We start from the raw sequence: 144,179 nt of genomic DNA, 5'->3' as shown, positions 1-144,179 counted from the left end.
TGTATCTTCAAAATCCTGTTTGACCGAAGAAATATACCAAAATTTTGCATTTCAACACGGCAATCTGCCATATAAATGGATTTTGGAGCTGGAAATATTCATAATTCTTAAGAATTAATTCAAAATTTATATTTATTTTCTTAGTGTGGTTAACAAAACAGAGCTGCCAGGCTTATTTATATCAATAATTATTCAAGTTTATTGATTTGTTAATCATTTGCTAGTGTCAATGTATCTTCAAAATCCTGTTTGACCGAAGAAATTTACCAAAATTTGGCATTTCAACACGGCAATCTGCCAGATAAATGGATTTGGGAGCTGGAATTAATTCAAAATTTATATTCATTTTCTTAGTGTGGTTAACATAACAGAGCTGCCAGGCTTATTTATATCAATAATTGTTCAAGTTTATTGATTTGTTAATCAATTGCTAGTATCAATGAATCTTCAAAACCCTGTTTGAATGAAGAAATTTACCAAAATTTGGCATTTCAACACGGCAATCTGCCATATAAATGGATTTTGGAGCTGGAATTAATTCAAAATTTATATTTATTTTCTTAGTGTGGTTAACAAAACAGAGCTGCCAGGCTTATTTATATCAATAATTATTCAAGTTTATTGATTTGTTAATCAATTGCTAGTGTCAATGTTTCTTCAAAACCCGGTTTGGCTGTAGAAATTTACCAAAATTTGGAATTTCAACACGGCGATCTGCCAGATAAATGGATTTGGGAGCTGGAATTAATTCAAAATTTATATTCATTTTCTTAGTGTGGTTAACATAACAGAGCTGCCAGGCTTATTTATATCAATAATTGTTCAAGTTTATTGATTTGTTAATCAATTGCTAGTATCAATGTATCTTCAAAATCCTGTTTGACCGAAGAAATTTACCAAAATTTGGCATTTCAACACGGCAATCTGCCAGATAAATGGATTTTGGAGCTGGAATTAATTCAAAATTTATATTTATTTTCTTAGTGTGGTTAACAAAACAGAGCTGCCAGGCTTATTTATATCAATAATTATTCAAGTTTATTGATTTGTTAATCAATTGCTAGTGTCAATGTATCTTCAAAACCCTGTTTGACTGAAGAAATTTACCAAATGTTGGCATTTCAACACGGCAATCTGCCAGATAAATGGATTTTGGAGCTTGAATTAATTCAAAATTTATATTTATTTTCTTAGTGTTGTTAACAAAACAGAGCTGCCAGGCTTATTTATATCAATAATTATTCAAGTTTATTGATTTGTTAATCAATTGCTAGTGTCAATGTATCTTCAAAACCCTGTTTGACTGAAGAAATTTACCCAAATTTGGCATTTCAACACGGCAATCTGCCAGATAAATGGATTTTGGAGCTGGAATTAATTCAAAATTTATATTTATTTTCTTAGTGTGGTTAACAAAACAGAGCTGCCAGGCTTATTTATATCAATAATTATTCAAGTTTATTGATTTGTTAATCAATTGCTAGTTTCTTCAAAACCCGGTTTGACTGAAGAAATTTACCAAAATTTGGAATTTCAACACGGCGATCTGCCAGATAAATCAATTTGGGAACTGGAATTAATTCAAAATTTATATTCATTTTCTTAGTGTGGTTAACATAACAGAGCTGCCAGGCTTATTGATATCAATAATTGTTCAAGTTTATTGATTTGTTAATCAATTGCTAGTATCAATGTATCTTCAAAACCCTGTTTGAATGAAGAAATTTACCAAAATTTGGCATTTCAACACGGCAATCTGCCATATAAATGGATTTTGGAGCTGGAAATATTCATAATTCTTAAGAATTAATTCAAAATTTATATTTATTTTCTTAGTGTGGTTAACAAAACAGAGCTGCCAGGCTTATTTATATCAATAATTATTCAAGTTTATTGATTTGTTAATCAATTGCTAGTGTCAATGTATCTTCAAAACCCTGTTTGACTGAAGAAATTTACCCAAATTTGGCATTTCAACACGGCAATCTGCCAGATAAATGGATTTTGGAGCTGGAATTAATTCAAAATTTATATTTATTTTCTTAGTGTGGTTAACAAAACAGAGCTGCCAGGCTTATTTATATCAATAATTATTCAAGTTTATTGATTTGTTAATCAATTGCTAGTTTCTTCAAAACCCGGTTTGACTGAAGAAATTTACCAAAATTTGGAATTTCAACACGGCGATCTGCCAGATAAATCAATTTGGGAACTGGAATTAATTCAAAATTTATATTCATTTTCTTAGTGTGGTTAACATAACAGAGCTGCCAGGCTTATTGATATCAATAATTGTTCAAGTTTATTGATTTGTTAATCAATTGCTAGTATCAATGTATCTTCAAAACCCTGTTTGAATGAAGAAATTTACCAAAATTTGGCATTTCAACACGGCAATCTGCCATATAAATGGATTTTGGAGCTGGAAATATTCATAATTCTTAAGAATTAATTCAAAATTTATATTTATTTTCTTAGTGTGGTTAACAAAACAGAGCTGCCAGGCTTATTTATATCAATAATTATTCAAGTTTATTGATTTGTTAATCAATTGCTAGTGTCAATGTATCTTCAAAACCCTGTTTGACCGAAGAAATTTACCAAAATTCGGCATTTCAACACGGCAATCTGCCAGATAAATGGATTTTGGAGCTGGATTTAATTCAAAATTTATATTTATTTTCTTAGTGTGGTTAACAAAACAGAGCTGCCAGGCTTATTTATATCAATAATTTATCAAGTTAATTGATTTGTTAATCAATTGCTAGTGTCATTTTTTTCTTCAAAACCCTGTTTGCCGAAGAAATTTACCAACATTTGGCATTTCAACACGGCAATCTGCCAGATAAATGGATTTTGGAGCTTGAATTAATTCAAAATTTATATTTATTTTCTTAGTGTGGTTAACAAAACAGAGCTGCCAGGCTTATTTATATCAATAATTATTCAAGTTTATTGATTTGTTAATCAATTGCTAGCGTCAATGTATCTTCAAAACCCTGTTTGAATGAAGAAATTTACCAAAATTTGGCATTTCAACATGGCAATCTGCCATATAAATGGATTTTGGAGCTGGAAATATTCATAATTCTTAAGAATTAATTCAAAATTTATATTTATTTTCTTAGTGTGGTTAACAAAACAGAGCTGCCAGGCTTATTTATATCAATAATTATTCAAGTTTATTGATTTGTTAATCAATTGCTAGTGTCAATGTATCTTCAAAACCCTGTTTTACTGAAGAAATTTACCAAAATTTGGAATTTCAACACGGCGATCTGCCAGATAAATGGATTTTGGAGCTTTAATTAATTCAAAATTTATATTTATTTTCTTAGTGTGGTTAACAAAACAGAGCTGCCAGGCTTATTTATATCTATAATTATTCAAGTTTATTGATTTGTTAATCAATTGCTAGCGTCAATGTATCTTCAAAACCCTGTTTGAATGAAGAAATTTACCAAAATTTGGCATTTCAACACGGCAATCTGCCATATAAATGGATTTTGGAGCTGGAATTAATTCAAAAGTTATATTTATTTTCTTAGTGTGGATAACAAAACAGAGCTGCCAGGCTTATTTATATCAATAATTATTCAAGTTTATTGATTTGTTAATCAATTGCTAGTGTCAATGTATCTTCAAAACCCTGTTTGAATGAAGAAATTTACCAAAATTTGGCATTTCAACACGGCAATCTGCCATATAAATGGATTTTGGAGCTGGAAATATTCATAATTCTTAAGAATTAATTCAAAATTTATATTTATTTTCTTAGTGTGGTTAACAAAACAGAGCTGCCAGGCTTATTTATATCAATAATTATTCAAGTGTATTGATTTGTTAATCAATTGCTAGTGTCAATGTATCTTCAAAACCCTGTTTGAATGAAGAAATTTACCAAAATTTGGCATTTTAACACGGCAATCTGCCAGATAAATGGATTTGGGAGCTGGAATTAATTCAAAATTTATATTTATTTTCTTAGTGTGGATAACAAAACAGAGCTGCCAGGCTTATTTATATCAATAATTATTCAAGTGTATTGATTTGTTAATCAATTGCTAGTGTCAATGTATCTTCAAAACCCTGTTTGAATGAAGAAATTTACCAAAATTTGGCATTTCAACACGGCAATCTGCCATATAAATGGATTTTGGAGCTGGAAATATTCATAATTCTTAAGAATTAATTCAAAATTTATATTTATTTTCTTAGTGTGGTTAACAAAACAGAGCTGCCAGGCTTATTTATATCAATAATTATTCAAGTTTATTGATTTGTTAATCAATTGCTAGTGTCAATGTATCTTCAAAACCCTGTTTGACCGAAGAAATTTACCAAAATTGGGCATTTCAACACGGCAATCTGCCAGATAAATGGATTTTGGAGCTGGATTTAATTCAAAATTTATATTTATTTTCTTAGTGTGGTTAACAAAACAGAGCTGCCAGGCTTATTTATATCAATAATTATTCAAGTTTATTGATTTGTTAATCAATTGCTAGCGTCAATGTATCTTCAAAACCCTGTTTGAATGAAGAAATTTACCAAAATTTGGCATTTCATCACGGCAATCTGCCATATAAATGGATTTTGGAGCTGGAAATATTCATAATTCTTTAGAATTAATTCAAAATTTATATTTATTTTCTTAGTGTGGTTAACAAAACAGAGCTGCCAGGCTTATTTATATCAATAATTATTCAAGTTTATTGATTTGTTAATCAATTGCTAGTGTCAATGTATCTTCAAAATCCTGTTTGACCGAAGAAATTTACCAAAATTTGGCATTTCAACACGGCAATCTGCCAGATAAATGGATTTTGGAGCTTGAATTAATTCAAAATTTATATTTATTTTCTTAGTGTGGTTAACAAAACAGAGCTGCCAGGCTTATTTATATCAATAATTATTCAAGTTTATTGATTTGTTAATCAATTGCTAGTGTCAATGTATCTTCAAAACCCTGTTTGACTGAAGAAATTTACCCAAATTTGGCATTTCAACACGGCAATCTGCCAGATAAATGGATTTTGGAGCTGGAATTAATTCAAAATTTATATTTATTTTCTTAGTGTGGTTAACAAAACAGAGCTGCCAGGCTTATTTATATCAATAATTATTCAAGTTTATTGATTTGTTAATCAATTGCTAGTGTCAATGTATCTTCAAAACCCTGTTTGACTGAAGAAATTTACCAAATGTTGGCATTTCAACACGGCAATCTGCCAGATAAATGGATTTTGGAGCTTGAATTAATTCAAAATTTATATTTATTTTCTTAGTGTGGTTAACAAAACAGAGCTGCCAGGCTTATTTATATCAATAATTATTCAAGTTTATTGATTTGTTAATCAATTGCTAGTGTCAATGTTTCTTCAAAACCCGGTTTGGCTGTAGAAATTTACCAAAATTTGGAATTTCAACACGGCGATCTGCCAGATAAATGGATTTGGGAGCTGGAATTAATTCAAAATTTATATTCATTTTCTTAGTGTGGTTAACATAACAGAGCTGCCAGGCTTATTTATATCAATAATTGTTCAAGTTTATTGATTTGTTAATCAATTGCTAGTATCAATGTATCTTCAAAATCCTGTTTGACCGAAGAAATTTACCAAAATTTGGCATTTCAACACGGCAATCTGCCAGATAAATGGATTTTGGAGCTGGAATTAATTCAAAATTTATATTTATTTTCTTAGTGTGGTTAACAAAACAGAGCTGCCAGGCTTATTTATATCAATAATTATTCAAGTTTATTGATTTGTTAATCAATTGCTAGTGTCAATGTATCTTCAAAACCCTGTTTGACTGAAGAAATTTACCAAATGTTGGCATTTCAACACGGCAATCTGCCATATAAATTGCCATAGATTGCCGTGATGAAATGCCAAATTTTGGTAAATTTCTTCATTCAAACAGGGTTTTGAAGATACATTGACGCTAGCAATTGATTAACAAATCAATAAACTTGAATAATTATTGATATAAATAAGCCTGGCAGCTCTGTTTTGTTAACCACACTAAGAAAATAAATATAAATTTTGAATTAAATCCAGCTCCAAAATCCATTTATCTGGCAGATTGCCGTGTTGAAATGCCCAATTTTGGTAAATTTCTTCGGTCAAACAGGGTTTTGAAGATACATTGACACTAGCAATTGATTAACAAATCAATAAACTTGAATAATTATTGATATAAATAAGCCTGGCAGCTCTGTTTTGTTAACCACACTAAGAAAATAAATATAAATTTTGAATTAATTCTTAAGAATTATGAATATTTCCAGCTCCAAAATCCATTTATATGGCAGATTGCCGTGTTGAAATGCCAAATTTTGGTAAATTTCTTCATTCAAACAGGGTTTTGAAGATACATTGACACTAGCAATTGATTAACAAATCAATACACTTGAATAATTATTGATATAAATAAGCCTGGCAGCTCTGTTTTGTTATCCACACTAAGAAAATAAATATAAATTTTGAATTAATTCCAGCTCCCAAATCCATTTATCTGGCAGATTGCCGTGTTAAAATGCCAAATTTTGGTAAATTTCTTCATTCAAACAGGGTTTTGAAGATACATTGACACTAGCAATTGATTAACAAATCAATACACTTGAATAATTATTGATATAAATAAGCCTGGCAGCTCTGTTTTGTTAACCACACTAAGAAAATAAATATAAATTTTGAATTAATTCTTAAGAATAATGAATATTTCCAGCTCCAAAATCCATTTATATGGCAGATTGCCGTGTTGAAATGCCAAATTTTGGTAAATTTCTTCATTCAAACAGGGTTTTGAAGATACATTGACACTAGCAATTGATTAACAAATCAATAAACTTGAATAATTATTGATATAAATAAGCCTGGCAGCTCTGTTTTGTTATCCACACTAAGAAAATAAATATAACTTTTGAATTAATTCCAGCTCCAAAATCCATTTATATGGCAGATTGCCGTGTTGAAATGCCAAATTTTGGTAAATTTCTTCATTCAAACAGGGTTTTGAAGATACATTGACGCTAGCAATTGATTAACAAATCAATAAACTTGAATAATTATAGATATAAATAAGCCTGGCAGCTCTGTTTTGTTAACCACACTAAGAAAATAAATATAAATTTTGAATTAATTAAAGCTCCAAAATCCATTTATCTGGCAGATCGCCGTGTTGAAATTCCAAATTTTGGTAAATTTCTTCAGTAAAACAGGGTTTTGAAGATACATTGACACTAGCAATTGATTAACAAATCAATAAACTTGAATAATTATTGATATAAATAAGCCTGGCAGCTCTGTTTTGTTAACCACACTAAGAAAATAAATATAAATTTTGAATTAATTCTTAAGAATTATGAATATTTCCAGCTCCAAAATCCATTTATATGGCAGATTGCCATGTTGAAATGCCAAATTTTGGTAAATTTCTTCATTCAAACAGGGTTTTGAAGATACATTGACGCTAGCAATTGATTAACAAATCAATAAACTTGAATAATTATTGATATAAATAAGCCTGGCAGCTCTGTTTTGTTAACCACACTAAGAAAATAAATATAAATTTTGAATTAATTCAAGCTCCAAAATCCATTTATCTGGCAGATTGCCGTGTTGAAATGCCAAATGTTGGTAAATTTCTTCGGCAAACAGGGTTTTGAAGAAAAAAATGACACTAGCAATTGATTAACAAATCAATTAACTTGATAAATTATTGATATAAATAAGCCTGGCAGCTCTGTTTTGTTAACCACACTAAGAAAATAAATATAAATTTTGAATTAAATCCAGCTCCAAAATCCATTTATCTGGCAGATTGCCGTGTTGAAATGCCGAATTTTGGTAAATTTCTTCGGTCAAACAGGGTTTTGAAGATACATTGACACTAGCAATTGATTAACAAATCAATAAACTTGAATAATTATTGATATAAATAAGCCTGGCAGCTCTGTTTTGTTAACCACACTAAGAAAATAAATATAAATTTTGAATTAATTCTTAAGAATTATGAATATTTCCAGCTCCAAAATCCATTTATATGGCAGATTGCCGTGTTGAAATGCCAAATTTTGGTAAATTTCTTCATTCAAACAGGGTTTTGAAGATACATTGATACTAGCAATTGATTAACAAATCAATAAACTTGAACAATTATTGATATCAATAAGCCTGGCAGCTCTGTTATGTTAACCACACTAAGAAAATGAATATAAATTTTGAATTAATTCCAGTTCCCAAATTGATTTATCTGGCAGATCGCCGTGTTGAAATTCCAAATTTTGGTAAATTTCTTCAGTCAAACCGGGTTTTGAAGAAACTAGCAATTGATTAACAAATCAATAAACTTGAATAATTATTGATATAAATAAGCCTGGCAGCTCTGTTTTGTTAACCACACTAAGAAAATAAATATAAATTTTGAATTAATTCCAGCTCCAAAATCCATTTATCTGGCAGATTGCCGTGTTGAAATGCCAAATTTGGGTAAATTTCTTCAGTCAAACAGGGTTTTGAAGATACATTGACACTAGCAATTGATTAACAAATCAATAAACTTGAATAATTATTGATATAAATAAGCCTGGCAGCTCTGTTTTGTTAACCACACTAAGAAAATAAATATAAATTTTGAATTAATTCTTAAGAATTATGAATATTTCCAGCTCCAAAATCCATTTATATGGCAGATTGCCGTGTTGAAATGCCAAATTTTGGTAAATTTCTTCATTCAAACAGGGTTTTGAAGATACATTGATACTAGCAATTGATTAACAAATCAATAAACTTGAACAATTATTGATATCAATAAGCCTGGCAGCTCTGTTATGTTAACCACACTAAGAAAATGAATATAAATTTTGAATTAATTCCAGTTCCCAAATTGATTTATCTGGCAGATCGCCGTGTTGAAATTCCAAATTTTGGTAAATTTCTTCAGTCAAACCGGGTTTTGAAGAAACTAGCAATTGATTAACAAATCAATAAACTTGAATAATTATTGATATAAATAAGCCTGGCAGCTCTGTTTTGTTAACCACACTAAGAAAATAAATATAAATTTTGAATTAATTCCAGCTCCAAAATCCATTTATCTGGCAGATTGCCGTGTTGAAATGCCAAATTTGGGTAAATTTCTTCAGTCAAACAGGGTTTTGAAGATACATTGACACTAGCAATTGATTAACAAATCAATAAACTTGAATAATTATTGATATAAATAAGCCTGGCAGCTCTGTTTTGTTAACAACACTAAGAAAATAAATATAAATTTTGAATTAATTCAAGCTCCAAAATCCATTTATCTGGCAGATTGCCGTGTTGAAATGCCAACATTTGGTAAATTTCTTCAGTCAAACAGGGTTTTGAAGATACATTGACACTAGCAATTGATTAACAAATCAATAAACTTGAATAATTATTGATATAAATAAGCCTGGCAGCTCTGTTTTGTTAACCACACTAAGAAAATAAATATAAATTTTGAATTAATTCCAGCTCCAAAATCCATTTATCTGGCAGATTGCCGTGTTGAAATGCCAAATTTTGGTAAATTTCTTCGGTCAAACAGGATTTTGAAGATACATTGATACTAGCAATTGATTAACAAATCAATAAACTTGAACAATTATTGATATAAATAAGCCTGGCAGCTCTGTTATGTTAACCACACTAAGAAAATGAATATAAATTTTGAATTAATTCCAGCTCCCAAATCCATTTATCTGGCAGATCGCCGTGTTGAAATTCCAAATTTTGGTAAATTTCTACAGCCAAACCGGGTTTTGAAGAAACATTGACACTAGCAATTGATTAACAAATCAATAAACTTGAATAATTATTGATATAAATAAGCCTGGCAGCTCTGTTTTGTTAACCACACTAAGAAAATAAATATAAATTTTGAATTAATTCCAGCTCCAAAATCCATTTATATGGCAGATTGCCGTGTTGAAATGCCAAATTTTGGTAAATTTCTTCATTCAAACAGGGTTTTGAAGATTCATTGATACTAGCAATTGATTAACAAATCAATAAACTTGAACAATTATTGATATAAATAAGCCTGGCAGCTCTGTTATGTTAACCACACTAAGAAAATGAATATAAATTTTGAATTAATTCCAGCTCCCAAATCCATTTATCTGGCAGATTGCCGTGTTGAAATGCCAAATTTTGGTAAATTTCTTCGGTCAAACAGGATTTTGAAGATACATTGACACTAGCAAATGATTAACAAATCAATAAACTTGAATAATTATTGATATAAATAAGCCTGGCAGCTCTGTTTTGTTAACCACACTAAGAAAATAAATATAAATTTTGAATTAATTCTTAAGAATTATGAATATTTCCAGCTCCAAAATCCATTTATATGGCAGATTGCCGTGTTGAAATGCCAAATTTTGGTATATTTCTTCGGTCAAACAGGATTTTGAAGATACATTGATACTAGCAATTGGTTAACAAATCAATAAACTTGAATAATTATTGATATAAATAAGCCTGGCAGCTCTGTTTTGTTAACCACACTAAGAAAATAAATATAAATTTTGAATTAATTCTTAAGAATTATGAATATTTCCAGCTCCAGAATCCATTTATATGGCAGATTGTCGTGTTGAAATGCCAAATTTTGGTAAATTTCTTCGGTCAAACAGGATTTTGAAGATACATTGATACTAGCAATTGATTAACAAATCAATAAACTTGAATAATTATTGATATAAATAAGCCTGGCAGCTCTGTTTTGTTAACCACACTAAGAAAATAAATATAAATATTGAATTAATTCCAGCTCCAAAATCCATTTATCTGGCAGATTGCCGTGTTGAAATGCAAAATTTTGGTATATTTCTTCGGTCAAACAGGATTTTGAAGATACATTGACACTAGCAATTGATTAACAAATCAATAAATTTGAATAATTATTGATATAATTAACCACACTAAGAAAATAAATATAAATTTTGAATTAATTCTTAAGAATTATGAATATTTCCAGCTCCAAAATCCATTTATATGGCAGATTGCCGTGTTGAAATGCCAAATTTTGGTAAATTTCTTCGGTCAAACAGGATTTTGAAGATACATTGACACTAGCAATTGATTAAGAAATCATCAAACTTGAATAATTATTGATATAAATAAGCCTGGCAGCTCTGTTTTATTAACCACACTAAGAAAATAAATATAAATTTTGAATTAATTCTTAAGAATTAAGAATATTTCCAGCTCCAAAATCCATTTATATGGCAGATTGCCGTGTTGAAATGCCAAATTTTGTAAATTTCTTCATTCAAACAGGGTTTTGAAGATACATTGATACTAGCAATTGATTAACAAATCAATAAACTTGAACAATTATTGATATAAATAAGCCTGGCAGCTCTGTTATGTTAACCACACTAAGAAAATGAATATAAATTTTGAATTAATTCCAGCTCCAAAATCCATTTATCTGGCAGATTGCCGTGTTGAAATGCCAAATTTGGGTAAATTTCTTCATTCAAACAGGGTTTTGAAGATACATTGACACTAGCAATTGATTAACAAATCAATACACTTGAATAATTATTGATATAAATAAGCCTGGCAGCTCTGTTTTGTTAACCACACCAAGAAAATAAATATAAATTTTGAATTAATTCTTAAGAATTATGAATATTTCCAGCTCCAAAATCCATTTATATGGCAGATTGCCGTGTTGAAATGCCAAATTTTGGTAAATTTCTTCATTCAAACAGGGTTTTGAAGATACATTGACACTAGCAATTGATTAATAAATCAATAAACTTGAATAATTAGGGATATAAATAAGCCTGGCAGCTCTGTTTTGTTAACCACACTAAGAAAATAAATATAAATTTTGAATTAATTCCAGCTCCAAAATCCATTTATCTGGCAGATTGCCGTGTTGAAATGCCAAATTTGGGTAAATTTCTTCAGTCAAACAGGGTTTTGAAGATACATTGATACTAGCAATTGATTAACAAATCAATAATGTTGAGTAATTATTGATATAAATAAGCCTGGCAGCTCTGTTATGTTAACCACACTAAGAAAATGAATATAAATTTTGAATTAATTCCAGCTCCCAAATCCATTTATCTGGCAGATCGCCGTGTTGAAATTCCAAATTTTGGTAAATTTCTTCAGTCAAACCGGGTTTTGAAGAAACATTGACACTAGCAATTGATTAACAAGTCAATAAACTTGAATAATTATTGATATAAATAAGCCTGGCAGCTCTGTTTTGTTAACCACACTAAGAAAATAAATATAAATTTTGAATTAATTCTTAAGAATTATGAATATTTCCAGCTCCAAAATCCATTTATATGGCAGATTGCCGTGTTGAAATGCCAAATTTTGGTAAATTTCTTCATTCAAACAGGGTTTTGAAGATACATTGACACTAGCAATTGATTAACAAATCAATACACTTGAATAATTATTGATATAAATAAGCCTGGCAGCTCTGTTTTGTTAACCACACTAAGAAAATAAATATAAATTTTGAATTAATTCTTAAGAATTATGAATATTTCCAGCTCCAAAATCCATTTATATGGCAGATTGCCGTGTTGAAATGCCAAATTTTGGTAAATTTCTTCATTCAAACAGGGTTTTGAAGATACATTGACACTAGCAATTGATTAACAAATCAATAAACTTGAATAATTATTGATATAAATAAGCCTGGCAGCTCTGTTTTGTTAACCACACTAAGAAAATAAATATAAATTTTGAATTAATTCCAGCTCCAAAATCCATTTTTCTGGCAGATTGCCGTGTTGAAATGTCAAATTTGGGTAAATTTCTTCAGTCAAACAGGGTTTTAAAGATACATTGATTCTAGCAATTGATTAACAAATCAATAAACTTGAACAATTATTGATATAAATAAGCCTGGCAGCTCTGTTTTGTTAACAACACTAAGAAAATAAATATAAATTTTGAATTAATTCCAGCTCCAAAATCCATTTATCTGGCAGATTGCCGTGTTGAAATGCCAAATTTTGGTAAATTTCTTCATTCAAACAGGGTTTTGAAGATACATTGACACTTATTTTGGCATTTCAACACGGCAATCTGCCATATAAATGGATTTTGGAGCTGGAAATATTCATAATTCTTAAGAATTAATTCAAAATTTATATTTATTTTCTTAGTGTGGTTAACAAAACAGAGCTGCCAGGCTTATTTATATCAATAATTATTCAAGTGTATTGATTTGTTAATCAATTGCTAGTGTCAATGTATCTTCAAAACCCTGTTTGAATGAAGAAATTTACCAAAATTTGGCATTTCAACACGGCAATCTGCCATATAAATGGATTTTGGAGCTGGAAATATTCATAATTCTTAAGAATTAATTCAAAATTTATATTTATTTTCTTAGTGTGGTTAACAAAACAGAGCTGCCAGGCTTATTTATATCAATAATTATTCAAGTTTATTGATTTGTTAATCAATTGCTAGTGTCAATGTATCTTCAAAATCCTGTTTGACCGAAGAAATTTACCAAAATTTGGCATTTCAACACGGCAATCTGCCAGATAAATGGATTTTGGAGCTTGAATTAATTCAAAATTTATATTTATTTTCTTAGTGTGGTTAACAAAACAGAGCTGCCAGGCTTATTTATATCAATAATTATTCAAGTTTATTGATTTGTTAATCAATTGCTAGTGTCAATGTATCTTCAAAACCCTGTTTGACTGAAGAAATTTACCAAAATTTGGAATTTCAACACGGCAATCTGCCAGATAAATGGATTTGGGAGCTGGAATTATTTCAAAATTTATATTTATTTTCTTAGTGTGGTTAACAAAACAGAGCTGCCAGGCTTATTTATATCAATAATTATTCAAGTTTATTGATTTGTTAATCAATTGGTAGTATCAATGTATCTTCAAAACCCTGTTTGACTGAAGAAATTTACCAAAATTTGGCATTTCAACACGGCAATCTGCCATATAAATGGATTTTGGAGCTGGAAATATTCATAATTCTTAAGAATTAATTCAAAATTTATATTTATTTTCTTAGTGTGGTTAACAAAACAGAGCTGCCAGGCTTATTTATATCAATAATTATTCAATTGTATTGATTTGTTAATCAATTGCTAGTGTCAATGTATCTTCAAAACCCGGTTTGACTGAAGAAATTTACCAAAATTTGGAATTTCAACACGGCGATCTGCCAGATAAATGGATTTTGGAGCTGGAATTAATTCAAAATTTATATTTATTTTCTTAGTGTGGTTAACAAAACAGAGCTGCCAGGCTTATTTATATCAATAATTATTCAAGTTTATTGATTTATTAATCAATTGCTAGTGTCAATGTATCTTCAAAACCCTGTTTGACCGAAGAAATTTACCAAAATTTGGAATTTCAACACGGCAATCTGCCATATAAATGGATTTTGGAGCTGGAAATATTCATAATTCTTAAGAATTAATTCAAAATTTATATTTATTTTCTTAGTGTGGTTAACAAAACAGAGCTGCCAGGCTTATTTATATCAATAATTATTCAAGTTTATTGATTTGTTAATCAATTGCTAGTGTCAATGTATCTTCAAAACCCTGTTTGACCGAAGAAATTTACCAAAATTTGGCATTTCAACACGGCAATCTGCCAGATAAATGGATTTTAGAGCTGGATTTAATTCAAAATTTATATTTATTTTCTTAGTGTGGTTAACAAAACAGAGCTGCCAGGCTTATTTATATCAATAATTTATCAAGTTAATTGATTTGTTAATCAATTGCTAGTGTCATTTTTTTCTTCAAAACCCTGTTTGCCGAAGAAATTTACCAACATTTGGCATTTCAACACGGCAATCTGCCAGATAAATGGATTTTGGAGCTTGAATTAATTCAAAATTTATATTTATTTTCTTAGTGTGGTTAACAAAACAGAGCTGCCAGGCTTATTTATATCAATAATTATTCAAGTTTATTGATTTGTTAATCAATTGCTAGCGTCAATGTATCTTCAAAACCCTGTTTGAATGAAGAAATTTACCAAAATTTGGCATTTCAACACGGCAATCTGCCATATAAATGGATTTTGGAGCTGGAAATATTCATAATTCTTAAGAATTAATTCAAAATTTATATTTATTTTCTTAGTGTGGTTAACAAAACAGAGCTGCCAGGCTTATTTATATCAATAATTATTCAAGTTTATTGATTTGTTAATCAATTGCTAGTGTCAATGTATCTTCAAAATCCTGTTTGACCGAAGAAATTTACCAAAATTTGGCATTTCAACACGGCAATCTGCCAGATAAATGGATTTTGGAGCTTGAATTAATTCAAAATTTATATTTATTTTCTTAGTGTGGTTAACAAAACAGAGCTGCCAGGCTTATTTATATCAATAATTATTCAAGTTTATTGATTTGTTAATCAATTGCTAGTGTCAATGTATCTTCAAAACCCTGTTTGACTGAAGAAATTTACCAAAATTTGGAATTTCAACACGGCAATCTGCCAGATAAATGGATTTGGGAGCTGGAATTATTTCAAAATTTATATTTATTTTCTTAGTGTGGTTAACAAAACAGAGCTGCCAGGCTTATTTATATCAATAATTATTCAAGTTTATTGATTTGTTAATCAATTGCTAGTGTCAATGTATCTTCAAAACCCGGTTTGACTGAAGAAATTTACCAAAATTTGGAATTTCAACACGGCGATCTGCCAGATAAATGGATTTTGGAGCTGGAATTAATTCAAAATTTATATTTATTTTCTTAGTGTGGTTAACAAAACAGAGCTGCCAGGCTTATTTATATCAATAATTATTCAAGTTTATTGATTTGTTAATCAATTGCTAGTGTCAATGTTTCTTCAAAACCCGGTTTGACTGAAGAAATTTACCAAAATTTGGAATTTCAACACGGCGATCTGCCAGATAAATGGATTTGGGAGCTGGAATTAATTCAAAATTTATATTTATTTTCTTAGTGTGGTTAACAAAACAGAGCTGCCAGGATTATTTATATCAATAATTATTCAAGTTTATTGATTTGTTAATCAATTGCTAGCGTCAATGTATCTTCAAAACCCTGTTTGAATGAAGAAATTTACCAAAATTTGGCATTTCAACACGGCAATCTGCCATATAAATGGATTTTGGAGCTGGAAATATTCATAATTCTTAAGAATTAATTCAAAATTTATATTTATTTTCTTAGTGTGGTTAACAAAACAGAGCTGCCAGGCTTATTTATATCAATAATTATTCAAGTGTATTGATTTGTTAATCAATTGCTAGTGTCAATGTATCTTCAAAACTCTGTTTGACTGAAGAAATTTACCAAAATTTGGAATTTCAACACGGCAATCTGCCAGATAAATGGATTTGGGAGCTGGAATTATTTCAAAATTTATATTTATTTTCTTAGTGTGGTTAACAAAACAGAGCTGCCAGGCTTATTTATATCAATAATTATTCAAGTTTATTGATTTGTTAATCAATTGGTAGTATCAATGTATCTTCAAAACCCTGTTTGACTGAAGAAATTTACCAAAATTTGGCATTTCAACACGGCAATCTGCCATATAAATGGATTTTGGAGCTGGAAATATTCATAATTCTTAAGAATTAATTCAAAATTTATATTTATTTTCTTAGTGTGGTTAACAAAACAGAGCTGCCAGGCTTATTTATATCAATAATTATTCAAGTGTATTGATTTGTTAATCAATTGCTAGTGTCAATGTATCTTCAAAACCCGGTTTGACTGAAGAAATTTACCAAAATTTGGAATTTCAACACGGCGATCTGCCAGATAAATGGATTTTGGAGCTGGAATTAATTCAAAATTTATATTTATTTTCTTAGTGTGGTTAACAAAACAGAGCTGCCAGGCTTATTTATATCAATAATTATTCAAGTTTATTGATTTGTTAATCAATTGCTAGTGTCAATGTTTCTTCAAAACCCGGTTTGACTGAAGAAATTTACCAAAATTTGGAATTTCAACACGGCGATCTGCCAGATAAATGGATTTGGGAGCTGGAATTAATTCAAAATTTATATTTATTTTCTTAGTGTGGTTAACAAAACAGAGCTGCCAGGCTTATTTATATCAATAATTATTCAAGTTTATTGATTTATTAATCAATTGCTAGTGTCAATGTATCTTCAAAACCCTGTTTGAACGAAGAAATTTACCAAAATTTGGCATTTCAACACGGCAATCTGCCAGATAAATGGATTTTGGAGCTGGATTTAATTCAAAATTTTTATTTATTTTCTTAGTGTGTTTAACAAAACAGAGCTGCCAGGCTTATTTATATCAATAATTTATCAAGTTAATTGATTTGTTAATCAATTGCTAGTGTCATTTTTTTCTTCAAAACCCTGTTTGCCGAAGAAATTTACCAAATGTTGGCATTTCAACACGGCAATCTGCCAGATAAATCGATTTTGGAGCTTGAATTAATTCAAAATTTATATTTATTTTCTTAGTGTGGTTAACAAAACAGAGCTGCCAGGCTTATTTATATCAATAATTATTCAAGTTTATTGATTTGTTAATCAATTGCTAGTTTCTTCAAAACCCGGTTTGACTGAAGAAATTTACCAAAATTTGGAATTTCAACACGGCGATCTGCCAGATAAATGGATTTGGGAGCTGGAATTAATTCAAAATTTATATTTATTTTCTTAGTGTGGTTAACAAAACAGAGCTGCCAGGCTTATTTATATCAATAATTATTCAAGTTTATTGATTTGTTAATCAATTGCTAGTTTCTTCAAAACCCGGTTTGACTGAAGAAATTTACCAAAATTTGGAATTTCAACACGGCGATCTGCCAGATAAATGGATTTGGGAGCTGGAATTAATTCAAAATTTATATTTATTTTCTTAGTGTGGTTAACAAAACAGAGCTGCCAGGCTTATTTATATCAATAATTATTCAAGTTTATTGATTTATTAATCAATTGCTAGTGTCAATGTATCTTCAAAACCCTGTTTGAACGAAGAAATTTACCAAAATTTGGCATTTCAACACGGCAATCTGCCAGATAAATGGATTTTGGAGCTGGATTTAATTCAAAATTTATATTTATTTTCTTAGTGTGGTTAACAAAACAGAGCTGCCAGGCTTATTTATATCAATAATTTATCAAGTTAATTGATTTGTTAATCAATTGCTAGTGTCAATGTATCTTCAAAATCCTGTTTGACCGAAGAAATTTACCAAAATTTGGCATTTCAACACGGCAATCTGCCATATAAATGGATTTTGGAGCTGGAAATATTCATAATTCTTAAGAATTAATTCAAAATTTATATTTATTTTCTTAGTGTGGTTAACAAAACAGAGCTGCCAGGCTTATTTATATCAATAATTATTCAAGTTTATTGATTTGTTAATCAATTGCTAGTGTCAATGTATCTTCAAAATCCTGTTTGACCGAAGAAATTTACCAAAATTTGGCATTTCAACACGGCAATCTGCCAGATAAATGGATTTTGGAGCTTGAATTAATTCAAAATTTATATTTATTTTCTTAGTGTGGTTAACAAAACAGAGCTGCCAGGCTTATTTATATCAATAATTATTCAAGTTTATTGATTTGTTAATCAATTGCTAGTGTCAATGTATCTTCAAAACCCTGTTTGACTGAAGAAATTTACCAAAATTTGGAATTTCAACACGGCAATCTGCCAGATAAATGGATTTGGGAGCTGGAATTATTTCAAAATTTATATTTATTTTCTTAGTGTGGTTAACAAAACAGAGCTGCCAGGCTTATTTATATCAATAATTATTCAAGTTTATTGATTTGTTAATCAATTGGTAGTATCAATGTATCTTCAAAACCCTGTTTGACTGAAGAAATTTACCAAAATTTGGCATTTCAACACGGCAATCTGCCATATAAATGGATTTTGGAGCTGGAAATATTCATAATTCTTAAGAATTAATTCAAAATTTATATTTATTTTCTTAGTGTGGTTAACAAAACAGAGCTGCCAGGCTTATTTATATCAATAATTATTCAATTGTATTGATTTGTTAATCAATTGCTAGTGTCAGTGTATCTTCAAAACCCGGTTTGACTGAAGAAATTTACCAAAATTTGGAATTTCAACACGGCGATCTGCCAGATAAATGGATTTTGGAGCTGGAATAAATTCAAAATTTATATTTATTTTCTTAGTGTGGTTAACAAAACAGAGCTGCCAGGCTTATTTATATCAATAATTATTCAAGTTTATTGATTTATTAATCAATTGCTAGTGTCAATGTATCTTCAAAACCCTGTTTGACCGAAGAAATTTACCAAAATTTGGCATTTCAACACGGCAATCTGCCAGATAAATGGATTTTGGAGCTGGATTTAATTCAAAATTTATATTTATTTTCTTAGTGTGGTTAACAAAACAGAGCTGCCAGGCTTATTTATATCAATAATTTATCAAGTTAATTGATTTGTTAATCAATTGCTAGTGTCATTTTTTTCTTCAAAACCCTGTTTGCCGAAGAAATTTACCAAATGTTGGCATTTCAACACGGCAATCTGCCAGATAAATCGATTTTGGAGCTTGAATTAATTCAAAATTTATATTTATTTTCTTAGTGTGGTTAACAAAACAGAGCTGCCAGGATTATTTATATCAATAATTATTCAAGTTTATTGATTTGTTAATCAATTGCTAGCGTCAATGTATCTTCAAAACCCTGTTTGAATGAAGAAATTTACCAAAATTTGGCATTTCAACACGGCAATCTGCCATATAAATGGATTTTGGAGCTGGAAATATTCATAATTCTTAAGAATTAATTCAAAATTTATATTTATTTTCTTAGTGTGGTTAACAAAACAGAGCTGCCAGGCTTATTTATATCAATAATTATTCAAGTGTATTGATTTGTTAATCAATTGCTAGTGTCAATGTATCTTCAAAACCCGGTTTGACCGAAGAAATTTACCAAAATTTGGCATTTCAACACGGCAATCTGCCAGATAAATGGATTTTGGAGCTTGAATTAATTCAAAATTTATATTTATTTTCTTAGTGTGGTTAACAAAACAGAGCTGCCAGGCTTATTTATATCAATAATTATTCAAGTTTATTGATTTGTTAATCAATTGCTAGTGTCAATGTATCTTCAAAACCCTGTTTGACTGAAGAAATTTACCAAAATTTGGAATTTCAACACGGCAATCTGCCAGATAAATGGATTTGGGAGCTGGAATTATTTCAAAATTTATATTTATTTTCTTAGTGTGGTTAACAAAACAGAGCTGCCAGGCTTATTTATATCAATAATTATTCAAGTTTATTGATTTGTTAATCAATTGGTAGTATCAATGTATCTTCAAAACCCTGTTTGACTGAAGAAATTTACCAAAATTTTTCATTTCAACACGGCAATCTGCCATATAAATGGATTTTGGAGCTGGAAATATTCATAATTCTTAAGAATTAATTCAAAATTTATATTTATTTTCTTAGTGTGGTTAACAAAACAGAGCTGCCAGGCTTATTTATATCAATAATTATTCAAGTGTATTGATTTGTTAATCAATTGCTAGTGTCAATGTATCTTCAAAACCCGGTTTGACTGAAGAAATTTACCAAAATTTGGAATTTCAACACGGCGATCTGCCAGATAAATGGATTTTGGAGCTGGAATTAATTCAAAATTTATATTTATTTTCTTAGTGTGGTTAACAAAACAGAGCTGCCAGGCTTATTTATATCAATAATTATTCAAGTTTATTGATTTGTTAATCAATTGCTAGTGTCAATGTTTCTTCAAAACCCGGTTTGACTGAAGAAATTTACCAAAATTTGGAATTTCAACACGGCGATCTGCCAGATAAATGGATTTGGGAGCTGGAATTAATTCAAAATTTATATTTATTTTCTTAGTGTGGTTAACAAAACAGAGCTGCCAGGCTTATTTATATCAATAATTATTCAAGTTTATTGATTTATTAATCAATTGCTAGTGTCAATGTATCTTCAAAACCCTGTTTGAACGAAGAAATTTACCAAAATTTGGCATTTCAACACGGCAATCTGCCAGATAAATGGATTTTGGAGCTGGATTTAATTCAAAATTTATATTTATTTTCTTAGTGTGGTTAACAAAACAGAGCTGCCAGGCTTATTTATATCAATAATTTATCAAGTTAATTGATTTGTTAATCAATTGCTAGTGTCATTTTTTTCTTCAAAACCCTGTTTGCCGAAGAAATTTACCAAATGTTGGCATTTCAACACGGCAATCTGCCAGATAAATCGATTTTGGAGCTTGAATTAATTCAAAATTTATATTTATTTTCTTAGTGTGGTTAACAAAACAGAGCTGCCAGGCTTATTTATATCAATAATTATTCAAGTTTATTGATTTGTTAATCAATTGCTAGTGTCAATGTATCTTCAAAACCCTGTTTGACTGAAGAAATTTACCAAAATTTGGCATTTCAACACGGCAATCTGCCAGATAAATGGATTTTGGAGCTGGAATTAATTCAAAATTTATATTTATTTTCTTAGTGTGGTTAACAAAACAGAGCTGCCAGGCTTATTTATATCAATAATTATTCAAGTTTATTGATTTGTTAATCAATTGCTAGTTTCTTCAAAACCCGGTTTGACTGAAGAAATTTACCAAAATTTGGAATTTCAACACGGCGATCTGCCAGATAAATGGATTTGGGAGCTGGAATTAATTCAAAATTTATATTTATTTTCTTAGTGTGGTTAACAAAACAGAGCTGCCAGGCTTATTTATATCAATAATTATTCAAGTTTATTGATTTATTAATCAATTGCTAGTGTCAATGTATCTTCAAAACCCTGTTTGAACGAAGAAATTTACCAAAATTTGGCATTTCAACACGGCAATCTGCCAGATAAATGGATTTTGGAGCTGGATTTAATTCAAAATTTATATTTATTTTCTTAGTGTGGTTAACAAAACAGAGCTGCCAGGCTTATTTATATCAATAATTTATCAAGTTAATTGATTTGTTAATCAATTGCTAGTGTCAATGTATCTTCAAAATCCTGTTTGACCGAAGAAATTTACCAAAATTTGGCATTTCAACACGGCAATCTGCCATATAAATGGATTTTGGAGCTGGAAATATTCATAATTCTTAAGAATTAATTCAAAATTTATATTTATTTTCTTAGTGTGGTTAACAAAACAGAGCTGCCAGGCTTATTTATATCAATAATTATTCAAGTTTATTGATTTGTTAATCAATTGCTAGTGTCAATGTATCTTCAAAATCCTGTTTGACCGAAGAAATTTACCAAAATTTGGCATTTCAACACGGCAATCTGCCAGATAAATGGATTTTGGAGCTTGAATTAATTCAAAATTTATATTTATTTTCTTAGTGTGGTTAACAAAACAGAGCTGCCAGGCTTATTTATATCAATAATTATTCAAGTTTATTGATTTGTTAATCAATTGCTAGTGTCAATGTATCTTCAAAACCCTGTTTGACTGAAGAAATTTACCCAAATTTGGCATTTCAACACGGCAATCTGCCAGATAAATGGATTTTGGAGCTGGAATTAATTCAAAATTTATATTTATTTTCTTAGTGTGGTTAACAAAACAGAGCTGCCAGGCTTATTTATATCAATAATTATTCAAGTTTATTGATTTGTTAATCAATTGCTAGTGTCAATGTATCTTCAAAACCCTGTTTGACTGAAGAAATTTACCAAATGTTGGCATTTCAACACGGCAATCTGCTAGATAAATGGATTTTGGAGCTTGAATTAATTCAAAATTTATATTTATTTTCTTAGTGTGGTTAACAAAACAGAGCTGCCAGGCTTATTTATATCAATAATTATTCAAGTTTATTGATTTGTTAATCAATTGCTAGTGTCAATGTATCTTCAAAACCCTGTTTGAACGAAGAAATTTACCAAAATTTGGCATTTCAACACGGCAATCTGCCAGATAAATGGATTTTGGAGCTGGATTTAATTCAAAATTTATATTTATTTTCTTAGTGTGGTTAACAAAACAGAGCTGCCAGGCTTATTTATATCAATAATTTATCAAGTTAATTGATTTGTTAATCAATTGCTAGTGTCAATGTATCTTCAAAATCCTGTTTGACCGAAGAAATTTACCAAAATTTGGCATTTCAACACGGCAATCTGCCATATAAATGGATTTTGGAGCTGGAAATATTCATAATTCTTAAGAATTAATTCAAAATTTATATTTATTTTCTTAGTGTGGTTAACAAAACAGAGCTGCCAGGCTTATTTATATCAATAATTATTCAAGTTTATTGATTTGTTAATCAATTGCTAGTGTCAATGTATCTTCAAAATCCTGTTTGACCGAAGAAATTTACCAAAATTTGGCATTTCAACACGGCAATCTGCCAGATAAATGGATTTTGGAGCTTGAATTAATTCAAAATTTATATTTATTTTCTTAGTGTGGTTAACAAAACAGAGCTGCCAGGCTTATTTATATCAATAATTATTCAAGTTTATTGATTTGTTAATCAATTGCTAGTGTCAATGTATCTTCAAAACCCTGTTTGACTGAAGAAATTTACCCAAATTTGGCATTTCAACACGGCAATCTGCCAGATAAATGGATTTTGGAGCTGGAATTAATTCAAAATTTATATTTATTTTCTTAGTGTGGTTAACAAAACAGAGCTGCCAGGCTTATTTATATCAATAATTATTCAAGTTTATTGATTTGTTAATCAATTGCTAGTGTCAATGTATCTTCAAAACCCTGTTTGACTGAAGAAATTTACCAAATGTTGGCATTTCAACACGGCAATCTGCTAGATAAATGGATTTTGGAGCTTGAATTAATTCAAAATTTATATTTATTTTCTTAGTGTGGTTAACAAAACAGAGCTGCCAGGCTTATTTATATCAATAATTATTCAAGTTTATTGATTTGTTAATCAATTGCTAGTGTCAATGTATCTTCAAAACCCTGTTTGACTGAAGAAATTTACCCAAATTTGGCATTTCAACACGGCAATCTGCCAGATAAATGGATTTTGGAGCTGGAATTAATTCAAAATTTATATTTATTTTCTTAGTGTGGTTAACAAAACAGAGCTGCCAGGCTTATTTATATCAATAATTATTCAAGTTTATTGATTTGTTAATCAATTGCTAGTTTCTTCAAAACCCGGTTTGACTGAAGAAATTTACCAAAATTTGGAATTTCAACACGGCGATCTGCCAGATAAATGGATTTGGGAGCTGGAATTAATTCAAAATTTATATTTATTTTCTTAGTGTGGTTAACAAAACAGAGCTGCCAGGCTTATTTATATCAATAATTATTCAAGTTTATTGATTTATTAATCAATTGCTAGTGTCAATGTATCTTCAAAACCCTGTTTGAACGAAGAAATTTACCAAAATTTGGCATTTCAACACGGCAATCTGCCAGATAAATGGATTTTGGAGCTGGATTTAATTCAAAATTTATATTTATTTTCTTAGTGTGGTTAACAAAACAGAGCTGCCAGGCTTATTTATATCAATAATTTATCAAGTTAATTGATTTGTTAATCAATTGCTAGTGTCATTTTTTTCTTTAAAACCCTGTTTGCCGAAGAAATTTACCAAATGTTGGCATTTCAACACGGCAATCTGCCAGATAAATCGATTTTGGAGCTTGAATTAATTCAAAATTTATATTTATTTTCTTAGTGTGGTTAACAAAACAGAGCTGCCAGGATTATTTATATCAATAATTATTCAAGTTTATTGACTTGTTAATCAATTGCTAGCGTCAATGTATCTTCAAAACCCTGTTTGAATGAAGAAATTTACCAAAATTTGGCATTTCAACACGGCAATCTGCCATATAAATGGATTTTGGAGCTGGAAATATTCATAATTCTTAAGAATTAATTCAAAATTTATATTTATTTTCTTAGTGTGGTTAACAAAACAGAGCTGCCAGGCTTATTTATATCAATAATTATTCAAGTTTATTGATTTGTTAATCAATTGCTAGTGTCAATGTATCTTCAAAATCCTGTTTGACCGAAGAAATTTACCAAAATTTGGCATTTCAACACGGCAATCTGCCAGATAAATGGATTTTGGAGCTTGAATTAATTCAAAATTTATATTTATTTTCTTAGTGTGGTTAACAAAACAGAGCTGCCAGGCTTATTTATATCAATAATTATTCAAGTTTATTGATTTGTTAATCAATTGCTAGTGTCAATGTATCTTCAAAACCCTGTTTGACTGAAGAAATTTACCCAAATTTGGCATTTCAACACGGCAATCTGCCAGATAAATGGATTTTGGAGCTGGAATTAATTCAAAATTTATATTTATTTTCTTAGTGTGGTTAACAAAACAGAGCTGCCAGGCTTATTTATATCAATAATTATTCAAGTTTATTGATTTGTTAATCAATTGCTAGTGTCAATGTATCTTCAAAACCCTGTTTGACTGAAGAAATTTACCAAATGTTGGCATTTCAACACGGCAATCTGCCAGATAAATGGATTTTGGAGCTTGAATTAATTCAAAATTTATATTTATTTTCTTAGTGTTGTTAACAAAACAGAGCTGCCAGGCTTATTTATATCAATAATTATTCAAGTTTATTGATTTGTTAATCAATTGCTAGTGTCAATGTATCTTCAAAACCCTGTTTGACTGAAGAAATTTACCCAAATTTGGCATTTCAACACGGCAATCTGCCAGATAAATGGATTTTGGAGCTGGAATTAATTCAAAATTTATATTTATTTTCTTAGTGTGGTTAACAAAACAGAGCTGCCAGGCTTATTTATATCAATAATTATTCAAGTTTATTGATTTGTTAATCAATTGCTAGTTTCTTCAAAACCCGGTTTGACTGAAGAAATTTACCAAAATTTGGAATTTCAACACGGCGATCTGCCAGATAAATCAATTTGGGAACTGGAATTAATTCAAAATTTATATTCATTTTCTTAGTGTGGTTAACATAACAGAGCTGCCAGGCTTATTGATATCAATAATTGTTCAAGTTTATTGATTTGTTAATCAATTGCTAGTATCAATGTATCTTCAAAACCCTGTTTGAATGAAGAAATTTACCAAAATTTGGCATTTCAACACGGCAATCTGCCATATAAATGGATTTTGGAGCTGGAAATATTCATAATTCTTAAGAATTAATTCAAAATTTATATTTATTTTCTTAGTGTGGTTAACAAAACAGAGCTGCCAGGCTTATTTATATCAATAATTATTCAAGTTTATTGATTTGTTAATCAATTGCTAGTGTCAATGTATCTTCAAAACCCTGTTTGACTGAAGAAATTTACCCAAATTTGGCATTTCAACACGGCAATCTGCCAGATAAATGGATTTTGGAGCTGGAATTAATTCAAAATTTATATTTATTTTCTTAGTGTGGTTAACAAAACAGAGCTGCCAGGCTTATTTATATCAATAATTATTCAAGTTTATTGATTTGTTAATCAATTGCTAGTTTCTTCAAAACCCGGTTTGACTGAAGAAATTTACCAAAATTTGGAATTTCAACACGGCGATCTGCCAGATAAATCAATTTGGGAACTGGAATTAATTCAAAATTTATATTCATTTTCTTAGTGTGGTTAACATAACAGAGCTGCCAGGCTTATTGATATCAATAATTGTTCAAGTTTATTGATTTGTTAATCAATTGCTAGTATCAATGTATCTTCAAAACCCTGTTTGAATGAAGAAATTTACCAAAATTTGGCATTTCAACACGGCAATCTGCCATATAAATGGATTTTGGAGCTGGAAATATTCATAATTCTTAAGAATTAATTCAAAATTTATATTTATTTTCTTTGTGTGGTTAACAAAACAGAGCTGCCAGGCTTATTTATATCAATAATTATTCAAGTTTATTGATTTGTTAATCAATTGCTAGTGTCAATGTATCTTCAAAACCCTGTTTGACCGAAGAAATTTACCAAAATTCGGCATTTCAACACGGCAATCTGCCAGATAAATGGATTTTGGAGCTGGATTTAATTCAAAATTTATATTTATTTTCTTAGTGTGGTTAACAAAACAGAGCTGCCAGGCTTATTTATATCAATAATTTATCAAGTTAATTGATTTGTTAATCAATTGCTAGTGTCATTTTTTTCTTCAAAACCCTGTTTGCCGAAGAAATTTACCAACATTTGGCATTTCAACACGGCAATCTGCCAGATAAATGGATTTTGGAGCTTGAATTAATTCAAAATTTATATTTATTTTCTTAGTGTGGTTAACAAAACAGAGCTGCCAGGCTTATTTATATCAATAATTATTCAAGTTTATTGATTTGTTAATCAATTGCTAGCGTCAATGTATCTTCAAAACCCTGTTTGAATGAAGAAATTTACCAAAATTTGGCATTTCAACATGGCAATCTGCCATATAAATGGATTTTGGAGCTGGAAATATTCATAATTCTTAAGAATTAATTCAAAATTTATATTTATTTTCTTAGTGTGGTTAACAAAACAGAGCTGCCAGGCTTATTTATATCAATAATTATTCAAGTTTATTGATTTGTTAATCAATTGCTAGTGTCAATGTATCTTCAAAACCCTGTTTTACTGAAGAAATTTACCAAAATTTGGAATTTCAACACGGCGATCTGCCAGATAAATGGATTTTGGAGCTTTAATTAATTCAAAATTTATATTTATTTTCTTAGTGTGGTTAACAAAACAGAGCTGCCAGGCTTATTTATATCTATAATTATTCAAGTTTATTGATTTGTTAATCAATTGCTAGCGTCAATGTATCTTCAAAACCCTGTTTGAATGAAGAAATTTACCAAAATTTGGCATTTCAACACGGCAATCTGCCATATAAATGGATTTTGGAGCTGGAATTAATTCAAAAGTTATATTTATTTTCTTAGTGTGGATAACAAAACAGAGCTGCCAGGCTTATTTATATCAATAATTATTCAAGTTTATTGATTTGTTAATCAATTGCTAGTGTCAATGTATCTTCAAAACCCTGTTTGAATGAAGAAATTTACCAAAATTTGGCATTTCAACACGGCAATCTGCCATATAAATGGATTTTGGAGCTGGAAATATTCATAATTCTTAAGAATTAATTCAAAATTTATATTTATTTTCTTAGTGTGGTTAACAAAACAGAGCTGCCAGGCTTATTTATATCAATAATTATTCAAGTGTATTGATTTGTTAATCAATTGCTAGTGTCAATGTATCTTCAAAACCCTGTTTGAATGAAGAAATTTACCAAAATTTGGCATTTTAACACGGCAATCTGCCAGATAAATGGATTTGGGAGCTGGAATTAATTCAAAATTTATATTTATTTTCTTAGTGTGGATAACAAAACAGAGCTGCCAGGCTTATTTATATCAATAATTATTCAAGTTTATTGATTTGTTAATCAATTGCTAGCGTCAATGTATCTTCAAAACCCTGTTTGAATGAAGAAATTTACCAAAATTTGGCATTTCATCACGGCAATCTGCCATATAAATGGATTTTGGAGCTGGAAATATTCATAATTCTTTAGAATTAATTCAAAATTTATATTTATTTTCTTAGTGTGGTTAACAAAACAGAGCTGCCAGGCTTATTTATATCAATAATTATTCAAGTTTATTGATTTGTTAATCAATTGCTAGTGTCAATGTATCTTCAAAATCCTGTTTGACCGAAGAAATTTACCAAAATTTGGCATTTCAACACGGCAATCTGCCAGATAAATGGATTTTGGAGCTTGAATTAATTCAAAATTTATATTTATTTTCTTAGTGTGGTTAACAAAACAGAGCTGCCAGGCTTATTTATATCAATAATTATTCAAGTTTATTGATTTGTTAATCAATTGCTAGTGTCAATGTATCTTCAAAACCCTGTTTGACTGAAGAAATTTACCCAAATTTGGCATTTCAACACGGCAATCTGCCAGATAAATGGATTTTGGAGCTGGAATTAATTCAAAATTTATATTTATTTTCTTAGTGTGGTTAACAAAACAGAGCTGCCAGGCTTATTTATATCAATAATTATTCAAGTTTATTGATTTGTTAATCAATTGCTAGTGTCAATGTATCTTCAAAACCCTGTTTGACTGAAGAAATTTACCAAATGTTGGCATTTCAACACGGCAATCTGCCAGATAAATGGATTTTGGAGGTTGAATTAATTCAAAATTTATATTTATTTTCTTAGTGTGGTTAACAAAACAGAGCTGCCAGGCTTATTTATATCAATAATTATTCAAGTTTATTGATTTGTTAATCAAATGCTAGTTTCTTCAAAACCCTGTTTGCCGAAGAAATTTACCAACATTTGGCATTTCAACACGGCAATCTGCCAGATAAATGGATTTTGGAGCTTGAATTAATTCAAAATTTATATTTATTTTCTTAGTGTGGTTAACAAAACAGAGCTGCCAGGCTTATTTATATCAATAATTATTCAAGTTTATTGATTTGTTAATCAATTGCTAGCGTCAATGTATCTTCAAAACCCTGTTTGAATGAAGAAATTTACCAAAATTTGGCATTTCAACATGGCAATCTGCCATATAAATGGATTTTGGAGCTGGAAATATTCATAATTCTTAAGAATTAATTCAAAATTTATATTTATTTTCTTAGTGTGGTTAACAAAACAGAGCTGCCAGGCTTTTTTATATCAATAATTATTCAAGTTTATTGATTTGTTAATCAATTGCTAGTGTCAATGTATCTTCAAAACCCTGTTTGAATGAAGAAATTTACCAAAATTTGGCATTTCAACACGGCAATCTGCCAGATAAATGGATTTTGGAGCTGGAATTAATTCAAAATTTATATTTATTTTCTTAGTGTTGTTAACAAAACAGAGCTGCCAGGCTTATTTATATCAATAATTGTTCAAGTTTATTGATTTGTTAATCAATTGCTAGAATCAATGTATCTTTAAAACCCTGTTTGACTGAAGAAATTTACCCAAATTTGGCATTTCAACACGGCAATCTGCCAGAAAAATGGATTTTGGAGCTGGAATTAATTCAAAATTTATATTTATTTTCTTAGTGTGGTTAACAAAACAGAGCTGCCAGGCTTATTTATATCAATAATTATTCAAGTTTATTGATTTGTTAATCAATTGCTAGTGTCAATGTATCTTCAAAACCCTGTTTGAATGAAGAAATTTACCAAAATTTGGCATTTCAACACGGCAATCTGCCATATAAATGGATTTTGGAGCTGGAAATATTCATAATTCTTAAGAATTAATTCAAAATTTATATTTATTTTCTTAGTGTGGTTAACAAAACAGAGCTGCCAGGCTTATTTATATCAATAATTATTCAAGTGTATTGATTTGTTAATCAATTGCTAGTGTCAATGTATCTTCAAAACCCTGTTTGAATGAAGAAATTTACCAAAATTTGGCATTTCAACACGGCAATCTGCCATATAAATGGATTTTGGAGCTGGAAATATTCATAATTCTTAAGAATTAATTCAAAATTTATATTTATTTTCTTAGTGTGGTTAACAAAACAGAGCTGCCAGGCTTATTTATATCAATAATTATTCAAGTTTATTGATTTGTTAATCAATTGCTAGTGTCAATGTATCTTCAAAACCCTGTTTGACCGAAGAAATTTACCAAAATTGGGCATTTCAACACGGCAATCTGCCAGATAAATGGATTTTGGAGCTGGATTTAATTCAAAATTTATATTTATTTTCTTAGTGTGGTTAACAAAACAGAGCTGCCAGGCTTATTTATATCAATAATTATTCAAGTGTATTGATTTGTTAATCAATTGCTAGTGTCAATGTATCTTCAAAACCCTGTTTGAATGAAGAAATTTACCAAAATTTGGCATTTCAACACGGCAATCTGCCATATAAATGGATTTTGGAGCTGGAAATATTCATAATTCTTAAGAATTAATTCAAAATTTATATTTATTTTCTTAGTGTGGTTAACAAAACAGAGCTGCCAGGCTTATTTATATCAATAATTATTCAAGTTTATTGATTTGTTAATCAATTGCTAGTGTCAATGTATCTTCAAAACCCTGTTTGACCGAAGAAATTTACCAAAATTGGGCATTTCAACACGGCAATCTGCCAGATAAATGGATTTTGGAGCTTGAATTAATTCAAAATTTATATTTATTTTCTTAGTGTGGTTAACAAAACAGAGCTGCCAGGCTTATTTATATCAATAATTATTCAAGTTTATTGATTTGTTAATCAATTGCTAGTGTCAATGTATCTTCAAAACCCTGTTTGACTGAAGAAATTTACCCAAATTTGGCATTTCAACACGGCAATCTGCCAGATAAATGGATTTTGGAGCTGGAATTAATTCAAAATTTATATTTATTTTCTTAGTGTGGTTAACAAAACAGAGCTGCCAGGCTTATTTATATCAATAATTATTCAAGTTTATTGATTTGTTAATCAATTGCTAGTGTCAATGTATCTTCAAAACCCTGTTTGACTGAAGAAATTTACCAAATGTTGGCATTTCAACACGGCAATCTGCCAGATAAATGGATTTTGGAGCTTGAATTAATTCAAAATTTATATTTATTTTCTTAGTGTGGTTAACAAAACAGAGCTGCCAGGCTTATTTATATCAATAATTATTCAAGTTTATTGATTTGTTAATCAAATGCTAGTTTCTTCAAAACCCTGTTTGCCGAAGAAATTTACCAACATTTGGCATTTCAACACGGCAATCTGCCAGATAAATGGATTTTGGAGCTTGAATTAATTCAAAATTTATATTTATTTTCTTAGTGTGGTTAACAAAACAGAGCTGCCAGGCTTATTTATATCAATAATTATTCAAGTTTATTGATTTGTTAATCAATTGCTAGCGTCAATGTCAATTCAATTCAATTCAATTCTTTTATTTTATCATTTTTTGGACTACAAGGTTAGAATGTATTTTAGGGCCAAGTCAGCTTGCGACTTATAGGCCCGCGATGGTTTGAGAGATAACAAAACAGTGTAAATTAAATTAAATAAAACAACTATACAAAATTACAATGGAAAAATAATCACAAAATATAGTAAAAAAAAAAAACAGCAAAAACAAAAAAGAAATGCCGGAACAAATAACAAACCTACAGAGTAAAGAGATTTTTAAAACTTCTAGTAAATTTTAAAAATCATTTTCTAAAATTAGGGTCTTTAATGTACGATTCAGGGCGGGTTTTGTTCTACAGTCTTTTAGGTGTGTATATATTATGTTGTATTTTTTACACCCATTATAAAAAATTGAATTTAACTTTTTCGAAATTCGACAGTTTGGTTCGACTAGATATTTTATATTACGTCTAGGGTGTGTTATCGTTAGTTTTTCAAAAATAACATTTTCCTTTGGTCCGTTAATATTGTTGTGTATAAATTTTAAATAGCAGTAATCAATTATCTGTTTTATATTTAACAATGAACATTTTTTAAATAGTGGTTTAGTCGGAGCCAACCAGTCTACGTTGAATATATTTCTCAGCGCTCTTTTTTGGATTACTTGTAATCTGTTTAGGTTGTTTTGTGTCGTATTACCCCATATTTGTACGCCATAAATTAAATAGGGATATAACAGAGCATGGTAAATTTCGAATAATGTTTTTCTCGGAAACATTAATTTGCATTGATAAATTTTATAGCTTGCTGCGTTAATTTTCTTCGAAACTTCCTCAACTTGTTTACCAAAACCTAAATGTTCGTCAAACCAGAGTCCTAGATATTTATATGACGTCACTCGTTTAATTAAGTCTCCTCCGATTTTTAAAACGCATAGATTATTATCTACATTTTTATTTATATTTTTAAAAACAATATACTCAGTTTTAGACGTGTTTAATTTTAGACCATTTTTGTTTAACCAAGAATTAATTATACTTAGGGCTGAATTTGCATTTTCGACAAGTTTTTGAAGGTTAAAATGGTTGAGTAATAAGATAGTATCATCAGCGTACAAATAGAGACCTTTCAAAATTTTGCTAGTTAGATCGTTAATGTAAAGGTTAAAAAGTAAGGGGGATAGTATCGACCCTTGAGGGACCCCAATTGTAATCCCATCGAACGCCGAAAATAAGTTATCTAATTTTGTACAGCACTTCCTATTTGAAAGGTAACTTTTTATCCACAGTAAACCGAGCCCCCTTATACCCAGGAATTCTAGTTTTTTAATTAGCCTTTCGTGCGGAACACTATCGAATGCTTTTTCGAGGTCCAGAAAAATGCCTATACAATATAGACCACTATCTAAGGCGCTAAGTATATCTTTATACACTTTGGTCATGGCTGAATCAGTGCCAGTTCCCGCTTTAAAACCAAACTGATTCCTGGACAGAAGGGAATGTTTGTTACAAAATGAGTTAAGCCTACTGTAGAAACATTTATCGAAAATTTTTGCTATTGTGGATAAAACTGAAATCGGTCTATAATTAGCTAGATTGTTTGGATCGCCTTTTTTAAAGATGGGAGTTATACTGGCTTTTTTTAATTTATCGGGGTATATTCCACTTGTAAAAGAAAGATTTATCAGGAAGACTAGCGGAAGTAATAAATACTTAGCAGCACATTTTATTGTTTTAGGGTGGATACCGTCGTAACCAGGAGCAGAGTTCGGAGGGAGAGAATTAATAGTATCTTCAATTTCAGAGGCTGAGACGTCATAAAGGGCGAACGTTGAGTTATTCTTAGGGCATTCGATGGTTAAATCAAGGTTTTTTCTATGTGTAACGGCGGAAGTAAAATGTTTGTTAAAATCATTCGGGGTGATAGAAACTGGAGTATTACTGGTTTCATTCTTGGCAGTTGCTCGGTTTATGACTTTCCACTTTTCTTTACAGTTTTTGGCTTCCGAAAATTTTTTCGAGATAAACGAGACTCGGGCGTTCCTGACCTGATTATTACAGAAGTTCCGATAGGAGTTATAATTAGCTATATTAGTGAGAGTAGGGTATTTTTTAGAGATTTTATGAAGATTGTGTTTAATTTTTATGATTTTTTTAAGGTCAAAATTTATCCAGGAATCTGAGTTTTTATTAATATATTTATAAGTAAAGATTTTATTATATAATTCTGTTAAAGTTATTTCGAAGAAATCGTACGCCTGGTTTACATCGTTCATGTTGTACATAATGTTCCAGTTTATTTTTGAAATACAGTTTTTAAATGAATTTAGATTTTTAGCACTAAGGTCTCTAATTTTGACAGTTAAGTCGCGTATTTCATTTGAATCAAGATTAACGATAAGGGGGTAGTGGTCAGATACCTCTCGAGTCTCGAGCACCTCAACAGCAGCACAACAATTGTCGAATACGTTGTCGATACATTTGGAAGTGGAACCAGTTACACGAGTGGAGATGTCGACTCTTTTTGTCAATCCGTAATTCGAAAACAGGTCCGTTACTGCAACTGAGCAGGGGGATAGGACGTTAAAGTCGAGATTAAAATCTCCACCTATTATTTTATTGACTTTACTATTTCCTAATTGAGTGGCAATAATTTCGCAATAATTCCGGAATGAATTAAAATTAGCGCCATGCGGTTTATAGATAACGACAAGTGCAAGATTATCCGGGATAACTTTTATAGCGTAACTCTCAATGTCATTGTTAAAAAAACATGCGTTTGGAATAGCATTAAATTTAATTTGATCACTGACATAAAAACCTACACCCCCGCCTTTCCTGTCTCCAATACCAACGTAGGTGTAGTTTGGAAGATAAAAATGAAAATCATTACGAAACCATGTTTCAGATAAGGCGTATATATTAACATTTTTTACATTTAGTTGATTAGTTAATTTTAAAAGATTGCAATTGGCGCTTTGTATATTACAGTAAACAATTTTCATGGGGTGTTGGAGAGTTTTATTAACATACGATAGCACACTAAAGGATATATTCGATTTATTTCTTTATTTCAACACTGTTTTTAGCCTCATTGTAATAGTAAGTATTTCCACTGAACTCAACTAGAAAGTTAGATTTAAATTTGGCCTGGTCACTGCCATTTTCTTTTATAAAATTTCTAAGGTGGAATCGGGCTGTGTCTTGACGAATAGTAAAATCATGAGTACAGAAGATTTTAGAACCCTTGAGTTTAAAGGCGTTTCGCATTATGTCTGATTTGATTTGAGCATTGTCTAGTTTTAAAATAATTCGACGGTTTTCACCCCTTCGAAATATTTGGTGTGGAGCTATATTAATTTCTAGGCCTAAGAGTTCTTTTAAGATATTATAAACGTCTTGTGCAAGTTTGTTTCTATTCTCTCCTGCTGTTTCAGGAAGACCGGATATTACAATATTGTTTTTGCGTTTTTCGATTTCAAGAGAGTCTATCTGGTTTCGGAGTTCAGCAATTTCCTTATCTTTTTCGCTAAGTTTATCTTCAGTGTTAGTCATAAAATTTCCGACCTCAAATTCGAGTGTATTTATTTGGTCAGATTGGGTTTCAAGGGTTTCTAATCTTTTTTCATGGTTGTTAAGTTGTTTGCAAATGGTGTCCATTTTCGTATTAGATTTTTTAATTGCGTCGTTAATGGTCTCAAAATTCTTAAGTATGCTAGCATTGTCATTTTTAGCTTCCGATCTAATTTTTAAGAATTCCGCCTTATTTTCAGACCTCATTAACTGAAGTTCTTTAATAATAGATTGCTGATCTGACATTTTTTCAGTTAATAGGCTTAGATTTAACGAGAGTACCAGTGATTACTATACTTAAATATAACAATAGTAAAAAAAGATACAATATTACCTAGGAGATACGAAACAATTAGATACTGTTGACATTCACTGGCACTCTAACCGGAGTGAGCTTGTGAAACCGCTTATATGTCCTCTGTGTATGACGTCACTTTGATATGTTTTTTTTTTTTCTTTCTTTGGCTTTCGGGCGTACAAGATTGTAAAAAATACCGAGATTTCTGGAGTAGGTACGCCGATGTTGATATTAAAAATAAAAAAAACTGCAGAACCGCGTCGCGGTAATAAAAAAACTGATTCTTCGAGGAAAACGAGAAAATGTAGAAACGGCCAAGAGACAAAACCGTGGCGTCAGCGGAGTACTGTCCTTCGACGGGAATTAAAGATCGTAGACTGAATCCGTTTACTGCGGCGAATTAGAAACAATTTTATAGAAGATCCAATGTTACGCAGAGATGACACAGCAACAACGACTTCCGCTGGGCGATAATCTAGGAGATACGAAACAATTAGATACTGTTGACATTCAAAACCCTGTTTGAATGAAGAAATTTACCAAAATTTGGCATTTCAACATGGCAATCTGCCATATAAATGGATTTTGGAGCTGGAAATATTCATAATTCTTAAGAATTAATTCAAAATTTATATTTATTTTCTTAGTGTGGTTAACAAAACAGAGCTGCCAGGCTTTTTTATATCAATAATTATTCAAGTTTATTGATTTGTTAATCAATTGCTAGTGTCAATGTATCTTCAAAACCCTGTTTGAATGAAGAAATTTACCAAAATTTGGCATTTCAACACGGCAATCTGCCAGATAAATGGATTTTGGAGCTGGAATTAATTCAAAATTTATATTTATTTTCTTAGTGTGGTTAACAAAACAGAGCTGCCAGGCTTATTTATATCAATAATTATTCAAGTTTATTGATTTGTTAATCAATTGCTAGTGTCAATGTATCTTCAAAACCCTGTTTGACTGAAGAAATTTACCAAATGTTGGCATTTCAACACGGCAATCTGCCAGATAAATGGATTTTGGAGGTTGAATTAATTCAAAATTTATATTTATTTTCTTAGTGTGGTTAACAAAACAGAGCTGCCAGGCTTATTTATATCAATAATTATTCAAGTTTATTGATTTGTTAATCAAATGCTAGTTTCTTCAAAACCCTGTTTGCCGAAGAAAATTACCAACATTTGGCATTTCAACACGGCAATCTGCCAGATAAATGGATTTTGGAGCTTGAATTAATTCAAAATTTATATTTATTTTCTTAGTGTGGTTAACAAAACAGAGCTGCCAGGCTTATTTATATCAATAATTATTCAAGTTTATTGATTTGTTAATCAATTGCTAGCGTCAATGTATCTTCAAAACCCTGTTTGAATGAAGAAATTTACCAAAATTTGGCATTTCAACATGGCAATCTGCCATATAAATGGATTTTGGAGCTGGAAATATTCATAATTCTTAAGAATTAATTCAAAATTTATATTTATTTTCTTAGTGTGGTTAACAAAACAGAGCTGCCAGGCTTTTTTATATCAATAATTATTCAAGTTTATTGATTTGTTAATCAATTGCTAGTGTCAATGTATCTTCAAAACCCTGTTTGAATGAAGAAATTTACCAAAATTTGGCATTTCAACACGGCAATCTGCCAGATAAATGGATTTTGGAGCTGGAATTAATTCAAAATTTATATTTATTTTCTTAGTGTTGTTAACAAAACAGAGCTGCCAGGCTTATTTATATCAATAATTGTTCAAGTTTATTGATTTGTTAATCAATTGCTAGAATCAATGTATCTTTAAAACCCTGTTTGACTGAAGAAATTTACCCAAATTTGGCATTTCAACACGGCAATCTGCCAGAAAAATGGATTTTGGAGCTGGAATTAATTCAAAATTTATATTTATTTTCTTAGTGTGGTTAACAAAACAGAGCTGCCAGGCTTATTTATATCAATAATTATTCAAGTTTATTGATTTGTTAATCAATTGCTAGTGTCAATGTATCTTCAAAACCCTGTTTGAATGAAGAAATTTACCAAAATTTGGCATTTCAACACGGCAATCTGCCATATAAATGGATTTTGGAGCTGGAAATATTCATAATTCTTAAGAATTAATTCAAAATTTATATTTATTTTCTTAGTGTGGTTAACAAAACAGAGCTGCCAGGCTTATTTATATCAATAATTATTCAAGTGTATTGATTTGTTAATCAATTGCTAGTGTCAATGTATCTTCAAAACCCTGTTTGAATGAAGAAATTTACCAAAATTTGGCATTTCAACACGGCAATCTGCCATATAAATGGATTTTGGAGCTGGAAATATTCATAATTCTTAAGAATTAATTCAAAATTTATATTTATTTTCTTAGTGTGGTTAACAAAACAGAGCTGCCAGGCTTATTTATATCAATAATTATTCAAGTTTATTGATTTGTTAATCAATTGCTAGTGTCAATGTATCTTCAAAACCCTGTTTGACCGAAGAAATTTACCAAAATTTGGCATTTCAACACGGCAATCTGCCAGATAAATGGATTTTGGAGCTGGATTTAATTCAAAATTTATATTTATTTTCTTAGTGTGGTTAACAAAACAGAGCTGCCAGGCTTATTTATATCAATAATTATTCAAGTTTATTGATTTGTTAATCAATTGCTAGCGTCAATGTATCTTCAAAACCCTGTTTGAATGAAGAAATTTACCAAAATTTGGCATTTCATCACGGCAATCTGCCATATAAATGGATTTTGGAGCTGGAAATATTCATAATTCTTTAGAATTAATTCAAAATTTATATTTATTTTCTTAGTGTGGTTAACAAAACAGAGCTGCCAGGCTTATTTATATCAATAATTATTCAAGTTTATTGATTTGTTAATCAATTGCTAGTGTCAATGTATCTTCAAAATCCTGTTTGACCGAAGAAATTTACCAAAATTTGGCATTTCAACACGGCAATCTGCCAGATAAATGGATTTTGGAGCTTGAATTAATTCAAAATTTATATTTATTTTCTTAGTGTGGTTAACAAAACAGAGCTGCCAGGCTTATTTATATCAATAATTATTCAAGTTTATTGATTTGTTAATCAATTGCTAGTGTCAATGTATCTTCAAAACCCTGTTTGACTGAAGAAATTTACCCAAATTTGGCATTTCAACACGGCAATCTGCCAGATAAATGGATTTTGGAGCTGGAATTAATTCAAAATTTATATTTATTTTCTTAGTGTGGTTAACAAAACAGAGCTGCCAGGCTTATTTATATCAATAATTATTCAAGTTTATTGATTTGTTAATCAATTGCTAGTGTCAATGTATCTTCAAAACCCTGTTTGACTGAAGAAATTTACCAAATGTTGGCATTTCAACACGGCAATCTGCCAGATAAATGGATTTTGGAGCTTGAATTAATTCAAAATTTATATTTATTTTCTTAGTGTGGTTAACAAAACAGAGCTGCCAGGCTTATTTATATCAATAATTATTCAAGTTTATTGATTTGTTAATCAAATGCTAGTTTCTTCAAAACCCTGTTTGCCGAAGAAATTTACCAACATTTGGCATTTCAACACGGCAATCTGCCAGATAAATGGATTTTGGAGCTTGAATTAATTCAAAATTTATATTTATTTTCTTAGTGTGGTTAACAAAACAGAGCTGCCAGGCTTATTTATATCAATAATTATTCAAGTTTATTGATTTGTTAATCAATTGCTAGCGTCAATGTCAATTCAATTCAATTCAATTCTTTTATTTTATCATTTTTTGGACTACAAGGTTAGAATGTATTTTAGGGCCAAGTCAGCTTGCGACTTATAGGCCCGCGATGGTTTGAGAGATAACAAAACAGTGTAAATTAAATTAAATAAAACAACTATACAAAATTACAATGGAAAAATAATCACAAAATATAGTAAAAAAAAAAAAAACAGCAAAAACAAAAAAGAAATGCCGGAACAAATAACAAACCTACAGAGTAAAGAGATTTTTAAAACTTCTAGTAAATTTTAAAAATCATTTTCTAAAATTAGGGTCTTTAATGTACGATTCAGGGCGGGTTTTGTTCTACAGTCTTTTAGGTGTGTATATATTATGTTGTATTTTTTACACCCATTATAAAAAATTGAATTTAACTTTTTCGAAATTCGACAGTTTGGTTCGACTAGATATTTTATATTACGTCTAGGGTGTGTTATCGTTAGTTTTTCAAAAATAACATTTTCCTTTGGTCCGTTAATATTGTTGTGTATAAATTTTAAATAGCAGTAATCAATTATCTGTTTTATATTTAACAATGAACATTTTTTAAATAGTGGTTTAGTCGGAGCCAACCAGTCTACGTTGAATATATTTCTCAGCGCTCTTTTTTGGATTACTTGTAATCTGTTTAGGTTGTTTTGTGTCGTATTACCCCATATTTGTACGCCATAAATTAAATAGGGATATAACAGAGCATGGTAAATTTCGAATAATGTTTTTCTCGGAAACATTAATTTGCATTGATAAATTTTATAGCTTGCTGCGTTAATTTTCTTCGAAACTTCCTCAACTTGTTTACCAAAACCTAAATGTTCGTCAAACCAGAGTCCTAGATATTTATATGACGTCACTCGTTTAATTAAGTCTCCTCCGATTTTTAAAACGCATAGATTATTATCTACATTTTTATTTATATTTTTAAAAACAATATACTCAGTTTTAGACGTGTTTAATTTTAGACCATTTTTGTTTAACCAAGAATTAATTATACTTAGGGCTGAATTTGCATTTTCGACAAGTTTTTGAAGGTTAAAATGGTTGAGTAATAAGATAGTATCATCAGCGTACAAATAGAGACCTTTCAAAATTTTGCTAGTTAGATCGTTAATGTAAAGGTTAAAAAGTAAGGGGGATAGTATCGACCCTTGAGGGACCCCAATTGTAATCCCATCGAACGCCGAAAATAAGTTATCTAATTTTGTACAGCACTTCCTATTTGAAAGGTAACTTTTTATCCACAGTAAACCGAGCCCCCTTATACCCAGGAATTCTAGTTTTTTAATTAGCCTTTCGTGCGGAACACTATCGAATGCTTTTTCGAGGTCCAGAAAAATGCCTATACAATATAGACCACTATCTAAGGCGCTAAGTATATCTTTATACACTTTGGTCATGGCTGAATCAGTGCCAGTTCCCGCTTTAAAACCAAACTGATTCCTGGACAGAAGGGAATGTTTGTTACAAAATGAGTTAAGCCTACTGTAGAAACATTTATCGAAAATTTTTGCTATTGTGGATAAAACTGAAATCGGTCTATAATTAGCTAGATTGTTTGGATCGCCTTTTTTAAAGATGGGAGTTATACTGGCTTTTTTTAATTTATCGGGGTATATTCCACTTGTAAAAGAAAGATTTATCAGGAAGACTAGCGGAAGTAATAAATACTTAGCAGCACATTTTATTGTTTTAGGGTGGATACCGTCGTAACCAGGAGCAGAGTTCGGAGGGAGAGAATTAATAGTATCTTCAATTTCAGAGGCTGAGACGTCATAAAGGGCGAACGTTGAGTTATTCTTAGGGCATTCGATGGTTAAATCAAGGTTTTTTCTATGTGTAACGGCGGAAGTAAAATGTTTGTTAAAATCATTCGGGGTGATAGAAACTGGAGTATTACTGGTTTCATTCTTGGCAGTTGCTCGGTTTATGACTTTCCACTTTTCTTTACAGTTTTTGGCTTCCGAAAATTTTTTCGAGATAAACGAGACTCGGGCGTTCCTGACCTGATTATTACAGAAGTTCCGATAGGAGTTATAATTAGCTATATTAGTGAGAGTAGGGTATTTTTTAGAGATTTTATGAAGATTGTGTTTAATTTTTATGATTTTTTTAAGGTCAAAATTTATCCAGGAATCTGAGTTTTTATTAATATATTTATAAGTAAAGATTTTATTATATAATTCTGTTAAAGTTATTTCGAAGAAATCGTACGCCTGGTTTACATCGTTCATGTTGTACATAATGTTCCAGTTTATTTTTGAAATACAGTTTTTAAATGAATTTAGATTTTTAGCACTAAGGTCTCTAATTTTGACAGTTAAGTCGCGTATTTCATTTGAATCAAGATTAACGATAAGGGGGTAGTGGTCAGATACCTCTCGAGTCTCGAGCACCTCAACAGCAGCACAACAATTGTCGAATACGTTGTCGATACATTTGGAAGTGGAACCAGTTACACGAGTGGAGATGTCGACTCTTTTTGTCAATCCGTAATTCGAAAACAGGTCCGTTACTGCAACTGAGCAGGGGGATAGGACGTTAAAGTCGAGATTAAAATCTCCACCTATTATTTTATTGACTTTACTATTTCCTAATTGAGTGGCAATAATTTCGCAATAATTCCGGAATGAATTAAAATTAGCGCCATGCGGTTTATAGATAACGACAAGTGCAAGATTATCCGGGATAACTTTTATAGCGTAACTCTCAATGTCATTGTTAAAAAAACATGCGTTTGGAATAGCATTAAATTTAATTTGATCACTGACATAAAAACCTACACCCCCGCCTTTCCTGTCTCCAATACCAACGTAGGTGTAGTTTGGAAGATAAAAATGAAAATCATTACGAAACCATGTTTCAGATAAGGCGTATATATTAACATTTTTTACATTTAGTTGATTAGTTAATTTTAAAAGATTGCAATTGGCGCTTTGTATATTACAGTAAACAATTTTCATGGGGTGTTGGAGAGTTTTATTAACATACGATAGCACACTAAAGGATATATTCGATTTATTTCTTTATTTCAACACTGTTTTTAGCCTCATTGTAATAGTAAGTATTTCCACTGAACTCAACTAGAAAGTTAGATTTAAATTTGGCCTGGTCACTGCCATTTTCTTTTATAAAATTTCTAAGGTGGAATCGGGCTGTGTCTTGACGAATAGTAAAATCATGAGTACAGAAGATTTTAGAACCCTTGAGTTTAAAGGCGTTTCGCATTATGTCTGATTTGATTTGAGCATTGTCTAGTTTTAAAATAATTCGACGGTTTTCACCCCTTCGAAATATTTGGTGTGGAGCTATATTAATTTCTAGGCCTAAGAGTTCTTTTAAGATATTATAAACGTCTTGTGCAAGTTTGTTTCTATTCTCTCCTGCTGTTTCAGGAAGACCGGATATTACAATATTGTTTTTGCGTTTTTCGATTTCAAGAGAGTCTATCTGGTTTCGGAGTTCAGCAATTTCCTTATCTTTTTCGCTAAGTTTATCTTCAGTGTTAGTCATAAAATTTCCGACCTCAAATTCGAGTGTATTTATTTGGTCAGATTGGGTTTCAAGGGTTTCTAATCTTTTTTCATGGTTGTTAAGTTGTTTGCAAATGGTGTCCATTTTCGTATTAGATTTTTTAATTGCGTCGTTAATGGTCTCAAAATTCTTAAGTATGCTAGCATTGTCATTTTTAGCTTCCGATCTAATTTTTAAGAATTCCGCCTTATTTTCAGACCTCATTAACTGAAGTTCTTTAATAATAGATTGCTGATCTGACATTTTTTCAGTTAATAGGCTTAGATTTAACGAGAGTACCAGTGATTACTATACTTAAATATAACAATAGTAAAAAAAGATACAATATTACCTAGGAGATACGAAACAATTAGATACTGTTGACATTCACTGGCACTCTAACCGGAGTGAGCTTGTGAAACCGCTTATATGTCCTCTGTGTATGACGTCACTTTGATATGTTTTTTTTTTTTCTTTCTTTGGCTTTCGGGCGTACAAGATTGTAAAAAATACCGAGATTTCTGGAGTAGGTACGCCGATGTTGATATTAAAAATAAAAAAAACTGCAGAACCGCGTCGCGGTAATAAAAAAACTGATTCTTCGAGGAAAACGAGAAAATGTAGAAACGGCCAAGAGACAAAACCGTGGCGTCAGCGGAGTACTGTCCTTCGACGGGAATTAAAGATCGTAGACTGAATCCGTTTACTGCGGCGAATTAGAAACAATTTTATAGAAGATCCAATGTTACGCAGAGATGACACAGCAACAACGACTTCCGCTGGGCGATAATCTAGGAGATACGAAACAATTAGATACTGTTGACATTCAAAACCCTGTTTGAATGAAGAAATTTACCAAAATTTGGCATTTCAACATGGCAATCTGCCATATAAATGGATTTTGGAGCTGGAAATATTCATAATTCTTAAGAATTAATTCAAAATTTATATTTATTTTCTTAGTGTGGTTAACAAAACAGAGCTGCCAGGCTTTTTTATATCAATAATTATTCAAGTTTATTGATTTGTTAATCAATTGCTAGTGTCAATGTATCTTCAAAACCCTGTTTGAATGAAGAAATTTACCAAAATTTGGCATTTCAACACGGCAATCTGCCAGATAAATGGATTTTGGAGCTGGAATTAATTCAAAATTTATATTTATTTTCTTAGTGTTGTTAACAAAACAGAGCTGCCAGGCTTATTTATATCAATATTTGTTCAAGTTTATTGATTTGTTAATCAATTGCTAGAATCAATGTATCTTTAAAACCCTGTTTGACTGAAGAAATTTACCCAAATTTGGCATTTCAACACGGCAATCTGCCAGAAAAATGGATTTTGGAGCTGGAATTAATTCAAAATTTATATTTATTTTCTTAGTGTGGTTAACAAAACAGAGCTGCCAGGCTTATTTATATCAATAATTATTCAAGTTTATTGATTTGTTAATCAATTGCTAGTGTCAATGTATCTTCAAAACCCGGTTTGAATGAAGAAATTTACCAAAATTTGGCATTTCAACACGGCAATCTGCCAGATAAATGGATTTTGGAGCTGGAATTAATTCAAAATTTATATTTATTTTCTTAGTGTTGTTAACAAAACAGAGCTGCCAGGCTTATTTATATCAATAATTTATCAAGTTAATTGATTTGTTAATCAATTGCTATTGTCATTTTTTTCTTCAAAACCCTGTTTGCCGAAGAAATTTACCAATTATTCAAGTTTATTGATTTGTTAATCAATTGCTAGTGTCAATGTTTCTTCAAAACCCGGTTTGGCTGTAGAAATTTACCAAAATTTGGAATTTCAACACGGCGATCTGCCAGATAAATGGATTTGGGAGCTGGAATTAATTCAAAATTTATATTCATTTTCTTAGTGTGGTTAACATAACAGAGCTGCCAGGCTTATTTATATCAATAATTATTCAACATTATTGATTTGTTAATCAATTGCTAGTATCAATGTATCTTCAAAACCCTGTTTGACTGAAGAAATTTACCCAAATTTGGCATTTCAACACGGCAATCTGCCAGATAAATGGATTTTGGAGCTGGAAATATTCATAATTCTTAAGAATTAATTCAAAATTTATATTTATTTTCTTAGTGTGGTTAACAAAACAGAGCTGCCAGGCTTATTTATATCAATAATTATTCAAGTTTATTGATTTGTTAATCAATTGCTAGTGTCAATGTATCTTCAAAACCCTGTTTGAATGAAGAAATTTACCAAAATTTGGCATTTCAACACGGCAATCTGCCATATAAATGGATTTTGGAGCTGGAAATATTCATAATTCTTAAGAATTAATTCAAAATTTATATTTATTTTCTTAGTGTGGTTAACAAAACAGAGCTGCCAGGCTTATTTATATCAATAATTATTCAAGTTTATTGACTTGTTAATCAATTGCTAGTGTCAATGTTTCTTCAAAACCCGGTTTGACTGAAGAAATTTACCAAAATTTGGAATTTCAACACGGCGATCTGCCAGATAAATGGATTTGGGAGCTGGAATTAATTCAAAATTTATATTCATTTTCTTAGTGTGGTTAACATAACAGAGCTGCCAGGCTTATTTATATCAATAATTACTCAACATTATTGATTTGTTAATCAATTGCTAGTATCAATGTATCTTCAAAACCCTGTTTGACTGAAGAAATTTACCCAAATTTGGCATTTCAACACGGCAATCTGCCAGATAAATGGATTTTGGAGCTGGAATTAATTCAAAATTTATATTTATTTTCTTAGTGTGGTTAACAAAACAGAGCTGCCAGGCTTATTTATATCCCTAATTATTCAAGTTTATTGATTTATTAATCAATTGCTAGTGTCAATGTATCTTCAAAACCCTGTTTGAATGAAGAAATTTACCAAAATTTGGCATTTCAACACGGCAATCTGCCATATAAATGGATTTTGGAGCTGGAAATATTCATAATTCTTAAGAATTAATTCAAAATTTATATTTATTTTCTTGGTGTGGTTAACAAAACAGAGCTGCCAGGCTTATTTATATCAATAATTATTCAAGTGTATTGATTTGTTAATCAATTGCTAGTGTCAATGTATCTTCAAAACCCTGTTTGAATGAAGAAATTTACCCAAATTTGGCATTTCAACACGGCAATCTGCCAGATAAATGGATTTTGGAGCTGGAATTAATTCAAAATTTATATTCATTTTCTTAGTGTGGTTAACATAACAGAGCTGCCAGGCTTATTTATATCAATAATTGTTCAAGTTTATTGATTTGTTAATCAATTGCTAGTATCAATGTATCTTCAAAACCCTGTTTGAATGAAGAAATTTACAAAATTTGGCATTTCAACACGGCAATCTGCCATATAAATGGATTTTGGAGCTGGAAATATTCTTAATTCTTAAGAATTAATTCAAAATTTATATTTATTTTCTTAGTGTGGTTAATAAAACAGAGCTGCCAGGCTTATTTATATCAATAATTATTCAAGTTTGATGATTTCTTAATCAATTGCTAGTGTCAATGTATCTTCAAAATCCTGTTTGACCGAAGAAATTTACCAAAATTTGGCATTTCAACACGGCAATCTGCCATATAAATGGATTTTGGAGCTGGAAATATTCATAATTCTTAAGAATTAATTCAAAATTTATATTTATTTTCTTAGTGTGGTTAACAAAACAGAGCTGCCAGGCTTATTTATATCAATAATTATTCAAATTTATTGATTTGTTAATCAATTGCTAGTGTCAATGTATCTTCAAAATCCTGTTTGACCGAAGAAATATACCAAAATTTTGCATTTCAACACGGCAATCTGCCAGATAAATGGATTTTGGAGCTGGAATTAATTCAATATTTATATTTATTTTCTTAGTGTGGTTAACAAAACAGAGCTGCCAGGCTTATTTATATCAATAATTATTCAAGTTTATTGATTTGTTAATCAATTGCTAGTATCAATGTATCTTCAAAATCCTGTTTGACCGAAGAAATTTACCAAAATTTGGCATTTCAACACGACAATCTGCCATATAAATGGATTCTGGAGCTGGAAATATTCATAATTCTTAAGAATTAATTCAAAATTTATATTTATTTTCTTAGTGTGGTTAACAAAACAGAGCTGCCAGGCTTATTTATATCAATAATTATTCAAGTTTATTGATTTGTTAACCAATTGCTAGTATCAATGTATCTTCAAAATCCTGTTTGACCGAAGAAATATACCAAAATTTGGCATTTCAACACGGCAATCTGCCATATAAATGGATTTTGGAGCTGGAAATATTCATAATTCTTAAGAATTAATTCAAAATTTATATTTATTTTCTTAGTGTGGTTAACAAAACAGAGCTGCCAGGCTTATTTATATCAATAATTATTCAAGTTTATTGATTTGTTAATCATTTGCTAGTGTCAATGTATCTTCAAAATCCTGTTTGACCGAAGAAATTTACCAAAATTTGGCATTTCAACACGGCAATCTGCCAGATAAATGGATTTGGGAGCTGGAATTAATTCAAAATTTATATTCATTTTCTTAGTGTGGTTAACATAACAGAGCTGCCAGGCTTATTTATATCAATAATTGTTCAAGTTTATTGATTTGTTAATCAATTGCTAGTATCAATGAATCTTCAAAACCCTGTTTGAATGAAGAAATTTACCAAAATTTGGCATTTCAACACGGCAATCTGCCATATAAATGGATTTTGGAGCTGGAATTAATTCAAAATTTATATTTATTTTCTTAGTGTGGTTAACAAAACAGAGCTGCCAGGCTTATTTATATCAATAATTATTCAAGTTTATTGATTTGTTAATCAATTGCTAGTGTCAATGTTTCTTCAAAACCCGGTTTGGCTGTAGAAATTTACCAAAATTTGGAATTTCAACACGGCGATCTGCCAGATAAATGGATTTGGGAGCTGGAATTAATTCAAAATTTATATTCATTTTCTTAGTGTGGTTAACATAACAGAGCTGCCAGGCTTATTTATATCAATAATTGTTCAAGTTTATTGATTTGTTAATCAATTGCTAGTATCAATGTATCTTCAAAATCCTGTTTGACCGAAGAAATTTACCAAAATTTGGCATTTCAACACGGCAATCTGCCATATAAATGGATTTTGGAGCTGGAAATATTCATAATTCTTAAGAATTAATTCAAAATTTATATTTATTTTCTTAGTGTGGTTAACAAAACAGAGCTGCCAGGCTTATTTATATCAATAATTATTCAAGTGTATTGATTTGTTAATCAATTGCTTGTGTCAATGTATCTTCAAAACCCTGTTTGAATGAAGGAATTTACCCAAATTTGGCATTTCAACACGGCAATCTGCCAGATAAATGGATTTTGGAGCTGGAATTAATTCAAAATTTATATTCATTTTCTTAGTGTGGTTAACATAACAGAGCTGCCAGGCTTATTTATATCAATAATTGTTCAAGTTTATTGATTTGTTAATCAATTGCTAGTATCAATGTATCTTCAAAACCCTGTTTGAATGAAGAAATTTACCAAAATTTGGCATTTCAACACGGCAATCTGCCATATAAATGGATTTTGGAGCTGGAAATATTCATAATTCTTAAGAATTAATTCAAAATTTATATTTATTTTCTTAGTGTGGTTAACAAAACAGAGCTGCCAGGCTTATTTATATCAATAATTATTCAAGTGTATTGATTTGTTAATCAATTGCTAGTGTCAATGTATCTTCAAAACCCTGTTTGAATGAAGAAATTTACCCAAATTTGGCATTTCAACACGGCAATCTGCCAGATAAATGGATTTTGGAGCTGGAATTAATTCAATATTAATATTTATTTTCTTAGTGTGGTTAACAAAACAGAGCTGCCAGGCTTATTTATATCAATAATTATTTAAGTTTATTGATTTGTTAATCAATTGCTAGTGTCAATGTTTCTTCAAAACCCGGTTTGACTGAAGAAATTTACCAAAATTTGGAATTTCAACACGGTGATCTGCCAGATAAATGGATATGGGAGCTGGAATTAATTCAAAATTTATATTCATTTTCTTAGTGTGGTTAACAAAACAGAGCTGCCAGGCTTATTTATATCAATAATTATTCAAGTGTATTGATTTGTTAATCAATTGCTTGTGTCAATGTATCTTCAAAACCCTGTTTGAATGAAGGAATTTACCCAAATTTGGCATTTCAACACGGCAATCTGCCAGATAAATGGATTTTGGAGCTGGAATTAATTCAAAATTTATATTCATTTTCTTAGTGTGGTTAACATAACAGAGCTGCCAGGCTTATTTATATCAATAATTGTTCAAGTTTATTGATTTGTTAATCAATTGCTAGTATCAATGTATCTTCAAAACCCTGTTTGAATGAAGAAATTTACCAAAATTTGGCATTTCAACACGGCAATCTGCCATATAAATGGATTTTGGAGCTGGAAATATTCATAATTCTTAAGAATTAATTCAAAATTTATATTTATTTTCTTAGTGTGGTTAACAAAACAGAGCTGCCAGGCTTATTTATATCAATAATTATTCAAGTGTATTGATTTGTTAATCAATTGCTAGTGTCAATGTATCTTCAAAACCCTGTTTGAATGAAGAAATTTACCCAAATTTGGCATTTCAACACGGCAATCTGCCAGATAAATGGATTTTGGAGCTGGAATTAATTCAAAATTTATATTTATTTTCTTAGTGTGGTTAACAAAACAGAGCTGCCAGGCTTATTTATATCAATAATTATTCAAGTTTATTTCTTTTGGTAATCAATTGCTAGTGTCAATATATCTTCAAAACCCTGTTTGAATGAAGAAATTTACCAAAATTTGGCATTTCAACACGGCAATCTGCCATATAAATGGATTTTGGAGCTGGAAATATTCATAATTCTTAAGAATTAATTCAAAATTTATATTTATTTTCTTAGTGTGGTTAACAAAACAGAGCTGCCAGGCTTATTTATATCAATAATTATTCAAGTGTATTGATTTGTTAATCAATTGCTTGTGTCAATGTATCTTCAAAACCCTGTTTGAATGAAGGAATTTACCCAAATTTGGCATTTCAACACGGCAATCTGCCAGATAAATGGATTTTGGAGCTGGAATTAATTCAAAATTTATATTCATTTTCTTAGTGTGGTTAACATAACAGAGCTGCCAGGCTTATTTATATCAATAATTGTTCAAGTTTATTGATTTGTTAATCAATTGCTAGTATCAATGTATCTTCAAAACCCTGTTTGAATGAAGAAATTTACCAAAATTTGGCATTTCAACACGGCAATCTGCCATATAAATGGATTTTGGAGCTGGAAATATTCATAATTCTTAAGAATTAATTCAAAATTTATATTTATTTTCTTAGTGTGGTTAACAAAACAGAGCTGCCAGGCTTATTTATATCAATAATTATTCAAGTGTATTGATTTGTTAATCAATTGCTAGTGTCAATGTATCTTCAAAACCCTGTTTGAATGAAGAAATTTACCCAAATTTGGCATTTCAACACGGCAATCTGCCAGATAAATGGATTTTGGAGCTGGAATTAATTCAATATTAATATTTATTTTCTTAGTGTGGTTAACAAAACAGAGCTGCCAGGCTTATTTATATCAATAATTATTTAAGTTTATTGATTTGTTAATCAATTGCTAGTGTCAATGTTTCTTCAAAACCCGGTTTGACTGAAGAAATTTACCAAAATTTGGAATTTCAACACGGTGATCTGCCAGATAAATGGATATGGGAGCTGGAATTAATTCAAAATTTATATTCATTTTCTTAGTGTGGTTAACATAACAGAGCTGCCAGGCTTATTTATATCAATAATTGTTCAAGTTTATTGATTTGTTAATCAATTGTTAGTATCAATGTATCTTCAAAACCCTGTTTGAATGAAGAAATTTACCAAAATTTGGCATTTCAACACGGCAATCTGCCATATAAATGGATTTTGGAGCTGGAAATATTCATAATTCTTAAGAATTAATTCAAAATTTATATTTATTTTCTTAGTGTGGTTAACAAAACAGAGCTGCCAAGCTTATTTATATCAATAATTATTCAAGTGTATTGATTTGTTAATCAATTGCTAGTGTCAATGTATCTTCAAAACCCTGTTTGAATGAAGAAATTTACCCAAATTTGGCATTTCAACACGGCAATCTGCCAGATAAATGGATTTTGGAGCTGGAATTAATTCAAAATTTATATTTATTTTCTTAGTGTGGTTAACAAAACAGAGCGGCCAGGCTTATTTATATTAATAATTACTTAAGTTTATTGATTTGTTAATCAATTGCTAGTGTCAATGTTTCTTCAAAACCCGGTTTGACTGAAGAAATTTACCAAAATTTGGAATTTCAACACGGCGATCTGCCAGATAAATGGATTTGGGAGCTGGAATTAATTCAAAATTTATATTCATTTTCTTAGTGTGGTTAACATAACAGAGCTGCCAGGCTTATTTATATCAATAATTGTTCAAGTTTATTGATTTGTTAATCAATTGCTAGTATCAATGTATCTTCAAAACCCTGTTTGAATGAAGAAATTTACCAAAATTTGGCATTTCAACACGACAATCTGCCATATAAATGGATTTTGGAGCTGGAAATATTCATAATTCTTAAGAATTAATTCAAAATTTATATTTATTTTCTTAGTGTGGTTAACAAAACAGAGCTGCCAGGCTTATTTATATCAATAATTATTCAAGTTTATTGATTTGTTAATCAATTGCTAGTGTCAATGTATCTTCAAAACCCTGTTTGAATGAAGAAATTTACCAAAATTTGGCATTTCAACACGGCAATCTGCCATATAAATGGATTTTGGAGCTGGAAATATTCATAATTCTTAAGAATTAATTCAAAATTTATATTTATTTTCTTAGTGTGGTTAACAAAACAGAGCTGCCAGGCTTATTTATATCAATAATTATTCAAGTTTATTGACTTGTTAATCAATTGCTAGTGTCAATGTTTCTTCAAAACCCGGTTTGACTGAAGAAATTTACCAAAATTTGGAATTTCAACACGGCGATCTGCCAGATAAATGGATTTGGGAGCTGGAATTAATTCAAAATTTATATTCATTTTCTTAGTGTGGTTAACATAACAGAGCTGCCAGGCTTATTTATATCAATAATTACTCAACATTATTGATTTGTTAATCAATTGCTAGTATCAATGTATCTTCAAAACCCTGTTTGACTGAAGAAATTTACCCAAATTTGGCATTTCAACACGGCAATCTGCCAGATAAATGGATTTTGGAGCTGGAATTAATTCAAAATTTATATTTATTTTCTTAGTGTGGTTAACAAAACAGAGCTGCCAGGCTTATTTATATCCCTAATTATTCAAGTTTATTGATTTATTAATCAATTGCTAGTGTCAATGTATCTTCAAAACCCTGTTTGAATGAAGAAATTTACCAAAATTTGGCATTTCAACACGGCAATCTGCCATATAAATGGATTTTGGAGCTGGAAATATTCATAATTCTTAAGAATTAATTCAAAATTTATATTTATTTTCTTGGTGTGGTTAACAAAACAGAGCTGCCAGGCTTATTTATATCAATAATTATTCAAGTGTATTGATTTGTTAATCAATTGCTAGTGTCAATGTATCTTCAAAACCCTGTTTGAATGAAGAAATTTACCCAAATTTGGCATTTCAACACGGCAATCTGCCAGATAAATGGATTTTGGAGCTGGAATTAATTCAAAATTTATATTCATTTTCTTAGTGTGGTTAACATAACAGAGCTGCCAGGCTTATTTATATCAATAATTGTTCAAGTTTATTGATTTGTTAATCAATTGCTAGTATCAATGTATCTTCAAAACCCTGTTTGAATGAAGAAATTTACAAAATTTGGCATTTCAACACGGCAATCTGCCATATAAATGGATTTTGGAGCTGGAAATATTCTTAATTCTTAAGAATTAATTCAAAATTTATATTTATTTTCTTAGTGTGGTTAATAAAACAGAGCTGCCAGGCTTATTTATATCAATAATTATTCAAGTTTGATGATTTCTTAATCAATTGCTAGTGTCAATGTATCTTCAAAATCCTGTTTGACCGAAGAAATTTACCAAAATTTGGCATTTCAACACGGCAATCTGCCATATAAATGGATTTTGGAGCTGGAAATATTCATAATTCTTAAGAATTAATTCAAAATTTATATTTATTTTCTTAGTGTGGTTAACAAAACAGAGCTGCCAGGCTTATTTATATCAATAATTATTCAAATTTATTGATTTGTTAATCAATTGCTAGTGTCAATGTATCTTCAAAATCCTGTTTGACCGAAGAAATATACCAAAATTTTGCATTTCAACACGGCAATCTGCCAGATAAATGGATTTTGGAGCTGGAATTAATTCAATATTTATATTTATTTTCTTAGTGTGGTTAACAAAACAGAGCTGCCAGGCTTATTTATATCAATAATTATTCAAGTTTATTGATTTGTTAATCAATTGCTAGTATCAATGTATCTTCAAAATCCTGTTTGACCGAAGAAATTTACCAAAATTTGGCATTTCAACACGACAATCTGCCATATAAATGGATTCTGGAGCTGGAAATATTCATAATTCTTAAGAATTAATTCAAAATTTATATTTATTTTCTTAGTGTGGTTAACAAAACAGAGCTGCCAGGCTTATTTATATCAATAATTATTCAAGTTTATTGATTTGTTAACCAATTGCTAGTATCAATGTATCTTCAAAATCCTGTTTGACCGAAGAAATATACCAAAATTTGGCATTTCAACACGGCAATCTGCCATATAAATGGATTTTGGAGCTGGAAATATTCATAATTCTTAAGAATTAATTCAAAATTTATATTTATTTTCTTAGTGTGGTTAACAAAACAGAGCTGCCAGGCTTATTTATATCAATAATTATTCAAGTTTATTGATTTGTTAATCATTTGCTAGTGTCAATGTATCTTCAAAATCCTGTTTGACCGAAGAAATTTACCAAAATTTGGCATTTCAACACGGCAATCTGCCAGATAAATGGATTTGGGAGCTGGAATTAATTCAAAATTTATATTCATTTTCTTAGTGTGGTTAACATAACAGAGCTGCCAGGCTTATTTATATCAATAATTGTTCAAGTTTATTGATTTGTTAATCAATTGCTAGTATCAATGAATCTTCAAAACCCTGTTTGAATGAAGAAATTTACCAAAATTTGGCATTTCAACACGGCAATCTGCCATATAAATGGATTTTGGAGCTGGAATTAATTCAAAATTTATATTTATTTTCTTAGTGTGGTTAACAAAACAGAGCTGCCAGGCTTATTTATATCAATAATTATTCAAGTTTATTGATTTGTTAATCAATTGCTAGTGTCAATGTTTCTTCAAAACCCGGTTTGGCTGTAGAAATTTACCAAAATTTGGAATTTCAACACGGCGATCTGCCAGATAAATGGATTTGGGAGCTGGAATTAATTCAAAATTTATATTCATTTTCTTAGTGTGGTTAACATAACAGAGCTGCCAGGCTTATTTATATCAATAATTGTTCAAGTTTATTGATTTGTTAATCAATTGCTAGTATCAATGTATCTTCAAAATCCTGTTTGACCGAAGAAATTTACCAAAATTTGGCATTTCAACACGGCAATCTGCCAGATAAATGGATTTTGGAGCTGGAATTAATTCAAAATTTATATTTATTTTCTTAGTGTGGTTAACAAAACAGAGCTGCCAGGCTTATTTATATCAATAATTATTCAAGTTTATTGATTTGTTAATCAATTGCTAGTGTCAATGTATCTTCAAAACCCTGTTTGACTGAAGAAATTTACCAAATGTTGGCATTTCAACACGGCAATCTGCCAGATAAATGGATTTTGGAGCTTGAATTAATTCAAAATTTATATTTATTTTCTTAGTGTTGTTAACAAAACAGAGCTGCCAGGCTTATTTATATCAATAATTATTCAAGTTTATTGATTTGTTAATCAATTGCTAGTGTCAATGTATCTTCAAAACCCTGTTTGACTGAAGAAATTTACCCAAATTTGGCATTTCAACACGGCAATCTGCCAGATAAATGGATTTTGGAGCTGGAATTAATTCAAAATTTATATTTATTTTCTTAGTGTGGTTAACAAAACAGAGCTGCCAGGCTTATTTATATCAATAATTATTCAAGTTTATTGATTTGTTAATCAATTGCTAGTTTCTTCAAAACCCGGTTTGACTGAAGAAATTTACCAAAATTTGGAATTTCAACACGGCGATCTGCCAGATAAATCAATTTGGGAACTGGAATTAATTCAAAATTTATATTCATTTTCTTAGTGTGGTTAACATAACAGAGCTGCCAGGCTTATTGATATCAATAATTGTTCAAGTTTATTGATTTGTTAATCAATTGCTAGTATCAATGTATCTTCAAAACCCTGTTTGAATGAAGAAATTTACCAAAATTTGGCATTTCAACACGGCAATCTGCCATATAAATGGATTTTGGAGCTGGAAATATTCATAATTCTTAAGAATTAATTCAAAATTTATATTTATTTTCTTAGTGTGGTTAACAAAACAGAGCTGCCAGGCTTATTTATATCAATAATTATTCAAGTTTATTGATTTGTTAATCAATTGCTAGTGTCAATGTATCTTCAAAACCCTGTTTGACTGAAGAAATTTACCCAAATTTGGCATTTCAACACGGCAATCTGCCAGATAAATGGATTTTGGAGCTGGAATTAATTCAAAATTTATATTTATTTTCTTAGTGTGGTTAACAAAACAGAGCTGCCAGGCTTATTTATATCAATAATTATTCAAGTTTATTGATTTGTTAATCAATTGCTAGTTTCTTCAAAACCCGGTTTGACTGAAGAAATTTACCAAAATTTGGAATTTCAACACGGCGATCTGCCAGATAAATCAATTTGGGAACTGGAATTAATTCAAAATTTATATTCATTTTCTTAGTGTGGTTAACATAACAGAGCTGCCAGGCTTATTGATATCAATAATTGTTCAAGTTTATTGATTTGTTAATCAATTGCTAGTATCAATGTATCTTCAAAACCCTGTTTGAATGAAGAAATTTACCAAAATTTGGCATTTCAACACGGCAATCTGCCATATAAATGGATTTTGGAGCTGGAAATATTCATAATTCTTAAGAATTAATTCAAAATTTATATTTATTTTCTTAGTGTGGTTAACAAAACAGAGCTGCCAGGCTTATTTATATCAATAATTATTCAAGTTTATTGATTTGTTAATCAATTGCTAGTGTCAATGTATCTTCAAAACCCTGTTTGACCGAAGAAATTTACCAAAATTCGGCATTTCAACACGGCAATCTGCCAGATAAATGGATTTTGGAGCTGGATTTAATTCAAAATTTATATTTATTTTCTTAGTGTGGTTAACAAAACAGAGCTGCCAGGCTTATTTATATCAATAATTTATCAAGTTAATTGATTTGTTAATCAATTGCTAGTGTCATTTTTTTCTTCAAAACCCTGTTTGCCGAAGAAATTTACCAACATTTGGCATTTCAACACGGCAATCTGCCAGATAAATGGATTTTGGAGCTTGAATTAATTCAAAATTTATATTTATTTTCTTAGTGTGGTTAACAAAACAGAGCTGCCAGGCTTATTTATATCAATAATTATTCAAGTTTATTGATTTGTTAATCAATTGCTAGCGTCAATGTATCTTCAAAACCCTGTTTGAATGAAGAAATTTACCAAAATTTGGCATTTCAACATGGCAATCTGCCATATAAATGGATTTTGGAGCTGGAAATATTCATAATTCTTAAGAATTAATTCAAAATTTATATTTATTTTCTTAGTGTGGTTAACAAAACAGAGCTGCCAGGCTTATTTATATCAATAATTATTCAAGTTTATTGATTTGTTAATCAATTGCTAGTGTCAATGTATCTTCAAAACCCTGTTTTACTGAAGAAATTTACCAAAATTTGGAATTTCAACACGGCGATCTGCCAGATAAATGGATTTTGGAGCTTTAATTAATTCAAAATTTATATTTATTTTCTTAGTGTGGTTAACAAAACAGAGCTGCCAGGCTTATTTATATCTATAATTATTCAAGTTTATTGATTTGTTAATCAATTGCTAGCGTCAATGTATCTTCAAAACCCTGTTTGAATGAAGAAATTTACCAAAATTTGGCATTTCAACACGGCAATCTGCCATATAAATGGATTTTGGAGCTGGAATTAATTCAAAAGTTATATTTATTTTCTTAGTGTGGATAACAAAACAGAGCTGCCAGGCTTATTTATATCAATAATTATTCAAGTTTATTGATTTGTTAATCAATTGCTAGTGTCAATGTATCTTCAAAACCCTGTTTGAATGAAGAAATTTACCAAAATTTGGCATTTCAACACGGCAATCTGCCATATAAATGGATTTTGGAGCTGGAAATATTCATAATTCTTAAGAATTAATTCAAAATTTATATTTATTTTCTTAGTGTGGTTAACAAAACAGAGCTGCCAGGCTTATTTATATCAATAATTATTCAAGTGTATTGATTTGTTAATCAATTGCTAGTGTCAATGTATCTTCAAAACCCTGTTTGAATGAAGAAATTTACCAAAATTTGGCATTTTAACACGGCAATCTGCCAGATAAATGGATTTGGGAGCTGGAATTAATTCAAAATTTATATTTATTTTCTTAGTGTGGATAACAAAACAGAGCTGCCAGGCTTATTTATATCAATAATTATTCAAGTGTATTGATTTGTTAATCAATTGCTAGTGTCAATGTATCTTCAAAACCCTGTTTGAATGAAGAAATTTACCAAAATTTGGCATTTCAACACGGCAATCTGCCATATAAATGGATTTTGGAGCTGGAAATATTCATAATTCTTAAGAATTAATTCAAAATTTATATTTATTTTCTTAGTGTGGTTAACAAAACAGAGCTGCCAGGCTTATTTATATCAATAATTATTCAAGTTTATTGATTTGTTAATCAATTGCTAGTGTCAATGTATCTTCAAAACCCTGTTTGACCGAAGAAATTTACCAAAATTGGGCATTTCAACACGGCAATCTGCCAGATAAATGGATTTTGGAGCTGGATTTAATTCAAAATTTATATTTATTTTCTTAGTGTGGTTAACAAAACAGAGCTGCCAGGCTTATTTATATCAATAATTATTCAAGTTTATTGATTTGTTAATCAATTGCTAGCGTCAATGTATCTTCAAAACCCTGTTTGAATGAAGAAATTTACCAAAATTTGGCATTTCATCACGGCAATCTGCCATATAAATGGATTTTGGAGCTGGAAATATTCATAATTCTTTAGAATTAATTCAAAATTTATATTTATTTTCTTAGTGTGGTTAACAAAACAGAGCTGCCAGGCTTATTTATATCAATAATTATTCAAGTTTATTGATTTGTTAATCAATTGCTAGTGTCAATGTATCTTCAAAATCCTGTTTGACCGAAGAAATTTACCAAAATTTGGCATTTCAACACGGCAATCTGCCAGATAAATGGATTTTGGAGCTTGAATTAATTCAAAATTTATATTTATTTTCTTAGTGTGGTTAACAAAACAGAGCTGCCAGGCTTATTTATATCAATAATTATTCAAGTTTATTGATTTGTTAATCAATTGCTAGTGTCAATGTATCTTCAAAACCCTGTTTGACTGAAGAAATTTACCCAAATTTGGCATTTCAACACGGCAATCTGCCAGATAAATGGATTTTGGAGCTGGAATTAATTCAAAATTTATATTTATTTTCTTAGTGTGGTTAACAAAACAGAGCTGCCAGGCTTATTTATATCAATAATTATTCAAGTTTATTGATTTGTTAATCAATTGCTAGTGTCAATGTATCTTCAAAACCCTGTTTGACTGAAGAAATTTACCAAATGTTGGCATTTCAACACGGCAATCTGCCAGATAAATGGATTTTGGAGCTTGAATTAATTCAAAATTTATATTTATTTTCTTAGTGTGGTTAACAAAACAGAGCTGCCAGGCTTATTTATATCAATAATTATTCAAGTTTATTGATTTGTTAATCAAATGCTAGTTTCTTCAAAACCCTGTTTGCCGAAGAAATTTACCAACATTTGGCATTTCAACACGGCAATCTGCCAGATAAATGGATTTTGGAGCTTGAATTAATTCAAAATTTATATTTATTTTCTTAGTGTGGTTAACAAAACAGAGCTGCCAGGCTTATTTATATCAATAATTATTCAAGTTTATTGATTTGTTAATCAATTGCTAGCGTCAATGTATCTTCAAAACCCTGTTTGAATGAAGAAATTTACCAAAATTTGGCATTTCAACATGGCAATCTGCCATATAAATGGATTTTGGAGCTGGAAATATTCATAATTCTTAAGAATTAATTCAAAATTTATATTTATTTTCTTAGTGTGGTTAACAAAACAGAGCTGCCAGGCTTTTTTATATCAATAATTATTCAAGTTTATTGATTTGTTAATCAATTGCTAGTGTCAATGTATCTTCAAAACCCTGTTTGAATGAAGAAATTTACCAAAATTTGGCATTTCAACACGGCAATCTGCCAGATAAATGGATTTTGGAGCTGGAATTAATTCAAAATTTATATTTATTTTCTTAGTGTTGTTAACAAAACAGAGCTGCCAGGCTTATTTATATCAATAATTGTTCAAGTTTATTGATTTGTTAATCAATTGCTAGAATCAATGTATCTTTAAAACCCTGTTTGACTGAAGAAATTTACCCAAATTTGACATTTCAACACGGCAATCTGCCAGAAAAATGGATTTTGGAGCTGGAATTAATTCAAAATTTATATTTATTTTCTTAGTGTGGTTAACAAAACAGAGCTGCCAGGCTTATTTATATCAATAATTATTCAAGTTTATTGATTTGTTAATCAATTGCTAGTGTCAATGTATCTTCAAAACCCTGTTTGAATGAAGAAATTTACCAAAATTTGGCATTTCAACACGGCAATCTGCCATATAAATGGATTTTGGAGCTGGAAATATTCATAATTCTTAAGAATTAATTCAAAATTTATATTTATTTTCTTAGTGTGGTTAACAAAACAGAGCTGCCAGGCTTATTTATATCAATAATTATTCAAGTGTATTGATTTGTTAATCAATTGCTAGTGTCAATGTATCTTCAAAACCCTGTTTGAATGAAGAAATTTACCAAAATTTGGCATTTCAACACGGCAATCTGCCATATAAATGGATTTTGGAGCTGGAAATATTCATAATTCTTAAGAATTAATTCAAAATTTATATTTATTTTCTTAGTGTGGTTAACAAAACAGAGCTGCCAGGCTTATTTATATCAATAATTATTCAAGTTTATTGATTTGTTAATCAATTGCTAGTGTCAATGTATCTTCAAAACCCTGTTTGACCGAAGAAATTTACCAAAATTGGGCATTTCAACACGGCAATCTGCCAGATAAATGGATTTTGGAGCTGGATTTAATTCAAAATTTATATTTATTTTCTTAGTGTGGTTAACAAAACAGAGCTGCCAGGCTTATTTATATCAATAATTATTCAAGTTTATTGATTTGTTAATCAATTGCTAGCGTCAATGTATCTTCAAAACCCTGTTTGAATGAAGAAATTTACCAAAATTTGGCATTTCATCACGGCAATCTGCCATATAAATGGATTTTGGAGCTGGAAATATTCATAATTCTTTAGAATTAATTCAAAATTTATATTTATTTTCTTAGTGTGGTTAACAAAACAGAGCTGCCAGGCTTATTTATATCAATAATTATTCAAGTTTATTGATTTGTTAATCAATTGCTAGTGTCAATGTATCTTCAAAATCCTGTTTGACCGAAGAAATTTACCAAAATTTGGCATTTCAACACGGCAATCTGCCAGATAAATGGATTTTGGAGCTTGAATTAATTCAAAATTTATATTTATTTTCTTAGTGTGGTTAACAAAACAGAGCTGCCAGGCTTATTTATATCAATAATTATTCAAGTTTATTGATTTGTTAATCAATTGCTAGTGTCAATGTATCTTCAAAATCCTGTTTGACCGAAGAAATTTACCAAAATTTGGCATTTCAACACGGCAATCTGCCAGATAAATGGATTTTGGAGCTTGAATTAATTCAAAATTTATATTTATTTTCTTAGTGTGGTTAACAAAACAGAGCTGCCAGGCTTATTTATATCAATAATTATTCAAGTTTATTGATTTGTTAATCAATTGCTAGTGTCAATGTATCTTCAAAACCCTGTTTGACTGAAGAAATTTACCAAATGTTGGCATTTCAACACGGCAATCTGCCAGATAAATGGATTTTGGAGCTTGAATTAATTCAAAATTTATATTTATTTTCTTAGTGTGGTTAACAAAACAGAGCTGCCAGACTTATTTATATCAATAATTATTCAAGTTTATTGATTTGTTAATCAAATGCTAGTTTCTTCAAAACCCTGTTTGCCGAAGAAATTTACCAACATTTGGCATTTCAACACGGCAATCTGCCAGATAAATGGATTTTGGAGCTTGAATTAATTCAAAATTTATATTTATTTTCTTAGTGTGGTTAACAAAACAGAGCTGCCAGGCTTATTTATATCAATAATTATTCAAGTTTATTGATTTGTTAATCAATTGCTAGCGTCAATGTATCTTCAAAACCCTGTTTGAATGAAGAAATTTACCAAAATTTGGCATTTCAACATGGCAATCTGCCATATAAATGGATTTTGGAGCTGGAAATATTCATAATTCTTAAGAATTAATTCAAAATTTATATTTATTTTCTTAGTGTGGTTAACAAAACAGAGCTGCCAGGCTTTTTTATATCAATAATTATTCAAGTTTATTGATTTGTTAATCAATTGCTAGTGTCAATGTATCTTCAAAACCCTGTTTGAATGAAGAAATTTACCAAAATTTGGCATTTCAACACGGCAATCTGCCAGATAAATGGATTTTGGAGCTGGAATTAATTCAAAATTTATATTTATTTTCTTAGTGTTGTTAACAAAACAGAGCTGCCAGGCTTATTTATATCAATATTTGTTCAAGTTTATTGATTTGTTAATCAATTGCTAGAATCAATGTATCTTTAAAACCCTGTTTGACTGAAGAAATTTACCCAAATTTGGCATTTCAACACGGCAATCTGCCAGAAAAATGGATTTTGGAGCTGGAATTAATTCAAAATTTATATTTATTTTCTTAGTGTGGTTAACAAAACAGAGCTGCCAGGCTTATTTATATCAATAATTATTCAAGTTTATTGATTTGTTAATCAATTGCTAGTGTCATTTTTTTCTTCAAAACCCTGTTTGCCGAAGAAATTTACCAACATTTGGCATTTCAACACGGCAATCTGCCAGATAAATGGATTTTGGAGCTTGAATTAATTCAAAATTTATATTTATTTTCTTAGTGTGGTTAACAAAACAGAGCTGCCAGGCTTATTTATATCAATAATTATTCAAGTTTATTGATTTGTTAATCAATTGCTAGTGTCAATGTATCTTCAAAACCCGGTTTGAATGAAGAAATTTACCAAAATTTGGCATTTCAACACGGCAATCTGCCAGATAAATGGATTTTGGAGCTGGAATTAATTCAAAATTTATATTTATTTTCTTAGTGTTGTTAACAAAACAGAGCTGCCAGGCTTATTTATATCAATAATTTATCAAGTTAATTGATTTGTTAATCAATTGCTATTGTCATTTTTTTCTTCAAAACCCTGTTTGCCGAAGAAATTTACCAATTATTCAAGTTTATTGATTTGTTAATCAATTGCTAGTGTCAATGTTTCTTCAAAACCCGGTTTGGCTGTAGAAATTTACCAAAATTTGGAATTTCAACACGGCGATCTGCCAGATAAATGGATTTGGGAGCTGGAATTAATTCAAAATTTATATTCATTTTCTTAGTGTGGTTAACATAACAGAGCTGCCAGGCTTATTTATATCAATAATTATTCAACATTATTGATTTGTTAATCAATTGCTAGTATCAATGTATCTTCAAAACCCTGTTTGACTGAAGAAATTTACCCAAATTTGGCATTTCAACACGGCAATCTGCCAGATAAATGGATTTTGGAGCTGGAAATATTCATAATTCTTAAGAATTAATTCAAAATTTATATTTATTTTCTTAGTGTGGTTAACAAAACAGAGCTGCCAGGCTTATTTATATCAATAATTATTCAAGTTTATTGATTTGTTAATCAATTGCTAGTGTCAATGTATCTTCAAAACCCTGTTTGAATGAAGAAATTTACCAAAATTTGGCATTTCAACACGGCAATCTGCCATATAAATGGATTTTGGAGCTGGAAATATTCATAATTCTTAAGAATTAATTCAAAATTTATATTTATTTTCTTAGTGTGGTTAACAAAACAGAGCTGCCAGGCTTATTTATATCAATAATTATTCAAGTTTATTGACTTGTTAATCAATTGCTAGTGTCAATGTTTCTTCAAAACCCGGTTTGACTGAAGAAATTTACCAAAATTTGGAATTTCAACACGGCGATCTGCCAGATAAATGGATTTGGGAGCTGGAATTAATTCAAAATTTATATTCATTTTCTTAGTGTGGTTAACATAACAGAGCTGCCAGGCTTATTTATATCAATAATTACTCAACATTATTGATTTGTTAATCAATTGCTAGTATCAATGTATCTTCAAAACCCTGTTTGACTGAAGAAATTTACCCAAATTTGGCATTTCAACACGGCAATCTGCCAGATAAATGGATTTTGGAGCTGGAATTAATTCAAAATTTATATTTATTTTCTTAGTGTGGTTAACAAAACAGAGCTGCCAGGCTTATTTATATCCCTAATTATTCAAGTTTATTGATTTATTAATCAATTGCTAGTGTCAATGTATCTTCAAAACCCTGTTTGAATGAAGAAATTTACCAAAATTTGGCATTTCAACACGGCAATCTGCCATATAAATGGATTTTGGAGCTGGAAATATTCATAATTCTTAAGAATTAATTCAAAATTTATATTTATTTTCTTGGTGTGGTTAACAAAACAGAGCTGCCAGGCTTATTTATATCAATAATTATTCAAGTGTATTGATTTGTTAATCAATTGCTAGTGTCAATGTATCTTCAAAACCCTGTTTGAATGAAGAAATTTACCCAAATTTGGCATTTCAACACGGCAATCTGCCAGATAAATGGATTTTGGAGCTGGAATTAATTCAAAATTTATATTCATTTTCTTAGTGTGGTTAACATAACAGAGCTGCCAGGCTTATTTATATCAATAATTGTTCAAGTTTATTGATTTGTTAATCAATTGCTAGTATCAATGTATCTTCAAAACCCTGTTTGAATGAAGAAATTTACAAAATTTGGCATTTCAACACGGCAATCTGCCATATAAATGGATTTTGGAGCTGGAAATATTCTTAATTCTTAAGAATTAATTCAAAATTTATATTTATTTTCTTAGTGTGGTTAATAAAACAGAGCTGCCAGGCTTATTTATATCAATAATTATTCAAGTTTGATGATTTCTTAATCAATTGCTAGTGTCAATGTATCTTCAAAATCCTGTTTGACCGAAGAAATTTACCAAAATTTGGCATTTCAACACGGCAATCTGCCATATAAATGGATTTTGGAGCTGGAAATATTCATAATTCTTAAGAATTAATTCAAAATTTATATTTATTTTCTTAGTGTGGTTAACAAAACAGAGCTGCCAGGCTTATTTATATCAATAATTATTCAAATTTATTGATTTGTTAATCAATTGCTAGTGTCAATGTATCTTCAAAATCCTGTTTGACCGAAGAAATATACCAAAATTTTGCATTTCAACACGGCAATCTGCCAGATAAATGGATTTTGGAGCTGGAATTAATTCAATATTTATATTTATTTTCTTAGTGTGGTTAACAAAACAGAGCTGCCAGGCTTATTTATATCAATAATTATTCAAGTTTATTGATTTGTTAATCAATTGCTAGTATCAATGTATCTTCAAAATCCTGTTTGACCGAAGAAATTTACCAAAATTTGGCATTTCAACACGACAATCTGCCATATAAATGGATTCTGGAGCTGGAAATATTCATAATTCTTAAGAATTAATTCAAAATTTATATTTATTTTCTTAGTGTGGTTAACAAAACAGAGCTGCCAGGCTTATTTATATCAATAATTATTCAAGTTTATTGATTTGTTAACCAATTGCTAGTATCAATGTATCTTCAAAATCCTGTTTGACCGAAGAAATATACCAAAATTTGGCATTTCAACACGGCAATCTGCCATATAAATGGATTTTGGAGCTGGAAATATTCATAATTCTTAAGAATTAATTCAAAATTTATATTTATTTTCTTAGTGTGGTTAACAAAACAGAGCTGCCAGGCTTATTTATATCAATAATTATTCAAGTTTATTGATTTGTTAATCATTTGCTAGTGTCAATGTATCTTCAAAATCCTGTTTGACCGAAGAAATTTACCAAAATTTGGCATTTCAACACGGCAATCTGCCAGATAAATGGATTTGGGAGCTGGAATTAATTCAAAATTTATATTCATTTTCTTAGTGTGGTTAACATAACAGAGCTGCCAGGCTTATTTATATCAATAATTGTTCAAGTTTATTGATTTGTTAATCAATTGCTAGTATCAATGAATCTTCAAAACCCTGTTTGAATGAAGAAATTTACCAAAATTTGGCATTTCAACACGGCAATCTGCCATATAAATGGATTTTGGAGCTGGAATTAATTCAAAATTTATATTTATTTTCTTAGTGTGGTTAACAAAACAGAGCTGCCAGGCTTATTTATATCAATAATTATTCAAGTTTATTGATTTGTTAATCAATTGCTAGTGTCAATGTTTCTTCAAAACCCGGTTTGGCTGTAGAAATTTACCAAAATTTGGAATTTCAACACGGCGATCTGCCAGATAAATGGATTTGGGAGCTGGAATTAATTCAAAATTTATATTCATTTTCTTAGTGTGGTTAACATAACAGAGCTGCCAGGCTTATTTATATCAATAATTGTTCAAGTTTATTGATTTGTTAATCAATTGCTAGTATCAATGTATCTTCAAAATCCTGTTTGACCGAAGAAATTTACCAAAATTTGGCATTTCAACACGGCAATCTGCCAGATAAATGGATTTTGGAGCTGGAATTAATTCAATATTTATATTTTTTTTCTTAGTGTGGTCAGTCAAACCGGGTTTTGAAGAAACATTGACACTAGCAATTGATTAACAAATCAATAAACTTAAATAATTATTGATATAAATAAGCCTGGCAGCTCTGTTTTGTTAACCACACTAAGAAAATAAATATAAATTTTGAATTAATTCCAGCTCCAAAATCCATTTATCTGGCAGATTGCCGTGTTGAAATGCCAAATTTTGGTAAATTTCTTCGGTCAAACAGGGTTTTGAAGATACATTGATACTAGCAATTGATTAACAAATCAATAATGTTGAATAATTATTGATATAAATAAGCCTGGCAGCTCTGTTTTGTTAACCACACTAAGAAAATAAATATAAATATTGAATTAATTCTTAAGAATTATGAATATTTCCAGCTCCAAAATCCATTTATATGGCAGATTGCCGTGTTGAAATGCCAAATTTTGGTAAATTTCTTCATTCAAACAGGGTTTTGAAGATACATTGACACTAGCAATTGATTAACAAATCAATACATTTGAATAATTATTGATATAAATAAGCCTGGCAGCTCTGTTTTGTTATGCACACTAAGAAAATAAATATAAATTTTGAATTAATTCTTAAGAATTATGAATATTTCCAGCTCCAAAATCCATTTATATGGCCGATTGCCGTGTTGAAATGCCAAATTTTGGTAAATTTCTTCGGTCAAACAGGGTTTTGAAGATACATTGATACTAGCAATTGATTAACAAATCAATAATGTTGAATAATTATTGATATAAATAAGCCTGGCAGCTCTGTTTTGTTAACCTTACTAAGAAAATAAATATAAATATTGAATTAATTCCAGCTCCAAAACCCATTTATCTGGCAGATTGCCGTGTTGAAATGCCAAATTTTGGTAAATTTCTTCGGTCAAACAGGATTTTGAAGATACATTGACACTAGCAATTGATTAACAAATCAATAAACTAGAATAATTATTGATATAAATAAGCCTGGCAGCTCTGTTTTGTTAACCACACTAAGAAAATGAATATAAATTTTGAATTAATTCCAGCTCCCAAATCCATTTATCTGGCAGATCGCCGTGTTGAAATTCCGAATTTTGGTTAATTTCTTCAGTCAAACCGGGTTTTGAAGAAACATTGACACTAGCAATTGATTAACAAATCAATAAACTTAAATAATTATTGATATAAATAAGCCTGGCAGCTCTGTTTTGTTAACCACACTAAGAAAATAAATATAAATTTTGAATTAATTCCAGCTCCAAAATCCATTTATCTGGCAGATTGCCGTGTTGAAATGCCAAATTTTGGTAAATTTCTTCGGTCAAACAGGGTTTTGAAGATACATTGATACTAGCAATTGATTAACAAATCAATAATGTTGAATAATTATTGATATAAATAAGCCTGGCAGCTCTGTTTTGTTAACCACACTAAGAAAATAAATATAAATATTGAATTAATTCTTAAGAATTATGAATATTTCCAGCTCCAAAATCCATTTATATGGCAGATTGCCGTGTTGAAATGCCAAATTTTGGTAAATTTCTTCATTCAAACAGGGTTTTGAAGATACATTGACACTAGCAATTGATTAACAAATCAATACATTTGAATAATTATTGATATAAATAAGCCTGGCAGCTCTGTTTTGTTATGCACACTAAGAAAATAAATATAAATTTTGAATTAATTCTTAAGAATTATGAATATTTCCAGCTCCAAAATCCATTTATATGGCCGATTGCCGTGTTGAAATGCCAAATTTTGGTAAATTTCTTCGGTCAAACAGGGTTTTGAAGATACATTGATACTAGCAATTGATTAACAAATCAATAATGTTGAATAATTATTGATATAAATAAGCCTGGCAGCTCTGTTTTGTTAACCTTACTAAGAAAATAAATATAAATATTGAATTAATTCCAGCTCCAAAACCCATTTATCTGGCAGATTGCCGTGTTGAAATGCCAAATTTTGGTAAATTTCTTCGGTCAAACAGGATTTTGAAGATACATTGACACTAGCAATTGATTAACAAATCAATAAACTAGAATAATTATTGATATAAATAAGCCTGGCAGCTCTGTTTTGTTAACCACACTAAGAAAATGAATATAAATTTTGAATTAATTCCAGCTCCCAAATCCATTTATCTGGCAGATCGCCGTGTTGAAATTCCGAATTTTGGTTAATTTCTTCAGTCAAACCGGGTTTTGAAGAAACATTGACAATAGCAATTGATTAACAAATCAATAAACTTGAATTATTATTGATATAAATAAGCCTGGCAGCTCTGTTTTGTTAACCACACTAAGAAAATAAATATAAATTTTGAATTAATTCCAGCTCCAAAATCCATTTATCTGGCAGATTGCCGTGTTGAAATGCCAAATTTGGGTAAATTTCTTCATTCAAACAGGGTTTTGAAGATACATTGACACTAGCAATTGATTAACAAATCAATACATTTGAATAATTATTGATATAAATAAGCCTGGCAGCTCTGTTTTGTTATGCACACTAAGAAAATAAATATAAATTTTGAATTAATTCTTAAGAATTATGAATATTTCCAGCTCCAAAATCCATTTATATGGCCGATTGCCGTGTTGAAATGCCAAATTTTGGTAAATTTCTTCATTCAAACAGGGTTTTGAAGATATATTGACACTAGCAATTGATTAACAAATCAATAAACTTGAATAATTATTGATATAAATAAGCCTGGCAGCTCTGTTTTGTTAACCACACTAAGAAAATAAATATAAATTTTGAATTAATTCTTAAGAATTATGAATATTTCCAGCTCCAAAATCCATTTATATGGCAGATTGCCCTGTTGAAATGCCAAATTTTGGTAAATTTCTTCATTCAAACAGGGTTTTGAAGATACATTGATACTAGCAATTGATTAACAAATCAATAAACTTGAACAATTATTGATATAAATAAGCCTGGCAGCTCTGTTATGTTAACCACACTAAGAAAATGAATATAAATTTTGAATTAATTCCAGCTCCCAAATCCATTTATCTGGCAGATCGCCGTGTTGAAATTCCAAATTTTGGTAAATTTCTTCAGTCAAACCGGGTTTTGAAGAAACATTGACACTAGCAATTGATTAACAAATCAATAAACTTAAATAATTATTGATATAAATAAGCCTGGCAGCTCTGTTTTATTAACCACACTAAGAAAATAAATATAAATTTTGAATTAATTCCAGCTCCAAAATCCATTTATCTGGCAGATTGCCGTGTTGAAATGCCAAATTTGGGTAAATTTCTTCATTCAAACAGGGTTTTGAAGATACATGGACACTAGCAATTGATTAACAAATCAATACACTTGAATAATTATTGATATAAATAAGCCTGGCAGCTCTGTTTTGTTAACCACACTAAGAAAATAAATATAAATTTTGAATTAATTCTTAAGAATTATGAATATTTCCAGCTCCAAAATCCATTTATATGGCAGATTGCCCTGTTGAAATGCCAAATTTTGGTAAATTTCTTCATTCAAACAGGGTTTTGAAGATACATTGATACTAGCAATTGATTAACAAATCAATAAACTTGAACAATTATTGATATAAATAAGCCTGGCAGCTCTGTTATGTTAACCACACTAAGAAAATGAATATAAATTTTGAATTAATTCCAGCTCCCAAATCCATTTATCTGGCAGATCGCCGTGTTGAAATTCCAAATTTTGGTAAATTTCTTCAGTCAAACCGGGTTTTGAAGAAACATTGACACTAGCAATTGATTAACAAATCAATAAACTTAAATAATTATTGATATAAATAAGCCTGGCAGCTCTGTTTTGTTAACCACACTAAGAAAATAAATATAAATTTTGAATTAATTCCAGCTCCCAAATCCATTTATCTGGCAGATTGCCGTGTTGAAATGCCAAATTTGGGTAAATTTCTTCATTCAAACAGGGTTTTGAAGATACATGGACACTAGCAATTGATTAACAAATCAATACACTTGAATAATTATTGATATAAATAAGCCTGGCAGCTCTGTTTTGTTAACCACACTAAGAAAATAAATATAAATTTTGAATTAATTCTTAAGAATTATGAATATTTCCAGCTCCAAAATCCATTTATATGGCCGATTGCCGTGTTGAAATGCCAAATTTTGGTAAATTTCTTCATTCAAACAGGGTTTTGAAGATATATTGACACTAGCAATTGATTAACAAATCAATAAACTTGAATAATTATTGATATAAATAAGCCTGGCAGCTCTGTTTTGTTAACCACACTAAGAAAATAAATATAAATTTTGAATTAATTCTTAAGAATTATGAATATTTCCAGCTCCAAAATCCATTTATATGGCAGATTGCCCTGTTGAAATGCCAAATTTTGGTAAATTTCTTCATTCAAACAGGGTTTTGAAGATACATTGATACTAGCAATTGATTAACAAATCAATAAACTTGAACAATTATTGATATAAATAAGCCTGGCAGCTCTGTTATGTTAACCACACTAAGAAAATGAATATAAATTTTGAATTAATTCCAGCTCCCAAATCCATTTATCTGGCAGATCGCCGTGTTGAAATTCCAAATTTTGGTAAATTTCTTCAGTCAAACCGGGTTTTGAAGAAACATTGACACTAGCAATTGATTAACAAATCAATAAACTTAAATAATTATTGATATAAATAAGCCTGGCAGCTCTGTTTTGTTAACCACACTAAGAAAATAAATATAAATTTTGAATTAATTCCAGCTCCAAAATCCATTTATCTGGCAGATTGCCGTGTTGAAATGCCAAATTTGGGTAAATTTCTTCATTCAAACAGGGTTTTGAAGATACATGGACACTAGCAATTGATTAACAAATCAATACACTTGAATAATTATTGATATAAATAAGCCTGGCAGCTCTGTTTTGTTAACCACACTAAGAAAATAAATATAAATTTTGAATTAATTCTTAAGAATTATGAATATTTCCAGCTCCAAAATCCATTTATATGGCAGATTGCCCTGTTGAAATGCCAAATTTTGGTAAATTTCTTCATTCAAACAGGGTTTTGAAGATACATTGATACTAGCAATTGATTAACAAATCAATAAACTTGAACAATTATTGATATAAATAAGCCTGGCAGCTCTGTTATGTTAACCACACTAAGAAAATAAATATAAATTTTGAATTAATTCTTAAGAATAATGAATATTTCCTGCTCCAAAATCCATTTATCTGGCTCGTGTTGAAATGCCAAATTTTGGTAAATTTCTTCATTCAAACAGGGTTTTGAAGATACATTGATACTAGCAATTGATTAACAAATCAATAAACTTGAACAATTATTGATATAAATAAGCCTGGCAGCTCTGTTATGTTAACCACACTAAGAAAATGAATATAAATTTTGAATTAATTCCAGCTCCCAAATCCATTTATCTGGCAGATCGCCGTGTTGAAATTCCAAATTTTGGTAAATTTCTTCAGTCAAACCGGGTTTTGAAGAAACATTGACACTAGCAATTGATTAACAAATCAATAAACTTAAATAATTATTGATATAAATAAGCCTGGCAGCTCTGTTTTGTTAACCACACTAAGAAAATAAATATAAATTTTGAATAAATTCCAGCTCCAAAATCCATTTATCTGGCAGATTGCCGTGTTGAAATGCCAAATTTGGGTAAATTTCTTCATTCAAACAGGGTTTTGAAGATACATTGATACTAGCAATTGATTAACAAATCAATAAACTTGATCAATTATTGATATAAATAAGCCTGGCAGCTCTGTTATGTTAACCACACTAAGAAAATCAATATAAATTTTGAATTAATTCCAGCTCCCAAATCCATTTATCTGGCAGATCGCCGTGTTGAAATTCCAAATTTTGGTAAATTTCTTCATTCAAACAGGGTTTTGAAGATACATTGACACTAGCAATTGATTAACAAATCAATACACTTGAATAATTATTGATATAAATAAGCCTGGCAGCTCTGTTTTGTTAACCACACTAAGAAAATAAATATAAATTTTGAATTAATTCTTAACAATTATGAATATTTCCAGCTCCAAAATCCATTTATATGGCATATTGCCGTGTTGAAATGCCAAATTTTGGTAAATTTCTTCATTCAAACAGGGTTTTGAAGATACATTGATACTAGCAATTGATTAACAAATCAATAAACTTGATCAATTATTGATATAAATAAGCCTGGCAGCTCTGTTATGTTAACCACACTAAGAAAATCAATATAAATTTTGAATTAATTCCAGCTCCCAATTCCATTTATCTGGCAGATCGCCGTGTTGAAATTCCAAATTTTGGTAAATTTCTTCAGTCAAACCGGGTTTTGAAGAAACATTGACACTAGCAATTGATTAACAAATCAATACACTTGAATAATTATTGATATAAATAAGCCTGGCAGCTCTGTTTTGTTAACCACACTAAGAAAATAAATATAAATTTTGAATTAATTCTTAAGAATTATGAATATTTCCAGCTCCAAAATCCATTTATATGGCCGATTGCCGTGTTGAAATGCCAAATTTTGGTAAATTTCTTCATTCAAACAGGGTTTTGAAGATATATTGACACTAGCAATTGATTAACAAATCAATAAACTTGAATAATTATTGATATAAATAAGCCTGGCAGCTCTGTTTTGTTAACCACACTAAGAAAATAAATATAAATTTTGAATTAATTCTTAAGAATTATGAATATTTCCAGCTCCAAAATCCATTTATATGGCAGATTGCCCTGTTGAAATGCCAAATTTTGGTAAATTTCTTCATTCAAACAGGGTTTTGAAGATACATTGATACTAGCAATTGATTAACAAATCAATAAACTTGAACAATTATTGATATAAATAAGCCTGGCAGCTCTGTTATGTTAACCACACTAAGAAAATGAATATAAATTTTGAATTAATTCCAGCTCCCAAATCCATTTATCTGGCAGATCGCCGTGTTGAAATTCCAAATTTTGGTAAATTTCTTCAGTCAAACCGGGTTTTGAAGAAACATTGACACTAGCAATTGATTAACAAATCAATAAACTTAAATAATTATTGATATAAATAAGCCTGGCAGCTCTGTTTTGTTAACCACACTAAGAAAATAAATATAAATTTTGAATTAATTCCAGCTCCAAAATCCATTTATCTGGCAGATTGCCGTGTTGAAATGCCAAATTTGGGTAAATTTCTTCATTCAAACAGGGTTTTGAAGATACATGGACACTAGCAATTGATTAACAAATCAATACACTTGAATAATTATTGATATAAATAAGCCTGGCAGCTCTGTTTTGTTAACCACACTAAGAAAATAAATATAAATTTTGAATTAATTCTTAAGAATTATGAATATTTCCAGCTCCAAAATCCATTTATATGGCAGATTGCCCTGTTGAAATGCCAAATTTTGGTAAATTTCTTCATTCAAACAGGGTTTTGAAGATACATTGATACTAGCAATTGATTAACAAATCAATAAACTTGAACAATTATTGATATAAATAAGCCTGGCAGCTCTGTTATGTTAACCACACTAAGAAAATAAATATAAATTTTGAATTAATTCTTAAGAATAATGAATATTTCCTGCTCCAAAATCCATTTATCTGGCTCGTGTTGAAATGCCAAATTTTGGTAAATTTCTTCATTCAAACAGGGTTTTGAAGATACATTGATACTAGCAATTGATTAACAAATCAATAAACTTGAACAATTATTGATATAAATAAGCCTGGCAGCTCTGTTATGTTAACCACACTAAGAAAATGAATATAAATTTTGAATTAATTCCAGCTCCCAAATCCATTTATCTGGCAGATCGCCGTGTTGAAATTCCAAATTTTGGTAAATTTCTTCAGTCAAACCGGGTTTTGAAGAAACATTGACACTAGCAATTGATTAACAAATCAATAAACTTAAATAATTATTGATATAAATAAGCCTGGCAGCTCTGTTTTGTTAACCACACTAAGAAAATAAATATAAATTTTGAATAAATTCCAGCTCCAAAATCCATTTATCTGGCAGATTGCCGTGTTGAAATGCCAAATTTGGGTAAATTTCTTCATTCAAACAGGGTTTTGAAGATACATTGATACTAGCAATTGATTAACAAATCAATAAACTTGATCAATTATTGATATAAATAAGCCTGGCAGCTCTGTTATGTTAACCACACTAAGAAAATCAATATAAATTTTGAATTAATTCCAGCTCCCAAATCCATTTATCTGGCAGATCGCCGTGTTGAAATTCCAAATTTTGGTAAATTTCTTCATTCAAACAGGGTTTTGAAGATACATTGACACTAGCAATTGATTAACAAATCAATACACTTGAATAATTATTGATATAAATAAGCCTGGCAGCTCTGTTTTGTTAACCACACTAAGAAAATAAATATAAATTTTGAATTAATTCTTAACAATTATGAATATTTCCAGCTCCAAAATCCATTTATATGGCATATTGCCGTGTTGAAATGCCAAATTTTGGTAAATTTCTTCATTCAAACAGGGTTTTGAAGATACATTGATACTAGCAATTGATTAACAAATCAATAAACTTGATCAATTATTGATATAAATAAGCCTGGCAGCTCTGTTATGTTAACCACACTAAGAAAATCAATATAAATTTTGAATTAATTCCAGCTCCCAATTCCATTTATCTGGCAGATCGCCGTGTTGAAATTCCAAATTTTGGTAAATTTCTTCAGTCAAACCGGGTTTTGAAGAAACATTGACACTAGCAATTGATTAACAAATCAATACATTTGAATAATTATTGATATAAATAAGCCTGGCAGCTCTGTTTTGTTATGCACACTAAGAAAATAAATATAAATTTTGAATTAATTCTTAAGAATTATGAATATTTCCAGCTCCAAAATCCATTTATATGGCCGATTGCCGTGTTGAAATGCCAAATTTTGGTAAATTTCTTCATTCAAACAGGGTTTTGAAGATATATTGACACTAGCAATTGATTAACAAATCAATAAACTTGAATAATTATTGATATAAATAAGCCTGGCAGCTCTGTTTTGTTAACCACACTAAGAAAATAAATATAAATTTTGAATTAATTCCAGCTCCAAAATCCATTTATCTGGCAGATTGCCGTGTTGAAATGCCAAATTTGGGTAAATTTCTTCAGTCAAACCGGGTTTTGAAGAAACATTGACACTAGCAACTGATTAACAAATCAATAAACTTGAATAATTATTGATATAAATAAGCCTGGCAGCTCTGTTTTGTTAACCACACTAAGAAAATAAATATAAATTTTGAATTAATTCTTAAGAATTATGAATATTTCCAGCTCCAAAATCCATTTATATGGCAGATTGCCGTGTTGAAATGCCAAATTTTGGTAAATTTCTTCATTCAAACAGGGTTTTGAAGATACATTGATACTAGCAATTGATTAACAAATCAATAATGTTGAATAATTATTGATATAAATAAGCCTGGCAGCTCTGTTATATTAACCACAATAAGAAAATGAATATAAATTTTGAATTAATTCCAGCTCCCAAATCCATTTATCTGGCAGATCGCCGTATTGAAATTCCAAATTTTGGTAAATTTCTTCAGTCAAACCGGGTTTTGAAGAAACATTGACACTAGCAATTGATTAACAAATCAATAATGTTGAATAATTATTGATATAAATAAGCCTGGCAGCTCTGTTTTGTTAACCACACTAAGAAAATAAATATAAATATTGAATTAATTCCAGCTCCAAAATCCATTTATCTGGCAGATTGCCGTGTTGAAATGCCAAATTTTGGTAAATTTCTTCGGTCAAACAGGGTTTTGAAGATACATTGACACTAGCAATTGATTAACAAATCAATAAAATTGAATAATTATTGATATAAATAAGCCTGGCAGCAAGTTTATTGATTTGTTAATCAATTGCTAGTATCAATGAATCTTTAAAACCCTGTTTGACTGAAGAAATTTACCCCAATTTGGCATTTCAACACGGCAATCTGCCAGATAAATGGATTTTGGAGCTGGAATTAATTCAAAATTTATATTTATTTTCTTAGTGTGGTTAACAAAACATAGCTGCGGGGCTTATTTATATCAATAATTATTCAAGTTTATTGATTTGTTAATCAATTGCTAGTGTCAATGTATCTTCAAAACCCTGTTTGACTGAAGAAATTTACCAAAATTTGGCATTGCAACACGGCAATCTGCCAGATAAATGGATTTTGAAGCTGGAATTAATTCAAAATTTATATTTATTTTCTTAGTGTGGTTAACAAAACATAGCTGCGGGGCTTATTTATATCAATAATTATTCAAGTTTATTGATTTATTAATCAATTGCTAGTGTCATTGTATCTTCAAAATCCTGTTTGACCGAAGAAATTTACCAAAATTTGGCATTTCAACACGGCAATCTGCCAGATAAATAGATTTTGGAGCTGGAATTAATTCAAATTTTATATTTATTTTCTTAGTGTTGTTAACAAAACAGAGCTGCCAGGCTTATTTATATCAATAATTATTCAAGTTTATTGATTTGTTAATCAATTGCAATTGTCAATGTATCTTCAAAACCCTGTTTGACTGAAGAAATTTACCAAAATTTGGCATTTCAACACGGCAATCTGCCAGATAAATGGATTTTGGAGCTGGAAATATTCATAATTCTTAAGAATTAATTCAAAATTTATATTTAGTTTCTTAGTGTGGTTAACAAAACAGAGCTGCCAGGCTTATTTATATCAATAATTATTCAAGTTTATTGATTTGTTAATCAATTGCTAGAGTCAATGTATCTTCAAAATCCTGTTTGACCGAAGAAATTTACCAAAATTTGGCATTTCAACACGGCAATATGCCAGATAAATGGATTTTGGAGCTGGAATTAATTCAAAATTTATATTTATTTTCTTAGTGTTGTTAACAAAACAGAGCTGCCAGGCTTATTTATATCAATAATTATTCAAGTTTATTGATTTGTTAATCAATTACTAGTGTCAATGTATCTTCAAAATACTGTTTGACCGAAGAAATTTACCAAAATTTGGCATTTCAACACGGCAATATGCCAGATAAATGGATTTTGGAGCTGGAATTAATTCAAAATTTATATTTATTTTCTTAGTGTTGTTAACAAAACAGAGCTGCCAGGCTTATTTATATCAATAATTAAACAAGTTTATTGATTTGTTAATAAATTGGTAGTATCAATGTATCTTTAAAACCCTGTTTGACTGAAGAAATTTACCCAAATTTGGCCTTCAACACGGCAATATGCCAGATAAATGGATTTTGGAGCTGGAATTAATACAAAATTTATATTTATTTTCTTAGTGTGGTTAACAAAACATAGCTGCTAGGCTTATTTATATCAATAATTATTCAAGTTTATTGATTTGTTAATCAATTGCTAGTGTCAATGTATCTTCAAAACCCTGTTTGACTGAAGAAATTTACCAAAATTTGGCATTTCAACACGGCAATCTGCCAGATAAATGGATTTTGGAGCTGGAATTAATTCAAAATTTATATTTATTTTCTTAGTGTGGTTAACAAAACAGAGCTGCCAGGCTTATTTATATCAATAATTATTCAAGTTTATTGATTTGTTAATCAATTGCTAGTGTCAATGTATCTTCAAAATCCTGTTTGACCGAAGAAATTTACCAAAATTTGGCATTTCAACACGGCAATATGCCAGATAAATGGATTTTGGAGCTGGAATTAATTCAAAATTTATATTTATTTTCTTAGTGTTGTTAACAAAACAGAGCTGCCAGGCTTATTTATATCAATAATTAAACAAGTTTATTGATTTGTTAATAAATTGGTAGTATCAATGTATCTTTAAAACCCTGTTTGACTGAAGAAATTTACCCAAATTTGGCCTTTCAACACGGCAATCTGCCAGATAAATGGATTTTGGAGCTGGAAATATTCATAATTCTTAAGAATTAATTCAAAATTTATATTTATTTTCTTAGTGTGGTTAACAAAACATAGCTGCGGGGCTTATTTATATCAATAATTATTCAAGTTTATTGATATGTTAATCAATTGCTAGTGTCAATGTATCTTCAAAACCCTGTTTGACTGAAGAAATTTACCAAAATTTGTCATTTCAACACGGCAATCTGCCAGATAAATGGATTTTGGTGCTGGAAATATTCATAATTCTTAAGAATTAATTCAAAATTTATATTTATTTTCTTAGTGTGTCTAACAAAACAGAGCTGCTAGGCTTATTTATATCAATAATTATTCAAGTTTATTGATTTGTTAATCAATTGCTAGTGTCAATGTATCTTCAAAACCCTGTTTGACTGAAGAAATTTACCAAAATTTGGCATTTCAACACGGCAATCTGCCAGATAATTGGATTTTGGAGCTGGAAATATTCATAATTCTTAAGAATTAATTCAAAATTTATATTTAGTTTCTTAGTGTGGTTAACAAAACAGAGCTGCCAGGCTTATTTATATCAATAATTATTCAAGTTTATTGATTTGTTAATCAATTGCTAGAGTCAATGTATCTTCAAAATCCTGTTTGACCGAAGAAATTTACCAAAATTTGGCATTTCAACACGGCAATATGCTAGAGAAATGGATTTTGGAGCTGGAATTAATTCAAATTTTATATTTATTTTCTTAGTGTTGTTAACAAAACCGAGCTGCCAGGCTTATTTATATCAATAATTATTAAATTTATTGATTTGTTAATCAATTGCTATTGTCAATGTATCTTCAAAACCCTGTTTGACTGAAGAAATTTACCAAAATTTTGCATTTCAACACGGCAATCTGCCAGATAAATGGATTTTGAAGCTGGAATTAATTCAAAATTTATATTTATTTTCTTAGTGTGGTTAACAAAACATAGCTGCGGGGCTTATTTATATCAATAATTATTCAAGTTTATTGATTTATTAATCAATTGCTAGTGTCATTGTATCTTCAAAATCCTGTTTGACCGAAGAAATTTACCAAAATTTGGCATTTCAACACGGCAATCTGCCAGATAAATAGATTTTGGAGCTGGAATTAATTCAAATTTTATATTTATTTTCTTAGTGTTGTTAACAAAACAGAGCTGCCAGGCTTATTTATATCAATAATTATTCAAGTTTATTGATTTGTTAATCAATTGCTATTGTCAATGTATCTTCAAAACCCTGTTTGACTGAAGAAATTTACCAAAATTTGGCATTTCAACACGGCAATCTGCCAGATAAATGGATTTTGGAGCTGGAAATATTCATAATTCTTAAGAATTAATTCAAAATTTATATTTAGTTTCTTAGTGTGGTTAACAAAACAGAGCTGCCAAGCTTATTTATATCAATAATTATTCAAGTTTATTGATTTGTTAATCAATTGCTAGAGTCAATGTATCTTCAAAATCCTGTTTGACCGAAGAAATTTACCAAAATTTGGCATTTCAACACGGCAATATGCCAGATAAATGGATTTTGGAGCTGGAATTAATTCAAAATTTATATTTATTTTCTTAGTGTTGTTAACAAAACAGAGCTGCCAGGCTTATTTATATCAATAATTAAACAAGTTTATTGATTTGTTAATAAATTGGTAGTATCAATGTATCTTTAAAACCCTGTTTGACTGAAGAAATTTACCCAAATTTGGCCTTTCAACACGGCAATCTGCCAGATAAATGGATTTTGGAGCTGGAATTAATTCAAAATTTATATTTATTTTCTTAGTGTGGTTAACAAAACATAGCTGCGGGGCTTATTTATATCAATAATTATTCAAGTTTATTGATATGTTAATCAATTGCTAGTGTCAATGTATCTTCAAAACCCTGTTTGACTGAAGAAATTTACCAAAATTTGGCATTTCAACACGGCAATCTGCCAGATAAATGGATTTTGGAGCTGGAAATATTCATAATTCTTAAGAATTAATTCAAAATTTATATTTATTTTCTTAGTGTGGTTAACAAAACAGAACTGCCAGGCTTATTTATATCAATAATTATTCAAGTTTATTGATTTGTTAATCAATTGCTAGTGTCAATGTATCTTCAAAACCCTGTTTGACTGAAGAAATTTACCAAAATTTGGCATTTCAACACGGCAATCTGCCAGATAAATAGATTTTTGAGCTGGAATTAATTCAAATTTTATATTTATTTTCTTAGTGTTGTTAACAAAACAGAGCTGCCAGGCTTATTTATATCAATAATTATTAAATTTATTGATTTGTTAATCAATTGCTATTGTCAATGTATCTTCAAAACCCTGTTTGACTGAAGAAATTTACCAAAATTTTGCATTTCAACACGGCAATCTGCCAGATAAATGGATTTTGGAGCTGGAAATATTCATAATTCTTAAGAATTAATTCAAAATTTATATTTAGTTTCTTAGTGTGGTTAACAAAACAGAGCTGCCAGGCTTATTTATATCAATAATTATTCAAGTTTATTGATTTGTTAATCAATTGCTAGAGTCAATGTATCTTCAAAATCCTGTTTGACCGAAGAAATTTACCAAAATTTGGCATTTCAACACGGCAATATGCCAGATAAATGGATTTTGGAGCTGGAATTAATTCAAAATTTATATTTATTTTCTTAGTGTTGTTAACAAAACAGAGCTGCCAGGCTTATTTATATCAATAATTATTCAAGTTTATTGATTTGTTAATCAATTACTAGTGTCAATGTATCTTCAAAATACTGTTTGACCGAAGAAATTTACCAAAATTTGGCATTTCAACACGGCAATATGCCAGATAAATGGATTTTGGAGCTGGAATTAATTCAAAATTTATATTTATTTTCTTAGTGTTGTTAACAAAACAGAGCTGCCAGGCTTATTTATATCAATAATTAAACAAGTTTATTGATTTGTTAATAAATTGGTAGTATCAATGTATCTTTAAAACCCTGTTTGACTGAAGAAATTTACCCAAATTTGGCCTTCAACACGGCAATATGCCAGATAAATGGATTTTGGAGCTGGAATTAATTCAAAATTTATATTTATTTTCTTAGTGTGGTTAACAAAACATAGCTGCTAGGCTTATTTATATCAATAATTATTCAAGTTTATTGATTTGTTAATCAATTGCTAGTGTCAATGTATCTTCAAAACCCTGTTTGACTGAAGAAATTTACCAAAATTTGGCATTTCAACACGGCAATCTGCCAGATAAATGGATTTTGGAGCTGGAATTAATTCAAAATTTATATTTATTTTCTTAGTGTGGTTAACAAAACAGAGCTGCCAGGCTTATTTATATCAATAATTATTCAAGTTTATTGATTTGTTAATCAATTGCTAGTGTCAATGTATCTTCAAAATCCTGTTTGACCGAAGAAATTTACCAAAATTTGGCATTTCAACACGGCAATATGCCAGATAAATGGATTTTGGAGCTGGAATTAATTCAAAATTTATATTTATTTTCTTAGTGTTGTTAACAAAACAGAGCTGCCAGGCTTATTTATATCAATAATTAAACAAGTTTATTGATTTGTTAATAAATTGGTAGTATCAATGTATCTTTAAAACCCTGTTTGACTGAAGAAATTTACCCAAATTTGGCCTTTCAACACGGCAATCTGCCAGATAAATGGATTTTGGAGCTGGAAATATTCATAATTCTTAAGAATTAATTCAAAATTTATATTTATTTTCTTAGTGTGGTTAACAAAACATAGCTGCGGGGCTTATTTATATCAATAATTATTCAAGTTTATTGATATGTTAATCAATTGCTAGTGTCAATGTATCTTCAAAACCCTGTTTGACTGAAGAAATTTACCAAAATTTGGCATTTCAACACGGCAATCTGCCAGTTAAATGGATTTTGGTGCTGGAAATATTCATAATTCTTAAGAATTAATTCAAAATTTATATTTATTTTCTTAGTGTGTCTAACAAAACAGAGCTGCTAGGCTTATTTATATCAATAATTATTCAAGTTTATTGATTTGTTAATCAATTGCTAGTGTCAATGTATCTTCAAAGACCTGTTTGACTGAAGAAATTTACCAAAATTTGGCATTTCAACAGGGCAATCTGCCAGATAAATGGATTTTGGAGCTGGAAATATTCATAATTCTTAAGAATTAATTCAAAATTTATATTTATTTTCTTAGTGTGTCTAACAAAACAGAGCTGCTAGGCTTATTTATATCAATAATTATTCAAGTTTATTGATTTGTTAATCAATTGCTAGTGTCAATGTATCTTCAAAACCCTGTTTGACTGAAGAAATTTACCAAAATTTGGCATTGCAACACGGCAATCTGCCAGATAAATGAATTTTGGAGCTGGAATTAATTCAAAATTTATATTTATTTTCTTAGTGTGGTTAACAAAACATAGCTGCGGGGCTTATTTATATCAATAATTATTCAAGTTTATTGATTTGTTAATCAATTGCTAGTGTCATTGTATCTTCAAAATCCTGTTTGACCGAAGAAATTTACCAAAATTTGGCATTTCAACACGGCAATCTGCCAGATAAATAGATTTTGGAGCTGGAATTAATTCAAATTTTATATTTATTTTCTTAGTGTGGTTAACAAAACAGAGCTGCCAGGCTTATTTATATCAATAATTGTTCAAGTTTATTGATTTGTTAATCAATTGCTATTGTCAATGTATCTTCAAAACCCTGTTTGACTGAAGAAATTTACCAAAATTTGGCATTTCAACACGGCAATCTGCCAGATAATTGGATTTTGGAGCTGGAAATATTCATAATTCTTAAGAATTAATTCAAAATTTATATTTATTTTCTTAGTGTGTCTAACAAAACAGAGCTGCTAGGCTTATTTATATCAATAATTATTCAAGTTTATTGATTTGTTAATCAATTGCTAGTGTCAATGTATCTTCAAAACCCTGTTTGACTGAAGAAATTTACCAAAATTTGGCATTGCAACACGGCAATCTGCCAGATAAATGAATTTTGGAGCTGGAATTAATTCAAAATTTATATTTATTTTCTTAGTGTGGTTAACAAAACATAGCTGCGGGGCTTATTTATATCAATAATTATTCAAGTTTATTGATTTGTTAATCAATTGCTAGTGTCATTGTATCTTCAAAATCCTGTTTGACCGAAGAAATTTACCAAAATTTGGCATTTCAACACGGCAATCTGCCAGATAAATAGATTTTGGAGCTGGAATTAATTCAAATTTTATATTTATTTTCTTAGTGTGGTTAACAAAACAGAGCTGCCAGGCTTATTTATATCAATAATTGTTCAAGTTTATTGATTTGTTAATCAATTGCTATTGTCAATGTATCTTCAAAACCCTGTTTGACTGAAGAAATTTACCAAAATTTGGCATTTCAACACGGCAATCTGCCAGATAATTGGATTTTGGAGCTGGAAATATTCATAATTCTTAAGAATTAATTCAAAATTTATATTTAGTTTCTTAGTGTGGTTAACAAAACAGAGCTGCCAGGCTTATTTATATCAATAATTATTCAAGTTTATTGATTTGTTAATCAATTGCTAGAGTCAATGTATCTTCAAAATCCTGTTTGACCGAAGAAATTTACCAAAATTTGGCATTTCAACACGGCAATATGCTAGAGAAATGGATTTTGGAGCTGGAATTAATTCAAAATTTATATTTATTTTCTTAGTGTTGTTAACAAAACAGAGCTGCCAGGCTTATTTATATCAATAATTATTCAAGTTTATTGATTTGTTAATCAATTGCTAGTGTCAATGTATCTTCAAAATCCTGTTTGACCGAAGAAATTTACCAAAATTTGGCATTTCAACACGGCAATATGCCAGATAAATGGATTTTGGAGCTGGAATTAATTCAAAATTTATATTTATTTTCTTAGTGTTGTTAACAAAACAGAGCTGCCAGGCTTATTTATATCAATAATTATTCAAGTTTATTGATATGTTAATCAATTGCTAGTGTCAATGTATCTTCAAAACCCTGTTTGACTGAAGAAATTTACCAAAATTTGGCATTTCAACACGGCAATCTGCCAGATATATGGATTTTGGAGCTGGAAATATTCATAATTCTTAAGAATTAATTCAAAATTTATATTTATTTTCTTAGTGTCGTTAACAAAACAGAACTGCCAGGCTTATTTATATCAATAATTATTCAAGTTTATTGATTTGTTAATCAATTGCTAGTGTCAATGTATCTTCAAAACCCTGTTTGACTGAAGAAATTTACCAAAATTTGGCATTTCAACACGGCAATCTGCCAGATAAATAGATTTTGGAGCTGGAATTAATTCAAATTTTATATTTATTTTCTTAGTGTTGTTAACAAAACCGAGCTGCCAGGCTTATTTATATCCTTAATTATTAAATTTATTGATTTGTTAATCAATTGCTATTGTCAATGTATCTTCAAAACCCTGTTTGACTGAAGAAATTTACCAAAATTTTGCATTTCAACACGGCAATCTGCCAGATAAATGGATTTTGGAGCTGGAAATATTCATAATTCTTAAGAATTAATTCAAAATTTATATTTAGTTTCTTAGTGTGGTTAACAAAACAGAGCTGCCAGGCTTATTTATATCAATAATTATTCAAGTTTATTGATTTGTTAATCAATTGCTAGAGTCAATGTATCTTCAAAATCCTGTTTGACCGAAGAAATTTACCAAAATTTGGCATTTCAACACGGCAATATGCCAGATAAATGGATTTTGGAGCTGGAATTAATTCAAAATTTATATTTATTTTCTTAGTGTTGTTAACAAAACAGAGCTGCCAGGCTTATTTATATCAATAATTATTCAAGTTTATTGATTTGTTAATCAATTACTAGTGTCAATGTATCTTCAAAATCCTGTTTGACCGAAGAAATTTACCAAAATTTGGCATTTCAACACGGCAATATGCCAGATAAATGGATTTTGGAGCTGGAATTAATTCAAAATTTATATTTATTTTCTTAGTGTTGTTAACAAAACAGAGCTGCCAGGCTTATTTATATCAATAATTAAACAAGTTTATTGATTTGTTAATAAATTGGTAGTATCAATGTATCTTTAAAACCCTGTTTGACTGAAGAAATTTACCCAAATTTGGCCTTTCAACACGGCAATATGCCAGATAAATGGATTTTGGAGCTGGAATTAATTCAAAATTTATATTTATTTTCTTAGTGTGGTTAACAAAACATAGCTGCTAGGCTTATTTATATCAATAATTATTCAAGTTTATTGATTTGTTAATCAATTGCTAGTGTCAATGTATCTTCAAAACCCTGTTTGACTGAAGAAATTTACCAAAATTTGGCATTTCAACACGGCAATCTGCCAGATAAATGGATTTTGGAGCTGGAATTAATTCAAAATTTATATTTATTTTCTTAGTGTGGTTAACAAAACAGAGCTGCCAGGCTTATTTATATCAATAATTATTCAAGTTTATTGATTTGTTAATCAATTGCTAGTGTCAATGTATCTTCAAAATCCTGTTTGACCGAAGAAATTTACCAAAATTTGGCATTTCAACACGGCAATATGCCAGATAAATGGATTTTGGAGCTGGAATTAATTCAAAATTTATATTTATTTTCTTAGTGTTGTTAACAAAACAGAGCTGCCAGGCTTATTTATATCAATAATTATTCAAGTTTATTGATTTGTTAATCAATTGCTAGTGTCAATGTATCTTCAAAGACCTGTTTGACTGAAGAAATTTACCAAAATTTGGCATTTCAACAGGGCAATCTGCCAGATAAATAGATTTTGGAGCTGGAATTAATTCAAATTTTATATTTATTTTCTTAGTGTTGTTAACAAAACAGAGCTGCCAGGCTTATTTATATCAATAATTATTAAATTTATTGATTTGTTAATCAATTGCTATTGTCAATGTATCTTCAAAACCCTGTTTGACTGAAGAAATTTACCAAAATTTTGCATTTCAACACGGCAATCTGCCAGATAAATGGATTTTGGAGCTGGAAATATTCATAATTCTTAAGAATTAATTCAAAATTTATATTTATTTTCTTAGTGTGGTTAACAAAACAGAGCTGCCAGGCTTATTTATATCAATAATTATTCAAGTTTATTGATTTGTTAATCAATTGCTAGTGTCAATGTATCTTCAAAATCCTGTTTGACCGAAGAAATTTACCAAAATTTGGCATTTCAACACGGCAATATGCCAGATAAATGGATTTTGGAGCTGGAAATATTCATAATTCTTAAGAATTAATTCAAAATTTATATTTAGTTTCTTAGTGTGGTTAACAAAACAGAGCTGCCAGGCTTATTTATATCAATAATTATTCAAGTTTATTGATTTGTTAATCAATTGCTAGAGTCAATGTATCTTCAAAATCCTGTTTGACCGAAGAAATTTACCAAAATTTGGCATTTCAACACGGCAATATGCCAGATAAATGGATTTTGGAGCTGGAATTAATTCAAAATTTATATTTATTTTCTTAGTGTTGTTAACAAAACAGAGCTGCCAGGCTTATTTATATCAATAATTAAACAAGTTTATTGATTTGTTAATAAATTGGTAGTATCAATGTATCTTTAAAACCCTGTTTGACTGAAGAAATTTACCCAAATTTGGCCTTTCAACACGGCAATATGCCAGATAAATGGATTTTGGAGCTGGAATTAATTCAAAATTTATATTTATTTTCTTAGTGTGGTTAACAAAACATAGCTGCTAGGCTTATTTATATCAATAATTATTCAAGTTTATTGATTTGTTAATCAATTGCTAGTGTCAATGTATCTTCAAAACCCTGTTTGACTGAAGAAATTTACCAAAATTTGGCATTTCAACACGGCAATCTGCCAGATAAATGGATTTTGGAGCTGGAATTAATTCAAAATTTATATTTATTTTCTTAGTGTTGTTAACAAAACAGAGCTGCCAGGCTTATTTATATCAATAATTATTCAAGTTTATTGATTTGTTAATCAATTGCTAGTGTCAATGTATCTTCAAAATCCTGTTTGACCGAAGAAATTTACCAAAATTTGGCATTTCAACACGGCAATATGCCAGATAAATGGATTTTGGAGCTGGAATTAATTCAAAATTTATATTTATTTTCTTAGTGTTGTTAACAAAACAGAGCTGCCAGGCTTATTTATATCAATAATTAAACAAGTTTATTGATTTGTTAATAAATTGGTAGTATCAATGTATCTTTAAAACCCTGTTTGACTGAAGAAATTTACCCAAATTTGGCCTTTCAACACGGCAATATGCCAGATAAATGGATTTTGGAGCTGGAATTAATTCAAAATTTATATTTATTTTCTTAGTGTGGTTAACAAAACATAGCTGCTAGGCTTATTTATATCAATAATTATTCAAGTTTATTGATTTGTTAAACAATTGCTAGTGTCAATGTATCTTCAAAACCCTGTTTGACTGAAGAAATTTACCAAAATTTGGCATTTCAACACGGCAATATGCCAGATAAATGGATTTTGGAGCTGGAATTAATTCAAAATTTATATTTATTTTCTTAGTGTTGTTAACAAAACAGAGCTGCCAGGCTTATTTATATCAATAATTAAACAAGTTTATTGATTTGTTAATAAATTGGTAGTATCAATGTATCTTTAAAACCCTGTTTGACTGAAGAAATTTACCCAAATTTGGCCTTTCAACACGGCAATATGCCAGATAAATGGATTTTGGAGCTGGAATTAATTCAAAATTTATATTTATTTTCTTAGTGTGGTTAACAAAACATAGCTGCTAGGCTTATTTATATCAATAATTATTCAAGTTTATTGATTTGTTAATCAATTGCTAGTGTCAATGTATCTTCAAAACCCTGTTTGACTGAAGAAATTTACCAAAATTTGGCATTTCAACACGGCAATCTGCCAGATAAATGGATTTTGGAGCTGGAATTAATTCAAAATTTATATTTATTTTCTTAGTGTTGTTAACAAAACAGAGCTGCCAGGCTTATTTATATCAATAATTATTCAAGTTTATTGATTTGTTAATCAATTGCTAGTGTCAATGTATCTTCAAAATCCTGTTTGACCGAAGAAATTTACCAAAATTTGGCATTTCAACACGGCAATCTGCCAGATAAATGGATTTTGGAGCTGGAATTAATTCAAAATTTATATTTATTTTCTTAGTGTTGTTAACAAAACAGAGCTGCCAGGCTTATTTATATCAATAATTATTCAAGTTTATTGATTTGTTAATCAATTGGTAGTATCAATGTATCTTTAAAACCCTGTTTGACTGAAGAAATTTACCCAAATTTGGCCTTTCAACACGGCAATATGCCAGATAAATGGATTTTGGAGCTGGAATTAATTCAAAATTTATATTTATTTTCTTAGTGTGGTTAACAAAACATAGCTGCTAGGCTTATTTATATCAATAATTATTCAAGTTTATTGATTTGTTAATCAATTGCTAGTGTCAATGTATCTTCAAAACCCTGTTTGACTGAAGAAATTTACCAAAATTTGGCATTTCAACACGGCAATCTGCCAGATAAATGGATTTTGGAGCTGGAATTAATTCAAAATTTATATTTATTTTCTTAGTGTGGTTAACAAAACAGAGCTGCCAGGCTTATTTATATCAATAAATATTCAAGTTTATTGATTTGTTAATCAATTGCTATTGTCAATGTATCTTCAAAACCCTGTTTGACTGAAGAAATTTACCAAAATTTGGCATTTCAACACGGCAATCTGCCAGATAAATGGATTTTGGAGCTGGAAATATTCATAATTCTTAAGAATTAATTCAAAATTTATATTTAGTTTCTTAGTGTGGTTAACAAAACAGAGCTGCCGGCTTATTTATATCAATAATTATTCAAGTTTATTGATTTGTTAATCAATTGCTAGAGTCAATGTATCTTCAAAATCCTGTTTGACCGAAGAAATTTACCAAAATTTGGCATTTCAACACGGCAATATGCCAGAGAAATGGATTTTGGAGCTGGAATTAATTCAAAATTTATATTTATTTTCTTAGTGTTGTTAACAAAACAGAGCTGCCAGGCTTATTTATATCAATAATTATTCAAGTTTATTGATTTGTTAATCAATTGCTAGTGTCAATGTATCTTCAAAATCCTGTTTGACCGAAGAAATTTACCAAAATTTGGCATTTCAACACGGCAATATGCCAGATAAATGGATTTTGGAGCTGGAATTAATTCAAAATTTATATTTATTTTCTTAGTGTGGTTAACAAAACATAGCTGCGGGGCTTATTTATATCAATAATTATTCAAGTTTATTGATATGTTAATCAATTGCTAGTGTCAATGTATCTTCAAAACCCTGTTTGACTGAAGAAATTTACCAAAATTTGGCATTTCAACACGGCAATCTGCCAGATAAATGATTTTTGGAGCTGGAAATATTCATAATTCTTAAGAATTAATTCAAAATTTATATTTATTTTCTTAGTGTGTCTAACAAAACAGAGCTGCTAGGCTTATTTATATCAATAATTATTCAAGTTTATTGATTTGTTAATCAATTGCTAGTGTAAATGTATCTTCAAAACCCTGTTTGACTGAAGAAATTTATTAAAATTTGGCATTTCAACAGGGCAATCTGCCAGATAAATGGTTTTTGGAGCTGGAAATATTCATAATTCTTAAGAATTAATTCAAAATTTATATTTATTTTCTTAGTGTGGTTAACAAAACAGAACTGCCAGGCTTATTTATATCAATAATTATTCAAGTTTATTGATTTGTTAATCAATTGCTAGTGTCAATGTATCTTCAAAACCCTGTTTGACTGAAGAAATTTACCAAAATTTGGCATTGCAACACGGCAATCTGCCAGATAAATGGATTTTGGAGCTGGATTTTATTCAAAATTTATATTTATTTTCTTAGTGTGGTTAACAAAACAGAGCTGCTAGGCTTATTTATATCAATAATTATTCAAGTTTATTGATTTGTTAATCAATTGCTAGTGTCAATGTATCTTCAAAACCCTGTTTGACTGAAGAAATTTACCAAAATTTGGCATTTCAACACGGCAATCTGCCAGATAAATGGATTTTGGAGCTGGAATTAATTCAAAATTTATATTTATTTTTTTAGTGTGGTTAACAAAACATAGCTGCGGGGCTTATTTATATCAATAATTATTCAAGTTTATTGATTTGTTAATCAATTGCTAGTGTCATTGTATCTTCAAAATCCTGTTTGACCGAAGAAATTTACCAAAATTTGGCATTTCAACACGGCAATCTGCCAGATAAATGGATTTTGGAGCTGGAAATATTCATAATTCTTAAGAATTAATTCAAAATTTATATTTAGTTTCTTAGTGTGGTTAACAAAACAGAGCTGCCAGGCTTATTTATATCAATAATTATTCAAGTTTATTGATTTGTTAATCAATTGCTAGTGTCAATGTATCTTCAAAACCCTGTTTGACTGAAGAAATTTACCAAAATTTGGCATTTCAACACGGCAATCTGCCAGATAAATGGATTTTGGAGCTGGATTTTATTCAAAATTTATATTTATTTTCTTAGTGTGGTTAACAAAACAGAGCTGCCAGGCTTATTTATATCAATAATTGTTCAAGTTTATTGATTTGTTAATCAATTGCTAGTGTCAATGTATCTTCAAAATCCTGTTTGACCGAAGAAATTTACCAAAATTTGGCATTTCAACACGGCAATATGCCAGATAAATGGATTTTGGAGCGGGAATTAATTCAAAATTTATATTTAGTTTCTTAGTGTGGTTAACAAAACAGAGCTGCCAGGCTTATTTATATCAATAATTATTCAAGTTTATTGATTTGTTAATCAATTGCTAGTGTCAATGTATCTTCAAAATCCTGTTTGACCGAAGAAATTTACCAAAATTTGGCATTTCAACACGGCAATCTGCCAGATAAATAGATTTTGGAGCTGGAATTAATTCAAATTTTATATTTAGTTTCTTAGTGTGGTTAACAAAACAGAGCTGCCAGGCTTATTTATATCAATAATTATTCAAGTTTATTGATTTGTTAATCAATTGCTAGTGTCAATGTATCTTCAAAATCCTGTTTGACCGAAGAAATTTACCAAAATTTGGCATTTCAACACGGCAATCTGCCAGATAAATAGATTTTGGAGCTGGAATTAATTCAAATTTTATATTTATTTTCTTAGTGTTGTTAACAAAACAGAGCTGCCAGACTTATTTATATCAATAATTATTAAATTTATTGATTTGTTAATCAATTGCTATTGTCAATGTATCTTCAAAACCCTGTTTGACTGAAGAAATTTTCCAAAATTTGGCATTTCAACACGGCAATCTGCCAGATAAATGGATTTTGGAGCTGGAATTAATTCAAAATTTTTATTTATTTTCTTAGTGTGGTTAACAAAACAGAGCTGCCAGGCTTATTTATATCAATAATTATTGAAGTTTATTGATTTGTTAATCAATTGCTAGTGTCAATGTTTCTTCAAAGACCTGTTTGACTGAAGAAATTTACCAAAATTTGGCATTTCAACAGCGCAATCTGCCAGATAAATGGATTTTGGAGCTGGAAATATTCATAATTCTTAAGAATTAATTCAAAATTTATATTTATTTTCTTAGTGTGGTTAACAAAACAGAGCTGCCAGGCTTATTTATATCAATAATTATTCAAGTTTATTGATTTGTTAATCAATTGCTAGAGTCAATGTATCTTCAAAATCCTGTTTGACCGAAGAAATTTACCAAAATTTGGCATTTCAACACGGCAATCTGCCAGATAAATAGATTTTGGAGCTGGAATTAATTCAAATTTTATATTTATTTTCTTAGTGTTGTTAACAAAACAGAGCTGCCAGGCTTATTTATATCAATAATTATTAAATTTATTGATTTGTTAATCAATTGCTATTGTCAATGTATCTTCAAAACCCTGTTTGACTGAAGAAATTTACCAAAATTTGGCATTTCAACACGGCAATCTGCCAGATAAATGGATTTTGGAGCTGGAAATATTCATAATTCTTAAGAATTAATTCATAATTTATATTTAGTTTCTTAGTGTGGTTAACAAAACAGAGCTGCCAGGCTTATTTATATCAATAATTATTCAAGTTTATTGATTTGTTAATCAATTGCTAGAGTCAATGTATCTTCAAAATCCTGTTTGACCGAAGAAATTTACCAAAATTTGGCATTTCAACACGGCAATATGCCAGAGAAATGGATTTTGGAGCTGGAATTAATTCAAAATTTATATTTATTTTCTTAGTGTTGTTAACAAAACAGAGCTGCCAGGCTTATTTATATCAATAATTAAACAAGTTTATTGATTTGTTAATAAATTGGTAGTATCAATGTATCTTTAAAACCCTGTTTGACTGAAGAAATTTACCCAAATTTGGCCTTTCAAAACGGCAATCTGCAAGATAAATGGATTTTGGAGCTGGAATTAATTCAAAATTTATATTTATTTTCTTAGTGTGGTTAACAAAACATAGCTGCGGGGCTTATTTATATCAATAATTATTCAAGTTTATTGATATGTTAATCAATTGCTAGTGTCAATGTATCTTCAAAGACCTGTTTGACTGAAGAAATTTACCAAAATTTGGCATTTCAACAGGGCAATCTGCCAGATAAATGGATTTTGGAGCTGGAAATATTCATAATTCTTAAGAATTAATTCAAAATTTATATTTATTTTCTTAGTGTGTCTAACAAAACAGAGCTGCTAGGCTTATTTATATCAATAATTATTCAAGTTTATTGATTTGTTAATCAATTGCTAGTGTCAATGTATCTTCAAAGACCTGTTTGACTGAAGAAATTTACCAAAATTTGGCATTTCAACAGGGCAATCTGCCAGATAAATGGATTTTGGAGCTATAAATATTCATAATTCTTAAGAATTAATTCAAAATTTATATTTATTTTCTTAGTGTGGTTAACAAAACAGAACTGCCAGGCTTATTTATATCAATAATTATTCAAGTTTATTGATTTGTTAATCAATTGCTAGTGTCAATGTATCTTCAAAACCCTGTTTGACTGAAGAAATTTACCAAAATTTGGCATTGCAACACGGCAATCTGCCAGATAAATGGATTTTGGAGCTGGATTTTATTCAAAATTTATATTTATTTTCTTAGTGTGGTTAACAAAACAGAGCTGCTAGGCTTATTTATATCAATAATTATTCAAGTTTATTGATTTGTTAATCAATTGCTAGTGTCATTGTATCTTCAAAATCCTGTTTGACCGAAGAAATTTACCAAAATTTGGCATTTCAACACGGCAATCTGCCAGATAAATGGATTTTGGAGCTGGAAATATTCATAATTCTTAAGAATTAATTCAAAATTTATATTTAGTTTCTTAGTGTGGTTAACAAAACAGAGCTGCCAGGCTTATTTATATCAATAATTATTCAAGTTTATTGATTTGTTAATCAATTGCTAGTGTCAATGTATCTTCAAAACCCTGTTTGACTGAAGAAATTTACCAAAATTTGGCATTTCAACACGGCAATCTGCCAGATAAATGGATTTTGGAGCTGGATTTTATTCAAAATTTATATTTATTTTCTTAGTGTGGTTAACAAAACAGAGCTGCCAGGCTTATTTATATCAATAATTGTTCAAGTTTATTGATTTGTTAATCAATTGCTAGTGTCATTGTATCTTCAAAATCCTGTTTGACCGAAGAAATTTACCAAAATTTGGCATTTCAACACGGCAATCTGCCAGATAAATGGATTTTGGAGCTGGAAATATTCATAATTCTTAAGAATTAATTCAAAATTTATATTTAGTTTCTTAGTGTGGTTAACAAAACAGAGCTGCCAGGCTTATTTATATCAATAATTATTCAAGTTTATTGATTTGTTAATCAATTGCTAGTGTCAATGTATCTTCAAAATCCTGTTTGACCGAAGAAATTTACCAAAATTTGGCATTTCAACACGGCAATATGCCAGATAAATGGATTTTGGAGCTGGAATTAATTCAAAATTTATATTTAGTTTCTTAGTGTGGTTAACAAAACAGAGCTGCCAGGCTTATTTATATCAATAATTATTCAAGTTTATTGATTTGTTAATCAATTGCTAGTGTCAATGTATCTTCAAAATCCTGTTTGACCGAAGAAATTTACCAAAATTTGGCATTTCAACACGGCAATCTGCCAGATAAATAGATTTTGGAGCTGGAATTAATTCAAATTTTATATTTAGTTTCTTAGTGTGGTTAACAAAACAGAGCTGCCAGGCTTATTTATATCAATAATTATTCAAGTTTATTGATTTGTTAATCAATTGCTAGTGTCAATGTATCTTCAAAATCCTGTTTGACCGAAGAAATTTACCAAAATTTGGCATTTCAACACGGCAATCTGCCAGATAAATAGATTTTGGAGCTGGAATTAATTCAAATTTTATATTTATTTTCTTAGTGTTGTTAACAAAACAGAGCTGCCAGACTTATTTATATCAATAATTATTAAATTTATTGATTTGTTAATCAATTGATATTGTCAATGTATCTTCAAAACCCTGTTTGACTGAAGAAATTTTCCAAAATTTGGCATTTCAACACGGCAATCTGCCAGATAAATGGATTTTGGAGCTGGAATTAATTCAAAATTTATATTTATTTTCTTAGTGTGGTTGACAAAACAGAGCTGCCAGGCTTATTTATATCAATAATTATTGAAGTTTATTGATTTGTTAATCAATTGCTAGTGTCAATGTTTCTTCAAAGACCTGTTTGACTGAAGAAATTTACCAAAATTTGGCATTTCAACAGCGCAATCTGCCAGATAAATGGATTTTGGAGCTGGAAATATTCATAATTCTTAAGAATTAATTCAAAATTTATATTTATTTTCTTAGTGTGTCTAACAAAACAGAGCTGCTAGGCTTATTTATATCAATAATTATTCAAGTTTATTGATTTGTTAATCAATTGCTAGTGTCAATGTATCTTCAAAGACCTGTTTGACTGAAGAAATTTACCAAAATTTGGCATTTCAACAGGGCAATCTGCCAGATAAATGGATTTTGGAGCTATAAATATTCATAATTCTTAAGAATTAATTCAAAATTTATATTTATTTTCTTAGTGTGGTTAACAAAACAGAACTGCCAGGCTTATTTATATCAATAATTATTCAAGTTTATTGATTTGTTAATCAATTGCTAGTGTCAATGTATCTTCAAAACCCTGTTTGACTGAAGAAATTTACCAAAATTTGGCATTGCAACACGGCAATCTGCCAGATAAATGGATTTTGGAGCTGGATTTTATTCAAAATTTATATTTATTTTCTTAGTGTGGTTAACAAAACAGAGCTGCTAGGCTTATTTATATCAATAATTATTCAAGTTTATTGATTTGTTAATCAATTGCTAGTGTCATTGTATCTTCAAAATCCTGTTTGACCGAAGAAATTTACCAAAATTTGGCATTTCAACACGGCAATCTGCCAGATAAATGGATTTTGGAGCTGGAAATATTCATAATTCTTAAGAATTAATTCAAAATTTATATTTAGTTTCTTAGTGTGGTTAACAAAACAGAGCTGCCAGGCTTATTTATATCAATAATTATTCAAGTTTATTGATTTGTTAATCAATTGCTAGTGTCAATGTATCTTCAAAACCCTGTTTGACTGAAGAAATTTACCAAAATTTGGCATTTCAACACGGCAATCTGCCAGATAAATGGATTTTGGAGCTGGATTTTATTCAAAATTTATATTTATTTTCTTAGTGTGGTTAACAAAACAGAGCTGCCAGGCTTATTTATATCAATAATTGTTCAAGTTTATTGATTTGTTAATCAATTGCTAGTGTCATTGTATCTTCAAAATCCTGTTTGACCGAAGAAATTTACCAAAATTTGGCATTTCAACACGGCAATCTGCCAGATAAATGGATTTTGGAGCTGGAAATATTCATAATTCTTAAGAATTAATTCAAAATTTATATTTAGTTTCTTAGTGTGGTTAACAAAACAGAGCTGCCAGGCTTATTTATATCAATAATTATTCAAGTTTATTGATTTGTTAATCAATTGCTAGTGTCAATGTATCTTCAAAATCCTGTTTGACCGAAGAAATTTACCAAAATTTGGCATTTCAACACGGCAATATGCCAGATAAATGGATTTTGGAGCTGGAATTAATTCAAAATTTATATTTAGTTTCTTAGTGTGGTTAACAAAACAGAGCTGCCAGGCTTATTTATATCAATAATTATTCAAGTTTATTGATTTGTTAATCAATTGCTAGTGTCAATGTATCTTCAAAATCCTGTTTGACCGAAGAAATTTACCAAAATTTGGCATTTCAACACGGCAATCTGCCAGATAAATAGATTTTGGAGCTGGAATTAATTCAAATTTTATATTTAGTTTCTTAGTGTGGTTAACAAAACAGAGCTGCCAGGCTTATTTATATCAATAATTATTCAAGTTTATTGATTTGTTAATCAATTGCTAGTGTCAATGTATCTTCAAAATCCTGTTTGACCGAAGAAATTTACCAAAATTTGGCATTTCAACACGGCAATCTGCCAGATAAATAGATTTTGGAGCTGGAATTAATTCAAATTTTATATTTATTTTCTTAGTGTTGTTAACAAAACAGAGCTGCCAGACTTATTTATATCAATAATTATTAAATTTATTGATTTGTTAATCAATTGATATTGTCAATGTATCTTCAAAACCCTGTTTGACTGAAGAAATTTTCCAAAATTTGGCATTTCAACACGGCAATCTGCCAGATAAATGGATTTTGGAGCTGGAATTAATTCAAAATTTATATTTATTTTCTTAGTGTGGTTGACAAAACAGAGCTGCCAGGCTTATTTATATCAATAATTATTGAAGTTTATTGATTTGTTAATCAATTGCTAGTGTCAATGTTTCTTCAAAGACCTGTTTGACTGAAGAAATTTACCAAAATTTGGCATTTCAACAGCGCAATCTGCCAGATAAATGGATTTTGGAGCTGGAAATATTCATAATTCTTAAGAATTAATTCAAAATTTATATTTATTTTCTTAGTGTGGTTAACAAAACAGAGCTGCCAGGCTTATTTATATCAATAATTATTCAAGTTTATTGATTTGTTAATCAATTGCTAGAGTCAATGTATCTTCAAAATCCTGTTTGACCGAAGAAATTTACCAAAATTTGGCATTTCAACACGGCAATCTGCCAGATAAATAGATTTTGGAGCTGGAATTAATTCAAATTTTATATTTATTTTCTTAGTGTTGTTAACAAAACAGAGCTGCCAGGCTTATTTATATCAATAATTATTAAATTTATTGATTTGTTAATCAATTGCTATTGTCAATGTATCTTCAAAACCCTGTTTGACTGAAGAAATTTACCAAAATTTGGCATTTCAACACGGCAATCTGCCAGATAAATGGATTTTGGAGCTGGAAATATTCATAATTCTTAAGAATTAATTCAAAATTTATATTTAGTTTCTTAGTGTGGTTAACAAAACAGAGCTGCCAGGCTTATTTATATCAATAATTATTCAAGTTTATTGATTTGTTAATCAATTGCTAGAGTCAATGTATCTTCAAAATCCTGTTTGACCGAAGAAATTTACCAAAATTTGGCATTTCAACACGGCAATATGCCAGAGAAATGGATTTTGGAGCTGGAATTAATTCAAAATTTATATTTATTTTCTTAGTGTTGTTAACAAAACAGAGCTGCCAGGCTTATTTATATCAATAATTAAACAAGTTTATTGATTTGTTAATAAATTGGTAGTATCAATGTATCTTTAAAACCCTGTTTGACTGAAGAAATTTACCCAAATTTGGCCTTTCAAAACGGCAATCTGCAAGATAAATGGATTTTGGAGCTGGAATTAATTCAAAATTTATATTTATTTTCTTAGTGTGGTTAACAAAACATAGCTGCGGGGCTTATTTATATCAATAATTATTCAAGTTTATTGATATGTTAATCAATTGCTAGTGTCAATGTATCTTCAAAGACCTGTTTGACTGAAGAAATTTACCAAAATTTGGCATTTCAACAGGGCAATCTGCCAGATAAATGGATTTTGGAGCTGGAAATATTCATAATTCTTAAGAATTAATTCAAAATTTATATTTATTTTCTTAGTGTGTCTAACAAAACAGAGCTGCTAGGCTTATTTATATCAATAATTATTCAAGTTTATTGATTTGTTAATCAATTGCTAGTGTCAATGTATCTTCAAAGACCTGTTTGACTGAAGAAATTTACCAAAATTTGGCATTTCAACAGGGCAATCTGCCAGATAAATGGATTTTGGAGCTATAAATATTCATAATTCTTAAGAATTAATTCAAAATTTATATTTATTTTCTTAGTGTGGTTAACAAAACAGAACTGCCAGGCTTATTTATATCAATAATTATTCAAGTTTATTGATTTGTTAATCAATTGCTAGTGTCAATGTATCTTCAAAACCCTGTTTGACTGAAGAAATTTACCAAAATTTGGCATTGCAACACGGCAATCTGCCAGATAAATGAATTTTGGAGCTGGAATTAATTCAAAATTTATATTTATTTTCTTAGTGTGGTTAACAAAACATAGCTGCGGGGCTTATTTATATCAATAATTATTCAAGTTTATTGATTTGTTAATCAATTGCTAGTGTCATTGTATCTTCAAAATCCTGTTTGACCGAAGAAATTTACCAAAATTTGGCATTTCAACACGGCAATCTGCCAGATAAATAGATTTTGGAGCTGGAATTAATTCAAATTTTATATTTATTTTCTTAGTGTTGTTAACAAAACAGAGCTGCGAGGCTTATTTATATCAATAATTATTAAATTTATTGATTTGTTAATCAATTGCTATTGTCAATGTATCTTCAAAACCCTGTTTGACTGAAGAAATTTACCAAAATTTGGCATTTCAACACGGCAATCTTCATTCAAACAGGGTTTTGAAGATACATTGATACTAGCAATTGATTAACAAATCAATAAACTTGAACAATTATTGATATAAATAAGCCTGGCAGCTCTGTTATGTTAACCACAATAAGAAAATGAATATAAATTTTGAATTAATTCCAGCTCCCAAATCCATTTATCTGGCAGATCGCCGTGTTGAAATTCCAAATTTTGGTCAATTTCTTCAGTCAAACCGGGTTTTGAAGAAACATTGACACTAGCAATTGATTAACAAATCAATAATGTTGAATAATTATTGATATAAATAAGCCTGGCAGCTCTGTTTTGTTAACCACACTAAGAAAATAAATATAAATATTGAATTAATTCCAGCTCCAAAATCCATTTATCTGGCAGATTGCCGTGTTGAAATGCCAAATTTTGGTAAATTTCTTCGGTCAAACAGGATTTTGAAGATACATTGACCTTAGCAATTGATTAACAAATCAATAAACTTGAATAATTATTGATATAAATAAGCCTGGCAGCTCTGTTTTGTTAACCACACTAAGAAAATAAATATAAATTTTGAATTAATTCTTAAGAATTATGAATATTTCCAGCTCCAAAATCCATTTATATGGCAGATTGCCGTGTTGAAATGCCAAATTTTGGTAAATTTCTTCATTCAAACAGGGTTTTGAAGATACATTGATACTAGCAATTGATTAACAAATCAATAAACTTGAACAATTATTGATATAAATAAGCCTGGCAGCTCTGTTATGTTAACCACACTAAGAAAATGAATATAAATTTTGAATTAATTCCAGCTCCCAAATCCATTTATCTGGCAGATCGCCGTGTTGAAATTCCAAATTTTGGTAAATTTCTTCAGTCAAACCGGGTTTTGAAGAAACATTGACACTAGCAATTGATTAACAAATCAATAAACTTAAATAATTATTGATATAAATAAGCCTGGCAGCTCTGTTTTGTTAACCACACTAAGAAAATAAATATAAATTTTGAATTAATTCCAGCTCCAAAATCCATTTATCTGGCAGATTGCCGTGTTGAAATGCCAAATTTGGGTAAATTTCTTCATTCAAACAGGGTTTTGAAGATACATGGACACTAGCAATTGATTAACAAATCAATACACTTGAATAATTATTGATATAAATAAGCCTGGCAGCTCTGTTTTGTTAACCACACTAAGAAAATAAATATAAATTTTGAATTAATTCTTAAGAATTATGAATATTTCCAGCTCCAAAATCCATTTATATGGCATATTGCCGTGTTGAAATGCCAAATTTTGGTAAATTTCTTCATTCAAACAGGGTTTTGAACATACATTGATACTAGCAATTGATTAACAAATCAATAAACTTGAACAATTATTGATATAAATAAGCCTGGCAGCTCTGTTATGTTAACCACACTAAGAAAATCAATATAAATTTTGAATTAATTCCAGCTCCCAAATCCATTTATCTGGCAGATCGCCGTGTTGAAATTCCAAATTTTGGTAAATTTCTTCAGTCAAACCGGGTTTTGAAGAAACATTGACACTAGCAATTGATTAACAAATCAATAAACTTAAATAATTATTGATATAAATAAGCCTGGCAGCTCTGTTTTGTTAACCACACTAAGAAAATAAATATAAATTTTGAATTAATTCCAGCTCCAAAATCCATTTATCTGGCAGATTGCCGTGTTGAAATGCCAAATTTGGGTAAATTTCTTCATTCAAACAGGGTTTTGAAGATACATTGACACTAGCAATTGATTAACAAATCAATACACTTGAATAATTATTGATATAAATAAGCCTGGCAGCTCTGTTTTGTTAACCACACTAAGAAAATAAATATAAATTTTGAATTAATTCCAGCTCCAAAATCCATTTATCTGGCAGATTGCCTTGTTGAAATGCCAAATTTGGGTAAATTTCTTCAGTCAAACCGGGTTTTGAAGAAACATTGACACTAGCAATTGATTAACAAATCAATAAACTTGAATAATTATTGATATAAATAAGCCTGGCAGCTCTGTTTTGTTAACCACACTAAGAAAATAAATATAAATTTTGAATTAATTCTTAAGAATTATGAATATTTCCAGCTCCAAAATCCATTTATATGGCAGATTGCCGTGTTGAAATGCCAAATTTACCAAAATTTGGCTTTTCAACACGGCAATCTGCCATATAAATGGATTTTGGAGCTGGAAATATTCATAATTCTTAAGAATTAATTCAAAATTTATATTTATTTTCTTAGTGTGGTTAACAAAACAGAGCTGCCAGGCTTATTTATATCAATAATTATTCAAGTTTATTGATTTGTTAATCAATTGCTAGTGTCAATGTTTCTTCAAAACCCGGTTTGACTGAAGAAATTTACCCAAATTTGGCCTTTCAACACGGCAATATGCCAGATAAATGGATTTTGGAGCTGGAATTAATTCAAAATTTATATTTATTTTCTTAGTGTGGTTAACAAAACATAGCTGCTAGGCTTATTTATATCAATAATTATTCAAGTTTATTGATTTGTTAATCAATTGCTAGTGTCAATGTATCTTCAAAACCCTGTTTGACTGAAGAAATTTACCAAAATTTGGCATTTCAACACGGCAATCTGCCAGATAAATGGATTTTGGAGCTGGAATTAATTCAAAATTTATATTTATTTTCTTAGTGTGGTTAACAAAACAGAGCTGCCAGGCTTATTTATATCAATAAATATTCAACTTTATTGATTTGTTAATCAATTGCTAGTGTCAATGTATCTTCAAAATCCTGTTTGACCGAAGAAATTTACCAAAATTTGGCATTTCAACACGGCAATATGCCAGATAAATGGATTTTGGAGCTGGAATTAATTCAAAATTTATATTTATTTTCTTAGTGTTGTTAACAAAACAGAGCTGCCAGGCTTATTTATATCAATAATTAAACAAGTTTATTGATTTGTTAATAAATTGGTAGTATCAATGTATCTTTAAAACCCTGTTTGACTGAAGAAATTTACCCAAATTTGGCCTTTCAACACGGCAATCTGCCAGATAAATGGATTTTGGAGCTGGAAATATTCATAATTCTTAAGAATTAATTCAAAATTTATATTTATTTTCTTAGTGTGGTTAACAAAACATAGCTGCGGGGCTTATTTATATCAATAATTATTCAAGTTTATTGATATGTTAATCAATTGCTAGTGTCAATGTATCTTCAAAGACCTGTTTGACTGAAGAAATTTACCAAAATTTGGCATTTCAACAGGGCAATCTGCCAGATAAATGGATTTTGGAGCTGGAAATATTCATAATTCTTAAGAATTAATTCAAAATTTATATTTATTTTCTTAGTGTGTCTAACAAAACAGAGCTGCTAGGCTTATTTATATCAATAATTATTCAAGTTTATTGATTTGTTAATCAATTGCTAGTGTCAATGTATCTTCAAAGACCTGTTTGACTGAAGAAATTTACCAAAATTTGGCATTTCAACAGGGCAATCTGCCAGATAAATGGATTTTGGAGCTATAAATATTCATAATTCTTAAGAATTAATTCAAAATTTATATTTATTTTCTTAGTGTGGTTAACAAAACAGAACTGCCAGGCTTATTTATATCAATAATTATTCAAGTTTATTGATTTGTTAATCAATTGCTAGTGTCAATGTATCTTCAAAACCCTGTTTGACTGAAGAAATTTACCAAAATTTGGCATTGCAACACGGCAATCTGCCAGATAAATGAATTTTGGAGCTGGAATTAATTCAAAATTTATATTTATTTTCTTAGTGTGGTTAACAAAACATAGCTGCGGGGCTTATTTATATCAATAATTATTCAAGTTTATTGATTTGTTAATCAATTGCTAGTGTCATTGTATCTTCAAAATCCTGTTTGACCGAAGAAATTTACCAAAATTTGGCATTTCAACACGGCAATCTGCCAGATAAATAGATTTTGGAGCTGGAATTAATTCAAATTTTATATTTATTTTCTTAGTGTTGTTAACAAAACAGAGCTGCGAGGCTTATTTATATCAATAATTATTAAATTTATTGATTTGTTAATCAATTGCTATTGTCAATGTATCTTCAAAACCCTGTTTGACTGAAGAAATTTACCAAAATTTGGCATTTCAACACGGCAATCTTCATTCAAACAGGGTTTTGAAGATACATTGATACTAGCAATTGATTAACAAATCAATAAACTTGAACAATTATTGATATAAATAAGCCTGGCAGCTCTGTTATGTTAACCACAATAAGAAAATGAATATAAATTTTGAATTAATTCCAGCTCCCAAATCCATTTATCTGGCAGATCGCCGTGTTGAAATTCCAAATTTTGGTCAATTTCTTCAGTCAAACCGGGTTTTGAAGAAACATTGACACTAGCAATTGATTAACAAATCAATAATGTTGAATAATTATTGATATAAATAAGCCTGGCAGCTCTGTTTTGTTAACCACACTAAGAAAATAAATATAAATATTGAATTAATTCCAGCTCCAAAATCCATTTATCTGGCAGATTGCCGTGTTGAAATGCCAAATTTTGGTAAATTTCTTCGGTCAAACAGGATTTTGAAGATACATTGACCTTAGCAATTGATTAACAAATCAATAAACTTGAATAATTATTGATATAAATAAGCCTGGCAGCTCTGTTTTGTTAACCACACTAAGAAAATAAATATAAATTTTGAATTAATTCTTAAGAATTATGAATATTTCCAGCTCCAAAATCCATTTATATGGCAGATTGCCGTGTTGAAATGCCAAATTTTGGTAAATTTCTTCATTCAAACAGGGTTTTGAAGATACATGGACACTAGCAATTGATTAACAAATCAATACACTTGAATAATTATTGATATAAATAAGCCTGGCAGCTCTGTTTTATTAACCACACTAAGAAAATCAATATAAATTTTGAATTAATTCCAGCTCCCAAATCCATTTATCTGGCAGATCGCCGTGTTGAAATTCCAAATTTTGGTAAATTTCTTCAGTCAAACCGGGTTTTGAAGAAACATTGACACTAGCAATTGATTAACAAATCAATAAACTTAAATAATTATTGATATAAATAAGCCTGGCAGCTCTGTTTTGTTAACCACACTAAGAAAATAAATATAAATTTTGAATTAATTCCAGCTCCAAAATCCATTTATCTGGCAGATTGCCGTGTTGAAATGCCAAATTTGGGTAAATTTCTTCATTCAAACAGGGTTTTGAAGATACATGGACACTAGCAATTGATTAACAAATCAATACACTTGAATAATTATTGATATAAATAAGCCTGGCAGCTCTGTTTTGTTAACCACACTAAGAAAATAAATATAAATTTTGAATTAATTCTTAAGAATTATGAATATTTCCAGCTCCAAAATCCATTTATATGGCATATTGCCGTGTTGAAATGCCAAATTTTGGTAAATTTCTTCATTCAAACAGGGTTTTGAACATACATTGATACTAGCAATTGATTAACAAATCAATAAACTTGAACAATTATTGATATAAATAAGCCTGGCAGCTCTGTTATGTTAACCACACTAAGAAAATCAATATAAATTTTGAATTAATTCCAGCTCCCAAATCCATTTATCTGGCAGATCGCCGTGTTGAAATTCCAAATTTTGGTAAATTTCTTCAGTCAAACCGGGTTTTGAAGAAACATTGACACTAGCAATTGATTAACAAATCAATAAACTTAAATAATTATTGATATAAATAAGCCTGGCAGCTCTGTTTTGTTAACCACACTAAGAAAATAAATATAAATTTTGAATTAATTCCAGCTCCAAAATCCATTTATCTGGCAGATTGCCGTGTTGAAATGCCAAATTTGGGTAAATTTCTTCATTCAAACAGGGTTTTGAAGATACATTGACACTAGCAATTGATTAACAAATCAATACACTTGAATAATTATTGATATAAATAAGCCTGGCAGCTCTGTTTTGTTAACCACACTAAGAAAATAAATATAAATTTTGAATTAATTCCAGCTCCAAAATCCATTTATCTGGCAGATTGCCTTGTTGAAATGCCAAATTTGGGTAAATTTCTTCAGTCAAACCGGGTTTTGAAGAAACATTGACACTAGCAATTGATTAACAAATCAATAAACTTGAATAATTATTGATATAAATAAGCCTGGCAGCTCTGTTTTGTTAACCACACTAAGAAAATAAATATAAATTTTGAATTAATTCTTAAGAATTATGAATATTTCCAGCTCCAAAATCCATTTATATGGCAGATTGCCGTGTTGAAATGCCAAATTTACCAAAATTTGGCTTTTCAACACGGCAATCTGCCATATAAATGGATTTTGGAGCTGGAAATATTCATAATTCTTAAGAATTAATTCAAAATTTATATTTATTTTCTTAGTGTGGTTAACAAAACAGAGCTGCCAGGCTTATTTATATCAATAATTAAACAAGTTTATTGATTTGTTAATAAATTGGTAGTATCAATGTATCTTTAAAACCCTGTTTGACTGAAGAAATTTACCCAAATTTGGCCTTTCAACACGGCAATATGCCAGATAAATGGATTTTGGAGCTGGAATTAATTCAAAATTTATATTTATTTTCTTAGTGTGGTTAACAAAACATAGCTGCTAGGCTTATTTATATCAATAATTATTCAAGTTTATTGATTTGTTAATCAATTGCTAGTGTCAATGTATCTTCAAAACCCTGTTTGACTGAAGAAATTTACCAAAATTTGGCATTTCAACACGGCAATCTGCCAGATAAATGGATTTTGGAGCTGGAATTAATTCAAAATTTATATTTATTTTCTTAGTGTGGTTAACAAAACAGAGCTGCCAGGCTTATTTATATCAATAAATATTCAACTTTATTGATTTGTTAATCAATTGCTAGTGTCAATGTATCTTCAAAATCCTGTTTGACCGAAGAAATTTACCAAAATTTGGCATTTCAACACGGCAATATGCCAGATAAATGGATTTTGGAGCTGGAATTAATTCAAAATTTATATTTATTTTCTTAGTGTTGTTAACAAAACAGAGCTGCCAGGCTTATTTATATCAATAATTAAACAAGTTTATTGATTTGTTAATAAATTGGTAGTATCAATGTATCTTTAAAACCCTGTTTGACTGAAGAAATTTACCCAAATTTGGCCTTTCAACACGGCAATCTGCCAGATAAATGGATTTTGGAGCTGGAAATATTCATAATTCTTAAGAATTAATTCAAAATTTATATTTATTTTCTTAGTGTGGTTAACAAAACATAGCTGCGGGGCTTATTTATATCAATAATTATTCAAGTTTATTGATATGTTAATCAATTGCTAGTGTCAATGTATCTTCAAAACCCTGTTTGACTGAAGAAATTTACCAAAATTTGGCATTTCAACACGGCAATCTGCCAGATAAATGGATTTTGGAGCTGGAAATATTCATAATTCTTAAGAATTAATTCAAAATTTATATTTATTTTCTTAGTGTGTCTAACAAAACAGAGCTGCTAGGCTTATTTATATCAATAATTATTCAAGTTTATTGATTTGTTAATCAATTGCTAGTGTCAATGTATCTTCAAAGACCTGTTTGACTGAAGAAATTTACCAAAATTTGGCATTTCAACAGGGCAATCTGCCAGATAAATGGATTTTGGAGCTGGAAATATTCATAATTCTTAAGAATTAATTCAAAATTTATATTTATTTTCTTAGTGTGGTTAACAAAACAGAACTGCCAGGCTTATTTATATCAATAATTATTCAAGTTTATTGATTTGTTAATCAATTGCTAGTGTCAATGTATCTTCAAAACCCTGTTTGACTGAAGAAATTTACCAAAATTTGGCATTGCAACACGGCAATCTGCCAGATAAATGAATTTTGGAGCTGGAATTAATTCAAAATTTATATTTATTTTCTTAGTGTGGTTAACAAAACATAGCTGCGGGGCTTATTTATATCAATAATTATTCAAGTTTATTGATTTGTTAATCAATTGCTAGTGTCATTGTATCTTCAAAATCCTGTTTGACCGAAGAAATTTACCAAAATTTGGCATTTCAACACGGCAATCTGCCAGATAAATAGATTTTGGAGCTGGAATTAATTCAAATTTTATATTTATTTTCTTAGTGTGGTTAACAAAACAGAGCTGCCAGGCTTATTTATATCAATAATTGTTCAAGTTTATTGATTTGTTAATCAATTGCTATTGTCAATGTATCTTCAAAACCCTGTTTGACTGAAGAAATTTACCAAAATTTGGCATTTCAACACGGCAATCTGCCAGATAAATGGATTTTGGAGCTGGAAATATTCATAATTCTTAAGAATTAATTCAAAATTTATATTTAGTTTCTTAGTGTGGTTAACAAAACAGAGCTGCCAGGCTTATTTATATCAATAATTATTCAAGTTTATTGATTTGTTAATCAATTGCTAGAGTCAATGTATCTTCAAAATCCTGTTTGAGCGAAGAAATTTACCAAAATTTGGCATTTCAACACGGCAATATGCCAGAGAAATGGATTTTGGAGCTGGAATTAATTCAAAATTTATATTTATTTTCTTAGTGTTGTTAACAAAACAGAGCTGCCAGGCTTATTTATATCAATAATTATTCAAGTTTATTGATTTGTTAATCAATTGCTAGTGTCAATGTATCTTCAAAATCCTGTTTGACCGAAGAAATTTACCAAAATTTGGCATTTCAACACGGCAATATGCCAGATAAATGGATTTTGGAGCTGGAATTAATTCAAAATTTATATTTATTTTCTTAGTGTGGTTAACAAAACATAGCTGCGGGGCTTATTTATATCAATAATTATTCAAGTTTATTGATATGTTAATCAATTGCTAGTGTCAATGTATCTTCAAAACCCTGTTTGACTGAAGAAATTTACCAAAATTTGGCATTTCAACACGGCAATCTGCCAGATAAATGATTTTTGGAGCTGGAAATATTCATAATTCTTAAGAATTAATTCAAAATTTATATTTATTTTCTTAGTGTGTCTAACAAAACAGAGCTGCTAGGCTTATTTATATCAATAATTATTCAAGTTTATTGATTTGTTAATCAATTGCTAGTGTAAATGTATCTTCAAAACCCTGTTTGACTGAAGAAATTTATTAAAATTTGGCATTTCAACAGGGCAATCTGCCAGATAAATGGTTTTTGGAGCTGGAAATATTCATAATTCTTAAGAATTAATTCAAAATTTATATTTATTTTCTTAGTGTGGTTAACAAAACAGAACTGCCAGGCTTATTTATATCAATAATTATTCAAGTTTATTGATTTGTTAATCAATTGCTAGTGTCAATGTATCTTCAAAACCCTGTTTGACTGAAGAAATTTACCAAAATTTGGCATTGCAACACGGCAATCTGCCAGATAAATGGATTTTGGAGCTGGATTTTATTCAAAATTTATATTTATTTTCTTAGTGTGGTTAACAAAACAGAGCTGCTAGGCTTATTTATATCAATAATTATTCAAGTTTATTGATTTGTTAATCAATTGCTAGTGTCAATGTATCTTCAAAACCCTGTTTGACTGAAGAAATTTACCAAAATTTGGCATTTCAACACGGCAATCTGCCAGATAAATGGATTTTGGAGCTGGAATTAATTCAAAATTTATATTTATTTTTTTAGTGTGGTTAACAAAACATAGCTGCGGGGCTTATTTATATCAATAATTATTCAAGTTTATTGATTTGTTAATCAATTGCTAGTGTCATTGTATCTTCAAAATCCTGTTTGACCGAAGAAATTTACCAAAATTTGGCATTTCAACACGGCAATCTGCCAGATAAATGGATTTTGGAGCTGGAAATATTCATAATTCTTAAGAATTAATTCAAAATTTATATTTAGTTTCTTAGTGTGGTTAACAAAACAGAGCTGCCAGGCTTATTTATATCAATAATTATTCAAGTTTATTGATTTGTTAATCAATTGCTAGTGTCAATGTATCTTCAAAACCCTGTTTGACTGAAGAAATTTACCAAAATTTGGCATTTCAACACGGCAATCTGCCAGATAAATGGATTTTGGAGCTGGATTTTATTCAAAATTTATATTTATTTTCTTAGTGTGGTTAACAAAACAGAGCTGCCAGGCTTATTTATATCAATAATTGTTCAAGTTTATTGATTTGTTAATCAATTGCTAGTGTCATTGTATCTTCAAAATCCTGTTTGACCGAAGAAATTTACCAAAATTTGGCATTTCAACACGGCAATCTGCCAGATAAATGGATTTTGGAGCTGGAAATATTCATAATTCTTAAGAATTAATTCAAAATTTATATTTAGTTTCTTAGTGTGGTTAACAAAACAGAGCTGCCAGGCTTATTTATATCAATAATTATTCAAGTTTATTGATTTGTTAATCAATTGCTAGTGTCAATGTATCTTCAAAATCCTGTTTGACCGAAGAAATTTACCAAAATTTGGCATTTCAACACGGCAATATGCCAGATAAATGGATTTTGGAGCTGGAATTAATTCAAAATTTATATTTAGTTTCTTAGTGTGGTTAACAAAACAGAGCTGCCAGGCTTATTTATATCAATAATTATTCAAGTTTATTGATTTGTTAATCAATTGCTAGTGTCAATGTATCTTCAAAATCCTGTTTGACCGAAGAAATTTACCAAAATTTGGCATTTCAACACGGCAATCTGCCAGATAAATAGATTTTGGAGCTGGAATTAATTCAAATTTTATATTTAGTTTCTTAGTGTGGTTAACAAAACAGAGCTGCCAGGCTTATTTATATCAATAATTATTCAAGTTTATTGATTTGTTAATCAATTGCTAGTGTCAATGTATCTTCAAAATCCTGTTTGACCGAAGAAATTTACCAAAATTTGGCATTTCAACACGGCAATCTGCCAGATAAATGGATTTTGGAGCTGGAAATATTCATAATTCTTAAGAATTAATTCAAAATTTATATTTAGTTTCTTAGTGTGGTTAACAAAACAGAGCTGCCAGGCTTATTTATATCAATAATTATTCAAGTTTATTGATTTGTTAATCAATTGCTAGTGTCAATGTATCTTCAAAATCCTGTTTGACCGAAGAAATTTACCAAAATTTGGCATTTCAACACGGCAATCTGCCAGATAAATAGATTTTGGAGCTGGAATTAATTCAAATTTTATATTTAGTTTCTTAGTGTGGTTAACAAAACAGAGCTGCCAGGCTTATTTATATCAATAATTATTCAAGTTTATTGATTTGTTAATCAATTGCTAGTGTCAATGTATCTTCAAAACCCTGTTTGACTGAAGAAATTTACCAAAATTTGGCATTTCAACACGGCAATCTGCCAGATAAATGGATTTTGGAGCTGGATTTTATTCAAAATTTATATTTATTTTCTTAGTGTGGTTAACAAAACAGAGCTGCCAGGCTTATTTATATCAATAATTGTTCAAGTTTATTGATTTGTTAATCAATTGCTAGTGTCATTGTATCTTCAAAATCCTGTTTGACCGAAGAAATTTACCAAAATTTGGCATTTCAACACGGCAATCTGCCAGATAAATGGATTTTGGAGCTGGAAATATTCATAATTCTTAAGAATTAATTCAAAATTTATATTTAGTTTCTTAGTGTGGTTAACAAAACAGAGCTGCCAGGCTTATTTATATCAATAATTATTCAAGTTTATTGATTTGTTAATCAATTGCTAGTGTCAATGTATCTTCAAAATCCTGTTTGACCGAAGAAATTTACCAAAATTTGGCATTTCAACACGGCAATATGCCAGATAAATGGATTTTGGAGCTGGAATTAATTCAAAATTTATATTTAGTTTCTTAGTGTGGTTAACAAAACAGAGCTGCCAGGCTTATTTATATCAATAATTATTCAAGTTTATTGATTTGTTAATCAATTGCTAGTGTCAATGTATCTTCAAAATCCTGTTTGACCGAAGAAATTTACCAAAATTTGGCATTTCAACACGGCAATCTGCCAGATAAATAGATTTTGGAGCTGGAATTAATTCAAATTTTATATTTAGTTTCTTAGTGTGGTTAACAAAACAGAGCTGCCAGGCTTATTTATATCAATAATTATTCAAGTTTATTGATTTGTTAATCAATTGCTAGTGTCAATGTATCTTCAAAATCCTGTTTGACCGAAGAAATTTACCAAAATTTGGCATTTCAACACGGCAATCTGCCAGATAAATGGATTTTGGAGCTGGAAATATTCATAATTCTTAAGAATTAATTCAAAATTTATATTTAGTTTCTTAGTGTGGTTAACAAAACAGAGCTGCCAGGCTTATTTATATCAATAATTATTCAAGTTTATTGATTTGTTAATCAATTGCTAGTGTCAATGTATCTTCAAAATCCTGTTTGACCGAAGAAATTTACCAAAATTTGGCATTTCAACACGGCAATCTGCCAGATAAATAGATTTTGGAGCTGGAATTAATTCAAATTTTATATTTAGTTTCTTAGTGTGGTTAACAAAACAGAGCTGCCAGGCTTATTTATATCAATAATTATTCAAGTTTATTGATTTGTTAATCAATTGCTAGTGTCAATGTATCTTCAAAACCCTGTTTGACTGAAGAAATTTACCAAAATTTGGCATTGCAACACGGCAATCTGCCAGATAAATGGATTTTGGAGCTGGATTTTATTCAAAATTTATATTTATTTTCTTAGTGTGGTTAACAAAACAGAGCTGCTAGGCTTATTTATATCAATAATTATTCAAGTTTATTGATTTGTTAATCAATTGCTAGTGTCAATGTATCTTCAAAACCCTGTTTGACTGAAGAAATTTACCAAAATTTGGCATTTCAACACGGCAATCTGCCAGATAAATGGATTTTGGAGCTGGAATTAATTCAAAATTTATATTTATTTTTTTAGTGTGGTTAACAAAACATAGCTGCGGGGCTTATTTATATCAATAATTATTCAAGTTTATTGATTTGTTAATCAATTGCTAGTGTCATTGTATCTTCAAAATCCTGTTTGACCGAAGAAATTTACCAAAATTTGGCATTTCAACACGGCAATCTTCCAGATAAATGGATTTTGGAGCTGGAAATATTCATAATTCTTAAGAATTAATTCAAAATTTATATTTAGTTTCTTAGTGTGGTTAACAAAACAGAGCTGCCAGGCTTATTTATATCAATAATTATTCAAGTTTATTGATTTGTTAATCAATTGCTAGTGTCAATGTATCTTCAAAACCCTGTTTGACTGAAGAAATTTACCAAAATTTGGCATTTCAACACGGCAATCTGCCAGATAAATGGATTTTGGAGCTGGATTTTATTCAAAATTTATATTTATTTTCTTAGTGTGGTTAACAAAACAGAGCTGCCAGGCTTATTTATATCAATAATTGTTCAAGTTTATTGATTTGTTAATCAATTGCTAGTGTCATTGTATCTTCAAAATCCTGTTTGACCGAAGAAATTTACCAAAATTTGGCATTTCAACACGGCAATCTGCCAGATAAATGGATTTTGGAGCTGGAAATATTCATAATTCTTAAGAATTAATTCAAAATTTATATTTAGTTTCTTAGTGTGGTTAACAAAACAGAGCTGCCAGGCTTATTTATATCAATAATTATTCAAGTTTATTGATTTGTTAATCAATTGCTAGTGTCAATGTATCTTCAAAATCCTGTTTGACCGAAGAAATTTACCAAAATTTGGCATTTCAACACGGCAATATGCCAGATAAATGGATTTTGGAGCTGGAATTAATTCAAAATTTATATTTAGTTTCTTAGTGTGGTTAACAAAACAGAGCTGCCAGGCTTATTTATATCAATAATTATTCAAGTTTATTGATTTGTTAATCAATTGCTAGTGTCAATGTATCTTCAAAATCCTGTTTGACCGAAGAAATTTACCAAAATTTGGCATTTCAACACGGCAATCTGCCAGATAAATAGATTTTGGAGCTGGAATTAATTCAAATTTTATATTTAGTTTCTTAGTGTGGTTAACAAAACAGAGCTGCCAGGCTTATTTATATCAATAATTATTCAAGTTTATTGATTTGTTAATCAATTGCTAGTGTCAATGTATCTTCAAAATCCTGTTTGACCGAAGAAATTTACCAAAATTTGGCATTTCAACACGGCAATCTGCCAGATAAATAGATTTTGGAGCTGGAATTAATTCAAATTTTATATTTATTTTCTTAGTGTTGTTAACAAAACAGAGCTGCCAGACTTATTTATATCAATAATTATTAAATTTATTGATTTGTTAATCAATTGCTATTGTCAATGTATCTTCAAAACCCTGTTTGACTGAAGAAATTTTCCAAAATTTGGCATTTCAACACGGCAATCTGCCAGATAAATGGATTTTGGAGCTGGAATTAATTCAAAATTTATATTTATTTTCTTAGTGTGGTTAACAAAACAGAGCTGCCAGGCTTATTTATATCAATAATTATTGAAGTTTATTGATTTGTTAATCAATTGCTAGTGTCAATGTTTCTTCAAAGACCTGTTCGACTGAAGAAATTTACCAAAATTTGGCATTTCAACAGCGCAATCTGCCAGATAAATGGATTTTGGAGCTGGAAATATTCATAATTCTTAAGAATTAATTCAAAATTTATATTTATTTTCTTAGTGTGGTTAACAAAACAGAGCTGCCAGGCTTATTTATATCAATAATTATTCAAGTTTATTGATTTGTTAATCAATTGCTAGAGTCAATGTATCTTCAAAATCCTGTTTGACCGAAGAAATTTACCAAAATTTGGCATTTCAACACGGCAATCTGCCAGATAAATAGATTTTGGAGCTGGAATTAATTCAAATTTTATATTTATTTTCTTAGTGTTGTTAACAAAACAGAGCTGCCAGGCTTATTTATATCAATAATTATTAAATTTATTGATTTGTTAATCAATTGCTATTGTCAATGTATCTTCAAAACCCTGTTTGACTGAAGAAATTTACCAAAATTTGGCATTTCAACACGGCAATCTGCCAGATAAATGGATTTTGGAGCTGGAAATATTCATAATTCTTAAGAATTAATTCAAAATTTATATTTAGTTTCTTAGTGTGGTTAACAAAACAGAGCTGCCAGGCTTATTTATATCAATAATTATTCAAGTTTATTGATTTGTTAATCAATTGCTAGAGTCAATGTATCTTCAAAATCCTGTTTGACCGAAGAAATTTACCAAAATTTGGCATTTCAACACGGCAATATGCCAGAGAAATGGATTTTGGAGCTGGAATTAATTCAAAATTTATATTTATTTTCTTAGTGTTGTTAACAAAACAGAGCTGCGGGGCTTATTTATATCAATAATTATTCAAGTTTATTGATATGTTAATCAATTGCTAGTGTCAATGTATCTTCAAAGACCTGTTTGACTGAAGAAATTTACCAAAATTTGGCATTTCAACAGGGCAATCTGCCAGATAAATGGATTTTGGAGCTGGAAATATTCATAATTCTTAAGAATTAATTCAAAATTTATATTTATTTTCTTAGTGTGTCTAACAAAACAGAGCTGCTAGGCTTATTTATATCAATAATTATTCAAGTTTATTGATTTGTTAATCAATTGCTAGTGTCAATGTATCTTCAAAGACCTGTTTGACTGAAGAAATTTACCAAAATTTGGCATTTCAACAGGGCAATCTGCCAGATAAATGGATTTTGGAGCTGGAAATATTCATAATTCTTAAGAATTAATTCAAAATTTATATTTATTTTCTTAGTGTGGTTAACAAAACAGAACTGCCAGGCTTATTTATATCAATAATTATTCAAGTTTATTGATTTGTTAATCAATTGCTAGTGTCAATGTATCTTCAAAGACCTGTTTGACTGAAGAAATTTACCAAAATTTGGCATTTCAACACGGCAATCTGCCAGATAAATAGATTTTGGAGCTGGAATTAATTCAAATTTTATATTTATTTTCTTAGTGTGGTTAACAAAACAGAGCTGCCAGGCTTATTTATATCAATAATTGTTCAAGTTTATTGATTTGTTAATCAATTGCTATTGTCAATGTATCTTCAAAACCCTGTTTGACTGAAGAAATTTACCAAAATTTGGCATTTCAACACGGCAATCTGCCAGATAAATGGATTTTGGAGCTGGAAATATTCATAATTCTTAAGAATTAATTCAAAATTTATATTTAGTTTCTTAGTGTGGTTAACAAAACAGAATTGCCAGGCTTATTTATATCAATAATTATTCAAGTTTATTGATTTGTTAATCAATTGCTAGAGTCAATGTATCTTCAAAATCCTGTTTGCACGAAGAAATTTACCAAAATTTGGCATTTCAACACGGCAATATGCCAGAGAAATGGATTTTGGAGCTGGAATTAATTCAAAATTTATATTTATTTTCTTAGTGTTGTTAACAAAACAGAGCTGCCAGGCTTATTTATATCAATAATTATTCAAGTTTATTGATTTGTTAATCAATTGCTAGTGTCAATGTATCTTCAAAATCCTGTTTGACCGAAGAAATTTACCAAAATTTGGCATTTCAACACGGCAATATGCCAGATAAATGGATTTTGGAGCTGGAATTAATTCAAAATTTATATTTATTTTCTTAGTGTGGTTAACAAAACATAGCTGCGGGGCTTATTTATATCAATAATTATTGAAGTTTATTGATATGTTAATCAATTGCTAGTGTCAATGTATCTTCAAAACCCTGTTTGACTGAAGAAATTTACCAAAATTTGGCATTTCAACACGGCAATCTGCCAGATAAATGATTTTTGGAGCTGGAAATATTCATAATTCTTAAGAATTAATTCAAAATTTATATTTATTTTCTTAGTGTGTCTAACAAAACAGAGCTGCTAGGCTTATTTATATCAATAATTATTCAAGTTTATTGATTTGTTAATCAATTGCTAGTGTAAATGTATCTTCAAAACCCTGTTTGACTGAAGAAATTTATTAAAATTTGGCATTTCAACAGGGCAATCTGCCAGATAAATGGTTTTTGGAGCTGGAAATATTCATAATTCTTAAGAATTAATTCAAAATTTATATTTATTTTCTTAGTGTGGTTAACAAAACAGAACTGCCAGGCTTATTTATATCAATAATTATTCAAGTTTATTGATTTGTTAATCAATTGCTAGTGTCAATGTATCTTCAAAATCCTGTTTGACCGAAGAAATTTACCAAAATTTGGCATTTCAACACGGCAATCTGCCAGATAAATGGATTTTGGAGCTGGAATTAATTCAAAATTTATATTTATTTTCTTAGTGTGGTTAACAAAACAGAGCTGCTAGGCTTATTTATATCAATAATTATTCAAGATTATTGATTTGTTAATCAATTGCTAGTGTCAATGTATCTTCAAAACCCTGTTTGACTGAAGAAATTTACCAAAATTTGGCATTTCAACACGGCAATCTGCCAGATAAATGGATTTTGGAGCTGGAATTAATTCAAAATTTATATTTATTTTTTTAGTGTGGTTAACAAAACATAGCTGCGGGGCTTATTTATATCAATAATTATTCAAGTTTATTGATTTGTTAATCAATTGCTAGTGTCATTGTATCTTCAAAATCCTGTTTGACCGAAGAAATTTACCAAAATTTGGCATTTCAACACGGCAATCTGCCAGATAAATGGATTTTGGAGCTGGAAATATTCATAATTCTTAAGAATTAATTCAAAATTTATATTTAGTTTCTTAGTGTGGTTAACAAAACAGAGCTGCCAGGCTTATTTATATCAATAATTATTCAAGTTTATTGATTTGTTAATCAATTGCTAGTGTCAATGTATCTTCAAAACCCTGTTTGACTGAAGAAATTTACCAAAATTTGGCATTTCAACACGGCAATCTGCCAGATAAATGGATTTTGGAGCTGGATTTTATTCAAAATTTATATTTATTTTCTTAGTGTGGTTAACAAAACAGAGCTGCCAGGCTTATTTATATCAATAATTGTTCAAGTTTATTGATTTGTTAATCAATTGCTAGTGTCATTGTATCTTCAAAATCCTGTTTGACCGAAGAAATTTACCAAAATTTGGCATTTCAACACGGCAATCTGCCAGATAAATGGATTTTGGAGCTGGAAATATTCATAATTCTTAAGAATTAATTCAAAATTTATATTTAGTTTCTTAGTGTGGTTAACAAAACAGAGCTGCCAGGCTTATTTATATCAATAATTATTCAAGTTTATTGATTTGTTAATCAATTGCTAGTGTCAATGTATCTTCAAAGACCTGTTTGACTGAAGAAATTTACCAAAATTTGGCATTTCAACACGGCAATCTGCCAGATAAATGGATTTTGGAGCTGGAAATATTCATAATTCTTAAGAATTAATTCAAAATTTATATTTAGTTTCTTAGTGTGGTTAACAAAACAGAGCTGCCAGGCTTATTTATATCAATAATTATTCAAGTTTATTGATTTGTTAATCAATTGCTAGTGTCAATGTTTCTTCAAAGACCTGTTTGACTGAAGAAATTTACCAAAATTTGGCATTTCAACAGCGCAATCTGCCAGATAAATGGATTTTGGAGCTGGAAATATTCATAATTCTTAAGAATTAATTCAAAATTTATATTTATTTTCTTAGTGTGTCTAACAAAACAGAGCTGCTAGGCTTATTTATATCAATAATTATTCAAGTTTATTGATTTGTTAATCAATTGCTAGTGTCAATGTATCTTCAAAGACCTGTTTGACTGAAGAAATTTACCAAAATTTGGCATTTCAACAGGGCAATCTGCCAGATAAATGGATTTTGGAGCTGGAAATATTCATAATTCTTAAGAATTAATTCAAAATTTATATTTAGTTTCTTAGTGTGGTTAACAAAACAGAGCTGCCAGGCTTATTTATATCAATAATTATTCAAGTTTATTGATTTGTTAATCAATTGCTAGTGTCAATGTATCTTCAAAATCCTGTTTGACCGAAGAAATTTACCAAAATTTGGCATTTCAACACGGCAATATGCCAGATAAATGGATTTTGGAGCTGGAATTAATTCAAAATTTATATTTAGTTTCTTAGTGTGGTTAACAAAACAGAGCTGCCAGGCTTATTTATATCAATAATTATTCAAGTTTATTGATTTGTTAATCAATTGCTAGTGTCAATGTATCTTCAAAATCCTGTTTGACCGAAGAAATTTACCAAAATTTGGCATTTCAACACGGCAATCTGCCAGATAAATAGATTTTGGAGCTGGAATTAATTCAAATTTTATATTTATTTTCTTAGTGTTGTTAACAAAACAGAGCTGCCAGACTTATTTATATCAATAATTATTAAATTTATTGATTTGTTAATCAATTGCTATTGTCAATGTATCTTCAAAACCCTGTTTGACTGAAGAAATTTTCCAAAATTTGGCATTTCAACACGGCAATCTGCCAGATAAATGGATTTTGGAGCTGGAATTAATTCAAAATTTATATTTATTTTCTTAGTGTGGTTAACAAAACAGAGCTGCCAGGCTTATTTATATCAATAATTATTGAAGTTTATTGATTTGTTAATCAATTGCTAGTGTCAATGTTTCTTCAAAGACCTGTTTGACTGAAGAAATTTACCAAAATTTGGCATTTCAACAGCGCAATCTGCCAGATAAATGGATTTTGGAGCTGGAAATATTCATAATTCTTAAGAATTAATTCAAAATTTATATTTATTTTCTTAGTGTGTCTAACAAAACAGAGCTGCTAGGCTTATTTATATCAATAATTATTCAAGTTTATTGATTTGTTAATCAATTGCTAGTGTCAATGTATCTTCAAAGACCTGTTTGACTGAAGAAATTTACCAAAATTTGGCATTTCAACACGGCAATCTGCCAGATAAATGGATTTTGGAGCTGGAAATATTCATAATTCTTAAGAATTAATTCAAAATTTATATTTAGTTTCTTAGTGTGGTTAACAAAACAGAGCTGCCAGGCTTATTTATATCAATAATTATTCAAGTTTATTGATTTGTTAATCAATTGCTAGTGTCAATGTATCTTCAAAATCCTGTTTGACCGAAGAAATTTACCAAAATTTGGCATTTCAACACGGCAATATGCCAGATAAATGGATTTTGGAGCTGGAATTAATTCAAAATTTATATTTAGTTTCTTAGTGTGGTTAACAAAACAGAGCTGCCAGGCTTATTTATATCAATAATTATTCAAGTTTATTGATTTGTTAATCAATTGCTAGTGTCAATGTATCTTCAAAATCCTGTTTGACCGAAGAAATTTACCAAAATTTGGCATTTCAACACGGCAATCTGCCAGATAAATAGATTTTGGAGCTGGAATTAATTCAAATTTTATATTTATTTTCTTAGTGTTGTTAACAAAACAGAGCTGCCAGACTTATTTATATCAATAATTATTAAATTTATTGATTTGTTAATCAATTGCTATTGTCAATGTATCTTCAAAACCCTGTTTGACTGAAGAAATTTTCCAAAATTTGGCATTTCAACACGGCAATCTGCCAGATAAATGGATTTTGGAGCTGGAATTAATTCAAAATTTATATTTATTTTCTTAGTGTGGTTAACAAAACAGAGCTGCCAGACTTATTTATATCAATAATTATTGAAGTTTATTGATTTGTTAATCAATTGCTAGTGTCAATGTTTCTTCAAAGACCTGTTTGACTGAAGAAATTTACCAAAATTTGGCATTTCAACAGCGCAATCTGCCAGATAAATGGATTTTGGAGCTGGAAATATTCATAATTCTTAAGAATTAATTCAAAATTTATATTTATTTTCTTAGTGTGTCTAACAAAACAGAGCTGCTAGGCTTATTTATATCAATAATTATTCAAGTTTATTGATTTGTTAATCAATTGCTAGTGTCAATGTATCTTCAAAGACCTGTTTGACTGAAGAAATTTACCAAAATTTGGCATTTCAACAGGGCAATCTGCCAGATAAATGGATTTTGGAGCTGGAAATATTCATAATTCTTAAGAATTAATTCAAAATTTATATTTATTTTCTTAGTGTGGTTAACAAAACAGAACTGCCAGGCTTATTTATATCAATAATTATTCAAGTTTATTGATTTGTTAATCAATTGCTAGTGTCAATGTATCTTCAAAACCCTGTTTGACTGAAGAAATTTACCAAAATTTGGCATTGCAACACGGCAATCTGCCAGATAAATAGATTTTGGAGCTGGAATTAATTCAAATTTTATATTTATTTTCTTAGTGTGGTTAACAAAACAGAGCTGCCAGGCTTATTTATATCAATAATTGTTCAAGTTTATTGATTTGTTAATCAATTGCTAGTGTCATTGTATCTTCAAAATCCTGTTTGACCGAAGAAATTTACCAAAATTTGGCATTTCAACACGGCAATCTGCCAGATAAATAGATTTTGGAGCTGGAATTAATTCAAATTTTATATTTATTTTCTTAGTGTGGTTAACAAAACAGAGCTGCCAGGCTTATTTATATCAATAATTGTTCAAGTTTATTGATTTGTTAATCAATTGCTATTGTCAATGTATCTTCAAAACCCTGTTTGACTGAAGAAATTTACCAAAATTTGGCATTTCAACACGGCAATCTGCCAGATAAATGGATTTTGGAGCTGGAATTAATTCAAATTTTATATTTAGTTTCTTAGTGTGGTTAACAAAACAGAGCTGCCAGGCTTATTTATATCAATAATTATTCAAGTTTATTGATTTGTTAATCAATTGCTAGTGTCAATGTATCTTCAAAATCCTGTTTGACCGAAGAAATTTACCAAAATTTGGCATTTCAACACGGCAATCTGCCAGATAAATAGATTTTGGAGCTGGAATTAATTCAAATTTTATATTTATTTTCTTAGTGTTGTTAACAAAACAGAGCTGCCAGACTTATTTATATCAATAATTATTAAATTTATTGATTTGTTAATCAATTGCTATTGTCAATGTATCTTCAAAACCCTGTTTGACTGAAGAAATTTTCCAAAATTTGGCATTTCAACACGGCAATCTGCCAGATAAATGGATTTTGGAGCTGGAATTAATTCAAAATTTATATTTATTTTCTTAGTGTGGTTAACAAAACAGAGCTGCCAGGCTTATTTATATCAATAATTATTGAAGTTTATTGATTTGTTAATCAATTGCTAGTGTCAATGTTTCTTCAAAGACCTGTTTGACTGAAGAAATTTACCAAAATTTGGCATTTCAACAGCGCAATCTGCCAGATAAATGGATTTTGGAGTTGGAAATATTCATAATTCTTAAGAATTAATTCAAAATTTATATTTATTTTCTTAGTGTGTCTAACAAAACAGAGCTGCTAGGCTTATTTATATCAATAATTATTCAAGTTTATTGATTTGTTAATCAATTGCTAGTGTCAATGTATCTTCAAAGACCTGTTTGACTGAAGAAATTTACCAAAATTTGGCATTTCAACAGCGCAATCTGCCAGATAAATGGATTTTGGAGCTGGAAATATTCATAATTCTTAAGAATTAATTCAAAATTTATATTTATTTTCTTAGTGTGGTTAACAAAACAGAACTGCCAGGCTTATTTATATCAATAATTATTCAAGTTTATTGATTTGTTAATCAATTGCTAGTGTCAATGTATCTTCAAAACCCTGTTTGACTGAAGAAATTTACCAAAATTTGGCATTGCAACACGGCAATCTGCCAGATAAATGAATTTTGGAGCTGGAATTAATTCAAAATTTATATTTATTTTCTTAGTGTGGTTAACAAAACATAGCTGCGGGGCTTATTTATATCAATAATTATTCAAGTTTATTGATTTGTTAATCAATTGCTATTGTCAATGTATCTTCAAAACCCTGTTTGACTGAAGAAATTTACCAAAATTTGGCATTTCAACACGGCAATCTGCCAGATAAATGGATTTTGGAGCTGGAAATATTCATAATTCTTAAGAATTAATTCAAAATTTATATTTATTTTCTTAGTGTGTCTAACAAAACAGAGCTGCTAGGCTTATTTATATCAATAATTATTCAAGTTTATTGATTTGTTAATCAATTGCTAGTGTAAATGTATCTTCAAAACCCTGTTTGACTGAAGAAATTTATTAAAATTTGGCATTTCAACAGGGCAATCTGCCAGATAAATGGTTTTTGGAGCTGGAAATATTCATAATTCTTAAGAATTAATTCAAAATTTATATTTATTTTCTTAGTGTGGTTAACAAAACAGAACTGCCAGGCTTATTTATATCAATAATTATTCAAGTTTATTGATTTGTTAATCAATTGCTAGTGTCAATGTATCTTCAAAACCCTGTTTGACTGAAGAAATTTACCAAAATTTGGCATTTCAACACGGCAATCTGCCAGATAAATGGATTTTGGAGCTGGAATTAATTCAAAATTTATATTTATTTTTTTAGTGTGGTTAACAAAACATAGCTGCGGGGCTTATTTATATCAATAATTATTCAAGTTTATTGATTTGTTAATCAATTGCTAGTGTCATTGTATCTTCAAAATCCTGTTTGACCGAAGAAATTTACCAAAATTTGGCATTTCAACACGGCAATCTGCCAGATAAATGGATTTTGGAGCTGGAAATATTCATAATTCTTAAGAATTAATTCAAAATTTATATTTAGTTTCTTAGTGTGGTTAACAAAACAGAGCTGCCAGGCTTATTTATATCAATAATTATTCAAGTTTATTGATTTGTTAATCAATTGCTAGTGTCAATGTATCTTCAAAACCCTGTTTGACTGAAGAAATTTACCAAAATTTGGCATTTCAACACGGCAATCTGCCAGATAAATGGATTTTGGAGCTGGATTTTATTCAAAATTTATATTTATTTTCTTAGTGTGGTTAACAAAACAGAGCTGCCAGGCTTATTTATATCAATAATTGTTCAAGTTTATTGATTTGTTAATCAATTGCTAGTGTCATTGTATCTTCAAAATCCTGTTTGACCGAAGAAATTTACCAAAATTTGGCATTTCAACACGGCAATCTGCCAGATAAATGGATTTTGGAGCTGGAAATATTCATAATTCTTAAGAATTAATTCAAAATTTATATTTAGTTTCTTAGTGTGGTTAACAAAACAGAGCTGCCAGGCTTATTTATATCAATAATTATTCAAGTTTATTGATTTGTTAATCAATTGCTAGTGTCAATGTATCTTCAAAATCCTGTTTGACCGAAGAAATTTACCAAAATTTGGCATTTCAACACGGCAATATGCCAGATAAATGGATTTTGGAGCTGGAATTAATTCAAAATTTATATTTAGTTTCTTAGTGTGGTTAACAAAACAGAGCTGCCAGGCTTATTTATATCAATAATTATTCAAGTTTATTGATTTGTTAATCAATTGCTAGTGTCTATGTATCTTCAAAATCCTGTTTGACCGAAGAAATTTACCAAAATTTGGCATTTCAACACGGCAATCTGCCAGATAAATAGATTTTGGAGCTGGAATTAATTCAAATTTTATATTTAGTTTCTTAGTGTGGTTAACAAAACAGAGCTGCCAGGCTTATTTATATCAATAATTATTCAAGTTTATTGATTTGTTAATCAATTGCTAGTGTCAATGTATCTTCAAAATCCTGTTTGACCGAAGAAATTTACCAAAATTTGGCATTTCAACACGGCAATCTGCCAGATAAATAGATTTTGGAGCTGGAATTAATTCAAATTTTATATTTATTTTCTTAGTGTTGTTAACAAAACAGAGCTGCCAGACTTATTTATATCAATAATTATTAAATTTATTGATTTGTTAATCAATTGCTATTGTCAATGTATCTTCAAAACCCTGTTTGACTGAAGAAATTTTCCAAAATTTGGCATTTCAACACGGCAATCTGCCAGATAAATGGATTTTGGAGCTGGAATTAATTCAAAATTTATATTTATTTTCTTAGTGTGGTTAACAAAACAGAGCTGCCAGACTTATTTATATCAATAATTATTGAAGTTTATTGATTTGTTAATCAATTGCTAGTGTCAATGTTTCTTCAAAGACCTGTTTGACTGAAGAAATTTACCAAAATTTGGCATTTCAACAGCGCAATCTGCCAGATAAATGGATTTTGGAGCTGGAAATATTCATAATTCTTAAGAATTAATTCAAAATTTATATTTATTTTCTTAGTGTGGTTAACAAAACAGAGCTGCCAGGCTTATTTATATCAATAATTATTCAAGTTTATTGATTTGTTAATCAATTGCTAGAGTCAATGTATCTTCAAAATCCTGTTTGACCGAAGAAATTTACCAAAATTTGGCATTTCAACACGACAATCTGCCAGATAAATAGATTTTGGAGCTGGAATTAATTCAAATTTTATATTTATTTTCTTAGTGTTGTTAACAAAACAGAGCTGCCAGGCTTATTTATATCAATAATTAAACAAGTTTATTGATTTGTTAATAAATTGGTAGTATCAATGTATCTTTAAAACCCTGTTTGACTGAAGAAATTTACCCAAATTTGGCCTTTCAAAACGGCAATCTGCAAGATAAATGGATTTTGGAGCTGGAATTAATTCAAAATTTATATTTATTTTCTTAGTGTGGTTAACAAAACATAGCTGCGGGGCTTATTTATATCAATAATTATTCAAGTTTATTGATATGTTAATCAATTGCTAGTGTCAATGTATCTTCAAAGACCTGTTTGACTGAAGAAATTTACCAAAATTTGGCATTTCAACAGGGCAATCTGCCAGATAAATGGATTTTGGAGCTGGAAATATTCATAATTCTTAAGAATTAATTCAAAATTTATATTTATTTTCTTAGTGTGTCTAACAAAACAGAGCTGCTAGGCTTATTTATATCAATAATTATTCAAGTTTATTGATTTGTTAATCAATTGCTAGTGTCAATGTATCTTCAAAGACCTGTTTGACTGAAGAAATTTACCAAAATTTGGCATTTCAACAGGGCAATCTGCCAGATAAATGGATTTTGGAGCTATAAATATTCATAATTCTTAAGAATTAATTCAAAATTTATATTTATTTTCTTAGTGTGGTTAACAAAACAGAACTGCCAGGCTTATTTATATCAATAATTATTCAAGTTTATTGATTTGTTAATCAATTGCTAGTGTCAATGTATCTTCAAAACCCTGTTTGACTGAAGAAATTTACCAAAATTTGGAATTGCAACACGGCAATCTGCCAGATAAATGAATTTTGGAGCTGGAATTAATTCAAAATTTATATTTATTTTCTTAGTGTGGTTAACAAAACATAGCTGCGGGGCTTATTTATATCAATAATTATTCAAGTTTATTGATTTGTTAATCAATTGCTAGTGTCATTGTATCTTCAAAATCCTGTTTGACCGAAGAAATTTACCAAAATTTGGCATTTCAACACGGCAATCTGCCAGATAAATAGATTTTGGAGCTGGAATTAATTCAAATTTTATATTTATTTTCTTAGTGTTGTTAACAAAACAGAGCTGCTAGGCTTATTTATATCAATAATTATTCAAGTTTATTGATTTGTTAATCAATTGCTAGTGTCAATGTATCTTCAAAGACCTGTTTGACTGAAGAAATTTACCAAAATTTGGCATTTCAACAGGGCAATCTGCCAGATAAATGGATTTTGGAGCTGGAAATATTCATAATTCTTAAGAATTAATTCAAAATTTATATTTATTTTCTTAGTGTGTCTAACAAAACAGAGCTGCTAGGCTTATTTATATCAATAATTATTCAAGGTTATTGATTTGTTAATCAATTGCTAGTGTCAATGTAGCTCTGTTTTGTTAACCACACTAAGAAAATAAATATAAATATTGAATTAATTCCAGCTCCAAAATCCATTTATCTGGCAGATTGCCGTGTTGAAATGCCAAATTTTGGTAAATTTCTTCGGTCAAACAGGATTTTGAAGATACATTGACCTTAGCAATTGATTAACAAATCAATAAACTTGAATAATTATTGATATAAATAAGCCTGGCAGCTCTGTTTTGTTAACCACACTAAGAAAATAAATATAAATTTTGAATTAATTCTTAAGAATTATGAATATTTCCAGCTCCAAAATCCATTTATATGGCAGATTGCCGTGTTGAAATGCCAAATTTTGGTAAATTTCTTCATTCAAAATGGGTTTTGAAGATATATTGACACTAGCAATTGTGTTAACAAATCAATAAACTTGAATAATTATTGATATAAATAAGCCTGGCAGCTCTGTTTTGTTAACCACACTAAGAAAATAAATATAAATATTGAATTAATTCCAGCTCCCAAATCCATTTATCTGGCAGATCGCCGTGTTGAAATTCCAAATTTTGGTAAATTTCTTCAGTCAAACCGGGTTTTGAAGAAACATTGACACTAGCAATTGATTAACAAATCAATAAACTTAAATAATTATTGATATAAATAAGCCTGGCAGCTCTGTTTTGTTAACCACACTAAGAAAATAAATATAAATTTTGAATTAATTCCAGCTCCAAAATCCATTTATCTGGCAGATTGCCGTGTTGAAATGCCAAATTTGGGTAAATTTCTTCATTCAAACAGGGTTTTGAAGATACATTGACACTAGCAATTGATTAACAAATCAATACACTTGAATAATTATTGATATAAATAAGCCTGGCAGCTCTGTTTTGTTAACCACACTAAGAAAATAAATATAAATTTTGAATTAATTCTTAAGAATTATGAATATTTCCAGCTCCAAAATCCATTTATATGGCAGATTGCCGTGTTGAAATGCCAAATTTTGGTAAATTTCTTCATTCAAACAGGGTTTTGAAGATACATTGATACTAGCAATTGATTAACAAATCAATAAACTTGAACAATTATTGATATAAATAAGCCTGGCAGCTCTGTTATGTTAACCACACTAAGAAAATGAATATAAATTTTGAATTAATTCCAGCTCCCAAATCCATTTATCTGGCAGATCGCCGTGTTGAAATTCCAAATTTTGGTAAATTTCTTCTGTCAAACAGGATTTTGAAGATACATTGACACTAGCAATTGATTAACAAATCAATAAACTTGAATAATTATTGATATAAATAAGCCTGGCAGCTCTGTTTTGTTAACCACACTAAGAAAATAAATATAAATTTTGAATTAATTCCAGCTCCAAAATCAATTTATATGGCAGATTGCCGTGTTGAAATGCCAAATTTTGGTAAATTTCTTCATTCAAAATGGGTTTTGAAGATATATTGACACTAGCAATTGTGTTAACAAATCAATAAACTTGAATAATTATTGATATAAATAAGCCTGGCAGCTCTGTTTTGTTAACCACACTAAGAAAATAAATATAAATATTGAATTAATTCCAGCTCCAAAATCCATTTATCTGGCAGATTGCCGTGTTGAAATGCCAAATTTTGGTAAATTTCTTCTGTCAAACAGGATTTTGAAGATACATTGACACTAGCAATTGATTAACAAATCAATAAACTAGAATAATTATTGATATAAATAAGCCTGGCAGCTCTGTTTTGTTAACCACACTAAGAAAATGAATATAAATTTTGAATTAATTCCAGCTCCCAAATCCATTTATCTGGCAGATCGCCATGTTGAAATTCCAAATTTTGGTAAATTTCTTCAGTCAAACCGGGTTTTGAAGAAACATTGACAATAGCAATTGATTAACAAATCAATAAACTTGAATAATTATTGATATAAATAAGCCTGGCAGCTCTGTTTTGTTAACCACACTAAGAAAATGAATATAAATTTTGAATTAATTCCAGCTCCCAAATCCATTTATATGGCAGATTGCCGTGTTGAAATGCCAAATTTTGGTAAATTTCTTCATTCAAAATGGGTTTTGAAGATATATTGACACTAGCAATTGTGTTAACAAATCAATAAACTTGAATAATTATTGATATAAATAAGCCTGGCAGCTCTGTTTTGTTAACCACACTAAGAAAATAAATATAAATATTGAATTAATTCCAGCTCCAAAATCCATTTATCTGGCAGATTGCCGTGTTGAAATGCCAAATTTTGGTAAATTTCTTCTGTCAAACAGGATTTTGAAGATACATTGACACTAGCAATTGATTAACAAATCAATAAACTAGAATAATTATTGATATAAATAAGCCTGGCAGCTCTGTTTTGTTAACCACACTAAGAAAATGAATATAAATTTTGAATTAATTCCAGCTCCCAAATCCATTTATCTGGCAGATCGCCATGTTGAAATTCCAAATTTTGGTAAATTTCTTCAGTCAAACCGGGTTTTGAAGAAACATTGACAATAGCAATTGATTAACAAATCAATAAACTTGAATAATTATTGATATAAATAAGCCTGGCAGCTCTGTTTTGTTAACCACACTAAGAAAATAAATATAAATTTTGAATTAATTCCAGCTCCAAAATCAATTTATATGGCAGATTGCCGTGTTGAAATGCCAAATTTTGGTAAATTTCTTCATTCAAACAGGGTTTTGAAGATACATTGATACTAGCAATTGATTAACAAATCAATAAACTTGAATAATTATTGATATAAATAAGCCTGGCAGCTCTGTTTTAATAACCACACTAAGAAAATAAATATAAATATTGAATTAATTCCAGCTCCAAAATCCATTTATATGGCAGATTGCCGTGTTGAAATGCCAAATTTTGGTAAATTTCTTCATTCAAACAGGATTATGAAGATACATTGATACTAGCAATTGATTAACAAATCAATAAACTTGAACAATTATTGATATAAATAAGCCTGGCAGCTCTGTTTTGTTAACCACACTAAGAAAATAAATATAAATTTTGAATTAATTCCAGCTCCAAAATCCATTTATCTGGCAGATTGCCGTGTTGAAATGCCAAATTTTGGTAAATTTCTTCTTTCAAACAGGATTTTAAAGATACATTGACACTAGCAATTGATTAACAAATCAATAAACTAGAATAATTATTGATATAAATAAGCCTGGCAGCTCTGTTTTGTTAACCACACTAAGAAAATGAATATAAATTTTGAATTAATTCCAGCTCCCAAATCCATTTATCTGGCAGATCGCCATGTTGAAATTCCAAATTTTAGTAAATTTCTTCAGTCAAACCGGGTTTTGAAGAAACATTGACAATAGCAATTGATTAACAAATCAATAAACTTGAATAATTATTGATATAAATAAGCCTGGCAGCTCTGTTTTGTTAACCACACTAAGAAAATAAATATAAATTTTGAATTAATTCCAGCTCCAAAATCAATTTATATGGCAGATTGCCGTGTTGAAATGCCAAATTTTGGTAAATTTCTTCATTCAAACAGGGTTTTGAAGATACATTGATACTAGCAATTGATTAACAAATCAATAAACTTGAATAATTATTGATATAAATAAGCCTGGCAGCTCTGTTTTGTTAACCACACTAAGAAAATAAATATAAATATTGAATTAATTCCAGCTCCAAAATCCATTTATCTGGCAGATTGCCGTGTTGAAATGCCAAATTTTGGTAAATTTCTTCGGTCAAACAGGATTTTGAAGATACATTGACACTAGCAATTGATTAACAAATCAATAAACTTGAATAATTATTGATATAAATAAGCCTGGCAGCTCTGTTTTGTTAACCACACTAAGAAAATAAATATAAATTTTGAATTAATTCCAGCTCCAAAATCCATTTATCTGGCAGATTGCCGTGTTGAAATGCCAAATTTTGGTAAATTTCTTCGGTCAAACAGGATTTTGAAGATACATTGACACTAGCAATTGATTAACAAATCAATAAACTTGAATAATTATTGATATAAATAAGCCTGGCAGCTCTGTTTTGTTAACCACACTAAGAAAATAAATATAAATTTTGAATTAATTCTTAAGAATTATGAATATTTCCAGCTCCAAAATCCATTTATATGGCAGATTGCCGTGTTGAAATGCCAAATTTTGGTAAATTTCTTCATTCAAACAGGGTTTTGAAGATACATTGATACTAGCAATTGATTAACAAATCAATAAACTTGAACAATTATTGATATAAATAAGCCTGGCAGCTCTGTTATGTTAACCACAATAAGAAAATTATTATAAATTTTGAATTAATTCCAGCTCCCAAATCCATTTATCTGGCAGATCGCCGTGTTGAAATTCCAAATTTTGGTAAATTTCTTCAGTCAAACCGGGTTTTGAAGAAACATTGACACTAGCAATTGATTAACAAATCAATAATGTTGAATAATTATTGATATAAATAAGCCTGGCAGCTCTGTTTTGTTAACCACACTAAGAAAATAAATATAAATATTGAATTAATTCCAGCTCCAAAATCCATTTATCTGGCAGATTGCCGTGTTGAAATGCCAAATTTTGGTAAATTTCTTCGGTCAAACAGGATTTTGAAGATACATTGACACTAGCAATTGATTAACAAATCAATAAACTTGAATAATTATTGATATAAATAAGCCTGGCAGCTCTGTTTTGTTAACCACACTCAGAAAATAAATATAAATTTTGAATTAATTCTTAAGAATTATGAATATTTCCAGCTCCAAAATCCATTTATATGGCAGATTGCCGTGTTGAAATGCCAAATTTTGGTAAATTTCTTCATTCAAACAGGGTTTTGAAGATACATTGATACTAGCAATTGATTAACAAATCAATAAACTTGAACAATTATTGATATAAATAAGCCTGGCAGCTCTGTTATGTTAACCACAATAAGAAAATGATTATAAATTTTGAATTAATTCCAGCTCCCAAATCCATTTATCTGGCAGATCGCCGTGTCTAAATTCCAAATTTTGGTAAATTTCTTCAGTCAAACCGGGTTTTGAAGAAACATTGACACTAGCAATTGATTAACAAATCAATAATGTTGAATAATTATTGATATTAATAAGCCTGGCAGCTCTGTTTTGTTAACCACACTAAGAAAATAAATATAAATATTGAATTAATTCCAGCTCCAAAATCCATTTATCTGGCAGATTGCCGTGTTGAAATGCCAAATTTTGGTAAATTTCTTCATTCAAACAGGGTTTTGAAGATACATTGATACTAGCAATTGATTAACAAATCAATAAACTTGAACAATTATTGATATAAATAAGCCTGGCAGCTCTGTTATGTTAACCACACTAAGAAAATGAATATAAATTTTGAATTAATTCCAGCTCCCAAATCCATTTATCTGGCAGATTGCCGTGTTGAAATGCCAAATTTGGGTAAATTCCTTCATTCAAACAGGGTTTTGAAGATACATTGACACTAGCAATTGATTAACAAATCAATACACTTGAATAATTATTGATATAAATAAGCCTGGCAGCTCTGTTTTGTTAACCACACTAAGAAAATAAATATAAATTTTGAATTAATTCTTAAGAATTATGAATATTTCCAGCTCCAAAATCCATTTATATGGCAGATTGCCGTGTTGAAATGCCAAATTTTGGTAAATTTCTTCATTCAAACAGGGTTTTGAAGATACATTGATACTAGCAATTGATTAACAAATCAATAAACTTGAACAATTATTGATATAAATAAGCCTGGCAGCTCTGTTATGTTAACCACACTAAGAAAATGAATATAAATTTTGAATTAATTCCAGCTCCCAAATCCATTTATCTGGCAGATCGCCGTGTTGAAATTCCAAATTTTGGTAAATTTCTTCAGTCAAACCGGGTTTTGAAGAAACATTGACACTAGCAATTGATTAACAAATCAATAAACTTAAATAATTATTGATATAAATAAGCCTGGCAGCTCTGTTTTGTTAACCACACTAAGAAAATAAATATAAATTTTGAATTAATTCCAGCTCCAAAATCCATTTATCTGGCAGATTGCCGTGTTGAAATGCCAAATTTGGGTAAATTTCTTCATTCAAACAGGGTTTTGAAGATACATTGACACTAGCAATTGATTAACAAATCAATACACTTGAATAATTATTGATATAAATAAGCCTGGCAGCTCTGTTTTGTTAACCACACTAAGAAAATAAATATAAATTTTGAATTAATTCCAGCTCCAAAATCCATTTATCTGGCAGATTACCGTGTTGAAATGCCAAATTTTGGTAAATTTCTTCATTCAAACAGGGTTTTGAAGATACATTGATACTAGCAATTGATTAACAAATCAATAAACTTGAACAATTATTGATATAAATAAGCCTGGCAGCTCTGTTATGTTAACCACACTAAGAAAATGAATATAAATTTTGAATTAATTCCAGCTCCCAAATCCATTTATCTGGCAGATCGCCGTGTTGAAATGCCAAATTTGGGTAAATTCCTTCATTCAAACAGGGTTTTGAAGAAACATTGACACTAGCAATTGATTAACAAATCAATACACTTGAATAATTATTGATATAAATAAGCCTGGCAGCTCTGTTTTGTTATGCACACTAAGAAAATAAATATAAATTTTGAATTAATTCTTAAGAATTATGAATATTTCCAGCTCCAAAATCCATTTATATGGCAGATTGCCGTGTTGAAATGCCAAATTTTGGTAAATTTCTTCATTCAAACAGGGTTTTGAAAATATATTGACACTAGCAATTGATTACCAAAAGAAATAAACTTGAATAATTATTGATATAAATAAGCCTGGCAGCTCTTTTTTGTTAACCACACTAAGAAAATAAATATAAATTTTGAATTAATTCCAGCTCCCAAATCCATTTATCTGGCAGATCGCCGTGTCTAAATTCCAAATTTTGGTAAATTTCTTCAGTCAAACCGGGTTTTGAAGAAACATTGACACTAGCAATTGATTAACAAATCAATAATGTTGAATAATTATTGATATTAATAAGCCTGGCAGCTCTGTTTTGTTAACCACACTAAGAAAATAAATATAAATATTGAATTAATTCCAGCTCCAAAATCCATTTATCTGGCAGATTGCCGTGTTGAAATGCCAAATTTGGGTAAATTCCTTCATTCAAACAGGGTTTTGAAGATACATTGACACTAGCAATTGATTAACAAATCAATACACTTGAATAATTATTGATATAAATAAGCCTGGCAGCTCTGTTTTGTTAACCACACTAAGAAAATAAATATAAATTTTGAATTAATTCCAGCTCCAAAATCCATTTATCTGGCAGATTGCCGTGTTGAAATGCCAAATTTTGGTAAATTTCTTCATTCAAACAGGGTTTTGAAGATACATTGATACTAGCAATTGATTAACAAATCAATAAACTTGAACAATTATTGATATAAATAAGCCTGGCAGCTCTGTTATGTTAACCACACTAAGAAAATGAATATAAATTTTGAATTAATTCCAGCTCCCAAATCCATTTATCTGGCAGATCGCCGTGTTGAAATGCCAAATTTGGGTAAATTCCTTCATTCAAACAGGGTTTTGAAGAAACATTGACACTAGCAATTGATTAACAAATCAATACACTTGAATAATTATTGATATAAATAAGCCTGGCAGCTCTGTTTTGTTATGCACACTAAGAAAATAAATATAAATTTTGAATTAATTCTTAAGAATTATGAATATTTCCAGCTCCAAAATCCATTTATATGGCAGATTGCCGTGTTGAAATGCCAAATTTTGGTAAATTTCTTCATTCAAACAGGGTTTTGAAAATATATTGACACTAGCAATTGATTACCAAAAGAAATAAACTTGAATAATTATTGATATAAATAAGCCTGGCAGATCTGTTTTGTTAACCACACTAAGAAAATAAATATAAATTTTGAATTAATTCCAGCTCCCAAATCCATTTATCTGGCAGATCGCCGTGTCTAAATTCCAAATTTTGGTAAATTTCTTCAGTCAAACCGGGTTTTGAAGAAACATTGACACTAGCAATTGATTAACAAATCAATAATGTTGAATAATTATTGATATTAATAAGCCTGGCAGCTCTGTTTTGTTAACCACACTAAGAAAATAAATATAAATATTGAATTAATTCCAGCTCCAAAATCCATTTATCTGGCAGATTGCCGTGTTGAAATGCCAAATTTTGGTAAATTTCTTCATTCAAACAGGGTTTTGAAGATACATTGATACTAGCAATTGATTAACAAATCAATAAACTTGAACAATTATTGATATAAATAAGCCTGGCAGCTCTGTTATGTTAACCACACTAAGAAAATGAATATAAATTTTGAATTAATTCCAGCTCCCAAATCCATTTATCTGGCAGATCGCCGTGTTGAAATTCCAAATTTTGGTAAATTTCTTCAGTCAAACCGGGTTTTGAAGAAACATTGACACTAGCAAATGATTAACAAATCAATAAACTTAAATAATTATTGATATAAATAAGCCTGGCAGCTCTGTTTTGTTAACCACACTAAGAAAATAAATATAAATTTTGAATTAATTCCAGCTCCAAAATCCATTTATCTGGCAGATTGCCGTGTTGAAATGCCAAATTTGGGTAAATTCCTTCATTCAAACAGGGTTTTGAAGATACATTGACACTAGCAATTGATTAACAAATCAATACACTTGAATAATTATTGATATAAATAAGCCTGGCAGCTCTGTTTTGTTAACCACACTAAGAAAATAAATATAAATTATGAATTAATTCTTAAGAATTATGAATATTTCCAGCTCCAAAATCCATTTATATGGCAGATTGCCGTGTTGAAATGCCAAATTTTGGTAAATTTCTTCATTCAAACAGGGTTTTGAAGATACATTGATACTAGCAATTGATTAACAAATCAATAAACTTGAACAATTATTGATATAAATAAGCCTGGCAGCTCTGTTATGTTAACCACACTAAGAAAATGAATATAAATTTTGAATTAATTCCAGCTCCCAAATCCATTTATCTGGCAGATCGCCGTGTTGAAATTCCAAATTTTGGTAAATTTCTTCAGTCAAACCGGGTTTTGAAGAAACATTGACACTAGCAATTGATTAACAAATCAATAAACTTAAATAATTATTGATATAAATAAGCCTGGCAGCTCTGTTTTGTTAACCACACTAAGAAAATAAATATAAATTTTGAATTAATTCCAGCTCCAAAATCCATTTATCTGGCAGATTGCCGTGTTGAAATGCCAAATTTGGGTAAATTTCTTCATTCAAACAGGGTTTTGAAGATACATTGACACTAGCAATTGATTAAAAAATCAATACACTTGAATAATTATTGATATAAATAAGCCTGGCAGCTCTGTTTTGTTAACCACACTAAGAAAATAAATATAAATTTTGAATTAATTCTTAAGAATTATGAATATTTCCAGCTCCAAAATCCATTTATATGGCAGATTGCCGTGTTGAAATGCCAAATTTTGGTAAATTTCTTCATTCAAACAGGGTTTTGAAGATACATTGACACTAGCAATTGATTAACAAATCAATACACTTGAATAATTATTGATATAAATAAGCCTGGCAGCTCTGTTTTGCTAACCACACTAAGAAAATAAATATAAATTTTGAATTAATTCTTAAGAATTATGAATATTTCCAGCTCCAAAATCCATTTATATGGCAGATTGCCGTGTTGAAATGCCAAATTTTGGTAAATTTCTTCATTCAAACAGGGTTTTGAAAATATATTGACACTAGCAATTGATTACCAAAAGAAATAAACTTGAATAATTATTGATATAAATAAGCCTGGCAGATCTGTTTTGTTAACCACACTAAGAAAATAAATATAAATTTTGAATTAATTCCAGCTCCCAAATCCATTTATCTGGCAGATCGCCGTGTCTAAATTCCAAATTTTGGTAAATTTCTTCAGTCAAACCGGGTTTTGAAGAAACATTGACACTAGCAATTGATTAACAAATCAATAATGTTGAATAATTATTGATATTAATAAGCCTGGCAGCTCTGTTTTGTTAACCACACTAAGAAAATAAATATAAATATTGAATTAATTCCAGCTCCAAAATCCATTTATCTGGCAGATTGCCGTGTTGAAATGCCAAATTTTGGTAAATTTCTTCATTCAAACAGGGTTTTGAAGATACATTGATACTAGCAATTGATTAACAAATCAATAAACTTGAACAATTATTGATATAAATAAGCCTGGCAGCTCTGTTATGTTAACCACACTAAGAAAATGAATATAAATTTTGAATTAATTCCAGCTCCCAAATCCATTTATCTGGCAGATCGCCGTGTTGAAATTCCAAATTTTGGTAAATTTCTTCAGTCAAACCGGGTTTTGAAGAAACATTGACACTAGCAATTGATTAACAAATCAATAAACTTAAATAATTATTGATATAAATAAGCCTGGCAGCTCTGTTTTGTTAACCACACTAAGAAAATAAATATAAATTTTGAATTAATTCCAGCTCCAAAATCCATTTATCTGGCAGATTGCCGTGTTGAAATGCCAAATTTGGGTAAATTCCTTCATTCAAACAGGGTTTTGAAGATACATTGACACTAGCAATTGATTAACAAATCAATACACTTGAATAATTATTGATATAAATAAGCCTGGCAGCTCTGTTTTGTTAACCACACTAAGAAAATAAATATAAATTTTGAATTAATTCTTAAGAATTATGAATATTTCCAGCTCCAAAATCCATTTATATGGCAGATTGCCGTGTTGAAATGCCAAATTTTGGTAAATTTCTTCATTCAAACAGGGTTTTGAAGATACATTGATACTAGCAATTGATTAACAAATCAATAAACTTGAACAATTATTGATATAAATAAGCCTGGCAGCTCTGTTATGTTAACCACACTAAGAAAATGAATATAAATTTTGAATTAATTCCAGCTCCCAAATCCATTTATCTGGCAGATCGCCGTGTTGAAATTCCAAATTTTGGTATATTTCTTCAGTCAAACCGGGTTTTGAAGAAACATTGACACTAGCAATTGATTAACAAATCAATAAACTTAAATAATTATTGATATAAATAAGCCTGGCAGCTCTGTTTTGTTAACCACACTAAGAAAATAAATATAAATTTTGAATTAATTCCAGCTCCAAAATCCATTTATCTGGCAGATTGCCGTGTTGAAATGCCAAATTTTGGTAAATTTCTTCATTCAAACAGGGTTTTGAAGATACATTGACACTAGCAATTGATTAACAAATCAATACACTTGAATAATTATTGATATAAATAAGCCTGGCAGCTCTGTTTTGTTAACCACACTAAGAAAATAAATATAAATTTTGAATTAATTCTTAAGAATTATGAATATTTCCAGCTCCAAAATCCATTTATATGGCAGATTGCCGTGTTGAAATGCCAAATTTTGGTAAATTTCTTCATTCAAACAGGGTTTTGAAGATACATTGATACTAGCAATTGATTAACAAATCAATAAACTTGAACAATTATTGATATAAATAAGCCTGGCAGCTCTGTTATGTTAACCACACTAAGAAAATGAATATAAATTTTGAATTAATTCCAGCTCCCAAATCCATTTATCTGGCAGATCGCCGTGTCTAAATTCCAAATTTTGGTAAATTTCTTCAGTCAAACCGGGTTTTGAAGAAACATTGACACTAGCAATTGATTAACAAATCAATAATGTTGAATAATTATTGATATTAATAAGCCTGGCAGCTCTGTTTTGTTAACCACACTAAGAAAATAAATATAAATATTGAATTAATTCCAGCTCCAAAATCCATTTATCTGGCAGATTGCCGTGTTGAAATGCCAAATTTTGGTAAATTTCTTCATTCAAACAGGGTTTTGAAGATACATTGATACTAGCAATTGATTAACAAATCAATAAACTTGAACAATTATTGATATAAATAAGCCTGGCAGCTCTGTTATGTTAACCACACTAAGAAAATGAATATAAATTTTGAATTAATTCCAGCTCCCAAATCCATTTATCTGGCAGATCGCCGTGTTGAAATTCCAAATTTTGGTAAATTTCTTCAGTCAAACCGGGTTTTGAAGAAACATTGACACTAGCAATTGATTAACAAATCAATAAACTTAAATAATTATTGATATAAATAAGCCTGGCAGCTCTGTTTTGTTAACCACACTAAGAAAATAAATATAAATTTTGAATTAATTCCAGCTCCAAAATCCATTTATCTGGCAGATTGCCGTGTTGAAATGCCAAATTTGGGTAAATTCCTTCATTCAAACAGGGTTTTGAAGATACATTGACACTAGCAATTGATTAACAAATCAATACACTTGAATAATTATTGATATAAATAAGCCTGGCAGCTCTGTTTTGTTAACCACACTAAGAAAATAAATATAAATTTTGAATTAATTCTTAAGAATTATGAATATTTCCAGCTCCAAAATCCATTTATATGGCAGATTGCCGTGTTGAAATGCCAAATTTTGGTAAATTTCTTCATTCAAACAGGGTTTTGAAGATACATTGATACTAGCAATTGATTAACAAATCAATAAACTTGAACAATTATTGATATAAATAAGCCTGGCAGCTCTGTTATGTTAACCACACTAAGAAAATGAATATAAATTTTGAATTAATTCCAGCTCCCAAATCCATTTATCTGGCAGATCGCCGTGTTGAAATTCCAAATTTTGGTATATTTCTTCAGTCAAACCGGGTTTTGAAGAAACATTGACACTAGCAATTGATTAACAAATCAATAAACTTAAATAATTATTGATATAAATAAGCCTGGCAGCTCTGTTTTGTTAATTACACTAAGAAAATAAATATAAATTTTGAATTAATTCCAGCTCCAAAATCCATTTATCTGGCAGATCGCCGTGTTGAAATTCCAAATTTTGGTAAATTTCTTCAGTCAAACCGGGTTTTGAAGAAACATTGACACTAGCAATTGATTAACAAATCAATACACTTGAATAATTATTGATATAAATAAGCCTGGCAGCTCTGTTTTGTTAACCACACTAAGAAAATAAATATAAATTTTGAATTAATTCCAGCTCCAAAATCCATTTATCTGGCAGATTGCCGTGTTGAAATGCCAAATTTGGGTAAATTCCTTCATTCAAACAGGGTTTTGAAGATACATTGACACAAGCAATTGATTAACAAATCAATACACTTGAATAATTATTGATATAAATAAGCCTGGCAGCTCTGTTTTGTTAACCACACTAAGAAAATAAATATAAATTTTGAATTAATTCTTAAGAATTATGAATATTTCCAGCTCCAAAATCCATTTATATGGCAGATTGCCGTGTTGAAATGCCAAATTTTGGTAAATTTCTTCGGTCAAACAGGATTTTGAAGATACATTGACACTAGCAATTGATTAACAAATCAATAAACTAGAATAATTATTGATATAAATAAGCCTGGCAGCTCTGTTTTGTTAACCACACTAAAAAAATAAATATAAATATTGAATTAATTCCAGCTCCCAAATCCATTTATCTGGCAGATCGCCGTGTTGAAATTCCAAATTTTGGTAAATTTCTTCAGTCAAACCGGGTTTTGAAGAAACATTGACACTAGCAATTGATTAACAAATCAATAAACTTAAATAATTATTGATATAAATAAGCCTGGCAGCTCTGTTTTGTTAACCACACTAAGAAAATAAATATAAATTTTGAATTAATTCCAGCTCCAAAATCCATTTATCTGGCAGATTGCCGTGTTGAAATGCCAAATTTGGGTAAATTTCTTCAGTCAAACAGGGTTTTGAAGATACATTGATACTAGCAATTGATTAACAAATCAATAAACTTGAAAAATTATTGATATAAATAAGCCTGGCAGCTCTGTTTTGTTAACCACACTAAGAAAATAAATATAAATTTTGAATTAATTCTTAAGAATTATGAATATTTCCAGCTCCAAAATCCATTTATGTGGCAGATTGCCGTGTTGAAATGCCAAATTTTGGTAAATTTCTTCATTCAAACAGGGTTTTGAAGATACATTGATACTAGCAATTGATTAACAAATCAATAAACTTGAACAATTATTGATATAAATAAGCCTGGCAGCTCTGTTATGTTAACCACACTAAGAAAATGAATATAAATTTTGAATTAATTCCAGCTCCCAAATCCATTTATCTGGCAGATCGCCGTGTTGAAATTCCAAATTTTGGTAAATTTCTTCAGTCAAACCGGGTTTTGAAGAAACATTGACACTAGCAATTGATTAACAAATCAATAAACTTAAATAATTATTGATATAAATAAGCCTGGCAGCTCTGTTTTGTTAACCACACTAAGAAAATAAATATTAATATTGAATTAATTCCAGCTCCAAAATCCATTTATCTGGCAGATTGCCGTGTTGAAATGCCAAATTTGGGTAAATTTCTTCATTCAAACAGGGTTTTGAAGATACATTGACACTAGCAATTGATTAACAAATCAATACACTTGAATAATTATTGATATAAATAAGCCTGGCAGCTCTGTTTTGTTAACCACACTAAGAAAATAAATATAAATTTTGAATTAATTCTTAAGAATTATGAATATTTCCAGCTCCAAAATCCATTTATATGGCAGATTGCCGTGTTGAAATGCCAAATTTTGGTAAATTTCTTCATTCAAACAGGGTTTTGAAGATACATTGATACTAGCAATTGATTAACAAATCAATAAACTTGAACAATTATTGATATAAATAAGCCTGGCAGCTCTGTTATGTTAACCACACTAAGAAAATGAATATAAATTTTGAATTAATTCCAGCTCCAAAATCCATTTATCTGGCAGATTGCCGTGTTGAAATGCCAAATTTGGGTAAATTCCTTCATTCAAACAGGGTTTTGAAGATACATTGACACAAGCAATTGATTAACAAATCAATACACTTGAATAATTATTGATATAAATAAGCCTGGCAGCTCTGTTTTGTTAACCACACTAAGAAAATAAATATAAATTTTGAATTAATTCTTAAGAATTATGAATATTTCCAGCTCCAAAATCCATTTATATGGCAGATTGCCGTGTTGAAATGCCAAATTTTGGTAAATTTCTTCATTCAAACAGGGTTTTGAAGATATATTGACACTAGCAATTGATTACCAAAAGAAATAAACTTGAATAATTATTGATATAAATAAGCCTGGCAGCTCTGTTTTGTTAACCACACTAAGAAAATAAATATAAATTTTGAATTAATTCCAGCTCCAAAATCCATTTATCTGGCAGATTGCCGTGTTGAAATGCCAAATTTTGGTAAATTTCTTCGGTCAAACAGGATTTTGAAGAAACATTGACACTAGCAATTGATTAACAAATCAATAAACTTGAATAATTATTGATATAAATAAGCCTGGCAGCTCTGTTTTGTTAACCACACTAAGAAAATAAATATAAATTTTGAATTAATTCCAGCTCCAAAATCCATTTATATGGCAGATTGCCGTGTTGAAATGCCAAATTTGGGTAAATTTCTTCATTCAAACAGGGTTTTGAAGATACATTGATACTAGCAATTGATTAACAAATCAATAAACTTGAACAATTATTGATATAAATAAGCCTGGCAGCTCTGTTATGTTAACCACACTAAGAAAATGAATATAAATTTTGAATTAATTCCAGCTCCCAAATCCATTTATCTGGCAGATCGCCGTGTTGAAATTCCAAATTTTGGTAAATTTCTTCAGTCAAACCGGGTTTTGAAGAAACATTGACACTAGCAATTGATTAACAAATCAATAAACTTAAATAATTATTGATATAAATAAGCCTGGCAGCTCTGTTTTGTTAACCACACTAAGAAAATAAATATAAATTTTGAATTAATTCCAGCTCCAAAATCCATTTATCTGGCAGATTGCCGTGTTGAAATGCCAAATTTGGGTAAATTTCTTCATTCAAACAGGGTTTTGAAGATACATTGACACTAGCAATTGATTAACAAATCAATACACTTGAATAATTATTGATATAAATAAGCCTGGCAGCTCTGTTTTGTTAACCACACTAAGAAAATAAATATAAATTTTGAATTAATTCTTAAGAATTATGAATATTTCCAGCTCCAAAATCCATTTATATGGCAGATTGCCGTGTTGAAATTCCAAATTTTGGTAAATTTCTTCAGTCAAACCGGGTTTTGAAGAAACATTGACACTAGCAATTGATTAACAAATCAATAAACTTAAATAATTATTGATATAAATAAGCCTGGCAGCTCTGTTTTGTTAACCACACTAAGAAAATAAATATAAATTTTGAATTAATTCCAGCTCCAAAATCCATTTATCTGGCAGATTGCCGTGTTGAAATGCCAAATTTGGGTAAATTCCTTCATTCAAACAGGGTTTTGAAGATACATTGACACTAGCAATTGATTAACAAATCAATACACTTGAATAATTATTGATATAAATAAGCCTGGCAGCTCTGTTTTGTTATGCACACTAAGAAAATAAATATAAATTTTGAATTAATTCTTAAGAATTATGAATATTTCCAGCTCCAAAATCCATTTATATGGCAGATTGCCGTGTTGAAATGCCAAATTTTGGTAAATTTCTTCATTCAAACAGGGTTTTGAAGATACATTGATACTAGCAATTGATTAACAAATCAATAAACTTGAACAATTATTGATATAAATAAGCCTGGCAGCTCTGTTATGTTAACCACAATAAGAAAATGAATATAAATTTTGAATTAATTCCAGCTCCCAAATCCATTTATCTGGCAGATCGCCGTGTTGAAATTCCAAATTTTGGTAAATTTCTTCAGTCAAACCGGGTTTTGAAGAAACATTGACACTAGCAATTGATTAACAAATCAATAATGTTGAATAATTATTGATATAAATAAGCCTGGCAGCTCTGTTTTGTTAACCACACTAAGAAAATAAATATAAATATTGAATTAATTCCAGCTCCAAAATCCATTTATCTGGCAGATTGCCGTGTTGAAATGCCAAATTTTGGTAAATTTCTTCGGTCAAACAGGGTTTTGAAGATACATTGATACTAGCAATTGATTAACAAATCAATAATGTTGAATAATTATTGATATAAATAAGCCTGGCAGCTCTGTTTTGTTAACCACACTAAGAAAATAAATATAAATATTGAATTAATTCCAGCTCCAAAATCCATTTATCTGGCAGATTGCCGTGTTGAAATGCCAAATTTTGGTAAATTTCTTCGGTCAAACAGGATTTTGAAGATACATTGACACTAGCAATTGATTAACAAATCAAGAAACTAGAATAATTATTGATATAAATAAGCCTGGCAGCTCTGTTTTGTTAACCACACTAAGAAAATAAATATAAATATTGAATTAATTCCAGCTCCCAAATCCATTTATCAGGCAGATCGCCGTGTTGAAATTCCAAATTTTGGTAAATTTCTTCAGTCAAACCGGGTTTTGAAGAAACATTGACACTAGCAATTGATTAACAAATCAATAAACTTAAATAATTATTGATATAAATAAGCCTTGCAGCTCTGTTTTGTTAACCACACTAAGAAAATAAATATTAATATTGAATTAATTCCAGCTCCAAAATCCATTTATCTGGCAGATTGCCGTGTTGAAATGCCAAATTTGGGTAAATTTCTTCATTCAAACAGGGTTTTGAAGATACATTGACACTAGCAATTGATTAACAAATCAATACACTTGAATAATTATTGATATAAATAAGCCTGGCAGCTCTGTTTTGTTAACCACACTAAGAAAATAAATATAAATTTTGAATTAATTCTTAAGAATTATGAATATTTCCAGCTCCAAAATCCATTTATATGGCAGATTGCCGTGTTGAAATGCCAAATTTTGGTAAATTTCTTCATTCAAACAGGGTTTTGAAGATACATTGATACTAGCAATTGATTAACAAATCAATAAACTTGAACAATTATTGATATAAATAAGCCTGGCAGCTCTGTTATGTTAACCACACTAAGAAAATGAATATAAATTTTGAATTAATTCCAGCTCCCAAATC

Source organism: Leiobunum rupestre, chromosome 7 (genome assembly GCF_980474605.1).
Source record: "Leiobunum rupestre chromosome 7, qqLeiRupe1.1.hap1, whole genome shotgun sequence".
NCBI lineage: Eukaryota > Metazoa > Arthropoda > Arachnida > Opiliones > Sclerosomatidae > Leiobunum > Leiobunum rupestre.
Note: the sequence above shows the minus strand (reverse complement) of the source record.